The sequence below is a fragment of the Thalia democratica genome, chromosome 4, assembly GCF_965202585.1.
Source record: "Thalia democratica chromosome 4, ktThaDemo2.hap1.1, whole genome shotgun sequence".
Lineage (NCBI taxonomy): Eukaryota > Metazoa > Chordata > Thaliacea > Salpida > Salpidae > Thalia > Thalia democratica.
Window position 1 is genome coordinate 39,662,413 of NC_139168.1, and position 135,765 is coordinate 39,798,177.

At 26.1% G+C, this 135,765-nt stretch overlaps 4 protein-coding genes across 5 annotated transcripts; all 4 read left to right on the top strand.

Moving 5' to 3' along the window:
• Positions 1-8,756: 8,756 nt before the first annotated feature.
• On the top strand, positions 8,757-46,241 carry LOC145835271 (serine/threonine-protein phosphatase 2A regulatory subunit B'' subunit delta-like). 2 transcript variants are annotated; one of them, XM_082942844.1, is made up of 17 exons: positions 8,757-8,895; positions 11,759-11,860; positions 12,889-12,945; positions 14,924-14,983; positions 18,431-18,554; positions 30,474-30,576; positions 31,078-31,181; positions 32,145-32,251; positions 33,777-33,879; positions 36,680-36,754; positions 37,345-37,431; positions 38,508-38,664; positions 39,649-39,790; positions 40,201-40,345; positions 43,940-44,089; positions 44,944-45,047; positions 45,661-46,241. In XM_082942844.1, exons 1-17 carry the CDS (start codon positions 8,777-8,779, stop codon positions 45,764-45,766), a joined length of 1,845 nt encoding a protein of 614 aa, XP_082798970.1. In that variant the 5' UTR covers positions 8,757-8,776; the 3' UTR covers positions 45,767-46,241. The 2 variants fall into 2 exon arrangements, with proteins under 2 accessions (XP_082798970.1, XP_082798969.1); XM_082942843.1 differs by lacking the exons at positions 8,757-8,895; positions 11,759-11,860; positions 12,889-12,945; positions 14,924-14,983; positions 18,431-18,554 and adding an exon at positions 27,741-29,606.
• A 1,443-nt stretch (positions 46,242-47,684) lies between these two features.
• On the top strand, positions 47,685-96,596 carry LOC145833358 (sushi, von Willebrand factor type A, EGF and pentraxin domain-containing protein 1-like). The gene is made up of 36 exons (XM_082940538.1): positions 47,685-47,712; positions 53,342-53,530; positions 53,685-53,885; positions 54,604-54,801; positions 55,227-55,427; positions 55,540-55,731; positions 56,743-56,943; positions 58,669-58,860; positions 59,783-59,989; positions 60,694-60,894; positions 61,109-61,270; positions 61,484-61,681; positions 62,233-62,424; positions 63,021-63,203; positions 67,961-68,164; positions 68,226-68,420; positions 68,626-68,841; positions 68,929-69,120; positions 69,314-69,508; positions 72,871-73,068; positions 74,206-74,403; positions 77,497-77,682; positions 77,855-78,055; positions 84,198-84,380; positions 84,477-84,704; positions 85,447-85,638; positions 86,666-86,857; positions 87,709-87,930; positions 89,277-89,474; positions 91,132-91,295; positions 93,073-93,247; positions 93,505-93,630; positions 94,030-94,212; positions 94,386-94,589; positions 94,695-94,913; positions 96,400-96,596. The coding sequence occupies exons 1-36, from the start codon at positions 47,685-47,687 to the stop codon at positions 96,594-96,596; spliced, it is 6,813 nt and encodes a 2,270-aa protein (XP_082796664.1).
• A 20,348-nt stretch (positions 96,597-116,944) lies between these two features.
• On the top strand, positions 116,945-118,020 carry LOC145834142 (uncharacterized). The gene has a single exon (XM_082941500.1). It carries the CDS (start codon positions 116,955-116,957, stop codon positions 117,573-117,575), a length of 621 nt encoding a protein of 206 aa, XP_082797626.1. The 5' UTR covers positions 116,945-116,954; the 3' UTR covers positions 117,576-118,020.
• A 258-nt stretch (positions 118,021-118,278) lies between these two features.
• On the top strand, positions 118,279-120,414 carry LOC145834143 (uncharacterized). The gene is made up of 3 exons (XM_082941501.1): positions 118,279-118,891; positions 119,237-119,353; positions 120,036-120,414. Exons 1-3 carry the CDS (start codon positions 118,762-118,764, stop codon positions 120,188-120,190), a joined length of 402 nt encoding a protein of 133 aa, XP_082797627.1. The 5' UTR covers positions 118,279-118,761; the 3' UTR covers positions 120,191-120,414.
• The last annotated feature ends 15,351 nt before the right edge of the window (positions 120,415-135,765 follow it).

Genomic DNA, 135,765 nt, shown 5'->3' on the forward strand with positions numbered 1-135,765 from the left:
AGATTTATAAGATTAAAATTAACGTCTTTTATAAAAATAATTCAAGTTTATTTTGCTGAAACATGTTATCTTATCACGTTCTAATTCACGTTATTATCTTTAGGTTTAATTGTGTTTGTATTTATATACGTCCTCAATCGATTGTTATAATTACACACAACCGCTTTACTAGCATTGAGTTCTGTAGATGAAAAGAGAAAAAAACTTACTTTTAAATCTGAATACAAATTTTTGTTTTTTAACTAAACCACGTTAAAAATTCTTTACTGGCTGTAAAAACATATATTTAAAGTCGTGGTCTTAGCCAATTTTAAATCAAACAATAATGTTAAAGTATAATGAAAATGTAAATTTCATTATAAGCACAGAAAAAAGTTGTTTTTGATAAGCTCTTGCCGGTTAACAGTGTCTTGTTGATTAGGTTATAAGGTATGGATTGTAGTACACTGAAATTATTTGTTCTATGCATCATAATTAAATACTACCTTATCTAATTACTATCTTATAAATATAACCTAATTGAGACTACTTTATATGAATCAGACAATGCAGTTTGGGTGATGTATCTATTATATAAAAGAACCACGAAACAATATTTCAAAAACATAAGTTTAATAACTTTTATAAATCAATTGGCAAAATTGCAACTTAACATGTGTACATTATAACTAGTTTTATTGATTACTTAATGAAAATGAGACTAAAGTAATAGTTTTTACTCAGCACTTTTTTAATGTGAATGAGTTAGATTGGCTTTTTTATTACCAGTGTCCTTGAAAATCAGTCAAACAAAAATCTAATAGTTTGGTTTTCTTACTAAATATAAGTGAATATTAATTCCGTTTTTCACTTGTTAACTTTATTTTTTGATAAAAAAATTATTTTAGTACAAACAAAGGTTAAATTATTTCATTATTAAAAGACTACGTTTTTTTAAACGATTAAAAAATGCGTAGTAACTTAACGATTTAAAACTTAAAAAAAGGTATTGTAACGTTGACTAAGAAATGTTACAGAAAATGATTTATCATCGTTTAATGGTAATGCTGTTTTATTAATGTTAGTTTTTTAAGTTTTTATAGAAATCTACAGTTACCTACCGTGTAGTTTGTATTTAATTTACTTTGACTTCTTAAATTACTAAAAAAGTTTAAAATAATAGGTCGACCACAATTTTTTAACACTGAACTTACACCTTAAGTTAATAATACAGATAGATTATAAAAAAAAACATTTATGCATATATTAAGTTACAATTAGTTAATAAATTTTTAATAAAAGATATCAAAAATAAAGTTATGCTACAGTTCTAATAAAAATACTTTATATAAAAGTAACTTTTCTATACTACAATTTCCTACTGTGCACAATTTTTAAGATTTATGATTTTTTTTGATATACACATATCGTATTAAAACTTTTTACAATGTGATCACAATAACATTAAAATCATTGAAACTTCGAATAACTTAAATTTTATTGTTAACTAAATCAAATAGCTTTATTCTCTAAAACAACATGTTTATTGTTTATACAAATGCATGTAAATACTCACCCACAAAACTAAAACTTTAAAAACAGATCGTAAGTATAATTGGTAGCTGCTTTTTATTTATATAATTTGTTAAAAAAAAAACTGTTACAAATAAAGTTTGCAAAATCTGATTAGTTTTAGGTTTTAGTTGTATTTGCTGTAAAACATTGATGTCCTGAGAGTTGCCAGAACGCTTATGTTGATATGCCATGTTTGTTTTAACTCTTTAAATCTTGCAATTATATTCCAACGGTATACTTACATTTTCTCCCGCGATCACTTCCAACCCTAAAATTCAATTAGTTTATTATTTCTTTGTTTTTTATCTATTTCTTTTGTATCACTGTTATCCCTTACTCTTAGTCGGTAATCGGTTTTCGAATTATATTGGTTGGAATTGTGCACAGTTTGGAACTGAGCGGTTCCCGTTCCAACCATATAAAAAAAAAGCAAAATATATTAAAAAAGTAATAATTAATAAAAGTTAAGAGTATACATCTGAAATCTAACAAACTTTTATAATACTGTTTTGTTTATTGAACAACAAAAAATTTGCAATTTAAACATTTTATTTACAAATAGATTTCGGTAGCAAAAAAAAAGGCGACCTTTTTAAGTATACTAAAATAGTAAACTGCACATAGTAATGTTGCTTATCTATAATGCTATTTATTTAAGTTTATTAAACGAAAAAAAATGGACTCAAAATATTTAATTTTAGAAGCTAGTGCACCCAACGTTTGATGCGTCGCTTCACTGAATCAATTTTCCCCCCAGTTTTTTAAGAAATTGTAGACCTTTTATTTCCTGTTTAAGCGCTTCAATTTCGTTTTAACAGTCGTCGTTGAGCGATTGCAAAGTCTCGATTTATTTTAACACTAAAATGATGCTTGGTCTGAAAGTGCCCTGCTTTCCGCCATGCTGCATTTGTGAAACTACATTATCAATGTGCAGGTTATTCAGCCTCGTTTTTTCCGTGTTAGCCGTCAATTTTTCTTCATGCACTTTTCCAAGTCTCATAACGTTTTTTGTCGTATTACCGCAGAGTTATTAAAACTTTGTCCGTAATTTACCATATTTTCTTCAAGCGAAAAGTAAAATGTAAACATTTTATTTTGGAGTCTGTTCTCTCAGCGATTAAAGACTTTTTGCATTTTCTCTTCTAATTGCTTGTACTGGGTCTGTAATTTTGTTTTTTGACTCAAATTTAATACTTATTTTTATTTATCTTGTTTTGTTTATAACTTGATTTTTTAAATAACAATAGTTTTATTGTCAAAATTAATATGCTATATAACTTGTATATTGTTTGATATTAATAGCCTGATAAACGACGCGTGATGACACTGTAAGTTATACTCATAAAGTATTTTTGATATTTACAAATCACTCTTAAATTTACATAAAAAATTTACCTATTTACCTTTTTTGCAACTTTAAGAATACTATATTTATAAATAGGAACTTTTTTCAACATTCGAGGTATTTTATATTGCTCAGCTCGATGGCATCACGCGTTGCCCCTGGCTCCAAAATTGAGACTTGACTTAATTCTAGTTATCATAAAGAATTGTTATGATGGATTAAGGATTAAGTATGTTATAATTTTCTTATAAGTTTATAAAGTAAATATGATCAAAGAAAACATCGGCGAAAGTCTAAAGAATTGTCAATAGCTAGCATTTAGTTTACGAACAATTGTTACAGTTTTAAATATGGTTTCTGAAATAAATGGCTAATCTTTTACAGAGTAACTTAGTTATCAAAATTTCTGTATCAGTAATTGAAATTAAAATAATGTTCTTTTAAAACCTTCTTTTTGAAGAAAAAAATTTATAACGAAACTAAGTAGAAGGGCCTATCCATGTGTTTATATATTAATTCTATGAAAACTACTTTTATTTACATTATGGTTTTGGACTATATTAAATATTAATAGTCTTTTACTTCATTTTTAAAATTTATATGTAAAACTTATTAACAAAAAATTTCATTAATGAACGGAAATTAAATGTGTTACCCCAATTTAAATAGCCGAGACACGCCCCTGTTTAAACTTGAATAAAAACACAACTTAATATAACTTAATAAGATTAAAAGCAATTAGGCTAATTATTAGCAAAAGTAGACGTTTTAAAACAAAAAACATATAATAAAAATCTTAGAAAGATTAATTTAAAAATTCTAGAAATCATGATACAGTAGATTTCTTTTAAGTTCTAAAAAAAAAGTTACAATACTAAAACAAAACTCGTAGGAATTTTTGACATATTTAGTTTAAAACTTTGTTAAAGAACTTGATAAGGATATATTGAGTTTCTAAAACTAAAAAAAAAGTGTATCTATAAATGAAATTTTTTTATTGAAATAAAATACTTAAAAATAAAAAATAGTTAGAAACTATTTGATCTAATTTTAACTCCTTATTAGACTAATTCAAACTAAAAAGTAATAAATTTTAGAATAAAATACAAAATTTACTTGTGAACATTTATACTAAAAAATGTTTCTAATTAATTTATATACTTTAAAAAAATTAGCCTATATACTTTACTTATAAAAAACGATAGTATAATTCTTACTATAAAACAAATAAAGTTGTACACGATATTTCAATAACAAACTTGAACTGTTGATTTTCAAACTATACTTTATACTAAAAGCTAAAAAGTAAAGTAAAGCAAAAATTATTTTTAAAACTAAAATTAAAGAAAAAGTGGAAAATAAAGATACTAAGTTGTATTTAAACAGTTTTATTTAAATATACAAACTTAGATAAAATATTTGTATAATTTCTAAATTTTTTTTAAGTATAAAACTTTACAATTTACTAAAACCTTGTATCAAAAATTTAAAATTGAAAAACAATTAAAAATAATAAACTTAACTCAACATTTCGAAACTGCTTATCAAAAACTAACTATGGATTGAACACTGTTTAACACTTATAAGGTATTTTTCATTTTAAAGTCACTCCGTATGTCATGTTAATATATTTATTACAGCGGCAATAAGCTTTTAAAGATACTTTCATAAAGTTGTAAAACTTAAGCAGTACAAACAATCATAAACAAAGTGTTTTATGATTTCTGATATTAAAAACTAAAGTATGCAGAAACAAAAATAAAAAATAAAGTTGCTATTCAGAAATATTTTCAATTCAATGTGGAATATCTTTTTGTCATCTATTATTAATTGAATAAAAAAAAAAGCGCTCAAATATTTGGTCAAAGGACCTGGTGTACGAAAAAAGCTTTCGGTTACCGAGTCATACACGAGGATACAGTTTAAAGTTATGTCCAGGACAATTTAATTAGGTAAACACTTAGCTATAAGTTTTCAAATGAAATAAATCAAACAAAAATAAGTTTGTACGCTTAGTTAAACTTTTACAATTACTTTAAGTTTGTTTTTGCCAATATGACTGAGTTTATATTCAAGATAAAGTGCTGTTTTTTAGGTATTAGTTGATATGTTTAAGTTACTAAAATAATTTCTTTAGAAAAAAAAAAAAAATTTAGCGTGCGGTAGGAATTTTTAAGTACTGGGCTAGTTTTACTAAAAAAAGATATTGCTCGCGGGCAACAATTATTTTTAAAGTGCTTTAACTTGATTTTAAAATAAATGAAGTAATCAATATTAAACTCTTATTTTAAATAAAAAATTGCTAACATAAGCGCTAGTAATGTAACATGTAACTAACAAATTTAAAGCAAAATTGAATTTTTTTACTGAGAAAGCATTTTTTAGTATTAAAAAAAAGAACTAGCTAAAAATTACTTATTGATCCACGAAATTTGCTTCGAATGCCGGATTTAGCGAATGGATCAAAACTTGCTATTTTGTCAAACAGTAGTAATGTTATAATACCATACAATTAATGTATTCAAACTTTGCTAAACTTAATTATTTATAAGCTATTTTGATCAATTAAAACTCTAGAATTTACGGCTTTAAAAATGAGTTAAAGCTCACGTTATCCTGTCACGTCCGTTTGCTATGTTATTCAACATGCAAAATTATGCAGCAGGTTTAAAAAAAGACAATGACTACAATAGTAATAATAAATAAGTATTAGAAATATGAAACAGTGTTATTTTTTATGTTGTTTAAGTGTAGTATATTCTTTGAAAATTTTATAAAATATACTGACATAAAACTTTGACACTTGATTTGCAACCTAAATATTAGGAAGTTTCTTTTTTGTACACAAACTTTTCAATCTTAAATTTTATTCTTTTCTATAATTGTGCAAAAGCTATGCTTTTCAGATTATAAAATATGGTCTACATTTTTTCATAAAAAATTTAAAATTATGTGTAACAAACTTTTGCTTCACTAAAAACTTAATTTCAAAAAACTAAAAGGATTAACTTTATATGTGACTACAATATGGGCATTAACGTTTTCGAATTCAAAGTCTGTTTAAACTCTTTTGCTGCCCTGTAGTGTTTAATGCTATGCTGTAGCTATGTATTTATTGTAAAATAAACAAAACTTAAGCACAAATAAAACTACCCCTACTTTAATATAGTTTCAAGTAAAAAAACAAAAAAAAAATGATCACAATGGTGTTACTGAGCTTTATAGATGCATTAGTGAGATTATAGCTCTTTTTTTTCAAAATCAATATGGTTTACATATTTACTTATAAAGTTTTTTGATATCTTTTTTCAATTGAGTTTTAATTTTTTAATGAAGTGATAAAATTAAAAAAACTTGTCAATTGATTATTTTTTTGAAAAAGTACAGCTATATGGTTAAAAATTATGTTGATCCTTTTTTTACAATAAAAAAGTTATTATAACAAAAAAATATTTCACTATTTTATAAGGATGACTTATTATTAAATAGCAAAATGGATATTTATTATTGTTGTTATTTATCAAAGACTTATAGTAAAGTTAATCACTATTTATTTGAAAAACTAAAAGGTTATAGTATAAAATGATCAATGTCAATTTTTAGAAAAAGTTATTTAAAACATACTGCTAGTCTACTGTTATAAATAAAGTTGTTTTCTAATTATGAAATTTTGTATCTTGAAGTAAATCAGGGTTCCTGTTTGAGTCCATTGTTGTTTCTTGTAAATGAGATATTTTAAGCTACAAATATTAGATTTAGATTGTTTCGCAGATAATGCTTTGTTGGGATATTAAAAATGTTTTTCTGATTATGTAAATGATGTTATAAGTAGAAAGTTGATAAATAGTTGTTTAAAAACAAATTGATATTTATTTTGTTTAAAACAAAGTCTTACTGCTTAATAGAATTGTGAAAAAATTAAGTTCAGTATTTATGGTTAATGATTTTGTTATTTAGCATAAAAAGATATTGAAAAATAAAGTCATTGTCATACATGATAATCTGAATTGAAAGGTACATTTAAATTGCATTATATATAAGCTTTTTAGAAGTTGTTGTATCATGTCAAAATTGAGATTTTATTTTGATTCAAGTACTTTGAAAATGGTGTATTATAGTTTGTTTTATCAGTATATTCAGTATTATATATCTGCTTCCTAGTTGTCATTTGAAGCCAATTTTGTTAGTATGCTAAAAATCATTGTAGATATATTAGTTGCCTGCCTGCACTGACTCCAACTAATTCCTTGTTTGTGAAAAATAGTATCCTGAAAACTAATGTGGTTTTTAATTTTCATGTCTGTTAGTTGATGCTTATTTAGATTTCAAATGAATCAGAAACACTACCATAGTAGATGCTTGCCCTTGTGTTTGTGTGAAAACAACTTCACAATGATGAAGAGGTTTTGAGGAAACTCAGTCTTTAACAATGTATCAAACAGTCCTTCCCTACTTATAAAATAAAAAAATAGAATGTCAATGAAAGTGTGTTATCTTAATTGCATCTCTATTGTACTTTCAGTAGAAAAGGTTTAGACCTAAATCCAGGATACACTTTTTAGGCCAGTTTCTGAAGTTTAATAAAGACTACATGTTCAAAAGCTATACCTTGTCTTTATACAAGGTTGATATAATGAAATTGATTCTTGCAATTCATCTTCTTAAGAGTATACAGAATTATAATATTTTATTCAAACCAGTCTTTGTTTTTTGGTCTAAAAGATTCTAAAACGTTTGTATATATATATATTTTTGGATCCAAGATCAAGATTTAGCAAATATGTGACAGATTGCATCAGAGTTGAAAATGTCTAAATGCAATCCTTATCCTGCATTGCTTAAATATCTAATTGCAGTTTGCTTGAAAAAATTTAGAATTGTGTACAAATTTTTTTGAATTTTGCATACTACCAGCAGACAAATGTATAGTCGTTGTTACACTCTGCACTGTCATAATATAAAGTAAAAATAATTTATACAATGATGTCTTATAAGTATAACGAGTAGCTGGGCCAGTTTAAGGTCACTCAAAAACTCAGGATAATTCTTGACTTAAAGAATAGCGACCTTTATATTAATAGTACAAAAAATTTAATTCACTATTTCCAGTTTACTGCAATTTATGCATGCTGCGTTAAATTACCATAATATTAAAAAAAATGTTCTATTTATTTTTTCTGAAGGTAATAATATAACTGAAGAAAAAATCTAAAATAAGGTCTTAATTTTTGATATGTGCACAAATTTTTCAATTTTAATTTTTTTTTTATTCTTCAGCTTCATTTGGTTTTTATAAAGACTTAAAAAAAAGTTGGTACCAATATTAAACACAAAAAAAATGTAATTAAATTAAAAAAAGCTTAATAATAATGGTTTTGTCTCTAACAAGTTTTTTTACTTTTATTTTTAATTTATCTCAAGTATTATGCGTAATGTAAATTTCAGCAAAAGTACAGTTTGCACTTTTTAGTTGTTTGGTTCTCAAAAAATATTTGTACTTAAATCATTATTTAATGTATAAATATCTATGTTTATTTATGTATAAAATACTTATCAATAGAAGCTATGGGAGAGGTTGCTAACTTTGATAGCCTATATATTTTAATAAGATATTTTTAGGTATAAGTGATTACAACTTAAATTTGTAGTATTACTCTCTTTTTAGTTCTTGGTTAGATAAACTTATGTTTATTTTATTTGGCAATCAAACATGACAACATAAATTTAAATGAATTTTTTAAAGAACTTATAAAAAAATAATTGAAAACAAAGTTTTAAAGTTTGCTAAGAATTTAAACTTAGAGAGTAGCTTAAAACACAGTTTTTAAAATTGATCCAAAGTAATTATTTTACAGAAGCTAATTTAGTTTTTAAGCAATGTCATCTACTACAAAAAAAGGTTTTGTTTCAAAAGCAAGGGAAAATAGAAATAGAATTCGGAGTGAAAACAATCTCATCCCTGATATGAGCATAAAAGTTGATGAGCTTTTTGTAAGGTTTAAGGAGTTTTTTATTATTTAACATGATCCTGTTTGAGTAACATATAAGTTGTTTGTTCTTTTTATATATTTGAACTTATAGTTAATTTAATTACAAGCTTCAATGACTGGTATAGAAGTACAAAGAAAACAAAAAATTACTTGTTCTAGTTTTATAGCTACAACATTTGTTTTTAGATATATAAAACTGACTAAAAGACGTTTTTATTTTAGTTTAAATGTTAATAGGGGTATTTAAAACACTAGAAAAAATGCTTGAAATACTTTTTTAGTTTTAATAATTCTCTGTAAGTTTGATTCAATATATAAATGTGTTTTAAAGATGACCTCACATATATTTTTCATTTATAACCTGGTCTTATGTTGTTCATATTTTTATAAGTCATTAAACATAATATTTTGCTAACTTATTTTCTAAAAATTGCTTTAAAACTGTAAAAAAGTATCAGGGTTGCCACTTTACCTGGAATCCTGCAAAAACCTAGAATTTGATAATTTTGACAAAAAACCTGGAAAAACTTTGAATTTGGGAAATTTTTAAAAAAACCTGGAACAACCTGGAATTTTAACAATTTTCACATTTTTAGTAGTAAAATTTCGATTTTAGTCAAAAAATCTATCATATAAATATATAATTTTTGTCATTACCAATTTTTTTATTATTAAAAAACATATTTAAAGTAGCTTTTCAGTATATTTTCAATGGTTTTTTACTATATAACACAGTTTCTTACCTTTAAATCAACTTTAAACTAAAAATAGACCTAAAAATGTGTACCTTTTAAAACCTGGAAGAAATTTCCAAAACCTGGAAAAAAATTTGAAAAAATGAGTGGTAACCGTGAAATATATTAAACTGAGTACTCTAGTATTGTTGCCTTTTTTATTAGTTGCTTACAAAAGTGTCTACTTGGCATAATTTATACAGTTCTATTTTATACCTTAAAATAACTTATTTCACAAGTACTTATAAATGTAACCACTTATAAAATTTTACTTAATCAAATTAAGCTTTATGAATAACTTTATATGATCAGTATACTTTTAAATCTACAATTTAATCAACCTTAATACTTAAAATAAATTTAACGACGAACTTTAATTACTAAGATACTTTTTAATGTAACTACTTAATAACTTTACAAACATTATTTATTTATAAGTAACTATGAGAATGATTTAAATATAACTTAATAACTTAACTATTTAATTTGAGTCTTAATAACTAATTTACAAACACTATTTATTACTTTGTTATTATGAGATTGATTTAAATATAACCACTTAATATTTTTACTATTTAATTTAAATCTTATCAACAATTTTAAAAACAATATTTAATTTTTAGTTAATAGTTATGAGATTGCTTATTTGTTAAAAATATTCAATAACAACATTGAAAGAAAACATTCAACAATCAAACCAAATAGAAAGACTTACAAGTATTAACTTTCTAAGAGATGTCATCACCACGCACCTAAGCTAAAACTATGTCCTAATTTAAGTTTCAAAACTTTATAATTTTTTTTTAATTATGGCACAATTATTTAACTTTTAAAACTTTGAAAAAACGCAAATAAACTATATTGATCTTTAACGCTGATGGCCGTATAGATACAAAACTTTAAAAAAATAATTTGTTCTCAGTAACAGTTTAATATATTTCACGGTTGCCACTCATTTTTTCAAATTTTTTTCCAGGTTTTGGAAATTTCTTCCAGGTTTTAAAAGGTACACATTTTTAGGTCTATTTTTAGTTTAAAGTTGATTTAAAGGTAAGAAACTGTGTTATATAGTAAAAAACCATTGAAAATATACTGTAAAGCTACTTTAAATATGTTTTTTTAATAATAAAAATAAATTGATGCTGAGCGGACACTTTTATAAAAACCAACAAAAGTTTTTAATTCCAAAAGCCTTTCAGCGTAGTTTTCGTTAATTTTTATATTAGAAATTCAAGGCTTTTTTTGAAATTTAGTTTGTTATGTTTAATCAAGCCTTTATTTTCTGCTTAAATTAGTAGAATCAAAATAAATAAATAAAATTACTTAATGCACTGGATAACTCAGTATATTATGTTTTGAAATATAACATGTTTTGAAATTTTTGAAAATCTCAAGATAGCTCAGTGTATTATGATTTTTTATAAAACTAAGGCTTACTCAATGTATTTTTTTCTATAAAAACCTCAGAAAAATTATAAGATTTTTGAAAACCTAAGACTAGTTTTTTTCTACATTTTGATTGAGATTTAGTTAGTCTTGTTTCATTATTTTGTTATTTTATAACCAATATTGTTGAATAGCTTGATTTTTTTTTGATTTTGTTAAAGGATTTGAAAAAATTCCTGACATTTCAGGACAGTTTTTTGATTCAAAGAGTGGCAACTATGTTACTGTTTGAAATAGCTTATTAAGTTCCAGCAAAACTATTTAATATTCTTTTATTGTCAACAAGACAGCAAACTCATGCTGATGTATGCAAAGCATACAGCTTTAATTTTTATAAAATAAAGAGCTTGATAATACCCAAACCCTGAAACTCAACAGCTCTTTAATACCTAGTTTTTTGTTTTTTAATTTACAAGCATGTTTAAGTTTTAAATATATGTATAGAACTTAAGACAAATTATTTTGATTCAATCTTAAGGTCAAAGTAAAAACTTGTAAAAAAATCAGTTTTAATGATTCGGCATTTTTCTTTCTCTAAGTATTTGCATATTCTGTAAACATATCAAACATTATATTATGTTATGCTTAAGTTATTTTAAAAGCTAAGCTCCAAAAATTTCATGCATTTTTAATGAATTAGTTATGTTATGTTTTTTTTAACAATGTGAAAAAGCTTCCTTTTGTTTTAGATGGTTCAATTTAGCTGAAACCCAAAGCTCATTAAAAGAAATTAAAAGAGAGTTAAAGAGGAATGATAAGATGGACTTGAGAAATTTCAGCCAAAGAAACAAGTTTGTAACTTTAATAAATTGTTTAAGATTGTATTTAATTTTTAATAAATATATAAGTTATTTTTAACGTATGTTGAGAAAAAGTTACATAGTAGCAATAGTCATGTAAAAATCTTAGCATAAGTCTTTAATGAAGTTGCAAAGTGATATTAGTTTATATTTTTCTTTGTTTTTTCATCTATTCTTAGCTTCTTAAATCTATTTGTGAATATTAATAGAATATTTTATTTTTTATGTAAAAATAAATAAAAAAAAGAAAGATTTAATATTTTTCATATCTTCTTCTTAAACATCAGATTAAGTAAAATTTTTCAATATTTTTTCAAAGTTTTTTAAATTTAAATTTGTATAAAATAAATTTATATCACAAATAATTCAAAAGTGTAATTGAGTAACTAGTATGAACTTGTGTTTTTAATTAGTAAAATACATACTCAACTACTACTAAGCTAGAATGAGATTATATTTTTGGTTACATGACAAATCAAGTTCCGACAATTCAGTTTCTAAAAAATATTTAAAGGGCCACAACTTAAAAAGTATAATGTATTTGAAAAAATAAAAAATATATGTGTTGGTTTTATTAATGTCTGCAAGCCGTTTTTTTTTTGGAAAATATTAAATATCTTTAAGATATTTAAAAAATAAATATTCTTTAAAACTTATTTTAGCCATATCAAAAAAAAATATTTAATATTTTACCAATATAAAAAATGCCTTGTAGATATTAATAAGACCTACATACATATTTTTAATTATTTTCAAATATTTACTACTTTTTAAGTTGTGGCCCTTATAATTTATTTTTAGAATTTGAATTGTCGGAATTTGGATTGTCCAAATTTAAATTGTTGTGCACCCAATATTTCTACTTGAACATTTAAACAAAGTTTTAACTTATTGATTAATAGAAATACTAAAATTTAATTACTAAATTATCTTGGATACAGTTATAATTAATCACGAAGCCATAAGTTATAGAATTCTATTAAAACTTTATTTTATATAAAATGATTATACTTCAAAAGCACTGTCGAAAAAATGGATGTAGATGAACCTTGTTGTGTTTCAAGACAAAATTACAAGTAAGCTTAGTTATACTTATTTGTGCATGGATTACAACTAAGACTTATTTAAATACATTTTCACTATATGTTGTTAGTTTTAACTTTTATAGATTTACTAAAATTTAAATAATCAGCTATAAGTTAAGCTGTTAGAATAGGGGTGGGCAACGTACGGCCCGCGGACTACACACTAAAAACACACAGACTAAAAATGACTAAAACTTTTATACTTTAATGGAATCCGGCCCGCAAGCAAACTGACAGGCCCGCTAAGGGTCAATAATACAAAATAATTATAAAACTTGGTATCATATTTTTACAAAACAAACCTGTAAGAATTTGACTTTAAAACATGCTTAAAAACTTCTTTATAAATCAATGTGTACTTATAAATACACCATTTTGTCCTAAAATTTTGTGTTGTTGTAACTTAGTTGGAATATCTTTTTGTCAAGTTACCCTAAACAAAGTGCTTTTTTAAGTACGGTATTTTACATACGTACCTTTGTCAATTACAATGTTAATTCTATTTATAGACATTATTTAAACATTTGACATGTCTCAATCTACATCTTAAGTTGTTAGATATGAGAAAGTTTTGTGAATTTGAAGGGTTCAAAAAAGTGATTAACTGTATCCATAAAATTAGACTTTGGCCGGATGAAACTTTTATTTAAATTAGAATCCGACCAGATCCGGATCTCGACTTAAAATTAGCATCCAGTCGGATTTGGATCTAAAAAGTCATTATTTGGCTGGATCCAGCAAATCACTAATTGGTAACGCTCCGGCCCGCAAAAGACTAAATTTTCCAGATCCGGCCCGTTGATTTAAAAACGTTGCCCACTCCTATGTTAGAACAATCAATACTGCCTCTAAAACTTCAAATATAATTACTTAAAATTATTATCTTTTTTATTTTTAATTGCTCTAAATTACTAAATATGTATATTTTCTTCATAAAACTTCAGTATATAAAAAAAAGTTTTACTTCACAAAAATCAACAAAGGTTTTATTTTGTGCTTGTATTTTTGCTTGAAGAAACTTAAGGCCATAGGGGGAACACTTTTTTTACAAAAATTAACTTTGGCTTTTATATAAAAGCTTTAATTACAAACTATAAGCCAGTTTTTATAGAATTAAAAAATATCATTTGACTTATGAGATATTTTATTTTTTGTAAAAAGTTTCCAATACAAATGTATGGACCACAAATTTTTTCGGATCAGTTTTCTCGGAAAATTTAAAAATCACTAAAAATCTATCTCCTCCTTCATTTTTTAAGCATTTTTTTTCAAGTTTCCAAAAAATGTTTCTTACATTATAAGACAAACGTTACTTATGAATTTTGTTAAATTAAAAAAAGATTTATGACAAAAATAAAATAAAAAAGACTTTTTGTTTCAAAATAAATATATTTTTACTTGAAATTTTTTAAATTCACAAGTAATATTTTTTTGTTATTGTATAAAGATTAGACTGTGAAAGTTTGAAGAAGATTGCTTAAAAAATTTAGGAGGAGATAGATTTTATACAAAATAGTCTTTTTTTTCTGTTTTAGTTTCCCCTTCCCATAGGGAACCAATTATGCGGCCCAACTTTGACTGGTCATATCTCAAAAAATAATTTGAATTTGTTAAAACAATAAAAAGCATCTTGAAGCTTAGAAACAACTCTATAAAATAAGATCAACTTGTAAAAAACATGGCTTACTTCCTCTATGGCCTTAAATATTATAATTTTAATACCGTTCATAAAGCCAAGACATTAGTTATAATTTTTATTGTCAATTTTCTAAAAAAACTAGAATTATACATGTTTATATATTTTTATTAATAGTTATTTTTTAAGTTTTGGTCAATAGTGCTTGACAAGTTAAATTGGAGCTAATTATTTATTTAATAATATACGAAACAGCTGTATAAAACTGTATATAAATATAAGTATATACATATATATATATACATAAATAGTTTATACTTAATTAACTTTCAGAAATAACATAGAACAAATGGAAATAGGTGATATTAAACACTCTCTACCTGATGATAGCAGGTTATTTTTAGTTTTTAAAAACATACTAAGGCAATTTTTATTGTCAATTTTATTTAAAGTATCAACTACTGTTTGTTTCCTTGTAAATATTTCTTGTGTCTTTGTAGTTCTTTTCAATGTTTTTATTGCAAAACTATACTTTTTCTCAATAATTAAAAAACTGTGTTTTCAAATTTAGTCTAAATTAGAACTGTGGTTTATTTTTTTATGTACTATAAATTTCATATTTAGGGCATAGGGGGAAAAGGTTCAACATTTTTGTACAAAATTTAACATTGGCTATTATATGAAACCTTAAAGTATAAACTACAATTCAATTTTTATAGATTATAAAAATTCTAATCAATTTTTGAGATATAAGCGTTTTTGTAAAAAGTTTCAAATATAAACGTATAAACAGCAAATTTCACAGGGTCAATTTTTTTGGAAGTTTAAAAGTTCACTGAAAATCTACCTTCTCCTTCATTTTTTAAGCTAGAGACCTGAAATTTTCAGGAAACATTCCTTTTATAATTTGAAATACTTTTAATGTTGTGTTTTTAAATTTTAAAAAGTTATTTTTTTATTAAATGTATTTTAAAAATATTTAAAATAAAGTTTCAGATAAATGAAACAAAAACAAAATTGTTTTTTTTGATAAAATTTTTATTTTTCAAAATTAAAAAAAATCTTCGTTATATCAATTTAAATATTAGTAATTGACTTACTGTGAAAATTTAAAGAAATTTAGTTAAAAATGAAGGAGAAGATAGATTTTTAGTGAAATAGTCTTTTGCCGTGTTTTTAGTTTGCTCCTTCTATTAGGAATCTATTATGATCACCGAATTTGATTGCTTATATCTTGAAAAGTAGGTGTAAAATTTGCACAAGGGGACATTTTTGCACGAGCAGACAATTTTGCACAGAGAAACTTTTGCACGAAGGGTCATTTCTGCACAGGTTGAAATTTTTTGTATTCGTTTTTATATTTTATATTATTTATTAGTTTAAATTTTCTTTTTTTCTTTCACTGTTACCACTAACTCTTACCCTCGGTCGGTAACTTATTTATTATTATTTTTTTAGTTAAGTTATTTTTTTTATTTTTTATTAGTAATTTTTATTTTATTATCACTATCACTGTTACCCTTAACCTTACCCTCGGTTAATAATTTTTTTGTCCTTGTTTTTTTTTATTAGTTTATCTTTTAGGTTTCTTTCTGTATTTTTTTAATAATTTTATTTTACTTATGTGCAAAATTGACCCTTCGTGCAAGTTTGTCTTCGTGCAATTTAGTCTTTATGCAATTTTGATTCGTTCCCATCTTGAAAGTTATTTTTGGTTTTGTTAAGCGGTTAAAAACGTCTGATAGCTCAGATTAAACTCTACAAAATAAGATCAACTTGTTAAAATCAAGGTGGACCCCAATATGCCTTCAAATTACAACAAAAGATAAAGAGTTTAACAAATGTTTTAATTCTAAAAAAAACGATGTTTTAAGTTTAGTAGACAGGTTCTATCTCTCTTAGTTACTTGTACTATGTAAAGGAAGTAAAGCGCATAGTACAGGGGGTAAAACACTTTTTAGCCTTTTTTTTTTTACATAAGTAGCTACCATTTACTTTTTACCATCTGTTAAACTTCAAACTAAGTTTTGAGATATAAGCGACCAAAATTAGAGCATTTATTAAGTTATTTATGGAAGGCGCAAACTAATATGGTAAAATAGACTATTTAACTAAAAATATTTCTCCTTATACGTTTTTTGAGACAAGTATCTAAATTTTTGAGCAACTTTAACTAACAGTATATAAAAAATATCTCCTATGAAATTGAAAGAAATATTACAAATAGTTTTTTTAAACAAAAAAAAATCTGATTTCTTTTTGTTTTTTGGCAATTATTTTTTATGTTTTGAATTTTTTTAAAATTTGGTACTAAAGATTTGTCTAAATATTGCAAAGAACATTTCCTAGAAATTTGAGTTATTTATCTCAAGAAATGTAGGAGAATATAAGTTGTTCAGTTATTTTCATTTTTATCCTCCCATAAGAAATCTATTGTACTCTCTGAATTTAACTGGCTTAATCTTAAAAGTTAGTTTCAAAACTTATCGCTTAAATAATAATTAAGATAAAGTTGTAAAAGAAATGATTTACCCCTATGCCCAAAGACCATTTATTTAAAATTTTAAGTATATGTACATTTTTTTTGTTAAGTACGAACAAGAATTTTCTTTATTTTATTAACTTTAAAAGTAGTTATAAGTTTAAAGATTTAATGAAACTTTAGTAGAAGATTTAACTTACTAAAAAGTGCCATTTTTAGTTTGCAAACTAGCCAATTACAAAAATTTGAAAAATTATTATGAACTGATATAATTCAAAAATAATTTTAAACTTCAATAAAAAGTTGAATTTGAAAGCCTTTTATGTCTTTCAAAATGTTATTTTAAAATTAGTTAATTTTTGTGTCTTTAAAACATTTTATTAATCTCTTATGAGATATTTACTCCTGTTTTTACTCATTATTAGAAAACTGTGGATTAAAAGTAACCCTACAAGTATTACCTACAATTAAATAAGCTTAACTAAAAAAGTAATTGATTCTTTTGTTTTCTAGATTTATATATCAGTTTTCTTATTTAAGTGGTCTGTAAAATTTTATCTAAGTTAAAAAGGAAAATATGTTTATATTAAAGAATTGTTTTGGCAGAAATATTTTTTCAAAAAAAATATATTTATATATATATTTTTTTAAATTCCAAAGTAAAGTTTTTTGTTATTGTATAAAGATTAGACTGTGAAACTTTGAAGAAGATTGCTTGAAAAATTTAGGAGGAGATAGATTTTAAATGAAATAGTCTTTTTTCGCTGTTTTAGTTTCCCCTTCCCATAGGGAACCTATTATGCGGCACGACTTTGACTGGTCATATCTCAAAAAATAATTTGAATTTGTTAAAACAATAAAAAGCATCTTGAAGCTTAGAAACAACTCTATAAAATAAGATCAACTTGTAAAAAACATAGCTTACCTCCCCTATGGCCTTAACAAAGCTGTATAAAATAAAACTTTTAAACTAAAATTTAAATATATTTCATAGTTTCATTTGTATTGTAACATAACTTCACCTAAGAAAAGAGCATGCTGAGTTTTAAAGAACTGAGAAATTAATGTCTACAGTGTAAAATGTTAGATTTACTAGAGATCAAAAGTATGCTTGAAATGAGCTCCTTAATGTTGCAAGTACACTTAAGTCCTGCGAGTAATCCGTGTCATTTCTAAGATCAAATCTTGTAGACGTTTTTAGCAATTATGTTTATATAAATGAATCTGAAAACATTAAAGAAAAACTTAATTATGTTTATTTTTTATTCATTAGTAGGTGATAAAAGTTTAGTTTGTCTCACTCTGTAGATATTTAAATAAAAATATATTTATTCGATTTAACCTATCTTTATGGACAGCGACAAAGTGAAATTGTCTGAAGTTGATCAGAATAGATCAAATGATACATCATCATTCGTCATAGAGAAGCCTTTAGTTAGCCCAAGAAGAAGTTCCTATAGAAAAAGAAAGCCTTCACTTGAGGTTAGTAGTTTTTGCTTTTTTTGTTTGTAATTATAAAAAGTATAAATGTAGTTTGATTTAGTTTACAGTGTTGTTGTTCATGCTATTTATTAAATTAAGTTATTTCCTAGATTCTGCATTTTACAAATGCCTAACTGTATGTTTACAAATAAGTCTACGTATTAAATCACAAATACATAATAACACAAAAATATAAAACCACAAAACTATTTGAACTTTCTAAATCAGTAGCTATTTAAGTTTTAAGTATTGCAAATTGCTTTAAATATGAGTTGTGCTACCTGTATGAAAAAATTATTAAGTGTACACATTTTTGACAAAAGACAGATGTTTTCTTTTAACCTAGTTTTATTCTTCTAACCAAATTAATCTAATTCTGTTACATTTTTTAATAGATTATTTTCTTTAATTTTTATTTTATGCAAATTTTCTCTAATAAGGTGTAACAAAGTAGTATTAATTTTTATTCGTCTTGAGTTTCATACAATAACAATTATTTGTTTATTGTTTTTATTTTTTTCGTTAGTTATTTTTAATTGTAGTCCTTTATCTTTCATGTGAGAATTATTCTAACTGTTATATTTTATATAGATAGAATAAAATTGTAAACAAAGAACTTGAAGTTTAAAATAAAACTTTTTCAAAAATGACATTTTTAATGTTCTATCTGCGTAGAATGGTGGGTTATTTATTAAAGTACAGTGCTTACTGACTTATTTGTTCCTCGTTTATTCGGTTCCTCTCTAAACAGTCCGATTTTAGTCGAGAATTTAGCTAAAACAATGCTTTATTTCTAACAGGGTTGCCACTTTACTTGGAAACCTGGAAAAACCTGTAATTTGACAATTTAGACAAAAAAAAAACTGGAAAAACCTGGAATTTGTAAAAATTTCGAACAAACCTGGAATTTTAAACAATTTTTACATGTCAAGTAGAAAAATTTTAATTTGACATAAAAATTCTCACAAATAGACAATTTTTTTTTTCATTATCTAACATTTTTTTATTAAAAAACACTTTTAAAGTATCTTTACAGTATCTTTTCAATGTTTTTATACTATTTAACACAGTTTTTTTTTGATTTAACTTAAATATAAACTAAAAATGGACCCAAAACCAACTACTTAAAAAAACCTGGAAAAAAATTTTCAAAACCTGGAGAAATTTTGCCGAAAGTCAGTGGCAACCCTGTTCTAAATACGTGTCTAATTTGATTTTAATAATTAAGCAAGCTGTTTATAGTAATGTGATAATTTAAAAAAAAGATGTTATGAATCATATTTTTTGCGCTATACATTCATAAGAACATTAAACCGAGGGCTACTCAAAGCATCATTTTTTTAATTGCGATAAACCAGGTTATATTTAAGAATATCGCGAGGACATACCTTAGCATTAGTGCACTACAAATAACCAAAATAAATGGATAAACAAAAAACCTGAAACCACACCAGAAAGTGTTTCACAACTTATCCCATTCCGTAAGTTTTATACTAAGAAACAAGAAAGTTATGTCAAACAAACCTCCATTCTTTCTTTTTTTTTTCAAAAAGAGTTTCAAACTTTTAACTGTTTACGATGTAATTTGTTCTCGTTGAATTAATTTTAAACTTTACAAAGTTTTGTTTCATTTATTTCTTTCAATTTAATTCTTTGGTTGGTTAAAATAGTTTAAATTATCAGATAATTAAATCTATGTTTTATTATATGCATTGTATAATTATTATTAGATTAGAGGTAGATTATAAAAAAAAAACGATATTTTGTTTACTTATTGACAAAAAGGCTCGTCCAATTTGGCTAGATAAGCTAGGAAGCACTGTACACTATTTTCAATACAAAATTATTATGAAGTTTTATAATAATCTATTTAAGGGCTTTAAAAAAACGTTATTTTTAGATTAAAAGTTTTAGCACCACCTTGAGTATAAATATTCAATATATTAAACCGTATATTAAGAAAAAATAGCAAAAAAATTTTTATAATGATAATGTTTTTATCTTAAATATTACATAAACGTTAAAAATTTCAAGAAATTTCGTAGATTTTTTGTTTCAACTTGATTTGATTATATTACCATCGTGCGAAAAGACTGTAGTAAGTTAAAAAGCTATGTTTATGAAAATGCCTTAATGTCAATACAGTTTTCCTTTTGAAGATGCTGGAGTAATATTCTATTGTTCAAAAATGTTCTCTTAATTTAAAAGTACATCAGTATATCAACCTATGTGTAAATTTAAATCAGTGCAGATTTAGACTTATTTATAAACCTAATTTACTTTACATTTGTTTTTTTAGATATATTTCAGTTAAATTAAGAGTTAGCAAAAACAGCTGTAAACTTGATAGTAGAAAATATAACTTTTAAGCTATATTAATAAACCTAGTCGGTTATATTTTGTTGATCGTTATAACTATAAATAAATAATTTTTTTTTATTTATACGATTCTAAACAATTTAATTAGTTTTTACAGCCGTTTACGAGTTCTGACATTAATAATTAATAAAAGTATCAGGAACAAAAATTACAACAAACTTACTTAACTTTACTTAAGTAAACAAAGAACAAATTCTTCGCAAAAGATTAATTTAAATTTTAACAAGGGAAGCTTAAGACTAAGTTAGAAATGTTTCAAAAGGTGGTAGATAATTTTATAAAAATTGGAACAAGACATAAAATAACTTTAAAAAGTTCGTATATAATTTTTTTTATATACCTCCAAAATCTACATCCACGAACAATTAAACATGAATAACTACATGTTCTTAATCTAAACAACTTCAAACTAAACTAGCTTTTTATAAAAGTTTAAAATCATATTTCTCAATTCAACGCCGATCGCTTTGGCCATCGTAGGCTATATGGCGTTTCCGATCTGCGTGTAAACCTGACAGGCCGACCCCTTAATTTGATAATTGTCCGGGAATCCCTGGAGGGGGCGTACTCGCGACACGTGATCACCCTGGGCTGTTCTGGATGGAGGATCCTGCCGTCTTTCGGATGAGTTCTCGTGTGCAATGTCATCACGAACCCGTCGTAAATAATTCTAACATTCCTTAATAACAATAACATTCCTCGAAATGTTTGTCTTTGTTCCAGTCGTGTGCGAGGTTCAACGGTATTATCGTTTTGTTTTTACCCTGAGTTTCGTTGTTGTGAAGGTCGTTTTTTTTATTTCTTACTTTCAGGTCGTTTAGTTGGTTGTAACAATGACAAGATTACCCAGGATCTTAGGGTCATCGCACACGTATTCGTAGTACAAGTACTGGGAGTACAAACCGTCCAACAATTTATACACCTCGTTGGGCAGGTCCCTCCAATCTGTACCGGGTTCTGTAGGGACCAGCTCGCATCTTTTGATGTTAACTGGTTTAAGGTTCGAGTTGAAGTGCAGCGCCTTATTTTTTAAATCCTCTCCGCATCATTTTTTGACAGTTCGTCAACCCTTTGTATTTCAAGTTTTCCTTATTAATTTTGTTTATATTATTATGAATTGAACATATTATGGTTTACAACTGGTAAGTCTTCTATGGCGTCCCTGACCGTCGTGTATATGTAAGGGCCGCTGTGTTTGCTCTGGATGTTGGTTTCGTACTATTTACCATCAGTTTTAACTCGTAGCGCACCAAAAACCACATGGATGGACTCCGGTTACAAAGGCAAAGTCTTCTCAAGGTTGCAAGTCATTACAAAAAGGCGTTTTCGCGATTGAGGCACACCGTACCCACCCGCTTGGAGAAATCCGAACGCACACTGGTAGTGCATCGTCAACAGCGAGGGGATACCTTTCTTCAAATAAGCGCATTTGTTGCTGCTCGTCAAATTCGTCACGTTAAAATGTCGACAAAACTAAACAAAAAATTCCGACATGTTCCTTTTGTTTTTGGCGCTCCCTTCTGATTCATAAATAGCCCACTGAAACCCTGACACAAGAGTTCGACCTGACCAGTTTAAGGATAACGAGGGTTTAAATCTCTTTTACTTTCCATCATTCTTAAGAGCATGCTGTGAAACACTTTAGTGAGGGGATTGTTGGTTGCGTATGAGAAGCGAAATTGAGGTCTCTTTCAACTGCCCATTTGAGATCGGGAACACCGGGCTGAGCCAAGCCTTCGGAAAAACCACCGCAGCCAGCAAATATTTCCAGTGTATTTAGTTTTTTATTTGAAAGCCTTGGAATGTTTTTGTCTCTTTTGTCAAACAGTTTCTTGTTTTCTTTTTCGTTTTCAACTTGCTCCGCATTGAGTTGTTTAAATTTTCCAGTTTTTATATCAAAAAACCTATCGAAATAAAACGTGTGAAGTTTCCTCTGTTGCAAATCATCAAATTTATCAGCCTTTTCATATTTATCAGGATATTTTACCTGACACTTGTCTAAAACTTTTTTCGCTGCGATCCAACCTTTTTGTCCCGACAAGAACAGCTTGTGTATGTCTGAAACTTCATTTTTACTAACTTTTACGTTGGACGCGCGATAGAAAAGTTTAACATAAACTAAAATCAATTCATCCTCAAACTCTTTCATTTTCAAAATTCTGTTAACTTTGAAAGGTTTTTTGCAATCCAAAGGTTGATATGGAGAATAAATAGGCTGAGTTTTGTTCCCTTTAAATTTTCAGTAATACTTGTGATAAAGCATACCTCCTCCCTCGTTTTTATGCTTAGCTTTTTCTTCTTCGTACTTTATGCAGAACTTTTTTGGTTTTTGTTTCTTGTACTGAAACTCGAGACTTGAAGGTTCAATTAGACGGTGTCTCGTATTGCAAATATACAGTTATCTCTGTAAAAGCTCTTTATTCATTTGCTCCTTTTGTCGAACCGCTTTAATGTTTTTTTCTCACAAAACACGCAATGTAGCGGTTCGTGCATTTTAGGCTCATTTTCATACCTGCCTGTTGTGTGTGAGAATGTTTTTGATGCAAAAAATGTCGGCTTGTTCTGATTGTACTCTTTGTCGTGATTGACCTTTAATAATTTGCCCCTTTGCTCAGCTCCATATCGAAGAATTTTTATAGAAAAACAATTCTCTCGAATAACCATATTCTCTGATCATCGTGTTAAAAGATGAGTGCACCAATACAATGTGGGCATAGTGTTTTCTATATTGATGGCCTATATATTGTACACACCCGAAAGAATGCTTTGGGCTGCTAATAAATCCTAGCTATTCTGCATTTTCAGTTGACAAAACATCATTCTTTCTAAATACATTTCCGTTATATTCAAACTGAACTTATGCAAGTAAGTTGTTGTTTTCGTTACTTTGCAGCAGTTCAAGATAATTTTTTCATTCTGTTTTACAAAAAGTTATTAACTATGATTTTGAAGACATTAATTTCAGGACCTGAGTTAACATATTTTTCATAAAAAACAACTTTTCAAGTCGAAAAAAAAAAATTAAGTACAGTAAAAAATAGTTTCAAAACATTATTTTTAAGTAACTTGTTTTCTAATGAAATTTCCTCTGTTCTGAAAAAAAATTTAAACAATTTACTTTGTATTTTAGAAATTGAATTTTGTAAATAGTTTAGAATTATTATTATTGTTCAAGTTAAAGAATAGATAAGTGTTATGACTTATTTCATTTTAATTTTTTAAAAGCAAAAATATATTTTTAAATTGATTAAAATTGGCTAAAAAACTACAATACTCGAACAGCTATTCCAAATCTTTTAACTATTTGTACCAAACTTAGCTCTATTATCGTTAAAATTATTTAAAGGTACTTTAATATGTAAAAAATCATAAAATTGTTAATTATATGGTATGTGGAGCTGTAAACTATTTTTAAGTAGAATTATCTTAATAACAAGTTTGTTTTTTCAAATATTTTTCCAATCAGATCTGTGCGTGTAACTAACGGTTTGAAACCCAAGGAGCTGTACTGCTTGTAGGTACCTTGATCGTTTTTTAGAAAATATAAAAAAAAGAACAATTAAACCGTTAACAAGTATTGTTTTTGATTTTAATAGTTCAAATTTATATTTGTTCAAATGGTGTTTTTAAGAAATAAAGACATATAAGGTGTTACGCCTATGTTTTATGAAATTATATAATGGATGGTATATAGTCTTACATTTGTTGATACTTAATTTGAAAAAAAAAACAAGGTAAACTTATTTAATAAGTCAACCTTAATAAATTAATGTAATATTAATGAAATTGAATTATTTGCATATATACTTTTAATGAAACAAACAGCAGCAATACGATTTTTAATGACTAATGAACATTAATTGTTTTATTCTAATGATGTTTTATCGTACTACAATAGTATTTAGTTCCGTTAGTTGTCAGTACTGTGCTAGTTGAGTTAACGTGACATTGGGTAAACTTTATTAGTTGACTATTTTCTGTATCGAATTATAATTATTTAAATGATTGTTTAGAGATACTTTTTACAAAAAAATAAAAGCTATATTTTTCTGGTTTAAAAATTATAACTTAACTCATAATGTTGTAGAATTTTATTGTACTTAAGTTTGGTAACATTAAATTAAAGTATTAAAAGAATTATTAGGATGTTTGATTAGATAATACAATCTGTTTAACGAAAGAAAGGTTAAATTTGTGTATTTAAACTAAAAGTACTTAACAAAAATAAAAATAAACTTGTTTGGTACGATCTAAAAAAATTAATAGAGGCTATAAAGTTAACCATGACTTTTTAAATCTTTAAATGAAAACTTTTATTAAATGGCTTGTTGAGTATTGGTTTGAGAGCGTTTATTTTTATACGATATTTAAAAATTATACATGTAATCTTTTTTTTATTATTTGTAGTGAACTGTTTCAGAGATAATAAACATTTTGCAAAACAAAATTAACTATTTATTGTAATTTATCTAAAACTTAGTAATTATAGTAATGAAATGAAAAAAAAACTTTAATGTAACATTTCAAATAGTAATTTTAGTTTATAATAAAAGGGCGGGCATAAAGTTTTTTTAGTTAGTTTTTTTCAGGAATCAAAATAGTGTTATTATAATTAAAATAGATGAGAATCAGTTTAATAAATAATACTAGTTGAGAACTTAGTTATTTCCTAGTAAGAATGTTTTATTTAATCGAAAATTTTTCAAAAACTGAAAATAAAAGCATTAAAGTTTTTTAAATAAGAATAAGTAGTAAAATTACTAGCAAAATTAATTATTGAAGTTCAGTAAACCAAGATTAAATAATGTATTTTGTTTAGTATGACTTTAGAAGTATTTAATTTAGTTGTAAATATAAACTTTTATATTCGGAGTTCACTTGTTTTTTTTAGAGTTTATTGAAAATATCTTTTGATTAGAGTTTTAAGTTTATATGAATAAAATTTTAAAGTCAGTTTAGTATCATGCATACAAAAAACCACCACTGGCAATATACGAGAAAAGTTGTGTTTGGATTGAATAGTTGTTAAACAATGTAGTTTATTTTTATTTGATTTTAAAATTTAGTTTTGTTTTTATCAAAGTTAACATTTCAATACAAGGTCTGGTTAATGTTTAGTGAGATAACTTCACTTCAACACTTCTTACCACACATTTTTATATTTGCTATTAATAATTACTTTTCAGTACACAAGCAAGATAGATTTTTAATAGAATTTCTATGTTTTTGTTTGAATTTAAGCGTTTTTTTTTTGATTTCAATGATATTATAAGGGTTTGTTTAGATGATTTTCAATCATTTATGTCTTTGAGTTTTTGTTATACAAAGTTTATTTTACGATAATCATCTATCACAAAAACAATTTCTTTATTGTATCTTTTATATTTTAATTTGACGGTTTTTATATGTATAGGTTTATGATAGTTTTTCTTGTGTTATTGTCAGTGTTAGTATAAAAAAAACAATTTATAAAGCTGTTTTATGTATGTAATACTGTTGTCTGTGCACATTATAATGTCTGCAACACTTGCAAATAAACAAAAACAACTGAAGATGTTAGTCATCTCTAAAAAAAGCAAGGGTGTCTGCTTTCTTTGAAGTTGATATATTTCTTTTATTCACTTGTAAAATGTTTATTGTCTGTTAGGTGTTTTTTTTTTAATTCTTATTTTCGGTATTAGTTTGCAATTAAGATTGCAATTAAATAGAATAGTTTGTTTTCACTTGGTATAAGTTATTATTTTAATTCTACAGTTATGTTTTTTTCTATTAAATACATATGTGATATAAGTGTAATAAAGTTTAGATGATGTGTAATGAAAATAGTATTTTAGTTAAGTATTGTCTTGCTGTATAATGAAATTATTTATTAATGAGTGTTATCAATAATTTAGTGTTTAAAATTTATTACCTTGGTTTTTCGTATTAGTTTTCGTTTAAAAATAACTTTATTTCATTTGTTTTGCTTAAAGCTTTTATTAAAAACTAGTCTTGTATTCTAGATATTTGTTTAAAAAATATTTTGTATTTTAATTAATACAAAACTATTATGTATTAGTTGATTCTTAGTATTTTATGCATATACATTTTTGAATAATATTTACAAATTTACATAAAATGTTTTAATTAATCGTTGTTGATATTAGTACATTGAGCCATAGTTCAGATCGTATAGCTAATTACATAACGTAAAAACTGACGAAATACCATTGTTAATGGAAGTTCATTAAGATAAAAATAACCATAGTTCAGTTAATGTTGTTAAATTGATTTCTGTAAAAGTTAATCATGTTTTTTTTTTTAATTTGATGTAGTGATATATAATTTATATTTTTTATCGATTTACTTATTTAACTAATATAATTTTTCTTAAAAGATTTTTTGTAGTAAGTATAGTATAGTTTTCTCAACGTTTTAAAAAAAAATGTTGTGATGTTTGAAAAAAAATAAGTTTTTGAAACAAACAGGGTTCGTACGTATCAAGCTGAATCAGGTTAAATCTGGCCGTATATAAAAATAGTTTGAAGTTGAAAAACTAAACAATGCACTACAATTAATATGATACGCCGTTACAATTAATATTCTTAATTATTGTATAGTGATGAATTCCGTTTTAATATATATAATTGAGTCTATTTATAAATAGAAAATAGCTTATTATGGTCATAGACTAACTTTACAAACAGTTTTTAAAACCTACAAAAGATTTTCCCAAGCTTTAAACTTAAATTAAATATTTCATGACCTTAATGTAAAACAAACTTTTTTTTTTTGAGATAAATGCAAAATTTAATTCAATCAGATTTATTACAATCAACAATAAAGCAAACTATGAACAATAGGCAAGTTTTTCCGCCGAAACATAAGTTAAGATTGGGAGGAACAACTCAAATGAGAAACAACGAAGCTGTGAGAAGCAGGGGCGTGATTATGCGCGCGTTGGCCCGCAGAATGTTGATGGACGACGTGGTTCCTTGGAAACCCCTCCCAGATATTTTGCAGCAAGGCGGAAAATTGCTACAAGATGTCAAAAGCGATCTGGCCAATCACAACAACAAGATTAACAAAAAGCGGGAAGAAAAAAAATCAATTCAGATACCAGTCCAGCATCAAAAAAGCAAGATATCCAGCAAGAACTCAAGCTCACTAAAGATTGATGTAAATAGAGCTGTACCAATTGCAGTGCAACATTTGCCGTATAATAAAACAGTTAAAACGAATCAAAATGAAGTTACCAAAATGCTACCTCCTCAAGCTGAGCACCCTAAAGAAATTCTTGTTTCTCACCATTTTGTAAAAAAGCCTGCTAGAAGAAAATCTCAGATTTTAGAAGACTGTTTCATTCAAGGACCTAACAACTTTATTTTAAGTGGCGACAAAAGAAAGCAGGGAAATGTTAACATTGAAGACAGGAAACAAGCAAAGGAGGAAAGGAAAATGTTGGCCAGGCAGCTGATCAACCAGTTGTTGCCTCGGTTTCCAGTCAGTTCACTTCACAGACAAGTAGTGCAAATTCCGGTGAAAGTAAGAAATACAAGCAACGGGAGCAACAGCGGTAACAGTTCGCCTGTCATATCAAACGTACTCAAACCGTTTTATAACAGAGGCAAGAAATCTTCACCGTCTCCCCCGAAGACTGCTTCTCCGAGCGACAACAAGTTTTTTCCTGAAACGTCTAAAAGTTCTCCTCTTATTTTGTCGCCTCCTATTGAAAATACATTTTTCTTGCCAAAATCTAAAACCTCCCCGCCACAAATACCGCCTTCAAATAAAAACAAGTTTTTTTCAGAAGTATCCAGTTTTAAAACAACGACTCCGAAACCCTCAACAAGCACAATGCCTTCTTGTTCGCCCCCTTCGTCCGAAGACTACGTTTTGAAAACCAGCGAGAAAAAACCTAAAAATTTGAAGCTCAAAGTAAATATTTTGTCTAAAAATAACCACAAGTTGGAACCAAATAGTAATAAAAGTTGCGAAAACATTAAAGATTCTCAAAAACAAAATGCAAGTTCGATTTTCAAAACGCAGGTGAAAATAGTTGAAGTAAAAAAAGCTGAGCCTGTCATGATGAAAAGTCTGCAAAGCGAAATTGATTGCGACTTGTCTGAGCGTGACTGTGACGTCATAAAAACAACAGAAGACTTTGACGACGGAATTAGTTCGTCTAACTCAACTACTTCCGAGGAAGAACCTTCATCGAGCTTTGGAAAAAAAGCTGAACATATTTTCGTTGAAGTTGTTAAAAACGAGTTGAAAGAATGTGACAGCGGTCTTTCGCTTGACAAGGTAGGTGAGTTTGAGGATGATAATGTTACAAAAAGAAGCAATGTTGAAAAAGACAAAGTTTATGACTTAACAGACGTCAGTGCCAGTAAAGTACTTGAAAATAAATGTTCTTATAAAGTTGACAAACAACATGAGAACTGCTCTGATGATTTGAGCAATTCTGAGGATTTAGTCGAAGAAGATAGCGACGATGAGTTTGTTGCTTACGAGAAAGCCATAGAAGATGACACTGACAGCTTCGTTGAAAATGTACTGCTCAGTGAATGCAATTTAGTGAAAAATGCGTTTTTTCGTCAAGACAACTCAGCTTCTAAAAACAAAGATAATGAAACATTATTTAAGTCTAATGAATCGCACTTGGAAAAGAAAGAAATGCCTTCAACTCAGGTTTGCTAGTTTTCTTGAAGTCAGTTTTGTGAATTTCATGTTTTATTAATTAAGAATTTTAAACTGTTTATGATGCTATGTCTTGTCATTATAAAAAAGTTTTTTTGCTCTCTTGCTTTAGCTCAAAGTCCTATCTGAAGCTGTAAAATATGACCAATGCTTTAGGTTGTAAAAAAATTTTTGTTTGCTAGCTTCGTGTTTTAAATTGTTGTACTCAACTTAAGTGTTGTTCGTACAATCTGTAAACTTTATTCGAGTGTTGTAAAACAACAACATCATATTAACAACAACTTGCTAATTCACAATTGCTAACTTTGTTGTTATTGGATAATTGACTTTCGTTTGAATTTCTAGTTATTTTGTTTAATAATCACTTAAATTTTACATTTGTGTAAAAAAATATTTATTTTTACGAAGTAATTTAATTGCTAAAAGAGCTACAATGAGTGTACATTAATATATTCTTACGAAAAAATATAAAATATTGTATTAATGTTCTATACTACACAAGTTTATTACTATCATCAAAAATATAAGCTTTAGTAATGACGTCATTTAACGGAAACATTAAAGGGAATGTTTACAAACGTGCATGTCAGCGCAAATAATAAAGTTTACATATGCATACAAAATATCACTGTTCGTAAGATTTAATTATTTTTGTCCATTTTTTGACTTATGAATTGTTGTTTTTGCACAAAAATGTACATTTCTATATTTTGAAAACACCTTAAGAATTATTTTCGTAAAAATTTGATTTTGTAGGCTGCCTCTTTGTCTTACTGTCCATTTTTACTTGCAGTGAACACACATTTCAAAAAGCAAGTTTTGTAAATTAATTTAGTACTTTAATATGTTTCTTTCTAGGTTTCTTCTTCATCGGCTAGCAAATCATTGCAATTAAATGAAAAAGCTCAACAAGAATTGCCGAGATTTTATTTTCCTAAAGGTGAACCTCCGAAAAAAAAGGGTTATTTTTTTTCTTTTTGCCTTTAACCAGGTTTTCTATAGACATATATTTAATTGAAAGGTATGTAATTAAAATAATTTTCATACGTTTCTAAGTATGTGTAAATCCCTTTGTTTTGCAATAAAGAGGAGTATGTTGTTTATTTAAGACATAATAGCTGTGTTAACTATTTTTAGCCGCTTTGAAAACCTAATTATGCCATAATATTTACCTACTTTTTAGTTGATGTATTTTCTATTGTATAGTATAGGTAAACAATTTGACTAATTTTTAACTAAACTATTAAGTATGCTGTTGACTTTAAAAAAAGTTTACTTTGAGGTCTCAGGTAAAACTATAATATAATTTAGTTTATTATATGATTAGTATAAATCCTATAGTTATTAATTTGCTTTTATTTGATTTTTTTATCATAAACGTTCTGTAATGTTAATAAACTTTTATAATTTACTTCAAATACTTTTTTAGTTATATTAATTCTATATGTATCTACTAATACAGGATACGACGAGGAACTGAAGAAAGCAGTAAATAAAATAGATGAAATCTACAAAAGTGCTGGAAAAGACAGACTGACAGTTAGAGAAATGGAACCAGTAGCAATCGTTAGTATATTATCTTAAAGCCACTAGTTTTTTTTTCAGAAAAGTTTCTAATTTACGTCATTTTGCTAATTTGTATTTAAAGAAATTCTTAAAAAGTTAAATCTTTTTAATAAAAGTATACTCAATAGAATAAGTTATTCATGAAAAGCTTTTTAAACAATAGTAAATAAAAAAATTGAAGTTTGGATAAAGAATTAACTACACAAAAATTAAATATATTATTAAGTAAAGGAAAAGTTTTTTCATAACTGACATTAAATAGTTGTTATTTTTGAAAAACAAATTTAAATACTTAATTATTTAACAGCGTTTTTTTCAGTACAGCAGCATATGGTGCAACCTATAACAAATAAATAACTGTTAAATGACTTGATTTACAATAAAGAAATTTTAAGCACATACATTTTTGGGGCCGGTCTGAATTGCACGAGAGAACTAAATTGCACGAAAACAAAATTGCATGAAGATACTTTTGCACGAAGACAATTTTGCACCAAGGGTCAGTTTTGCACGAGTTACATTTTTGCACAAGATTAAAAATACAGAAAAAAACTAAAGGATAAATTGAAAAAAAAAAATACTGACCGAGGGTAAGGGTCAGGGGTAACAGTGATAGTAAAAATAAGAAATAACTAATAAAAACTGTTCGAAAAAAAAAACATAAACTATTTAATAAAAAAAGCTACCGACCGAGGGTTTGGGGTAACAGTGATAATATAAAATAAAAATTAACAAAAAAATGATTAAAAGAAAAAAAATGTTACCGCTGAGGGTAAGGGTTAGGAGTAATAGTGATAAAAAAAAAATTCAACCAATGCAAAAATGTCTCCGTGCAAAAGTGACCCTTCTTGCAAAAGTATCTTCGTGCAATTTTGACAGCTACCCACATTTTTGATGTGTTTAAAGTTTACATTGTGTTGCTAGTTATTTTTTTAAATAAGTTGTATTATATATTTTTTTCAGGCTTGTGGATTGACAAGTTATTGGAAATCTGCATTATTTAAAGCTGCTAGTCTTAATGAAGAAACTAGTACAGTTTCTAAAGATGAAGTGTGTAACATGTGGAAAATGTTCGTTTGATATTTACTTTATCTATTTAATAATTTAATAGAAATCTACTAACTTATAAATTGTTCTCTTATCAAAATTAATACCTTAAGTTTATATTAATAAATATAGTATACTTATGTATCAATAAAGTTTCCATACAAGTATTTTAGTTTGTTCGATCAATGAATCATTTTAAAACTGTCTAAACAATCTTTAAAAAAATTAAAAGATAAACTATTATTACAAAAGTTTTAAAATTGTATCAACAGAATAGTATTATTCTTTCAAAGAACAGTTGAGCATAAATATTTAAAATTTTAGTGCAGTATTCATGAGTTTTTTCGAACTTGTCTGCTAAGCTATATAGTTATGCATGTTAAATTAACTTTTGAAGTAGATGTTTTCTACTCTAATTAATTTTTTTGGAGTTTGTTTAATCTACTTTTAAAATATTTTTTGTGTTTATTTAAAATAAATTTTTTAAATGAAATATTGATATCGATATCTTACAAACTCTGGCTAACTTAGTTTATCACACTTTCTTTAAAAGTTATTTAGTTTTCCTTGTCATATTCTGCATGATTTGTAACATGATTAGAAGAAAAACAATTAAAAAATTATTGTTAATTTTAAAAGATTTTTTAGAGTTGCAACTGAATTTTACATTAAGCAAATGTTAATAAACTCTCTGTTTTAATAAAAAATGTACAAAAAAAAACAAATTTGTTAACAATTCACGTGTAAGAATTATTCTATTATTTTAACACGTTCGTAATAACGTCAATAAAGGTGTAATGTAAGAACTAGTATTTATTATTATTATTAACATTATTATTATTATATAATTTTAAACAATTAAGTTAAAAATACATAAGTATCATAACCGTTTAATGTATTAAATTTTTGTAAAATTGTGAATAAAGTTTAAAAGGTCTTTTTGTATCGTTTCTGCATAAATGTCGAATAGTCATATTTTTTAATCAATTTTCACTATATCTTTTACTTACCTAATGAAGTTTATTATTAAATAAGTAATACTTTAACAAAATGGACTGCAAGTGTTTAATTTAGGTCATGGTTTAATTTATTTTGTTTTCATTCAGTTTATAGGTTAAATCCAAATTAAGTTAAGCTAAGTGATAATTACTTTTTTTTTTTAGCTAATTAGGCGTTAGAAGAACTTTGTATGTGATTTTTCTTAAGACGAACCTTCAATTGTTACTACAGTTTTTACACCTTCTTGACAATTAAAAACCTTAAAGTATATCAAATTCCTAATGAAAGATTTTATTTTAGTTTGTAATGTGATATGTTTTAATTCTCTTTTTACATTACACATCTTACATTAGTTTCCCAAAATAGTTATGATTCATAACAGTTGTTTACACAAAGTTTTAACACTTGTTAAAAGTTTTACATAAAATGTAGTTTTTAGCTAAATTAAAAAAAAAAGTTGTCTGAAGTTTCAATTTGCTTTTAAATTATTTTGTTTTAAAACTTTTATTTAGAAATAAAATAATTCATTAAAGTTTTATAATTTTTCAGAGTCAGTCAATCAAATCACGACAAATGTTCTAAACTTGTAGCAATGCTTTCTAAAAAAGAAAACGACTTTCTTGAGTTCGACGATTTCTTATGTTTGCTATTGGTTAGTTTTTACCGATCACATGTATTAAGTGTTTAAATTATTTCAGATCTAAAAACAACAAAGTAATGTTATTAATGTAAAAAAAAAAATATTATAAAAGTCCTAAACACAAGGTAAAAACTACAAGTTTTCATTTTTAACAAAGTAATTTCTGTTTGTGTTGGTTACTGGTTAAAATGTTTATAATTAATTATATTCCAGCCTTTTTTGTTGTTTTTAGTTTCACTTGTGTTTTTATTCTAAGTTATACTATCTATAAAACCATTCAGTTGCACCGTAAGTATGGTTACTATAATTTTATATTAGATTTATGTTGTAATTTTCTAAATATAAGCAGTATCTGAAAACATTTAGTATCTCTTTTTTGAAATTAATTTTGTACTATGGTCGGTATATTTTTAAATGTTACACGTGATAGTCAATAGTTGAGTTTAGTTAAGTAGACATTTAGTTTAGTTTTTAAAACTTTTTGTTATGTAGTAAGTTTGCTTAAAGTTGATCACTTACAAGATAGTTTTGAGCAAACTATGTTCGTAAGCGTTATAAATATTAAGAAAGACTACTTATATAAAGGTAAAATTTTCCCACATAGTTTTAGATAAATAAATATTTCCAGTATATAAAAATCATAGTTTACGAATATTAAGTATACAATTTAAGTTGTTTTAGTGTTTATTTTTTACTAATTAAGATCAATTCTTGTGAAGCATTATGTCAGTTTTTTCATAAAATAAACTAACTTTTATTTATTTTTGAGATGTAAATACTTTGTAACAAGTTTCAGGTACAAACTTATGAACTACAAATTTTTCATCTTCAATATATCGAAAAGTTAAAAAAGTTAGTTTAAAAAAATCTATCTCCTTTTTTTGAGCTATATACCTCAAACTTTTAACAAACATTCCTTAAATAGTTCGGAATAATTCTAGTCATAATTTTTTGAATACTGAATAACAAACATTTTAGATAAAAAAAACAAACAGAAAAATTAAGAAGATAGATTTTAAGTGAAATTCTTTTATGCTTTTTATTTTGTAACTTCTATTGGGATCTTATAAATTCACCGACTTCGATCTCTTGTGCCTCAGAATTTACTTTGAATTTTGTTTATTAGTTAAAAGTGTCTAATAGCTTAGATAAGATAGGAAACTAAAAAATATGATTAGATTGTAAAAAACAAAGTTGACTCTTCTATGGCCCAAAATAGTCTTTTTGTCTATTCTACTTTCGACGGCCATATCATGTTACAAATTTTAATTTTATATTCTTTAAATTAAGAGATCATCTTTGAATATTTTAGCCATGAAAAGTATCTGGTAGCTTCTATAAAACAAAATTTACTTTTAACTGACTCAAAGCTTTTTGTTGCATGAGCTAAAATATATTTTGTTAAACAATTTATTTTTTAGATTTATTCTTTAACAACTGACTAAAATGTAAGATCATTGCTTATCTAAGATATTAAATGGATAGCTTTTGAAGATTTGTTACAATTAATTAAGTTTTAGTTGTGTTTAGAAAAGTTTTGTTCGATATAATAGTTTTAAAAAAATAGTAAAAGCATTAATCTAATTTAAAAAGTGTTTAAAACCTAAGCCAAGTTCTATTTAAGTGAAAGCTACCTTTTTGCATTAGTTTTGTTTACTACATTAGCCTTTAAAATTTCAATCAAACTCATTTTAACAGACAAAATGTTTAATACTAAAAATGTTGTTTTTATATTAAAGAAGGGTTGTAAAATATTAAGAAAATTAAATTTTATTCTGTTGAGTTTTTGTTCAAATAAAAACGATTAGATTAAAAAAGAAAAGATTAAGGTTGCGAGCTGTTTTTTGTGAAGAAGAGTTTTAGCAATTAGTATGCAAAATTATATTAATTAGTAGTGCAAAATGTAGAACTATAAGTATTGTTGCTTGATGTTTTATTTTATGCCAATTATCTTCTTTTTATATTGGATTTAGTTATTAAGAACAATAACCGCGTTTAAAGAATTAGTGCCAATTTTTTGTCTTATGACTATAGAAAACTAAAAGCTAGATTATTACATGCTTAGTTTTTATCTTCATTTATTGGAGCAAATTTTATAAATTAAAAGTTGATTATTTAGACATCTATATGTTTATTCTATAAGCTTAAATCGTATTAAATAAAATTGTTATCAGTACTAATTTTGTTTTTGTAACAAATATAAGATTTTATTTTATATTTTAACCACAAAGTTCTGTAATTTAAAAGTTTTACACCCGTACTTATTGGCATTGCACTAGCTATAAATGATTGTAAAAAAAATGTTATAATTTCAGAAGATAACTGTTTTCAATATTGTTGTAAGAAACACATTTTGTTAAGTTTTATGATGTTACTGTGAAGATAACTAAGTTTATTTTTAAAACAAACAGGATATCTGCAGTTAAGTTTTTTCAACTTAAAATAGCTGTTGATCTAAATTTGTACGCGATTAAATGAACAAACAGTGTAGTAGAATTAAAGTGAGATCAACATGAATTAAATATATTCGTAACTTATTCCGCTGTCTGATGTTTGAACTCGTATAGCTGTTTCTTATTTCATTGTCGTCAAGTATTATATAATTTTAATTTATTTTGCAATTGCCACACTTATGCTTTTGTGCAGGCTAAGTTTATCTTATTTTATTTTGTTAAATGTTTTTAAGTTTTAATATTTTGGACCGTTTGGAAAAGTAAGTATTAAGCAACACAAGTAAAGTTTTTTTTTTTACGTTCTCTTTCCCAAACTTTATTTAGTTTATCAGTCATTATTGACATGTTTTTCTTCACAGGATATAGTTGAGTGTCATCCAGGACTACTGTTTCTCCGTGATGCCCCAGAGTTTCATACCAGATATATTAATACTGTAAGTAAACAGTTGTTAATATCTATCAACATTTACCGCTTGTACATATATAAAAATATATTTAAATTCAAAATTATTATATCTTGTTTTTTCTAGTATTAAAGAAATATTTCGTAAATGTTTCTGACAAAAAATATTTAAGGCTATAAAGTTATAACAAGAATAATTATTTTTAAAGACCAAGTTGGCACAAAGTTGTTGAATCTTAAAGTATATTTTTATTAAGTTTTCAACCTTTATATTTTACCTTCTTGCTTTAAATTTTCTTTAGTTTGAAGTATTTAAATTGAAGCTATAAACTATACTTTTATCACTATACTTTTAAACTATTAAATAAAAAGTATTAAAAAAATGTAGAAGTCATGTATTTATTAGCATGCAAGTTTGATTGACATATAAAAACTACAGTAAAATTAATCTTACTAGTTAACACAGTTTAAATTTTATTATTTTAATTAGTTAATTTTACTTGAAAAGTTTCAAGCATTGAAAATGCAAGTACTGATTTGTATTGTTAAGCTGATTTTCAATCAATAATTTGTAAAACAATTTAAGTATAACTCATATTAAATTCAATTTGTAAATGATAGGTGGTTGCAAGAATATTCTATGTGGTAAATAGGTCATGGTCAGGACAAATTACAACATCAGAACTAAAAAGGAGCAATTTTATTCAAGTTTGTTGTCTATCTTAAGTTTTTTTTTCTTCCTGATAATTACTAATGTTTAAAAATACTGTAACATGAAGACCTAAAAATCAAACAGTTCAAATGCTTTTTGTATAAAAATTTATTCAAAGTCTAAAATATGTTATATGAGCTCTAAATTTAATACCAAAAGTATTTTTATTAAATTGTTCAAGTTATTGAAGTATGTGTTAAAGTTGAAATAATTTTTTTAAATGGTTTTTAAAAATTTTGAGTTACTCCTCTAAATATCAATATAACATTATTTAGTACATTTAAAACTCCTACTACATTTTAAGGTAGAGTTTATTACAAAACGTCGTTTTGTTCAAAAAGGACTCCTGAGATAAAAAAATAACTAGTTTTTATGTACTAATTTATTAAAGTTAATATAAATAATTTTTGATTGAAAAAATTCTATCTTTTAACAAACTTTAATGGTCACAAAACTTAACATATATTTGTTTTTGAAAATGCAACAAAATGTTTTTTAGCATATCATAAGGTGGCTATGATGAGTGATATAAAAATGTAATATTTGTTGGTGATTTCATAGTTTCATTTGATAAAAGTATTTATAGCACATTATAAGCCATATATTAGTGTTAGCTGCAAAAATAATAATTACTTTTCCCATAAAATATATTTTAGATTTGTAGTGATTTTTTTTAGTCATCTTAAATGTAATAACAAATAATGGTCACCTTTAACAAAAATGCTCAACTTCAAATATTTTTGTACAAGTTTTTTATGATTATTTATTTTTGTTCGATTGAAATTTTGTTACTCTATGTGTATAATTTTTATGTTGAATTAATTATTTTTAAAGAATGACATATGCCAAGTGTGTTTATTTTTATACCGAAAAAATTTGCAATACTTTTTCTGTTTTATAAAGATGGAGTATTTTTCCTCAGAAACTGCAATCACGCTATTAAAAGTATTCATTAAAATTGTCTTACATATTTGTAAACATTATAGCTTTTAGAGGTTGCCCATCAGAAAGTTTACTTCTAAATAAAAGCTTAGCAAATCACAAGCTCTGAAAAAACTACTTTCTCGCACAGGTGTTGGATTTGCTATCGGAAGAGCAGGACATCAATGCAGTGACGGATTACTTCTCATATGAGCATTTCTACGTCGTCTACTGTAAGTTCTGGGAGCTGGATACAGATCATGATCTAGTAATAGACAAGTTCGACCTCAGTAGACATGCTAACGGAGGTTTGTAGATAGTTTGGTTTTTATTGTTTAAACATATAAATACAAAAAATATTAATGTTTTTTCGTGTATTTTTTTTTTTCAAAATCAACATCATTATGTTTGATCGTTGTGTATCAGAGTTTTCCAAACTCATTTTCATAATCGCACACGTGGCACAAATTTACAAAATAATTGCTTTTCTCCTTTTATTAGAATTTCCCCTTTACTAGTTGTTTACCTATTTGCTTTTTGCCTTCTTACTAGTTGTGCGCGCTGATAGCCAAAATCTACTGGAAAACCCTTGTTGTATTTGAACGTAAAAATGTTAGGTTAAAAGAGATTTCAAATAAACTTTTATTTATGAAAAATTAAACTAATTTTTTTGAGATAAAAGAAAAAAAAATTAACTCAACGGCTTTAACTATTTATGTTAAAGTACACAAGAATCTACCCAAGGGGTGCACGACTATTCATGTTCTCACAATTCTGTATATAATAATTATGAGTTATTGTTACTTACCTATTTTAGTAAATAATAAAAACCTAAAATATTTTTACATCATAATCTTATATATTAGACTTACATGAGTATTTTTCTTTATTAAGAATTTAAATAGCATTTTGAGATATGGCTAAAATAAGTTTTATAATTTAGTAAATTATAGTAGTTTTTAGCTGTTACGGTTTTTCTTATTTTGTAATTCTTTTAAAGATTATTTCTCCATTATTATCTTAATATTAAGACCTACAAAAGTTTTTTTTTTTAAATATGTATAACTTTTTGAGATATGGCCCTTTAAACATTTTATATGAAATTGAATTGCCATGTAATAACCCAACACAAGTACTAGACTTTTAAAATGCAGCTTTTAAAACAAGATAAAAATAATTCGTGTATATTTTATTTCTAATTTCTTAGACTTTATGATTAATACAGTTTTCACTTACAATGTTTATCAACTTTAACTAAGTTTTAAATTAAAAATAAATTTCATTAATAACAGCACTGCCAATGCGATTGGTAGATAGACTGTTATGTGGTGCCGTAACTAGGTGGGATGCTTCAAATCACAAACTTTCTAGAATGTCATACGTAGATTTTGTGTGGTTCCTCATAAGTGAAGAGGATAAAACTACGTCAACCAGGTATTACACTTTTAAATCTTAATCCTGATGCTTCAATTTTTTTGCATAAAATGTTTCATTACATAATTATAATTTATAGCAAATAAAATCTTAATGTTAAAACTTATATTTTTGTAATGATGTTAATTCTTATAAAAAAGGTCATATTGTTTAATAGCATTATGTAAAATTGCCTGACAAAATACATTGGTCCTTTTAATAGTTTTATTTTATAATGAAGTGTTAACATAGGCTACAATAGAGCTTAATTAGGTAGTATGTTTTAATATTAGGTACAAAAATATGTATAGTTATGTTAAAGCTTAGCTTAGCATTTTGAAAACTAAATATAAATTGTTTTTATTTGTTTAACCTTCATCATCTACGTTTATTTTAAAGATTTGAACAATTTTTAAATAACTAATATCCAGTATTGAGTACTGGTTCCGGTGTATGGATCTTGACGGTGATGGGTATATCTCCATGTACGAAATGGAATATTTTTATGAAGAACAGGCAAATAAACTAGAACAACTCGAAATTGAACCATTACCTTTTACTGATTGCTTATGTCAGGTTAGCTTTAAAACAATTAGAGGTTTTAAAAAGTTAAATGTTATTATTTTAATATGTGTTATTGTTGGAATGTTTTTTGTCGTAAATAAATACCATTTGTACAAAATAGTTTTATTCATATTAATTCGAAGTTTTTCGTCTTACTTTCATAAAACTTTATCAAGAATAAAAGATGAGTTAATCAAATCTAATCAAGTCTAAAATATCTATCGTTTACGTCACAATATTACAAGTTATAAACTTATTGCGAAATTAATTACTAACTCATCTTTTATTCTTAATAAAGTTTATGGAAGTAAGACGAAAAGCTTCGAATTAATAATGAATAAAACTATTTTACTTTTTAGTTGCAAATGGTATTTAGTATATTAATAATACTTAAATTAATGTGTAATAGTGCGTTTTCTAACTTTCATAATGATTGTAATAAAAAATTAAACATACTTTTATTTATATTTGTAAAACTTTTTTGTAGCACTACTTACTATGAATTTTTGCTAACCAGGAAAAAAGTATACATCGATTCAATTTTTTTTAGCGAAGGTATAAAACTTGTTCACTCAAAAATTATTTTAAATTGTAAATACTAAGTAAATAAAACTACAGTATCAATAATTTTGTAAAACAGTCATATTTTTGATATTGAAACTAATATTATACAATATCTCAATTTTTTTTTATTGTGAGCCTCTGGCTTTAATAGATAAGTTGTGTAAGATTATCTATAAACTGATATCTTAAACACTTATCTATATAGTCGAGTTTTAATCTGTTAGCTTAGCTGTTTATATTTTAGCGATTTGGTTGTATATATACAGGGTTGCCAAAAAACCTGGAGTCTTTGAAAAACCTGGAGTTGGACAACTTGGGCTAAAAAAACTTGGAAAAGCCTGGTTTTTGAGAAATTAAAAAAAAACCTGGAATTTTACACAAATATATTTTAGAAAAACCTAAAACTTTAAACTACTTTTACATGTTAAAAAACGAAATTTCGATTAAATACAATAAATATCTCATAAAGATAAAATAATTGTTGTATTAATAATATTTTTTGTTTAAAATACATTTAAAGTATCTTTTCAATGTTGCTATACTATTTAAGGAAGTATTTTTAACTTAAGTTCAGTTTTATTCTTAAAATGGACCAAAAAACTAGTTTTTTGAAAACCTGGAAGAAATTTACAAAAAACCTTTAGCAACCCTGTATTTTAAGATTTTAAACTTTATCTGTCATTGACTTTTATTGTTGGCTCATTTGTTTTATAGTTTTTGGTTATTTAATTAATTAAAACGGATTCTCATAAATTAGCTTTATAGTAGTTTATAACTGCTAAGACAATACAACGTTTATGTCAATTAACAAGCTTATTAACTTCTTGGACAAAGACCATTGTGTTGCCAAATTAATTAGTATCTATATAGTTTTCTGCAATGCACTTCTTGCTAAAATACAACAAATAATCTTTTCAAGGTTTATTTTTGTGCAGTCTGTTTTAGTATATAAAGTGTTTAAAGGCTCGAAATAAAAAAATATTATTAAATGAAAGTTAAGACACTAACATATAAAATGTTGTTACTTATAAAAATAACTCTTTATATGCATCTAACTCCGGGTGGAAACTTGAAATGCTAAAGTTTGTATCAAAAAAAAGAGTAAATTAAAAATAAAATAAAAACAAATTAAAATAAAAACTATACTTTAAAAATTGATAACTTCTTAGCTTTTTATGAAGGTAGACATAGCAATAAATTAATAACAAAATATAGCATGTTATAAGGTACTTACTTTTCGAAAAAGTCAAGTTTTTGTAGTCTTTAAAACTTATAGTTTAGTTTTTCCTTTCATTACCTGTTAAATATGTACTTTTGTCACACTCAAATCGAAATTTCTTATCAAGTATTACCAAAGGTTTTTATAAGTCATAAACAAGTTAAAAAAGTAAAAGCTTATAAAATTGTTGAAAAATAACTTGTTTTTAGACTTAATAAAAAAAAAGATTTTTTGAACTATAAATCAAAACTAACGGAAAACTAAAGCTTTGTAATGCAGCTAAAACTTTAGAAACTAAAACTTTTGAAATGGTAGCTCTTTTCGCGAAATATCAGTGTAAAGGCTAATCTTTTACTCAGTAAGGTTGTTTAGAACAAAATTTATCTATTATCAACTAGTAAGTAAACAATACAAAATTTTTAAGAGTTTTTTAATCTTTACATGATTTAAATTAGTTCTTAAGATATTTTAATTTTAGTTTAACTATTTTAACTTTGTAAACATAATGAGAATAATGTTTATATAAAACTTTTTTATATTTTTTCATAGTATGTTGCTAACAAAAAAATGTTTTTTATTAGCATAATTAAGCCTTAATTTTCATGCTAAAAAAAAAACTTTTCATGTTAAACCTAAAGTATAAAAAACAAAAATTTAAAAATAGTTAATTATCAATAACATTTTTTAACAAAACTAACCACTTAAATCTTAACCGCATATATTTAGATATACACTATAGTATATTAAGAATTTCCAAATCTTTGTAATAGCTTGTTCAGAGTTTTATTATAATTTATTTGTCTTTAAAATGACAATATGCATTTCTCATATTTCTAGTATTATTTACTATTGTATAAAAACAATCAAGTCATAGTCCGTAAAATTTAATTATAAACCAGAACTGGTCCTCGGGTTAAAATAAGCCGACTTGAAAGTATTTAGTAGTAAAATATTTATTGTTAACTTAAAGTTTCTGACTAATAAGATAAATAACTATTTTTACTAAAAATTTTAAAGTTTTTTAAGTTGTTGTATTAGCTACTGTTTATAAAAGTTCTGTTAGCTTGTATTACTGTATTGGGGGGGAATTGTGGTCTGAACTTATTCTCTTGCTTAGGAGTGTCTTATATTATCAAATAAGAACCATTTTAAATGGTTTTGACATACAAGTTATTAATTAAAACTGATACAAATGCAAATTAAAAATAATTATTAAAGAAAGTACAAAAGCTGAATAAATTGGATTTTTCTGGTTTCGTATTTTTTACTTGTTTAAACTTTTGGGGTCTTTTTTTACTTTATAAAGTTAATAAACTTAAAATCAAACGTTTGCTTAATAAAAGTAATAATTAATGAATAAAAAACAAGTAACCGACCAAGGGTAAAGTTTAAGGGTAAAAGTTGAAGTAGAAAATTAATTAGTAAAAGTAAAATAAATTAGTTTTAATCCGTGCCAAAGTTACCCCTCGTGCATATTTTACAACTACTCTTCCCAAAGTGGACCATACGGGGTCAATATTTACTAAAATATATTTGGGTTCATTATTTTTACTTGTTCAAACTTCCGGAGTCTTTTTTTTTACTTGATCCAATAAATTTTATTTGCATGCAACATAATATAAGACAAAACAACATAACAAACGGTAATAGTTTTCAATCTCAGTAACCAAAATACATAGATAGTAACTCTTTTGATTTGATCTGTTTGAATAATCAAAATAAATATAATTAATTAAATAAAAGTGAACTTCTTTCAAATTGATTTCAAAATTATAAATAAAGCGGTACATTTAATTTCAATACTTCTTATCTCATTGCAACAGATGTTAGACATGGTAAAGCCCGCAAGCGGTGATAAAATATCTTTATCCGATCTTAAAAAGTGCAAGCAGGCAAAAATATTCTTTGATACTTTTTTCAATATTGAAAAATATCTTGAACATGAACAAAAAGATCCATTTGCACCTCAAAAAGTAAGTTAACAATTAATATGTATAGTAGTATATAGTTACTTTTCTGAAATTAAGTCTATTTATACTAAACATAATTACTATTGTATAAGTTTTAGCTATAATAGTTTTCTTGTAATTTTGTTTTATTTGTTTTAAACTGATTAACATTGTGTATTTTTGTTAAAAAAATAAATGTGCACACTTCTGCATAGAGTGTTTTGCTATACTAATTAGTAATATGTTTTTAATTTAGAATGGTATTTCACAAAAGATAAATATCATCTTATTTTTAATTGTTAAAGTAATTAGTTAGTAAATATCAGTAATTAGGTTAAACGATAATTAAAATTTTTTGAAGCTAAACAATTAAAGGTCTACCAAAAATAATGTAACAAACCTTAAACTTTTCAAAAGCTATCAGTAGTAAGCTGATTAAGAACTAATTTTAACATCACTAGATTAATTAGCTAAACATATTTTATAAATATAAATATTCTGTTATTGTTTAACATGTTTATACGCAAAATTATTAAGCTCTGTTAACTTCTTTTAAATATTTTTATATACTAAACTACTTTTGTCTCTTATTAATTTTCCACGCAAAGTTAAGATAATTTGTGTTTACTAATGCGAAGCTGTGCTTTTTTCGGAAACGCTAATCTAATGCACACATAATTTCTTTCGGTTTTTAAATGTTAACAGTTTTCAAAATATTTATGAACCACAGGGTTAAAGCGAACTTTAATTACAAACTGAATAAGAACAATTTTGTTAATGTTTCTTTTTATAAATGCTCTGTACAATATTTTGAATTAGAATTAACATTATTTCCACTTCTGTTGCGCCACCTATTTTTTTCTTGAAATATTAAACAGGATTGGAACGATTTGACGGAGCGAAGTGATTGGATTAAGTATGCGAATGAAGAGTATGAATTGTTGGTTTCCGAAGAAAATCAGCAGGAAAATTCAATTGATAAGTTTGTTTTTGTACTTTTTATAATCAAGACTTCATTTTACTAATTGTAACTTACATATAAAAAATGTGAATAGTTTGAAACATTCTATAATTTTTTTTTTAATTGTTTACCTTTTTATTGAAGTTATTAGTTGATATGTAGTTATCAATAACTGTTAAGATGATATTTTTGTAAAATTTTGTTATATAAGTCTTTTGTAAATTAAGGTAAACATTTATTTAAAATATCAAACATTTATTTCATAGTATTTTAATTTCCACCTAGTTTAAATATTGTTGTTTGATTAAACAATATAACAGTAAACAGTTTTTAACGTAAAAGGTTATTTAAAATCAAACGTTAACTTTGAAAAATAAGTAAAGTATTTTTTACTATGTTTTAGATATTTAAGTTTATGATTTTAAAAATCCTGGTCTTTATAAGAATTGTCATAACTAAACTTATTTCTTTGTTACAAAAATATCCCGAATTGTTTCTGTCAGTAAGTTGAAAATTGTAAAAAGTAATTTTGTTGGTGTGCAGAATTATTTTTTCGCAAAGTTTAAGTAGTTTTACGAGTGTTTTATTAATGGTAATTAGAATAACACATATATTTTATACTATTCGATTGTAGTTTTAATGATGACACTGAAGCAGTAATCAGAGAAGAATTTGCTAAATATGCTCTACAAGATGAAGATTTCAACAGAAATATTCAGCAAAACCAAATAGATTCTTGATGCTTTGAAAACCTGGTATAAAAATTACTTTCAAATTGTTTTAACAGATGTATTTTATTTTAACTTGATAAATAAATAATAAATAAAAACTTTTAAAATGAAAACAAAGTTATAGTTAATAGTTATAAAATATTTTTAACACTTTTTATAACATTACAAAGTAGTTACATTTAAAATGCTTAGAAATCTAGAGATATTTAGTGTTATTTTACTAGATTATTACACACATTTTTAAAGAAGTTAGAAAATTAAACAAAACTGAACCTTAGTGTTTGTACATACATAAAGAAAATACTTTTTACTATTGTAAAGTATTAAAACTTATAGTAAAAAAAAAGTTTTAAGTAAGTATTTTTACGTTTAAACAATTAAAAAATTAAGAAAACAAACAACAAATGTAAAAATACAATTTATGTTGTTTTTTTCAATATCTTAAAGAAATTCAAAATTTCAGTTCATATTATTTCGGTTTAAATTGTGGTCTTATTTATCACATAAGTTTAGCAGAATTTATAACACCAGTGTTTTGGTACTTTTTATTCATCTTTAAAGAAATACTGTTAGAGCATCGTTTTATGTATAAAATCAATTTAGCTACAAATTTGAAGAGAATTAAAAAATTGTTTGTATTGGTTCTAAACTTAAAATGATCTTTTTTAATTTTGTGATAGAATGCACTTGTTTCTAAATGCAAAGAATAATCTTGCAAATGAAAAGCTCAATATTTTCGCCACTTAGATATTTTATATAGTTTATTGAACAAACTACTTATAAACATCTTAAAATATGAAAGTGGCAAATTTCCAGATTGCTAGTATTTTTCGCAGATAAGTTCATAACGAAACGTAAAATTTACTGAGTTAATTTTAATTTGAGATAATTATTGTATTTTTTTAATTGTTTATTTTTCCCCAATCAAGTTTAAATTACGTCCTTTTTATTTTGGTTTTCAAAATTAGTAGCTTATCTATAAGTACATGCCTCATGTTTTGAAATTTTACTTAAGTTTAAAGTTTGGTTTACTTCGTACTTACTCTTGTTTACTAAAGTACTTTTGTTGCTTGAAAACTTGATAGTTACATAAATTATGTTTTTGTGTGTTTCATTAGTAGCACAAGCTCATCTATTTTTGCCTCAAATGTTTTAAGAATAAACGTAAACAACTAAAACTGTTTGTTGTTAATTAATAGTGACTAACTTTGATACTTCATTTAAGTTTTTTATTAAAATTAGTACGACTATTTATTTATTTTTACTATATAATAGAATTGTGTTAAATCTATTTTTAAATTTTACTTGAAACTAAATAGATGTCATATGTAAATATATAGGTAACTTACTAATTAGTATTTTTTACAGTAGATCGTCTATTTAATTGAGTTTATCAGATAGCTTACCTTTTTCGAAAAAAATAATTGACTGAATAAGTATTACTGGTAGTTATCAAATAGTAAGTATAAATGTCTCTGCATAAGCATTCCATCCATTAAGATTAAGCTTTATTTAGTTTTAGTTTGACTTTTTGCAGGGTTGCCACTCTTATAATCAAAGTAATTGTTCTTAATGACCAAAAACTATCCTGACTGAGTGCCCTTAAACTAGCCTGACTTACCTCTGGCGCAAATTTCTTCTAAAAAAAGGTAACCTGTACATATGCTTCCACATTTAAACTTTACTGAATTTATGATAAAATTGATTTAAAATATTCTTCCTTTGAAGTTTGAATCAATCAACCTACCAGCAACTTGCTTTCATTCAAGTCATCTTGTGTCACAAAATGACAGCGGGAAGCTGGATGTAATCCGTTTCATCACAAGCGTCTCTTCTGGCAGACGTGTGATCAAACAATGAATGGAGATTTTTTTTTAACTTTTTCTAATTTTCATGATTAAGCCTCGACCCCAGACTTAAATGCATCATGGATGATGTGCAAGCTGCAGGACTCGGTGTGATTACCTGCAGCCTCTCTCTCTGCTTCTTTTTTTTGCATCAGCCTAGTTTATATTCGATCCAACCGTTAAAATTCGACACCTACACCTGATATACCGGAGCCTGGAGTTTGTAAAAATTACACTAGATATTCTAAGGTTAGAAATGAAGAGTAAAAGGTCTTAAGTACAACTTATGGCTAATTTGAAATTTACACTAGATACTTCGGTTCTGTGAAGAGTAAAAACTACAACTGCTGCCCGCGAATATTTTTGTTTTCAATGTAGACTACTTTTACTAGATTTCTGTTGACCAAGAAATTTTTCTTAAAACTACTTAAAACATTCTATTCTTTAAGAACAGAGATTTACAAACATTACTTTTTGCAAATTAAAAATTCACTGTTATTATTTTAAAAGCTTTATGTTTATATTTTACTATTATCGTTTCTACTTGTTTAATAGCTTTAATAAAAAAAATCCTTTTCTACTCCTACCATTGGTTTAAATAAACATACATACCGGATTTTAAACTAAACGTTCAGTGCTCTCAAATTTACGACATGTTTTTAAAGTAAGTTTAAGAAAATACTGCGTTGTTTGGTAGTTGATATTTTAGAATGATTTGCGTAAAGGAAACATTATTCATCATCACAAAGATATTTAAACATGAAATTTTTTTTTAGATACTTTTGAGATTTTCATCTGTTTTTAAAAGTCACTTAAAATAAGGAAGTGTGTATTTTACTTTTATAGATATTTTAATTTTATTAAAGACACTGATAAATTAAAAGAAAATATTATTTAGAACTTAGTTTGTATGCATATTGATGTTACTTGGTTTGATGTCATCTGGTGAACCTATTCCGAAAATAAGTTAAATATTACTGTCTTCTTTAGAGCTTACGGTCCTATCAATAGGTCACAGTAAAAAGTGTTTTGCTAGCTAAAGTCTTAAAATTTTTCTTACAATGCGATTTTATTTTGATCCAAAGTTTAAAAATCTAATTAGATTTTTAAAGTTATTTAATTTTAAATACAAAATAACTAGATTCTTGTTATAACTTTAACAATGCTAAAAACTTTAACAAGTTATAAAGTTAAGTACAAGTTATTTAAAGCTCATCGTAAAACTAACCTAATACTTTTTAAAAGTTATAAGGCTTAAAACTAAATTGAAACCAGTTTAAAAATGTATAGTTAACTGATAACTAAATAATATCCGTAAAACGAGTGTAATAATTAAAACTTACATTGGTTTTGGTTGATGAAGTATATATACCTGGCAATTTTTTAATAATTATAAACCTAAATACAGTGTTTCCTAGCTAATCTGGCCATGTTAGGCAACTTTTTTATAATAGTGGCCGGATAGGAACAAAACATCGTTTTTCTTAAAAAAATACACCTTTTTTATAATACGCAATACATTTAAGAAAACAAACACTAATTTTTCTGTTAAGGTTATAAATTTTTGTTTTTTAACTAACCAAACAATTAAAACAGACAAAAAAATAAATAAAACGAAACTATTATAAAGTTTAAATAAATTTAATGTAAAAAAAAACACCCAGTAAATAATTTAATTTATATCGGTTTCCAGTTTTAAAGTGAAAACATTGACTTTTTCAACAATAATTTAGTTAACTTTTTGATTGAAACCGGCCGGATTATCAAGGAACCGGGTAAGCGAGGATGCACTATTAAGTGATTATAAGTTTGTTGAACACGATAAAAAAACCAATGCTCAAAAATATAATCGAAGAACCTGATATACTATACATAGAAATACCTTCCGGTCACCAACCTACACACTACTTTTTTAGTTCAAAATATTTTTTAGATACAAAAAAAAATAACTTTTATAACTTTACTTTTAGAACGAGAAGGAATAAAAAACATACATAAAGAACTACAAAACAGAACGTGAAAAAGAAACACTTTGATTAAACAAAAAAAAAATTTATCACGAAAATAGATAACATTTTACTGATAGAATATTTTTCACCTAGAATATTAAACTCAGATGTAATAACTAGTTAAAATCGTAACAGTAAAACTTATATGCGTCTATAAAATAAAATACTCTTTTTATTTACTTCAAAAAAATACTTTTATATATACCTTTAGGTTTAACTAAAACTAAATAAACTTAACTGTTTTTTGTATTAGTTTATTTATAAAAGAAAGTTAATGCAAAATTTAGCCAACACAATTTCAGTTTTATATTTTAACAGTAAGTTTTAGTTAATTATTTAGTAATTCAACTTTATTTAAACAAATATATTAAGAACTTAGTAAATGTACTCATGCAAAACAATGTAAAATTATTAGATAACTTTTATAATCATAGTCAAAATACAATAACAACATAATAGTAATTGCACAATCTAGACTGGATCAAAACCATTAGAACTTAATCAACAAACTTATTAAGGACTATCTTTAGATAAAAGGCATTATATCATTATATTTGTATAACAAATAAGAATATTATCCCTAACTCAAACTGTCTGAAATTTATTTATTCAATTGTTTTTTTAGCAAGAAGTCCCTCAGATCAACTTGGAACTTTCCAAGACCATGCCAATCTTTTAAGTAATTCAGTCGACATACTTCTAACCTTGTAAGATAGAGATTTGTGTCCACATATTTAAAGTTTTGGTGAGAAAAAGTTCTCTGAGAACATTTTGTTGATAAGTAAAGTAGTTTATCTAAAATTTTTAAATTATAATTGAAATTCACTGATTAGAATTCACATATAAGTTATTAAATGTATATAATTTGGAATAGTTTATTCTGTGTTTTGAAAAAGTTTGTATGTTTTAGTAATTTTTTAATTGATAAACAATTCAAACTATACAATTATATATGGTAAACTATTAAAAAAATATAAAAACAATAAACTTCGAAGAAATCTTGTAAACTAAGTTTTAAATAAAAAAATTTTTTTTGTACTCTTTAGTTTTATTTTGTTTTAAAATGAATAAGAAATGTTATCAATGAAAGACTTTATAAAACTAATGAATTACTCAAATATATAGTTTTACTGTTATACTTTAGTTACACAAACTTTAAATGTATCAATTAAATTTTTCAGTATTAGTAACTTATTAAACCACAAGATCGTAGTAGTTTTAAATTTTAAACATTTAAAAAATTAAAACGCTGTGTCAACTGAATCACTTATGCTATAGTTAGAATTAGACAGTTTTAAGCAGTAATGTCTTGGTTTAAAGATGGAGTCAACAATGAATTAGGAATAGAATTTTTTTTAATAACCGAGTAAAAAAAGAACTTAGAACTTATACTTTGATAGTGTTTGCATTTCAATAATTCAAAGTTTAGAAATTTACAAAATTTTATCTTTAAAAAATATGTTAAATTATCTGAGTATGGTTTCAACATATTGTTTATATCTACCATTTAATAAACTTGTTTTCAAATTAAATGCTTAACATTTTTTACTGAACTTATAAACTTGATTAAACATAGATCATATTGCTAGTTTTTAAAATTTGCTGCAAACAACGCAAAGTTGACTTTAAATAATGGTTAAAAAAAGTTCCGGTTAAAAAATGAAAAATTTCAGAATTATTTATAAATTTAGATGATCTTATAAAAAATTTAAAATAAATATTTCTTGTAATCGAAGTACTTTAAAACTTATTTTTTTTTTGTTTTAAAAAGTTAAACTCTATTCATTTTGGAGATAGATTTGAAGTAAGTTAACGTTTCTGTTTTTTTCGGTACTATTGGCGAGTTACAATTTAATATGTTTGACAATTAGATACAACGTTTAAGTAATTCACTTTTGCTGAAACTTAGTAAAGTTATTAAAAGTCATTTATCTATTTTGATATATTTCAAGCGGATAAATACTTCAAAAGTAAAACAGCATACAACCAAACTGAAGAAAATAAAGATGTTATTTTATTTTTAAAATTGTTAAATAGCAATTATTATATTGCACAATGAACTAGAATATGCTTCGAACTGGAAATTGATACAAAAGTTAGTTTTGTAATACTTTCTAAACTAAAATTTCTAATAGCCCTAGCTAGATTTAATCCGGACAATGATTTAAACTAATTTAATCTTTTAAGAAATAAAATCATCTGACTTTAAGTAGCACCAATTAAACTTGTTTTTGCTATAATAAGAGAAATAGCTATTTTTAGACATTATAACTTTTTGAATTTTAAAAACAAAGATTTAAGTTAAATTTAAAGTATTTTTGTACTTCGCCAACAAAAAAAACAAGGTGTAAATTTACAAAACTATAAAAGTGTGTGATTAGTTTGCGTCTTTATCAAGTTAAAGATAAACCTTTTTCATCATGGAAAAAATCACATATAAAAGTTACTTTAATTTAAGGAGTTTTTTAGTTTAGTTTAAAAAAAATCATTAGATCTAATTTTGGGCTAGATTTAAATAAAAAATAAAAAAAATTACAAACATAGATTATGTACAAAATTTTTAAGACTACATGACAAATTAGTTTTGAAAAGGTTGAAAAATAAAAAGTTTCTACTTTTCAGTTTCATGTATACTACAAGTAGTATGTACCTTTACTATTAAGTAAACAGGTTTCTTGAATATTACTGTGCTTAATTAGTTAGTTATATAAGTAAAACTGTTTTTTTTTAAATACTGAAAAGTTTATTAAAGTAAACTTCACTAACAACATTTTGAAGTTGTTTTATATTATTATATATATTGTTTGACTTTTTGAAGAATAAATCAATAATTTATATATAACTAGGGTTTTTTAATAGTGTTATTAAAGATAATTTATACTCTAACATTTTTATAACATTGCTTTATATTTAGTTTGTGTACGATTATTCAAATTAACGTATAGTAAGTTACAAGGTAAAATTTTGTATTATTTCGTCATAATTAATCTACGATAAACTTTTTAAATATTTTAAATAGTTAATCAGTTCAATATTAGTAATTGAGATTAGTGAAATACAGATGTGTACACCTTGCGATGTAATATCAATAGTTTGGCATACTTACATAGGTAAGCTTATTTAACTAGATCAAGCTATATGTTTAGTTTAAAAATGCGTAACTTTTTGATTAAGGTGAAAAAAAGTTAAGTGAATATAAATAAAACTATACTTTTCCTTAAGGTCTAAAAATTATAAGTATATGCTGACTAGATTTGAACTTTTTATATAACGAAACTATATTACAAAAAATCATATGTTGAAAAAAATACAAATTTTGATAAAGGTATACAGTTGCCATATATGATCTTTTGAAAAAAACAAGTAATTAAAAAAAATCCTGTTATAGGTAAATAAAAAGTAAACTAGATTTTAAAGTTTTAATCTATTTAAAAAAAGGTATGACCATAGCCAGTATCATGTATTTTGAATGATGGCCAGGTTTAGTTGAAAGATTTACTCACTTTTTAGTAGAATTTTTCAAACAAGTTCTTATTAAACCTTATTAAACAAAAGATTTAGATTTAAAAGATTTAAAAATGTCTACATACTTTGATCTAAATAAGAGATAAAAGTAGTAACTTATCGAGCTTAGACAATATTTTTTTAAGGTTCGTAAAGTTTTTACTGATTACAATTTAAGTATTATGATATAAATTGTACTAACAATTTTTATTATTATCATACAGTATGCAATTCACCGCCAGAGTTAACAAATGCAGTTTACACCGGACCAGAAATTCCAGAGATAGGTTCAATTTACGAATATAGCTGCAAGAATGGATACATTTCTCAAAAAGAGACATCCTACTTAGAGTGTTTATCAAATCAAAGTTACACTGGAATAGCCGATCAAGCATTTAATTGCACAAAGATGTGTAAGTTTTGAAAACAAAGTCAAACAAACTAATACTACCTACAAAGTTGTTTAGTTTAAGTATGGAACTATTCAATATTTCTTTAGAGTAGCTAAAGTTCTTACATTATATCACACATTAACTTTTTTTAAACTGTTCTAAAAATGTTCCACAGACTGCCCTAGGCTTCCTTATTTAAAGTATGGAGTTTACGATAAGCCTACATTAGACAATTCAATGGTTTACAAAGCGCATTTTACATGTATTTACGGAACAACTAATTACGTCATTAAAGGGTTGGTTGAGTGTAACAATTTGGAAGACACCAAAGGATTCACTAGTAAGCCAAGATGCCCAATTGCAGCTTTAGAAGGTCGTAAGTTGTATATTTTGCAGAAAGTTCTGTTTTTTAGATATTTTGCTTCTATTACTTTTATTCTAGTTTTGCATTTTCAAATTGTACAAGTGAAACCGTATAAAAAACTAAAATACAATTTCTATAAAAAGGTTAACTCTTGTGTTCCTGGACGATTAGAAATTATAATGTTCTTATTTTACTAAGCTATAACTTAAAGCAAACTTTTCCTCGTAAATAATACTAGATAAATAACTTATATAGAGTAAAGTTTATAAATAGTTTTAGAGCAAGTAATTAAACATAGACCTGATTTCGAAGCTTTTTTTATAAACTAATCATTAATTAAAAAAACATGATAAAATTTTATTTTTTTTGTTTATAGCTAGCAAATGTTTTAATGTCTATATCTTGAGTAAAAAATGAATTTAAAAGCTTACAAATTAAAATACGCTGAAATGGTATATTCAACACTATAACTAATTTAAATGATAGTAAATTAAATTTGTACTGTGACTCAAACAACATAACCAGTATATAACAGCAGTTTTTAAAATTGAAACTTATTGCGAATTGGTTGCGAATTGTGACTTATTCTACTTTTATCTTATTTAATCATGTAACGTAATATATCAAAAGAGTAAAAGTTTTGTTTAAATCCCTATTAACATATTTTGTTACTTCGGTGCAAAGTTTTACAAGTCAGATATAAACTAACCCGCTTCATAAAAACGAGCAGAATGTTCAGATCCACCCAGACCGTTCTATTCAGCTTGGAGCATATCCTTTTCTTTTTTAAAGAATCAGCTTTTTTCCGAAAGTGAAATAACTTACAAGTGTGATGAAGGCTTTTTGCCCATCTACACGGCTAGAACGGTACTGAGGTGTAAAGACAAAGTAACATGGATACCTAGATCTGCACCTACTTGTCTTCCAGGTTTGTCAAAAAAACATGCTATTTATTGCGCGCTATTATTCACCACATTTTAACAATATAACTTTTATAAAGTTACCTACTAGAAATGTTATACATTAGTTGAAAAACTAGATTTAAAATCTGCAAATTACTATCAAATATTTTTAGCTAGTTTTTGTTTAGTAATATATTGAGCACTAACTTATCCATAAGCTGAATCATTCAACCGTTTTATTATCAAACCTTTCTGTTTATCCTGTTAAACTTCGGAAGATGAGGTACATGTATAAGATAGTACATTTTATTTTTATTCTTAAGTAATTTAAAATATTTAATTTATTATGTATTACATTTTGTTATAGTGTGATCTTTAACTGTTTTTAGAATTTGCACTTTTTTCAAAATATTAAAACAGAAATTCCAAAAACTAAATCTTATTGTTTAAGCCTGCCAAGTACCTCCATTGGTAAGAAACGCTCGTTGGAAGGTTGTGAAAAGTCTGATGTCAATCAGCTTCGGTCTCACATACATGCAAGTAAGGTACAAGTGCGACCCCGGCTACGTGCTAGCTGATGGTACATCGGAACTGCTCGTATGTGTTTTTGATAACGGCTGGAGACCAAAACCTTACCCAGTTTGTTTGAAAGGTAAAGTTTATGAATTATATAGTTATTAGAAAGTCTTACTAACTTTTAGTGTTATTTTAAAAGATAGATACGAGAAAAATGAATTTAAAGTAAAGTACAACTTTCTTTTAAGTTTGTGAAGAAATTCCAGAAGGTGAAAACACCAAATACTACATGACTATTTTACCGGATTACACATCCGGAGACACTCTTGTGAATGGGACTCAGGTCAAGTACACATGTAAGAAAAATCACAGGGCAGCTGATACAACTTCAACTTGCGGAACAGACGGAAAATGGAGTCATAAAGTTGTGTGCTATAAAGGTTAAGTAGTTGAATACTTCTAATAAAATATTTGTCTTTTTTATAAGGTAGACTTTCTGAATTTTTCTTTACCATTTAGGGAGTAACACAAGTATCATTTCATTCAAAACTTTATGCTTCCTCAAAAACTTTATTCATTATGCTACCAATACTTTCGTACTTCTTTTTAACTTTTAAAGTATATAATAATTTTTTTCTTATTAGCTTTAGTAAAACTTTTTTTTAATCTGTACCAATTTTATTTTATCTAATATTTAAAAAATTACTTACAGGCACTTATTTTGATAATTTAAAACTTCAATAAAGTCAATTCGTTTTTCATTATTAAAACAGATTTTTAATAAGTAAGCATATAGCAAAAGTACTATTCAAAACTTTGTGAAGCTTTAAAATACTTAACCATTAGAAACAAACAACCTTCTTTGAATTATGAATGGCCAAAAAGTATTTAAACAATCTCTGATCTTTATCAAAAGTTAAAAATAATTTGCTTCGGAACTTTCTATTTAAAAAAAAAAATTATTTGCTTTCTACAAGTTGTTTGTAATATTTAATAGATCATTTCTTAAAAATTTATGTATTTATCTCAAAAAACGTACAAGAAGCCTATACCTCCCTAAAAAAACCTATTGAACGCTCTAACTTATATCGCTTATATCTCAAAAATTACTTCAAATTTTAACAAATGGTAAAAAGTAACTGGTAGCTTAGTTATACATACATAAATAAAATAAAAAACACTATAATAAATAAGTCTTTACCTCCCTCTATACCCTTAAAGACTAAAGTGACTGAACATTCACCATACACATATAATTAAAGTATATAATTATATTCAAAGTAAAGATACTTTAAACTATAAAAAAAATAAAATACACAAACAAAAAAAAAACAGTCTTAATTTTAACCATTCAAATATAACAGACTTAGCGTATATCTATTTCAATGGTGATGATACTTATAAAACTTATTACGTTATTTAACTACTTACAAAAGCTTCGTTGTTAACAGATTGTGGCAAACGAAACGCAATACCCAATAGTAACGAGGATATCCAGTCTGGTGTGCGTCTTGACAAGTATACTTATATAGCGAAAGTTGTCAAATACACATGCAAAAAAGGATATGAATTGTATCCTGATGATGCTGATACTACTTACGTTTGCGACGAAGGAGACTCCTGGAAACACCAAGACTTCAGTTGCATTAAAAGTTTTTTGATTACAGCTTGATATTTAAGTGATATTGTGACATGCATGCATTATTTTATAGTTTTTAAAGATAAATTATTTTAGAATTAAAACAGTTTTAAAAATTAACATTCTCTAAGCATTCGCAAAAAATGTTTCCTAATTCTCAAAACAACATTGTTTATTCGAAGGAGTTAATTTATTTCCGATATGTCGGTGTTTGTCTTTCAAATACGCGTTAGTTTTAAATTGTGCCGTGTGCCATTTTAAGTTACGATGAAGTTCGCATGATTAACGTATTTAAAGCTAAATTCAACATCTATTTAACAGCTACGAATCTAAGAACATCGAGCATCTAGTTTCGAGATCAAAAATATTAAATAGCGAACTTTTTTTTTTCTAAACTGTTAGTATTTATAAAACTTTACGATTGTTAATACTTATATAAGTTTTACTTGTGTTGTGATTTAAACAGTTTCTTTCAGACTTACTGTAAATATTGTATTAATAATTAAGTGCTGTTAATTAATTTAAAGTATGGTATAACTTATGAATTAGCAATAACTTACTTTAAATAAGTAACATTATCTGGAACTTTAGCATAGTAAGCTACTAGTAAGTAACACACGTAATTTAGCTTAAGTTCTTGGTACCACATTTGTAAGAATTTAAGTATACTTAACCCCATAAACATAACCAGTGTTTATAAAAACATTTTGGTGTTTATATTAGACACCACGTCGGGTTTAGTATACGTTATAATACCTATGAATGTATGTGTTACTAACTTACAGTTTTATTTTTCAAAATACGTTGAGCAGCTGAATGAATTAAAATGATTTTTTTTTTATTATGGAATCTGAACTTTAAAATATTACCATATTTTACTAAGTTGCGTTCATAATATCTTTGTATTTAACTTGAATATTTACAAAATTAAGGTAATAAAGAATAACATCGTTGTTTTACAAAAGTTAACATTGTCATTTATTTAAAATATTACAAAAGTATAAAATTTGAGCCAGTTTTTATAAAGTATATTTTTTTTATTAATTCTGTTATATAAACTTTTTTGTAAAATTTGACCTCAAATCTTCAGCAAGTTTTTTTTTGCGTTATATTTTTAAAAAATGTTCTGACGATCAAAAAATTGATACAAAACGAGCATTTTATGACCAAAAAAAAGTTTTTACTGGAAACTTAAGAATTCAAATCAATTAGATTGTATATTATTAACTCAAGACTAGAAAAAAAGTTTTAAGAATGTTTGCTTAAAAATTGTTGAATATGTATATTTTTAATTAAATTTTTTTTTTTGCTTTTTAAACTTTGCCTTGCCATAAAAAATCAATTTAATTTTCTGAGTTTTTACCCTTATATCTCAAAAACATTACAGTTTAAATTATAGAAATCGGTGAAAAGCAACATTTAGCTTTAATAAACATTTTTTGAAATAAAAGTTTCCTTACTCTCTATGTCCTTAATTTGCAAAATCGTTTTAAACCTTTAGTATTAATGATCTTTGATAAAGTCTTTCTTTTACTTTTTTTTTGAATTTGTCTTCTTAAGTTAACGTTTTATAAACTAGTTTTTCTATTAAATGTTTTAACTTATCCATCTTTATCGTTTTCTAGAAAAATTGAATATTTCAAAATGTTTTTATTTTTTTTAGTGAACTAAAAAGAAAAACAGTTTATTTAAGTGCATACAGTATATTTAATTATGACTTTATTTACAAAATGTTTAGGATGCCCTGAAATAAGTTCGACGTCAGTTGGAATAGAAGTATTAAAAGGCCTAATGACGGAGACTAATATTCCCGGCACAGTCTTGAAGCTTTCGTGTGATGACGGCTTTGTCACTGGACTTTCATCGAGCGTGGTTGTTGAATGTCAAGGAGACGGTAGTTGGAACTCTACCATTTACGACTGTGAAATTAGTTAGTAAACTTGTTAAAATGTTGCTTTTTAGATAAACTTTACAGCGACCCGCAATATTGATCATGTTTTATGACAATAGCATAGAAGTTTGTTTTGCTTATTTATATCATCGAAAAATTCGAAGTTATACTGAAGTTAAAGGACATAGTACAAATACTGATAAGTTATATAGAACAAAATATCATGTATTTTATTTAATAATATTCTTGCTTTAGTACAACTTTTCTAATTAAGATGGTATGTATTTATTTTTTGTTTAATAATAAAACTTATAAATTAAGTTAATTGCTATTAATTTTATTGTTTTGTTAGAACTGTTTCTAAAATATAGCGTTTTTTGAATGAAATGTGTTTTTTTTACATCCAAGCATTTAAAAACAAAAATATTTTAAATTCATTTAATTTTTTTCTCCTCATTTTATTTTTAAAAATATTTTTTTAAACCAAATAACTTTTCATAATCAAAAAAAGTCGAAGCTAACCAAACAGATTGTTTATATTAATAACTTTAAAGTTTTGCAAGTGTACAGAAAAGGTATAAAAAATGTTATTTTCATAAATATAGAATTTAATAAATAAATTAAATACTCTCACATTTTCAATGAATCAAAACCACAGTTTAATGAACTATCATTAACTGTTTAACTCATCAATAGTACTTTTATTGGATAAACACCCATAGTAAGTTAACTGCTTTTTTAACCTGATACAAAAAATACTTGTTTGCTAACTTTTCAAAAATCTGCTCAATTTAAAAAGATATTAGACTTTGACGATTTCAGCATGTAAGTCGTTAGGTAGAAGTTTGAGCTATTTGTATAGCTATTCGTATGCTCACGGATAAAAAGAAAATATATAGCTATACACCCTAACAGCAGTGCGATTTTAAACGCTAATTGACAAAGTTCTTTGTTTCTGTAGATTGTCCGTACCCTAAGAAAACCATTCTGGATGGAAAAATCCGAGTAGTGAATCAAAGTAGACCGGGAGTTTTACTACCAGGTGATATCATCAGATACACTTGTGATGTTGGGTTTAGCTTTGCTAGTGGAAGCTCAAAAGATTACATTTACAAGTGCTTTGAAAGTGGTAAATTGAACAGTACAAGAATTCCAACATGCGTAACTCGTAAGCAATTTTATTTTGTTTTACCTTGAATCCCTTAAATAAGTTTTGTTAGTTTTATTCGAACTTTGCGCAAAAAGTCTATAATTTCTAGTTTAAGTTGTTTAAATTAAATTGTTGTCTAAAAAATTGTTAATATAAAAACCTTAAGTTTACTTAATTTTTTTAACAAAACCAAATAAAATATAGTAAGCGTTACATTAACATAAAAGTTTTATAAGAAATTTTCAATTATTTTTTTTTCGATTTCAAAACTTAAACAAACGCTTAACACAAAAGACACCTTATTGAAAGTTAGTTATTTTTAGAACCTTTGATCAAGACTAGTCATTAAAAAAAGTTAGCGAGTTTACATGAAGCAAAAACATGTTACAAGTTAAACAGCTTTCTGATAAGTATATTTTAGTTTAGTTTCACTTTGCTTTTTTTTAAAACTAACAAGTCCCTAAGCGCCTACTGTTTTTCATATGCTTTGCACATGCAGTTTATTACGTATATGATAAAAACTGTTTTAAAAAGTTAAACGAGATTGACACGTTAAAAACATAATTAAGGAAATTATATTTTTTTAAAGTACAGCTTGTATTAAAGGTTAGTTTTTGAATAAAAATTTATTGCTTATACTACATTTAATTGAAAATAAATCAACTATTGTAATATTATGAAGTGACAAAGCACTACTCTAAACAATTTCAACCCCATTTCAGCGTGTCTGGATCCGCCCCAAGGAGACGAGTACGTAAAAATGACAGTGGAATACAATCCAATTAGCACTGGATTCTGGTCTGGTGCTAGAATCATCTATACTTGTTTGGAGGGAAGACGTTTTGTACATGGTACAAGTACAACACTGACGTGTGAAAGAAACAGATTATGGAGCCAAAAAACGGCTCCGAAATGTGTCCCATGTAATACTAGTCTTGAAGTTTCTTATGAATTGAACATTAACTTTTTTTTAAGATTGCTTATAGATAATAACATAGATTATTGTGCACTTTTTAGGTTTTCAATTTAGATCAACCTTATAAGCTTTAGAAAACTAAACAGTTATATAAATATATATGTGCCCCATGTATGCATGCCTAAAACTAGTTTTTTGTTTAAAAACTAAATTTTTTGTAGTTTGCGAGGCGCCTCCTTATGTTGAAAACTCATTTTTAAACTCATTGGAGGAATACGAGTTAGAAAATGGAACCGTTTCGTTTAATAGAGTAAAATATACTTGTGATTCTGGTTATTACTATTTCATTAACGAAACATCATTAGGTGATGTAAGTGATACAGGTGAATATACTTGTGAAAACTCATCTGTTTGGACGCCTACAACTTTACCATCTTGCTTAAAAGGTAAAACAAAAATAATTTAGAAAAACTTTGTCTTTTAATATTTTTTAGCGCTTTAGCTATTTTGATAACGTAGGCTAATAATTAATTTGCTATTTTATTTACGCCTGCTAGTTAATATATTAACCAACTAACTTGTAAATATTCAAACAGTCTGTGGCGAAGTGCCCACTATAGAAAATACAGACTATCCTGAAACTCAATTGTACAAAGGAGTAAAGGAAAATCCTAAAGTATTTTTAGATGGTACTGTACTTAAATATACATGCGCTAAAAACTTTACACAATTATCTTCAAATGCTGTTTGTAATAGTCAGGGTGAATGGATCCATGAAATTGTATGCTACCCAGGTATTTTAGTTTTATGAGTCATATTTTATGTTTTACCTGTAAATTAATATACAATAAAATGTTAGTTTCGCTGTGCAAAAGAACTTTTACTTGTTCATTTTAAAACATATAAACTTTTAATGAAGCAGAGCAGGTAGTGATTTAGGTTTTTTAGGTATCTTGTTAGATATGCATTATGTTAAAAATCATCAAATATAATAAAACTTATCGATACTATTTAATTGGCAATGTAGATTTCATGATCTTTCTATAAAAAGGTAAAAAAATATTGTGTTGTTATTTTTTATAACTTGTTAGTGTCTATTGCCAGTTATTTTTTTTAGTTTTCAGTATGCTTATTAAGTTCAAATGTCGATGTTGAACAAGCTTGTTCGCTGTAAATTGTATAAAAAAAGATTAAAACAGTTAAGTTATAAAATAACATTACTGTCTTGTAGTTGTTTACATTAAAAATTTTAAATAAATTTGAAATTTGAACAAAACAAGTTTGGTAATGCTTTTAACCAGGTGTGTATAAATATACTTAAAAAATATTATAGACTGTGGCACAGCTGATGAAATACCGAAAACAACAAAAGAGGAAACAACTTTTTCAAACTCTGATAAAACAGTAAGCGCAACAACTGAAGTAAGTTATGCGTGTGAAAATGGTTATTATCTCGTCCCATCAGATGCTAAAACAACTTACAAGTGCATTAACAATGGTGGCTCTTGGAACCTTGAACCGTTTAAGTGTCTGAAAGGTTATTTTTTATTGTGATAAAAACTAGTTTTTTGCAAATACATTTTAGTACTAAGTTTTTAATGTATATCAAATAAGTTAACAGCATTTTTCCCAAGCTAAAACGAGACAAGTTTGTTTAGTAAAAAACAACTTAATATAAATTTAATGAGCGCAAATAATAGTTCGATAACCCAATTAATTTTATCTTCAAACACTTTATAGTTTTGTTGATAAATTACTTTTGAAAATAAATCCTTATTTTAATGAAAATGCAATTATATTTTGTGCTATTTGTTTAATATTAGAATTAAAAACTGTAAATTCCCAGTCTAGTTTGTAAACTTATATAGTATTAACTTAAGCTTCTTTGTTATAAAAAAATCTTCGTTGTCTTAAAAGGTTCTATAAGCACTTAAAAAAATAAGCTGTTTTATAACTCTTACTATGTTTTTTAAAAGTACTTTTTAATTAAAACGGTGAGTTGCAATCAGTTATGCTTGACTTTCATTTTTTCTTTGTTACTATGCCTAACACTGAATTCCTTATATTTGGATACGTATTAAAGCTTATATGTTTGTAAGTAAATTGAGTTACTAACTTGTTACTCTTGATCAGCATGTCCTGAGATCCCTGAAGGTTTGATAGTAAGCCCAACCGTCTCTGAGTCTGGAGCGTATCATAGTGGAGTTGAAGTTGAATTCTCTTGTGAAAGCGGATATGAATTAAGCAATTCTAGTTGGAGTAGTAATGAGTGCGTGGATGGAGAATGGAACCATCAATTGCCAAAATGCGTCGGAAGTTAGTGAGCTCGAAATTTAGTGTGTTTTTATCAGTCGTAAACTTAATTTTTTTTTAAAGTAAAATGTGTATGTATAATAACTGACTTTAGTTTATATCAGCTATAATTAAAATTTTATAGTTGAAAAAAAAAATCTGTTAAGCTTTTTATCATTTAAGGTTTTGTTCTAGATTTATATTTTTTTGTTAAAATAAGCGCGTTTTAGCTTTCAGACAAATATTTTAGTAATTTTCATGATATAGTTTTAATTAAATTTGTTTTTTTAAGTATAACTACTCAAAATATAGGTTTAAGTGTTTGTTAACAAAAGATCCTAAAGAAATAAGTTCACTGGAATATTAAAAAAAAACAAGTTATACAATAATCTTCCTTTATTGTACCAACATATGTTTCTGTGTGTTAACAAATTAACACACTTCAACTGGGTTCTGTAAAAAAATAAATACTCTAATGAAAGAATAGAAGCCAAAGTAGGTGTATACATGTGTTCATTAAAATTAAAGTAAAATAATTTCTACAGATTTTTAGTGGTTAGTAGTTAATAATAAGGTGAGTTAATAATAATAAGTTAATAATAGTAAATAATAGTAAATAAATAGTTAATAATAATAAGGTGAGTTGTTAAAATGGTTTTCGTCATTCGATGATAAGAGCAATAAGCGTTTTGTCAGTTTTGATATAGTTCAATTCTATCCTTCTATCCCCAAAGAACACCTTTTTAATTTTTTAAGTTGTGCTTTTATGTATTCAAAATTCGCCGATTCCGATAAAGAAATTATTTTACATGCATGCGATTCCTTACTTTTTTCAGACAACAATGTTTGGAAAAAGAAAAATAACGACACTTTTTCCGATGTACCTATGGGAAGCTTCCATAGTGCAGAGATTTGTGACCTTGTCGGATTATGTATTCTCAGTAAACTAGGAAATGTTTTCAGTAACTGTAGTTCATATAAAGACGATGGGTTAGGTGTCATAGATCTAGCAAAACCTGTCGTATACGACAGAACAAATAAACAAGTGTTTAAGGTAATGTCAGATATAGGTTTCAAAATTACGTTAGATCTAGGTAATCAAGTTACTGATTTTTTAGATGTCTCCTTAAACCTCTCTGATGGTAATTTTTGCCCTTACCGAAAACCAAATTGTTTAATTAATTTTATCAATTCAAATTCCGACCACCCCCGACATATAAAAAAGCTATCCCAATAATGACCAAGAAACGCTTAAGCTCATTGTCATCGAGTGCAGAAATATTTAACGAAATAAAAGTTTCATATGAAAATTTATTTTAAAAAAGTTTTAAATGTAACTTAACATATGTGAAAATAAACAATAATATTAATAATAACAATAATAATGATATGTTTAATGGTAATAGCGATAATAAATACAGTAATGATAATAATAAAAGTAATAACAGCATTGTTAATAATAACAATAATAATAATTGTAACGATAATAATAATAGTTTTAAAAGTAATAGTAATAATGATAATAACATTAAAAATATTGTAAATAATAATAGTAACTATAACGATAATAACAATAATTGTAGTCGTAATAATAATAATGATATAAACAATTACAGTATCACTAGTAAAAATAATATTAAAACGCAGAAAAGTAATAAGTCTCGTAATAGCCGTGTGGTGTGGTATAACCCACCATACTGTTCTAGCATCAACATAAACTTGGGTAACGAATTTTTAAGATTAGTAGATAAATATTTCCCAGATAACCATTGTTACCGTAAAATATTTAACAGAAAACTTTTAAAAAAATTTTATAGTTGTATGAATAACGTCAAGTCAATAATACAATCACACATAATAATTTTGTTTTATCTAAATATAATGAGTTGATAGCCCAAATTAATAAAAACAATAATAAACAAACACTATTAGTAAGAATTATAATAACAACTATTCATGATAATACACATGTAATTAATATTAGTTTAGACAGAAACGATAATAATAATTGTAAAAACAACAAGCTTAATATAAACAATAATGATAACATTAATCTAATAATTAAAAACAATAATAATAGACCCATAGCTAGAAGTATCAGTAAAAACCTAACAAAAAATGTAGACTCAATTGTACCTAATGATTCATGTTCTAATAATAATAATAATAGTAATAACAATAATAGTGGTAATAATGGTAATAGTAGTAACCATATTGATAATAATGATGATAACAGTATTAATAACAACAGCATAACCAATAATAGTAACAATAATATTAATAATAAGGATAAATTGTATATTGGTTCGACAGGAGGTCATTATAAAGATAGGTACACTGGGCATAAGTATACTTTTAAGCATGTAAATAAAAAGAATAGCACAAGATTGTCAGATTTCGTTTGGCAGTATTTTGACAGGTATGGTACCAAACCAGAAATGGAATGGAGCATCCTTCACCACGCCAACAATAACATCAGTAGCGCGAGCAAGATCTGCAAATATACAACCTTGGACGAATGGCAATTTTAGCAGAAGATAGTAAACAATTACTAAATAAAAGACGTGATATTTCAAACAACTGTGTACACAACCGACGGTTCTTCTTTAAATAACACTTTAGCGCAATCTCACCTTCCATATTTTTCGTTCACCTTTTACATAAACATTCACTTAATATACTTTAATATAGTTATATATCCTTAGTAAAATATAGTTTTATTCATTTATTTTTTATATATTTATTTCACACATGTCACTTTCTATTCTCCGACATTTTATATATTCATTTTATCCTCCGACTATAATTCTTCACATATTTATGTGTTAAGTTCTAAGTTTAATTGGAAACCTGTATTCAAATCACAGATAAACCGTGCTTTTTTACCTACTACGCCCAATAGAGCTAGAGGTTTTTTACTGCAGGTTTATACTTAGCATATGACTACCTTGTTGTTTTATGTTTTACATTTTGACTTTCATATTAAACCTAACCCGTAATTTATAACACATTTTAATTATTAAATATTTAAAATATCTGTATGGGATCTTTAACTTAAACACCCGACTGCTCCTTTGTAAAACAACAATCAATTATTTTAATAATTACTATGTGCAACATATATGTGTTTTGAGTCGTTGTGATTTTATGTAAGTCGCCGTAACTTAATTATCGATCAGTGCTTTGTAAACTTAATAAAAATTTTTTTTTTTGCTTTGTTTTCTTAATTTTTTACATTTTTAGTTTTTTTACATTTAAACTAAATCTGCTTCTTAATTGTATCTAATTTTTATATTGTTACAATTTATATTTAACCATTACAAACATTTAATATATATAATATACGTTATATCAAGTTCCAGTGACTTATATTGTCTTTACCGTTGTTAAATTTAATTGATTCACAAATTTATGGTTGTTGTTTCACTTTTTATTCAAAATAGATTACATACTACTTTTCATATTAAAGCGCTTTACTGCTTTACCAAAAATAAAGACTAAATTAACTAACTTTACAATACAAATTAAATAGCTGTACTAATATCGTGACGTAGTTATTGAATATATTTTGTTCACACATTAGCAACGGTAAAATAATAATTTGAATTAGTTATTCTTTCCATTAAACTAAGTGGTTTGTTTATATTATGATTTGTTGTTTTCATGCGTATTTTAATTTACTTTACTTTATTTAGACTTAATAGTTACAAATATTATGTAGTTTTATAACAGTCGGATTTAACATTAAGTATTTTACCCTATTATTAACTATTAACCTCAAAAATCTGTAAAAATTATTATAATTTTAATGAACACATGTATACACCTACTTTAGCTTCTAATCTTTAATTACAGTATTTATTTTTTTACAGAACCTAGTTGAATTGTATTAATTCGTTAACACACAGAAACATATGTCGGTAAAATAAAGGAAGATTACTGTATAACTTTCTTTTTTTTAAGTATAATTTTTTGTTAAAAACTATTGTATTTAATTTTTAAAAGTATTATAAATAACTATTTAATTTTAGTACCATTAAAAAAAAATATTATTCTCGTTTTCCTAGTAGTTTTTATTCACTTGTGTATTCATCTTAATGCTAATTTGCTTGCCTCTAGTAAATTTTAAATAGATATTGGAACAACAACTTTTAAGTAACTACAATTCACGTGAGTTTTTGAACTTTTAATAAATTTGAATATACAGTGAAATCTTAAATTTGTTTATTGGAATTTTTTTGTTTATCAAAGTTGTTTTTGAAAATTTAAAACAAAGCGGTCATCAGTATGATTCTATGTAATTTTTTAAACTTATCAATTTATTTGAAATTTTAGTTTTATTTTCAATTTAGTGTTGTGTGTTATTTATTGTCCAACGTTGCAAAAAGGCATAAAAACCTAAACCACTTGATTACATTTAGGGAAGCCGTTTTATAAAAAGTATTTATTTATGACAAATAAAACATCAGCAATAGTAAATTGGTATAAAGTAAAATAATTTATAAATTTGGTATTTGTCGAATTTATTTACAATTATTTTATCTAAGTTAAATTATTTTAATAATCTATACAAAAAATAAAACTATTTTTTGTAGTTGTGTTTGTTAACTATACTAAGAACATGTATAAAAATTTTTTATAACATCGTTTAAATGTCTTTTGAGATTACAAAAACTGAGCTTTTGCTATACTTGTAAATTGAACACTTTAGCTATAAAGTTTTTTATTTAAAACAAAATAACAATTTTTTTCTTTCTAATTTTAATTTAAAAAATTTAAAGATTGTGGCTCACCAAAAAGTGTCGATAATGGAAACTACAAAGTTCTGATGACTGAAAGTGTAACAAAAAGTGATGAAGTTGTGAACTATGTCCAGAAATTAAATTATACTTGTCATGAGGGTTTTACTATTGCACCATGGTCTGAAAGAGTTCTGACGTGCGAAGGAAACGTTGACGACTTCACACCACCGGATTGCGTTAAATGTAAGTAAATTGTAACCGTTACAGAATACTTAAGTTCTTTCGAAACCACTTAAAAAAACAGATTGCAATGACCCTCCTGAGTATAACAACACTAGAAGAGAGCTGAGCAACACTTCGTACACATCAGTTTATCTTCCGGGAGCGATAATGACTTACACAGCGGAGTTCGGATGGCAGATTTTGCCATCGTCGAGTAATCAGCTACATTGCACAGAAAATGGCTCCTGGGCGGGCGTTATTGGAAAGCTTTACTCAGGTTAAGACTTAAAGCTTAAGTTAAGTAAACTTTAAAACAAAACTTGTTTTCTTTTTATTATAAATAAGTGTTTGTCTTAATTTAATATCAATTTTATATTTAGTTCTATAAACTAGGAGCATAAAATGGTTTGCTTTTACAAGTTTTAAGATTATCTTTTTTATGCTCTTACTGCGAATTTTATGCGTTTTAAACTTTAAAACAGATGTAATATGTCCTGATCCGCCTACAATCGCGGGAGCATACACCCAAGTATCGAATTGGATATATGAGGGAGTAAAACTTCCTGGCACAGAAGCAAAGTACAGTTGTGTACCAGGTCTTGAATTAGTTCCGAATACATTTACACACAGTTACTGCAAAGTTAAAGATGGCAATGCTCTCTGGATACCAGTTAACACCTTACCGAAATGTGTGAAAAGTCGGTTAAATGTTTTGTTTTGACTGTAAATACACTTTAAAATGCTTAATTAAGTTTTGAAATATTTACACATTTTTTTGAATTTAGACTGCGGTATATTTCCTGAAGTTTTAAGCGCAAACAAAACTGTCATTGCTTTCGAGTTTAAAAATGAAATGGATAAAGTTGAAACGCATGTGAGGTACGATTGCCATCCTGGTTTGGTATACACCTTAGACAGAACAGATATAAGGTGTACTGATGAAGGTTTTGACAATGAAGTTGGAAAGTGTGTTGAAGGTGCTTTAAAACATAGATGTTCTTTCACGTTTGTGAAAACTAAGTTTTAAATGCAAAAAAATAAATGGTTTTCAATTCAAAAAAATGTTTTTAATTTTTTTTTGAAACAGATAGTATTTTTGACAGCTGTGTACAATGTATAACGAGCTGATTTAAATTTTTTAACTAATAGTAACATACTGTTATTGTACAGAATGCCAAACTTTGCCGTCTATTCTGAGTAACGGAAACGTTAATATATCATCCCCAAAGTCAAGCAACAACGTTCTTGGAACTAATATTTCTTACTTATGTGAAGATCCTTATGCGCTCAATGTTGAAACTTCAAGTTTTTACTGCAGAGAAAATGGAACTTGGAACTATGCAGTCGATCCCGAGTGCATACTAAGTAATTATTATAACATATTTTTTTTTTATTAGCAATACATATTTTTGTTTATTTTTTTTTCTTTATACCATGGTTTCCCAAAGTGGGCGATATCGCCCCCCTGGGGGCGATAATTAGTAAGGGGGCGAAAAGGGGGCGATTTTAAAATGTTGGGCTGTCATAAAATTTTTATTTTTTATCTTGCTATTTTACTAATTTTAGCTTGCTAACAAATTTTTGACCCTGAGGTAAAACTTAAACGAAAAAAGTGTATTTTGTTTATGTAAAATATAGAGAAAAAAATCAAGTAATTATGACTTCTACTTTCAAGTAAATTACATATTTTCATTCATATATTTTCTTATTTATCAATTACTTACATCATAGACGATCGGAATCCCTCTCACCATTTTATAACCTGACATATATGTTATTTGGGATCATAAATGGTTTGTAAAAATCTATGTTATATGTTATCACCTCATGATATTTCTAATAGTTTTTTGAAAAGTCACTAAGTTATACTAAGAAATAAATCTATACAGAGTTGCCAATTTGTCTAGAAACCTGGAAAAATCTGGAGTTTGACAATTTAGGCAAAAAAAACCTAAAAAATCTGTAATTTTTAACAATTTCAACATATTAAGTAGTAAAATTTCGATTTGACACAAAAAAAGCTATCATATAGATAAAAATATGAATCCTTTCGAGGCAGATCTTTTTGAAGTAAACGACGTACAGGAAACCTTCTTAGACTTACAAATTGACCTTGAACTTAAATTAATTTTTCCAAAGAACGATATGAAAGTTTTTGGACTCAACAAAACCTAAGGCAAAAGTGTTCAATCATTTGAGAGGATTTTAGATTTTGTTCATAGTTTTTCCTTCTTGCTATGTTGTTGAGAAAACTTTCAGTTCAGTTATCAACATATTGAGCAAAAGATCTAATCTAGAAATTTGTGAAGGAGGCGTTATTTTCTGATTAAGAATCAGATTAGAAAAACTTGCAAGCAATAATGAACCTCATCCTTCACATTATATTAGACTTAAGTAGCAGACATTATTTTATGATTTTTTATTCTATTTGATATTTTAAAATACTTTTTTTTTAACCTGGTTTGTATTGTATTTAAGTAGTCTTTTTAAAATAAAAAAATATTAAGTTATTTATTCTACAACAGGTTTGCATTATGCCTAATAAACATTAATTACGGTAGACTTCCTCTTGAGTTCGCAATTTTTACCCAAAAAATAGTGCAAATTTATATTTTTTAAAATTTAATTTAAATAAAGTCTATTACTAACTAAGTATGAATAAAACAAAAAATACATAACATTTAATAGCTATATAGATCTATTTTGTTAATGAATGTTAGTTTTATGTTTTAGTTGACTTCATGTTTATTCCTAACGTTATTGCATATAACATATTTAAATTTATCATTTTGTAAAAAAATGGTAATAATTTTAGAGTTTGCATTTTTTGATTTTGTTCAAAGTGCGAACTTAAGCGGAAGTCTACTGTATTTATTAAATGGTTAATGTTTTAAATCTGTTAATAGTTTTATTTTGACCTGGTTAATTTTTTAGTTTATATTTGTTGTTTACATTACACTAAAAGTTTTTATAGCATAGTGATTAAAGTATTTGTTTAAACGAAATTTATTTCACATATTTTTGTTATTACTTCTTTAATCTGTATAAATAACAAAATCTTAATTACCATTAAAGTTTTTATTTCAAAAATTTTTATTTGGTTTTAAAAGAGTACAAATTTTAGGTCTCTATTTGAAATGACTTCAAATTTTTCATTTAAATGATTCTTAAACTCAATTTTATTTTTTAACTTGATACGTTATTGTTAAAAAGTCATATATTAAGGAATTTCAAACTATTAATAGAACTGTTTTTTTGTTTTATCTTAATTTTTAATATATTAGCAATTAGAATAGGTTATCTATTTTAATAGTTCAACTTTAGCTTTTAGTTTTTCACTATTTTCTTCTAGTAAATTATTGTAGGCTAAAAACTAAAGAAAAAATAAATTTAAATGTTATTAAATAAGCCATCAAAAAGACTGCTACAGTTACAAAACAAAATTTTAACTTAATTAAAAGAAATTTTCAATCCATTACTTTCTGTTCATAGAATTAACTGTAAAATTTTCGATTTTTTTTGAATTTTAATTAAGAAAAAAAATAGTGTTAAAATCAAGGTTTAGTTTCCTAAAGGCTATACCAATTCAAATATTATTTAATGGTATTCTACTACAAAACATATAGTTTAAAAAGTTTAAAATTAAGTTTTTAACTTTACAACTAACTTGCTTATAATATATCTTAGCATTGAAAATAATAATTTTACTGCATTAACTGAAGCTGTTGATGAAACCACTTTTTATGTGAGATAATCAACCAGTCGGTCAAACTTCCTTAAACTAGATCAGAAATTATGTTTTAATATTTATTTTATTATGTGTAAAATAAACTGTTCATTCTTTTATAGTTTTTTAATCTCTGGTATAGTAATTTTAGAATATGCCTATTTATAAAAATAATTCAAGTATTCTGTGCGGCTTAAATAAGTTATTTACTATAAAGTTTTAAATGTCCGAAAATCATTATATGAGAGATTATTTTAATGTCAGATTTCAGTTAAGATTTCTGATGGGTAACGTACGGTTAAGATTCAGTCAAACTTAGACCCGCTAAGTAACTTGAAAACTACTTATGCAAAATAAGTAAAATTTAGTTTTTTGATACTCAATATTTTGAAATACACTTTCAATATTGTTTTTAGTTCACAATAGTATTTCCTAAATCACAATAATACTAAATCATTTTATTACAATTTTGCTGGAGTTTTTTAATTTTCATATTTTTTAAATTATGCAGCCTGCAATTACATTTTTTAAGAGTTGAAACTAGAAAATATTTTTTAGTAAATATGAATTGCTGACTACAAAAGTTGTCCACCACTACCCTAAAAGTTTCATTAATTTCAAAACAATTCATATTTAAACAGGATTTATTACAGATTACAAAATACACTTTACTGGGCTTATAAGAAAACAAATGTAACTTATTTTATCAAGCCCTGTAAACTACTTTGGACACAGCCCAAAAGTGCGTGCATAAGAAGTACTAGACTAAATTACATTTCGAACACAACTTTTTCGGCTCAAAAGTTTGTACTCAAGTGAAAAACTACTTTGTAAAATCGTGGGGGGCGATTATTTTTTAAATTTCTGAAAAAGGGGCGATTTAGAAAATGAGTTTGGGAAACCCTGCTTTATACCAAAGAATAGATTGTAACTTATTCGTTTAGTTTAGCATACTTGCTTCTGTAAGTTTTTTTTAGCCTAAACAAGCTTTATTAAACAGAATGTCCACCCAGAGCAGCAGTTCTAAACAGTACTCTGGAAAATAAAAAAAGAACTCGAAACGATGTTTTCCTAGTCGGAGATATCATTAAATATGCTTGTCAAAACGATTTTACTGTATATCCGGGGGGTAACACAGTTTACAAGTGCATGGACAACGGAGAATGGGACAACAAAAATGCTATTTTATGCATATCTGGTGAGCTACTGATCATTGTATTCTGATGTTTTGTTTTCTCTTAATCTTTTTGTTGCTTACAAAAAACAAAACAATAACAAAGTTTTATAATTTAGTAAATCGTTTTAATAGTTTACAAAAAAGGTAATAAGTATGTTCAACTAATTTTATACTATTACTAAATGTAAAAAAAATCTTAAATATCCCTTTCAAATATTATACTATTTGTACCTTAAAAAAGGAAACTAAAAAAACTTACATCAAAAATATAAGTATGTGTAAATTTTGACTTTATTGTTTTGTTTTCTCCTAAAGCTTTTACAGTAATTCTACTTAGTAGTAACTTTAAAAAACTATACGAATCTATAAAGCTTAAACTCATCAACTTTTCTGAAATCTCGAGTTCATAAACTTTGTGCACGTAAACAAAATCTTTTTAAACTTATCTGTTTTAACTAGTTTTAAATATCTTAAAACTTTTCTTAAATTGAATAATACAATTATATAACATTTTAATGAGGTGTATTGCTGTAATTTTTTATACTCAATATAATTGTTTTCTAAAAAATCAACTGTGCTTATGAAAACTCATGAAAGCTTCAAATTAGTTAATAAAATACCTCTTATAACTTATTTCTTCAAGTTAAGCTTTTAATAAATTGTTGTTTAACTTTAAACTTCATATATGAATTAGTAAAATAATTAAAGCGAAATCATTGTTTCGAATTAAGGCTTTATTTTAATTTTTGATTTTTTTCTTACATATAAAACAATGTTTAAAGTTTTTTTTCAAAATGAGTAATCATAGTTTTCAAACTCTCGTCTGAAAATATTTTATTCCTTATTTTTCTCTATAATGTTTTAAGTTTAAGAAGTCTTAAAAATAAAAAATAAAAAAGCTAAAAACGTAATAAGGTGTAGTGTAAAAAGTAGTTAAACAAGGTGTAATAAGTCCCTGGAAAAATTCAAAAAAAAATTTGAGACATAATTTTTGTAAAATTGAATTTTTGATTTGTAAGCACTTGTTTTGTAAAACTTCAACTTTAATCTTGATATATAAGGCTTTTTATAGTAATACAATTGAAGTTTAAGAAACACTAAAAAAAATCATTCATAAAATAAAGTATTTCATATAAAACCATGCAACCGTGATAACAGAATGTCCTGATCCGCCCATGGGAGAATATGTTACTTATAGAATCAGCTCAAGCTACTACACAAATGAGTATTGGACTGATACAGAAGTGAAGTACGAGTGTAGTTCCTCTCATGCTCTTATACACGGCGAAGTAGATACCATTACTTGTGGAAGAAATCGAATGTGGGACCAAGCCGAAGCACCGGAGTGTGCTCCAAGTATGGCTTGTTTTGTTTCTCATTTACAACACTAACTTTTAACAAAATTTCTTACACTGTTTTTAAAGTTACTTACAGAGAGTTTCATTTTTGAAGCAGTCTTTATTTTTCATTAAAAATTAATAAATTCACTGTTGTAGTCTTTGGCTATTTACAGTAACCTGCCGTCTAGGTACGTACTACCGGTATGGTACACACTTTTTAGCCAAAAAATGCTGGGTTCAAAATGATGTTTTATAAAAAATAAAAACATACTCTAGAGAAAAGTTTCATACTTAAAAAATAATTTATACTGTATTAAATTGCAATAAATTAAAGCTATAAGGAACTAACAGTTTGCATACCCCATAATAAATGAACTTACAATTGTATATCGAATCCAGTATTTTAAACAAACGTGTTGCAGTTTATTTAATGAACTGCGCAATTTAATTGTGCGTACCCTATAGTTATACCATAGGAATAAAAAGCTGAGAAAGTCATATAAAATTTCGATAAAGGAAAAAATTAACAATACAACTAAGATCTACATACCCAATGATTGGAACATAAATGTAAAGTGTACAGAAAAATCTTAATCAAAGTTCAAATCAACAGTGGATATGACATTATCATACCCCATGATTGCAACATAAATGTAAAAAGCGTATAAAAAAGCAGTTTACACAAAATGAATAATGTTGCATTAATATTATTTAAAACAAGATGCTTTTGAAAACATGTCTGTTCGTGTACTTTGTCGTATAGGTTTAGCAGATATTTTTTGTTTTATAAGTTTTATAACCCTAAACTAGCTATTTTAAATAAACACAATTTAATAAAAGCATATATAGTACTTTCATAAATGTTTATTTATTAAAAATTAATAATTACATGGTTATATGTAGTACTTCAATTTTAAAGGTACAAGTAAGTACAACATAGATTTAAAAAAACTATAAATTATAAATTACTTATAAAAAATATTAGTAAATATAAATACTGAAGACATCTAATAAACATTTAACAAGTGTGTTTTTTTTTATGATGAAGATTTTATTTAAGGGGGTCATGCTTAAATTGTCATTTGTAATTTTATGTGGCTTTTAACCTGTTTGTACTAGGATTAATTTATATACAGTCACCTCTCGCGAATATACGCACACTGTTTCCACAGCAAAAGTGCGTAACTAAACGAAAGAACGTAACTAAACGAGAGATAACAAATATACCTACTATATTGGCTGTTTTCTTATGATTGATTTGATTAGATGCAGTTTTGGGACTCTCCAACATTTTTATTAACAAAAATAGCTTTCGATCAAGTTGTGCGTATATGTGAAAAAGTTTTTAATAAAAATTGTTTAAGTGTATATAATTTCATTACAACGGATGACATAACAACTGTTAAATATTCAGAAAGTAATTTAGAGGAAGTCGTAGTGGCCAACAATGATCTTAAACTCACAAACAAGCCTGAAGCTTTAAAGGTAAACATCAATCGATGAAGAAAATTTTGAATAGGGGGGATTAAAACCAAAGTTGATTAATTTAAATGCACAGTTGTGTTCTTCCAAAGCTGTAGCTGGTACAGAATAGCACTACAAAGCACTCAAAATACTGTTCTCGTTTTTTGAAAATTCTAAAATGCTTAACTAAACGAAAGTGCGTAATCATACGAGTGTTTAGATTCGCGAGAAATGACTGTAATTGATTTAGGTGACTGAGACAAAAATTTCCGAGATACGCACTGCTGGTTGGGTACGCTTTTTTGCGCTGTGTTCAAAGTGCGTACCTAGTTGGAAGTTGACTGTACTTCAGGGTTTCCCAAAGTGGGCCAAGTGGCCCCTTTGGGAGCAATTACAGAAATTTAGGGAGACATGACCAGTAAAGGGGCTACCGGGGACCATGAAGTCATAATTTGAAGTTTATACTAGATATTCTGGAGTTGATGATAAAGAGCAAAAAAAAAGTCATAGGCGTTTTTCATGGTAGTTTTCTGAGAAATCTTGTTGGAAGGGCCACAACTTTTTTTATTTTTTTAAAGGGGTCTTTTGAAAAAAAGTTTGAGAAACCCTGCTGTACTTGGTTGTTTTTCAAATATAGATTGACACACTTGTTGTAAGGTTTTTATGTGTTTTTTAAGATCAAACTACAATAAACTACTTTAGCATACAAAAAGATTAACTAGACTTTGATTTACTATTGTTTTGATAATTTTTAACTAAATAGTTATCATTCGACAGTTTGTCAAGTTCCTCCAAGACCAGACCACTCTAAAATAGAAGATATTAGAAGCGTTACATTGGATAATGGAACAGTCTTGCAAAATTTAATCAAGATTAAGTGTGACCAGGGAAGACTTTTAGATGACCCTTTAAACAGCGTATTTGAGTGCCAGTTAGGGGCCAAATGGAACTTAACTAGTCTTCCAAGCTGTTTAAAAAGTTTGTATTTTTGTTATAACAGTTATCATTGCACAGGGTTACTCTTTTAAAGCAAACTAAACTAACAAAATAAAATTCTGAAAGTTCATTAAATAATAAAAATTAGTTAAACTGTAAATATTCGTCGTATAAACTAATATTTAAAATATTACAAAAAAATTGTTATTACAAATTTAATTGGTTTGATTGGTTGGCTTATATAACAAAAAAAAAAGTTGAGTATCCTTTTTAAAACCTTTTTATTTTTTAATTTTGATATTTTTTCTTTTACAAAAGTTAATTACAGTATACAGAAAACTTTGTATTACACAAAAAATAAAAAACAGTTTATAGTCCCTTTTATCTACTTATCTTATAGTATAAATACACTTTTCACCGCTTTTTAATTTATTACAACATGCTAACTTTCTGCTTTTATTAAATGATACGTATTAAAGTTTACAACTAATTTAGATGTTTAATTGTAAAATATCTTAATAATTACCAGGGAGTATGAACCCTTTAAAGTATGCAAGTTTAACTAATGAAATAATATTTCTTCTTTATACTTAAAGTGTTTGGAGTTTATGTTTTGTCATTATTATAAGACAACTTCAAAACTTTTTCTATTCTTGTTTTAGCTGTATAAAACTAACTACTGAGTTTATTTAAAACTTCTCTCTAACAGTTTGTGAAGATATTTCGGGAATGGATACCATTGATTCTCACACATTTAGTTTTGAAAATAAGCGTGGTGATGTTTATTTAAATGGCAGCATAGTTGAGTACAGTTGCAAAGCAGGATACCTCAGTGAGACAAGCAAAGCAACATGCAATGAAGACGGAATTTGGACATCAATGCAGTGTATTCGCGGTATTTTTGTCTCTTTTTAGTGAACATTCAATTGAAATTTTCCAGTAACAAAAAAAAATTGTACATATTTTTAATCAATTGTGTCAGTTATTGTTAGATATCTTACTTTTTCTATAAAAAATTATAACATTAGCTGCTGGTAGATAAAAACTAGTTTTAATTATATTTTAAGCCTGCAATGAGCCGAAAGTTGATCCACCTTTGTCGTACACTCCTTCCTACGTAGAACTTGTTATTGATGGAACTAAAACTAGAGCTCTTCAGTATGCAGTTTTTGAATGTGGAACAGGCTACGGATTTCCTCCTGGTACAGAAACAAACTTAACTTGTGACAGCGATTCATTAGAATTCAAACTTCCTGATTGCATCAGTGGTCAGTAAGATTAAAGTTTTTATAGTAATTGAAAGCATTGTTTATCAACGTATTTTTCAAATCATAACCATTTCCTTTTTTCTTAACACCTCAAGTAAATTTTCCAATGTAATTTCTTATTCACTTATGTAAAGAAGTAAAGAAAGTCTTGTAAAAATAGTTTAAAATGCTAAATTAAAACACCTATATAACATTGTAAAACAATAACGTACATTCAAAAAAGCTTGCAAAACTAGTAGCTATAAGTTGGATACATTTGTTTGTATTAAGTATTTAAAAGATATCTTACTTAACATGTTGATTTGTACATACCTAAGTCATAATTAATTCTGCATGATTTTTTGAATGTACTTTTAACTAATTTCTTAGAATTATTCATAGTTTATATGCAGTAAAACGCCGTAAGTCAGTAAAGTATTTGAGTACAAAAACAGCTGTTTTGATTTTCCAATCGGCTCTACTTGTTTTGATCTCTGGTATTTAACGTCTTATAAAGTTATTAGTAATATTTTAACAAATGGGCTATATTTAATATTGTTTATTTTTTAACTACGTGGTCTCCAGTAACTTACTAACTGACAGCTTTAGTTACAAGTAGCTACAATTATCATTTACAAAATTATTTCCTAAGTTATGAATAAACACACTTTGAATAAATGAAATTTACTTTGTTTTCAATAATAATTTTGAGTTCTGAAGAAAGAAACTATTAAATCACGACACAAATAAAATCTATGAAAAGTATTAACAATCGTAAAGTTATATAAAATACTAACATCAACTCCGCGATGTAGACGCTTTCTTGATTCTCGAAACTTGTGAATAAAACGTTGAACTTAATCGTAACTTGATCGTAACGCGGAATAACTAAGCAACTAAATAAGCAACTAACGCGTATTTGAAAGACAAACGCAAATATATACGCATTGAAATAAATACTAACTCCTAAAAATAAAAAAACGTTTGTTTTTTATTAAAAAACTGTTTGTTTTTAAATACTGGAAGCACGTTATGAAAACAGTGAAAAACACTTTACAACCCGCTTTGAAATAAGAAAATGAAATGTAAATATCATTACATTATTTCTTTTTTAAATTTCAAGTTAGTGTTTAAAGCCTGGTTTTAAATAATTTAAATCCTTAAAATCCTACTTAACTTTAAACTTTTTTATAAGTGGTAAAAGGGCGGGTTAATAAAAAGTAAGAAAAAGAAACTGTATTACTTATTATCTCAAAAATTACATAATTTGCAAAAATTAAGATAAGACACAACATAAGGACAAAGTAAAAATGATAGTCATTTAGTTGTCTTTAAACATTCTCTCCGGTTTACTTGTCTTCCGGCTTCTTGTCATCGGGCTGCTTCTTTTACGGTGGTTTATTTAGCAGGAACGAATTGTTTTAATTCGCTTGTTCTTCTCTAAACTCCAAATTCAAAAATTCATCGAATTCACTTGTTGACATAGAAAATATTCATCTTTTCATTGCCCATTATTGTAGTGCTCATTTGAAAGAATTCATTGTACAAAAACACGCAGCTTAAAAAAAAGTTGAGATATTCTTTCAAGAAAGTTTAGTAAAAACTACTACGTTACTATGCCAAAAGACAATAACGAAACTGTCATTATTTACGTTTAAACCTATGTTTTATACAAAACATAAATATTCTAAACATTTAAAGGTGCATTAAAAGAAAATTACTAGTTAATAACACATAAAACATTTTAATTTTGTTTTTAATTAAAAAAACATATTTTCTTAATATCTAATTCGCAAACGTTAATAAAAATAAACAAAAAACATTTTCTTTAAAGTATTTTACAAAACACTAAGTAGTATTTTCATGCACAAGCTTTTATAAGATTCAAGTATAAAGTATTTCTTTTTAAAGCGACACAAAACTTATGCATTATAGAAATTTAAAAGAGAAAATTTGAGCGAGTGCTTTTTTTTCTATTGTTAACAGTCAAAACTAAATGGGAGTTGAAAGTACTTTTAAAGTCAAAACTTGTAGAAAAAATTTATCACAAATCGAATTTAAAAGCTTTAAACTTGAGCTTGATAATTTTACGAGCAAAAAAATCTGATAATCTAATTTTGTTTTCAAATTAGAGAAAAATTTTGTTACTAAAATTTTAATACAAAAAATAGACTTATTAAACTTTTTTATTGTATAATTGTTATATCGTAGCTTTTAATAAATAGTTCAATTACTAAACTGTAGTTTGAAATATAAAAAACTTTAAAAGACATCATTAAAAGTAAAAAAGCTATAGAATTTTACAATTCAGAAATTTTATCAAGAAAAGAATATAAAACAAGAACACTTAATAGTTTCTTTCAGTTTAACCTCTTAAAAAATTATCTGAGTTTAAAAAATATTAAATAGATTTTCATGTTAATAAAAAGTTACAATTTTTCACCATTATTAAAGTTTTTCGAAAATACCTATAATTTATTTTCAAAAGGGCTTTATAATAAATGTTAAAAGTTTTAGGCCTGATATTAGTAATTATGACTCTTTTCTATTCTGTTTTACAATTTATTTTTTATTAAAGGATTCAAATACTGCAAAATAGTTTTTCTCTTTAGCTAATATGTTGCTTGATACGCTAGTTTGTGATTTTATTTTTGAAGAATTGTAATAGCCTGAGTCTTGTTTATAACTTTAAACCTGCACTGTTGGCACCTGATATTTTGGCTCGCTATCAGACTTTTTACTGTAACTGATATTTTTCTGCTGTTGTTTCTGGTGTTTTTCTTTGCTAAGATTACCTTGTTTTGCTGTAAAAGCAAAAACTTGTTTATAAGCTCTATTAGCTTTTCTTTTCCGCTGTTGAAGGTCACTTGAATAATAGTTTCCGCTTAATTTTTTTTGTTGAAACTTTTGGTTGTAGTTTAAATTCTTATCTACAGCATATTTAGACCCTTGAACTGTTTTACCATTAGGACCTGTCACGTTTGCGGCTTCTGACATGTTGTTTTTACCTACAACAATATCAAACTGGACTTTTTCTCCTTGTGCAAGAGACCTTAAGAATTTGTTAGGGTTGTTTTTGACGATAGCTGTATAATGAACAAAAATATCGCTGTTACGATCATCCCGATGAATAAAACCGTAACCTTTGCGAACATTAAACCATACTACTTGACCAGTTACTCCAATTGCTTTAGTGTTTTTGGTTACCTGAGCTTTTTCTTTGGCTGTTTGAAACTCTTTGGTAGTATTAGATGTTTTTATGGGTAAGTGTTGCTGACATGACAAACACTGTGCTATGTTAACATTATTACTACTATTCCTATTGTATGAGTTTCTTGGTTTAAATTTATCTCTATCTTGATTATGTTGACGATAATTGTAAGTATGATTAATACCATTATCTCTTAAATAAAAATTTTGTTGATTATTAGGACGAACTCGCCTATGGTAATCTATTTTAGACTTATAATGATTTTGCTTATACTGATGTAGTCTATCGTATTTAATTTGCTTAGGTATTAATGCGTTTTCTTTATAAGCATTCCTTATGGCTTGTCCTTTGCTTTTAAAAACTTCTAAGCTTTTATCAAAATGTTCCCCTATCTTATCTTTGATCGAAAAGGGCATTAAGTATGCAAGAAAAAACTTAATTCTGTCCTGCTCAGGACATTTAGCCCAGCTTACGGCTGTAGCAAATATTTTAATAAAGTTTGTACACTCATTCCAAATTGGGATTTTATCTAAAATTTCAGCTAACTGATTGTCCCTACCAGGGGCGTCGCGTGGGGTGTTGCACTGCCGCAATTGCACCACCTTAAAATTTTGTAAGAAAAAATTAGGTATCTATAACGTATTCGTTATTTTTTAAAACAAAATCGCTTATAAAAATCCAATTTAGAAAACGACCATTTTGCTCACTTAACTGCCGCAAACTCTTAGCTGACTGCCGCAAATGAAATCAAAACAGCAATATTTCTTCAAGAATTACCGCAAAATCAATATCTTGCGGTAAGTAAGCAAAGTTGAAAGTTCCCTGTAACAGTAAAGGTTTAAGTATCATTTCGCAAGTTATTGTAAACAAAAAATGAAAACAAAGCTAAGCAGAGCACAGGCGATTCAAGCAGAGGCAACTCGAGCAAAAGCATTTCGAGCAGAAGCAACTCGAGAAGAAGCAACTTGAGAAGAAGCAACTCGAGAAGAAGCAACTCGCGAAGAAGCAACTCGAGAAGAAACAACTCGAGAATAGGCAACTAGTGAAAAAGCAACTCGAGAAGAAGTAACTCGAACAGAAGCAACTCGAGAAGAGGCAACTCGAGCAGAAGCAACTCGAGCAGAAGCACTCGAGCAGAGGCAACTCGAGAAGAAGCAACTCGAGCAGAGACAACTCGAGCAGAAGCAACTCTAGCAGAATCAATTCGAGCAGGGACAACTCACTCAAATAGGGGCAAATCGATCACCTTCAACTTGGATTTTTTCTTTCTGCACCACCTAAGAAAAATACCACGCGACGCCACTGGTCCCTACTAATAAAAAAAATTCTTAAAGAACTGTAATTTCTTTCACCTCGTTCTGTCATTTTATAATAATCTGACAACTCTTCTTTTGGCCAAAACCCTGTTAAAAACTTATACTTATTTGAATTACTAGAAATACCTTCATTTAATATTTCCTCCTCAAAATATCTTAAAATGTCACGAGGGTTTCCTACAAAGTCTAACCTTTTAAACTTTTTACTCAGTCTTTGCGCCTTTAATGTGTCGCTAAAGTTGTTTAAATTATTTTGATTACTATTTTCGTAATCATCGTAAAAAAGTTCGCGTTTTTCTAGCATCGCACGTTCGTAATTTGATGATCTAGACTGCCTTAACCTATTATTTAATTTTTTTATTTGTTTTTGCAAAAATCTTAACTCTACTTCATTTGTTAGCTGCTTAACTTCGCTTGATTTTCTAAATTGTTGATGAATGATGTTTGACGGGTAATATTCAGCATTATGTTTCATCATCTCTGCTTGATGAGAATTATTAAGATTGATATCGTCATTGTTGTTTTTGTGCATTTATTCTGTTGACTGCTTAAAGATTCCTAATCAGAAGATTCAAGGTTCTTAAAAGACACTGCGTGGTCTCCACTTTAACCAAATGGTTATTTTATATTGGTTTATGTTTTAACTACGTGGTCTCCAGTAACTTACTAACTGACAGCTTTAGTTACAAGTAGCTACAATTATCAGTTACAAAACTATTTCCTAAGTTATGAATAAACACACTTTGAATAAATGAAATTTACTTTATTTTCAATAATAATTTTGACTTCTGAAGAAAGAAACTATTAAATCACGACACAAATAAAATCTATGAAAAGTATTAACAATCGTAAAGTTATATAAAATACTAACATCAACTCCGCGATGTAGACGCTTTCTTGATTCTCGAAACTTGTGAATAAAACGTTGAACTTAATCGTAACTTGATCGTAACGCGGAATAACTAAGCAATTAAATAAGCAACTAACGCGTATTTAAAAGACAAACGCAAATATATACGCATTGAAATGAATATTAACTCCTAAAAATAAAAAAATGTTTGTTTTTAATAAAAAAACTGTTTGTTTTTTTAATACTAGAAGCACGTTATGAAAACAGTGAAAAACACTTTACAACCCGCTTTAAAATAAGAAAATGAAATGTAAATATCATTACAATATTACATTATACTAAAGTTGTTTTCTATGGCAAAAAATATCTTTTAGTTAATACTTTTAGTAATAGACACAAAAAATATGTAAAACTAGTTGAACTTTCAAAAGTATAAAAAGCTATGCCTACTTGATATAGTTAAAATACCTTGTTCTCTTAAATTATTAACATTTTGTTTTAAACCTCTAACCCTCTACAGCAGAAAAATGCTGACATCAATACTTTTTAATAAGTAATAGAATTTGACTATTTAATTTCAAAAGTTGTTTTGAAATCATTCATAAAATTGATATAACAGCATTAAGTTAAATAATTTTTTTTTACTATTTTTTCATCATAGTATCTACCGTTTTTAAAAAGTATTTCTTGTCAGTTGTAAATTAAATTTTTCTAAAAATAGAATCGTTTTCCATAAAATTATTCGAATATATATTAAAACAAAAAGCTAAAAACACTATTATGCAGAGTGCGAACCTTTTGATGACAAAGATTATGCCAACGTCTCTGTTTCAAGCGTTTACGATTTCGATAACAACAACCCAAGGTACTTTGAAGGTACCAATGTCAGTTACACCTGTCCTTCAGGACAAATACTTTTACCTGCGACTAGTTTCACTCGTTGCGGGAAGAACGGCGCTTGGGAAAGCAGTTTCAGTCGCTGTTATCGAGGTAGCTTTACGTTCAAGTCTCTTTTTTTTATCAATCATTGTTTTTTTGGTTTAACTTTTGTAAGTTTACCATCAGATGTACATTGCGAAAAACCTGTGACTCTAGACAATTCAGTTAGAGAGGTTGAGGGTCCGGATGGTCACTATGTTGCTGGCACAAAAATAAGGTACACATGCAAAGACGGGTATGCAATGAGCCCCGGAAACTTTATAGGTGAAGTATGTGGAGATGATGGAAATTTTACTATTTTAATTGATACTAGTATCATGAAGTATGAAAAAACAAGAGGTCAATGTATTGCAAGTGAGAATTTGAACAAACTTTATTTTCTAGCATTTGACTATAAAAAAAATTAAATATAAGTTCTGTTAATCTTATGTAACTTCTTCAGGTGTTTTTATTGCATATTGTAAGTCGTCATAAAAGTAACCTTTTTAAGCAAATGCTAAAAACTTTACACAGTTTCACTTCAGAAACTTATCATTTAAAGTTATTAATTTAAAGCCAGTTTCTTTTGTGTTCTCATTGTGCATATTTTTACTTACTTGAATTAAACTAGTTTTTATTCATTAAAACAAACATTATTAGCCCCTTTAGGTTCAAAACCTATTTAAATTTGTAAAATTCAAAATTTATTATTTCTAGTTCTTTTAAATTTAGTTCTATAAACGTAATAAACTTTTAACTTTAGTTGTTTGTAGAGACTTTAGTTACTTTTAGCAGTTAAGATGTACTTTCTGTAATAACTATATGCAATTATTTTTATAAGCTTGTTAAAGTAGGGCTTTATATATATTATCTTAAAGTTTTATTGCCATCATCAATTAACCATTGTAATGTATAAACCATTCGTAGGGTATCTTAGTTTAGTGATATGTATATACTTCAATTGATTTACATCGTTTTAGGTACTTTAAAACTTTCTATACTTTATAGTTTAATTTATATACTATTTCAACTTTTTGTTTTAAACTCAATGCTTTAAATTCAAAAATACTAAGTTATAATTTAACTTTATTTGTTAATGATATTTTTTACTTTAAAGTTTGTGACAACTGGCCAGAAATAGATCACGGTACGAAAGTAGTAAACAATATGGAGATGATTAATATTACATACAGTCTTACCACTGAATACAGGTATAGTTGTAAAATGGGGTTTACGTACTCAAAAAAGAACAATGTTCTAAAATGCACTAGTCCTAATACCCCAGGTGATCTTGGTAAATGTTTAAGAAGTTAGTAGTTTGTTGTTGCACTCATAAGTAGAATATTTTAACAAGTTCTAAATGAAGCTTATTTTAAAGTTTTTGAAAAAATAAAAGTTTAAAGTGTTGATAAGATAAGATTGTAATAAGATCATAATAAAATAGTATTTTTTTAGCATACTTTTTGAAGAGCTCAATAATTTAAAATCACTATGTTTATTTTTACTTTAAAGCTTTAACATCCAAAAATGTTAAAAGTTGTTCATAGTAAGTTTTACAAAATAAAGTCACGCTAGACTATTGAGTACACAATACATATTAATCTTTTTATAATGAAATAATAAAATTTTCTTCACAGTTAAATTTTGTGACAAATTTCAAAAGTTACCCAATAAAAGCTTTTAAAAATTTAATAATATATACTATTTACCTTAAAAAATATTTTCTACCCATAATTTTCTCCACAATAAAATTGTTTATGTTCACACTAATGTGTTTGTGCGCACACTTTGGCACCACAGCTTCAGTTTGATACTATTCTTTAGCATAAAGTTTTTATAAAAGTTACATACAAATTAAAAAACTCTTATATTAATGTTGATTAGCTATAGCACTTATTTATTAACTTACTCGCTTAAATTTTTTATATATTAAAGCTTTTTTTTAAATACATTTTTATAAAACTGTTTTCTTTGCAAAAGTTTTAGTTAGTTTTGTGGTTTCTAATACCTTTGTTTTCTTACATTTACCTTCATTTAAAAGTCGTCTTCTTATTATTGCATAGTTATATTTTTTTTTCAAGCTAAATCCAATATTTTTATTTTTATGTATAATTTTTTCTATATTTCATAACTAAAATACTTTAGGGGTTTTAAATTTAGTATTATCTTAAGCTTAGTTTTTTGTCAATAGTTCAACTTTTGTTTTATTTTTAATTTATGTATAAAAAAGAAATTTGTATCAAATCAAAACTAAGTTATTTAATTCGTTTTCTAAGCTACTTGTTTATACAAAAGTTTTGTGTCATCAATGATATTAAAAAGACTTGTTTTTTAAGATTGTGGGCCCTATAAGGGAGTTGAGAATGCAATACCGACAGTAAATAGCCCTTATGAATCTAATTTAGTTGAAGGGACTGTTGTAACATTTGTTTGCCGATCTGAATACAGAATGATACCTAAAGACAATAACACCATCGAATGCAATGAAAATGGTGAATGGACAAGTAACGTTGGAAACTGTTACTCAGGTAAGTATAAAAACTGTATAATTTAATAGATATACTTATAAACGAATAAAAAAGTATGTAAACTCTCAACTTATTATGTGTATTAAAAGAGTTTAAAAAGAACTTTTTATCTACTTATTTTTTAAATTAAAGTAGATTTTTACTAAAGAGAGGATAAGTATTTCATTATGAGATTCTTGTGTACAAATAATTAATAAATGTAAGATAAAGAGTACGATCCAAATGTATTAAATTATATATTTGAAGCTTCTCAATCACATGAAATATTGAAAACTAATTTTCTAGTACAGTTTTGTAAACCTTTCATAAATTGAAAGTTAAAAACAAGTACGATTAACTTTATTAATAAAAGTTTTCTGGGAAAATTTTATTACATAATTAGCTTTATACATTCTTGGACAAAACATCAAATTGTATCCGTGGAGAATGACTTAATGACCGAAAGGTTTTTTAGACCAAACTTTTTGAACGTTTTTTTTTTTCGTTTAATAAACATTTTAAACAATTGCTTTAATTCTAGTTTATTTAGTGTTCATCGTATTTTGAAACGTATCATATAAATGTTCAGTCTTATATTTGTTGAAGTTTTTGTACTTTTAGACTCAGACTCCCTGAATATTCTTTTATGTTACAAAGTTGAAAATATATAACTTACAGCAATACAAAAAGTGACAAAATAATAATTACTGTTATTGTGATGGAAATTTTTAAAGTATTTAGTCCCTTTGTAGTGTTATTTGTGTATACCTTTATAACATGGTAATAAATAAACTACTAAAACTTTTATGCGTTAAAAATAAAGTTGTCACAACTCAACAAAATAATTAAAACGTTAACTTTTACTTTAAAAGAAACTGAATGCAAGCAACCGCCAACATTGGATTACTCAGTGTCACAAGTGCAGTTCAATGGTCCAGATGGATTTTACTTACCATATACAAAAGTATTTCATACTTGCTTTGATGGATACATTATGGCTCCTCAATCTTACCAAGGTGTTATTTGCGGAGAGGACGGAAACTATTCTGCTTTTGGAACTGACCGACTTGTTACAACTGGCGAATGCGTACCCAGTAAGTATTAGGTGTTTTATCTTAATTTGTTCAAAACAGTTGAAAATATTGTATAGATTTAATCAAAACTGATCTAAACACTTTTGGTGATAAAGCTTTACAATAGTTTCATTTGTAATAATAACTTTTTTATCAAACTTAATGATACTTATACACTAATTAAAAGATAATAAATACATAATATAAGCAAATTTTATAAGTACAAATTAAGTTAAAGTTTAGGTTTTTAAAGCTTAAAATCATACATGATTTTATCAATAACTTAATATGTCACAGCTCTTTGAATTTTTTTTTTTGTTTACTTTTGTAGTAAATACTGATTTTTAACAATCTTTCAAGTGTTCTAACCATGTTTGAAAATCTAGTAAAGTAAAATGAATAATATATAAAACTAAATATAATTTAACGAATTTTATTAGTTTTTCTACAAACAATTTTTTTAACAAACAGTTAAATAAGCTTAACTTAATATTTATGGGTAAGATCAATTTATCATTATTTAGTTTTAACTGATAAAATTGTAAGACTGTGGAGACTGGCCAAATGTTGAAAATGGTGTGAGGGAAAGCTTAAACCCGAAGATAATCAATGGAACAACGGAATTGACTGTTAAGTCACAATATAATTGCAACTCAGGCTTTGAGTATACAGAAAAAAGTAACATTTTAGAATGCACAGACCCACGTTCTACTTTAGTTGCTGGTCGTTGTCTAAAAAGTCTGTATGTTTTTGTAATTTTTGTGTTGTTGCTTAGTTGTACAGCTAAACTAATACTTTGATAGATTGTTAATTGATTTATTTTTTTTTTAACTAGACCATGTTGACAAAATTATTTTTAAATAACTAATAATAAACATATTAAAACAATTATTTTAATGTAATATTACAACGCATATTTATATTTACTAGCCAACTTAGTACATAAATCAGAAACTTTTAAGTTTTTATATAAAATAACTTATCCACAACTCAATAAATAAATATTTACCAAATTTTATTAAGCCTGTATTTTGTTTGAAACAAAGTTATTTTGCATATACATTTTTTATTGAAGGTTACTAGCTCTTTTTAAATAAACAGAAAACATAATTGAAAAAGAATTTTTAAACAGTAAAATTACAAATATCTTTATCGCAAAAAATTAATTTATTCTGTTTAAAACTTTCGATGTTTATTAACTTACAGTTTTAAAATACAACAAAAAAAATTACTCACTGCTTATTTGCAACGCACGAATTGTCATCCTTAAAATTGTCAAATACAGGTAAAGAGGCATACCTGTAAAGTAATATTTTAGTAAATCTGCAGATAGCCCTTTAAGTTAGTTACTAAATTATTTAACCCAGCTTGTCCCACTCCGAAGGTGTCAGGGCTCGAAGATTTGGTTGTGGAATGGAAGTTACGAGAAGGAGCTTATTTTGCGGGAACAAGCGTCACCTACTTGTGTGATAAGTTGCACAAGCTCCCTACAGGAGATGACGGTGTGAGAACGTGTGGAGAGGGTGCTACGTGGGACCGGGATGACTTCCCTGTGTGTGAACCCAGTTAGTTTATTAGTGAAAGTTAGATTTTACGTAAAAATGCACAATTTAAAGATTTTTTTGTTATAGTAGTACTAGACTTTTCTAATGTTAACTATAGCAGTTGAATATATAAAAAAATAATGTGATACCTAGGCAATTGCATGGTGTTTTGTTTCTTAAACAGTTTTAGCTTATTACAGCATTAAAATTAAACAAAACACCGGCGAAAATCTGCACAGCCTAAGCCCGGACTTTCTTATGCCGTGAGACAAGCTCAGGATAACATAAGTTTTGATCATTACAAATCGATCATCAGACCACAAGTTTTCGGTAGACTGAGACCCGGGTTTCGTTTTTATTAAAACTTGTCAGTCAGTCATTAAAAAATTAGAAAAAAAAACTTAGATAAGCTATAAATACTAAAAAGAATTAAGACCACTATTTAAAAAGAAGTTTTCTGAATAAATTTAAATAATTAATAGTCTTAATAAGTCTTAGCAGTTGTTTTTTTTTTCTTATGCAATACATTTAAAAAAGAAGTGTCATCAATTGATATCATGCCAAAAGAGTTTTTTAATTGTAGTACTTCTTTGCTTTTCAGAAATACTTGAGTTTCTTAATTATAATTTTCTTTTGAGTTTGACAACTAAAGTTTTAAAAGTTTTAAAACTTTATGCTGTAGAATAAAAGTAACAAACAATAATTTTTGTTGAAGCTATAGTATGTATATAAGTACATTAGAATAATACTACCTTTTATAAAATGCGTTTTAATGTTACTTTTTTTTCTAAACTTCTGTCCCATTCTACATTTCTGAGAATTAGGACTTCAAACTTTCATATAGATTTCAATGTTTAAAATGACAAAAGGTAGAAACAAAAAATATTAAAAAAGAAAATGACCAAGTTGAAAAAATTAATAAGTTTGAATTCAATACATGTGAAAAATGTTACTGCATATAAATCATTTTAAAAAGACTTTACTAAATATATTTAATTAGTAGCAGTATTTCGGTTATCTTCAGCAAAGCTTGAGGTGTTTACACCTTCAATAAGCACTAGGCTGCACCGGACGACCATCAGCAGTAAGCAGTGCTTGTTGTATGATTTCAAAACAATTCAGCTTTGCTAAATGTAGCCTAAATATTGTTGTTTATAGTTAGCTTATCAAACGAGCGTAAACCGTGATCTCACGTTGTAACTGACGACGGTTTAAGTGTTGATTTGTGAACAGTTTTACTCGGATAATTTTTCGACTGTACCTAAAACGGATACTAACTGAAAAATGTTCAAACTATCGCTTTAAAACTGGTGAAAAAAGTATTATTACTGATATAACTTATTAAGAAACTTATTAGACTCTCGAGTTTTCACACTTTATAATTCTGCTGCAATTTTTTAAGTTGTAAAAAATGTGTTGTAGCATATAACAAAATCTACGGTATTAGATTAACTTCTTAAAACATATCTTTAACACCTCTCATTTGCTACAGTTGATAATTACAGACTTAAAATAGTTTTGCTAATTAGTTTCCTTTTAGTCTTAATAATATTTAATGTTTTACAGCGTTTCGTTTTAAAACTAAACTCAAACATGCATTTTTTTAAGTTTTAATCAATCCCAACAATTGTTTTAATACTTTCAAGATGTGCCTTCAAAAACACAATTATACTTTCAGCTAGCTTCAGTGTAACTGCCAAGTCTTCAGCAAGTGAATGTGAAATAAAATTTAGTGGCACTAAAAACTTTTGCAGAGATAAAAAAGGTCATAATGTATTAATTTTTGACCGTTTAAATGGAAAATTCGATTACAAGGCATTTGATACAACTTCTGAGGAAAACGTTAGTCATACAGTGTTTTAAATTAGAATGATTAAACTTTGAACAACTTGTGAACTTACATAAAAGTCTAATGCAAATTTTTAAATGAGTTTTCGATAATTCTTATGACATCATTTTGAACTAAGAGAATATAAGTGATAACTAAACTGCTACTTTCTTAAAGTTTTGTATAATTATATAAAAGTGTAAAATTTCTTTTGGTAGAACATTGATAACAATACAAAAAATAGTTGTTGTATTGACTTTTTTTGTATTAAACACTAAAGTAATCAAAGCGTTTTGTGCACATTTTGGTGCTGAAATAAAAATAAAATCAAGCTAGATAACTGTTTAAAAGCAAAACATAATATTTTAATTTATTTAATTTTTTAAGTAACTATTTAACAAACAAAGGCCACACAAATTCACTAAAAAGGATATATTTCACGCTGTTTTAATCGGTTGTATACTGAGCTTATTTAAGATAAAAGTTTATAAGTTATATATTATTAAATTATTTTATAGAATTTTAAAAAGGGATACAAATTAGAAGTAACCATGAATATTATTATATTGTTTATTGAGCAATGTTGGACTCAGGCATCAAAACCTGGGCCACTTAAACAGGATACACAAGAATAAAGTAAAATAATTTTATATTCAACAATTTAAGATAAAAAATAAACATAAACAAAAAGGTAAACAAAATCAGTTTTATAAAGAACTATTTGATAAGTTTAAACTTATTTGTAAAATATAACAGGTGATAAACTAGTACAAACAAAAAAAAATATTAAATGCACATTTATAAGATACTAAAACCAAATAGATAATTTTCCAGAAGCATTGTTTATAAAACATAACACATTTATACAAAATTAATATAAGTAAATTGATAGTCTGTTAAGAAGGAGGCGTAGGGAAATAAAAGTAATTAATATTAATACTAAAAATTGAAAGAATCAGTAGCTAGTTTAGATGAGATGAATATTGTTAATTTTTTTTAAACGGAAAATTATTGAATTTCACTGATATTTATAGTACTCAAATTAAATATTTTTAGTTTTTAACGAAAATTTATCACCCTCTCACACGATACCACATCCTGTGGTAAATTGTTCCACATTGTTTTTGCTTTGTGATAATATAAACTTTGTCATTGACTGTTGTTAAAATTTTACTTACATTTAAGTTTTCTTTTATTCCCTTCTAATTGATATTTATTATAAGATAAACTGAAAAATTCACTAAAACAAGCATTATATTTGCCACTAATAGTTTTATAAAAAGTAAATAAATCAAACTCCCATCTTCTAAATTCTTGAGATTTTAATTCAAGTTTAATTTATCTACCATTACACGATTTATTGCATATGTTACAACGATTACATATAAAACGGGTAAAATTTCTCTGCACAGACTCAATTTTATTTATTTATTTTTTAAATATAAATAAGTTTTGGTATCGTATTCAAGCTTAGGACGAACGTATATTTTAAATAGTTTTGTCAGAATAATAGCTAAATTAGCTTTTTTTTAATAGTTAACAAGAAGAAATTGTACAACTTTATATAAATAAATTATAAATTAATAAAAACTAATTAAATTTTACTTACAGTTAGTTAACCTATAATTAAAAACATAAGTGTTTTTTTGATGGTCAATGGCGTGAAATTTATTAAATAATTCGAATATAATAGTTAGATATTACTTTTATTAAATCCCATATTTAATTGCAAAGTTTAACAATGCTGTGTTGAATACAAAGAAAAATCAAAGAAATTTTACCAATAAACAGTTAAACAACATGGTCAATTTTGTTACTGATAATGCTGAATATGGGAACTTGATTGTGATCACTATCAATGGAAGAGATGGTTATAGTACAGAGTTTCCAAGAAACAACATGAAAGTTATACAGTTATACAAACGACTAGGTGTTGATCGAATTAAAAATTGTCCTATTGAAATTGGTAATTAAATCAATTTTTAATTAAGTAAACGCTTTTTTCCGTTGTGTTTTTTCAACCAGATTTTGTAGTGGGAATTTTTTTATTTTCCTTATTTAAATTTAGTTAATAATTTAAAACTTATCATAAAAGGTTTGTTTCAAAGTTATTCTAGATAGACAATTTGGAAATTATTGTAAACCATACTTTTTTTTCTTTAGTAAAAGCATTAAAAAATAACTCACGTTTTTTTGCTATAATGTTCTAATAATTAAATCCAGGAAAAGGTGATACATGGGCACTTTTAACTGGTTGGTTTCCTAAACGATCTTCAGTGCCAAAATGGGCTGAATGCAGACACTCAATAGACAGTTCTGTCGAAATTGACACCACATTTACATTTGATGGTTTCTTTACATTTGAATTGCAATTTTTACTATTTTAAGCTATTTTTAAACTAGCAGTATAAAGAAAAACAGTTTCAGTATATTTAAGATACTTTTTTAACATTGTATTTTAATTTGTAAAAAAATATATATAAATCATTTTATATAAAGCAACATTTTTAATAGCTAAATATGTTTATAATTATAATTATCTCAAGTCATTAAACTTTATAAACCTTATGACATACTGCATTACTTAAGCTTAAAGTTTAGACTTAAAGGTCTGTTTAAACTCTTTCTCATACAACAACATAAAAAAAATAATAATTTTTGTGTTGTTTATATTTTTGAAATCAAAATAATTACCTTAAAATATTATTGTTTTTAAGCAATTTTTCTATCTAACTGAAAAATATAAAGAATGTGAAAAGCCTACATTGGACCTACCAAACGGTAATTACATTGATCTTGACGAAAACGAAAGGTACACAAGTGGGGAAACAGTGAAGTTCAAATGTGATGAGGAAACAAAAATTTACCCGCAAAATGGTCAAATAGAATGCTCAACGGTTGGATGGTTGCAAAAAGCAACGTGCGCCAAAGGTTAATGTTGCATTGCATCTTTAATGATTGCTTACGTCTGTTAGAAGTGTTTTAGTGCAATTTGGTGCGTTTTTTAAAAAAAGTATAGTGTATAAACTTAAGTAAAAACTTCAGAAAGTAACAGATATAATACTACAGTGAACTGCCAATAAAACTTCAATTAATTTTTAAAGACTGCGGTAAAGAGAATGAAGTTGCAAACCTAGAATCAGAAGTAACCGACTCATTGTTTACTAAAGAAGATAGGTACACAGGAACAGAAGTAACTTACAGTTGTGTCGGTAATTATTTAGAAGTACCAGGCAAAAACTATGTTTTAACTTGTGATGAAAATGGGGACTGGGACTCTGACGAATTTTACGGAAAATGTGTCCTAGGTTTAACACATGAATAGTTTTTTTTTTCTTTTAAGCGTAGTTACACATAAATATCTGCAATTAAAAAGTTTTAGGCGTGAAATATTTTGTCTTGTTTTTAAACAGAGTGTCCAAACCTGTTACTTACAATGTGCTTGGAAATTGACCGTAACAATAATGAAATTGTTGAGAACAAACTTGTGACTACACAAACTCTTCAATACACTTGCGACAGTGATTATTGTCATGAATCAGTATCAGGAGAAACAACGTGCGAGGCATCTATGTCAAAATCTGCGTGGAACATTGATGTTAAATGTAACGTAGCTATTGTAAAAGATAAAAGTTAGTAGAAGTCGTAATTATTTATTTAGTTCTTTTGAATTAAAAGTTGTAATATTTGTTATTAAGTTATATTAATCGATTTTTTTCGAATAAAATTTTTTTATAATTCATTTTGCAAACATATCTGATAAAAAATTAAAAATCTTGAATTAGAAATCTATCATAGTCATAATTATATCATAATTACTACAAACTTTTTGGCCTTTTATCTATCTTAAAAACTAATTTTTATGCAACATATAATTTTTTTTTTGTTTTATGTTAACCGCAATTGTAAATATAAAACTATTTCTAGATTTAACGTTGATATTAGAAAAGACATTTTTATTAAACTTGATTAAAAACTAGCATAAAACTTTCTATAACTACATGTATGCTTTGCAAGCTGCTTTTTGAAGAAATTATAGGAACAGTAAAAATTTAATTTTTACAAGTTAAATCAAAATGTTCAATCGGAATATGGAATAGGGAGCTTATTTCTGATGACAGATTAACTTCTTCGAGCAATCATATAGGCAACTTTGCATTCCATGCAAGAACTTTAACTGCAAGTGTTTGGGCTCCTTCCGCTGAAGAAAGTTCGAATTCTTTTATTTTTATAGAGCTAAAAACTAATTTACAAACAATTGTGTTTGTGCAAAGCTTTTTAATCAAAAGCAGTATTAAAAAATTACATACAACAACTGTAAAAAAACTATTAGTAGAAATATAGATTTTATATAATTTACTATATCGAATTTTATATGTTTTACAACTAGAACAAATTCTCCAGAAGATTTTTTTTTTCACTTTACTTGTACACAGTTGTTTTTTCGTGCATTGGTATCTTTATCTTTAAATAAGTCAACTACGCTTAAAAAAAGAACAGTTTTCTGATGAAAGGTAATCGATAAAACTTTGTTTCACCATCTATTACACTTAACTTTTAATAAAAAATAGAATTTAAATTTGCAAATATTTTTTACTCCAGTAGTTTTTGTTAGATCTACATTGTTACATAAGTTTAACACTTTAGTAAACTTTTAAATTCTAGTTTAGTTATCTCTCTATCCTTAAAAGTGCTATTTTTTTTTTTTTGCTAACTAATTTTGTTACCAAAATTTTTATTACACCATTATAACCACATCAATAAGTTTTTTGTGTTAAATGTATAACGTAGGTTTTTTATAATTTTTCAATTGAATATGTGTTTTTTAATAGTTTTAAATAATGTTTATTTATTTACAAGCTATACAATTCCTTCGATGTTATGTATTAAATGAACAATTTTCACTAGACCAACATAAAAAGCAAACTGTTTACAATAAGTTATATTTCAAACGAGAATAAGGAATATTTATAAGTTATAAATTTACATTATGGATAGAATATTTATATAAAAACTGTTAGATTGTTTAACTTGTTGTCAAGCTGTTCTTTGCTATATTTAAACTTTGGTAATGCAAAACTATCTACACATTTTTTTAACCGAAAGCATTAAATACAGATGAAGAACAATGGATTGAAGTGGACCTTTTAAGTGATACTGAAATTAGTCATGTAGCAACACAAGGGGAAAATAGTGATTCCTTTGTAAGCTCTTATTCAATTAGTTACGCTACAGAAGGCTCTGATGAATACTCTTATGTTGTTGACACGCATAATAACATTGTCGTAAGTGAAAACACCACTACAAGAATTTAATTAATATAATTCAAAACTAATTATCATCGTTATTAAATAATGAATTTATAACAGATTTTCCTAGGAAATGCAAAAAGTGCACCTAAGAATATTCACATTAACAAGTTTCCTTCGCCAGTAACAGCTACAAAATTTCGTTTGATTATTTTGAACTCTGTAGGAAAATCAGGAATGAGTTTTGAACTATTTACGTGCCTTGAATCTTAATCATACTTTTTATGATTGTTATAAGTTCTTTAATTTTTTAATCTTTTAATGATTAGTCATTTTTATTTAATATTTCATTATAAACTACATACCTTACATCCAGACAAAGATATTTTTTTAAAGTAAATATTTAAAAAATTTGAATAACATATATTTTGTTTATAAATATAAGTACATGTATTCGCTATATACTAAAAAATACAGTTAAATACTAAATTTAGAAGAAAATAATTAAAACACCTGATTAAAAAAATCAAAGTTGTTTTTAAAATAACTGCTTTGACTTTCATAATAAAACTTCTCTTTTTTTTGTGAAATATTTTGGAGTAAAACTTTTTAATATTTCAAACAGTTATTTTACGTTTCTTCAAATTATTATCTGCTTTTCTTTTCTTTTTTGTTGAAAGAATTAAATAAGATGTATTAACTATTTTACTTAGTAATACTTTCAGTTCACTTAGATATCAATAAAGTCTTCATAGATTATAAGCTGATTACAATAAATATTTTTAGATAAACCTTTTAAAATTTATTTTAATTCACAAAAAATAATCATGGGGATTTTTAACTTTTTGTTAAAGAAGTAAAAAGTCTTAATTATAATTAAATAGTAACTGTTTTTAAATAACAAAAGTAATATATTAATCTTAACGTTTTTTTACCTCTTTTTGATTGTATTTTGTTGGGTTAAAGTAAGTTACATAAAAAAAACTATGGTAGTTGTTTCTAAACATGTAAAAAATTACAGAAATGTGACTTCTTAAGCTACGTTTTTAACTTTAAGAAAACATTGATACCTGATATTATTTAAAAACATTAAACCTCACCCTTGTTTGATATAACTCAATAGCATGTATAGCCTGCACAGCAAAAAGTAATATTAACTTTAGAGTGCAGGACCAAAAAAACATTTTCTATAACAAATATTTTGAAAAGTGTTCTTAATTTTGTTTTCAGTTCAGAGTAGTGATTATTAAATGAATAAATCGTTACAATTCTACGTTTAAAGAGTTTTTATTTAATTTTTACACTACGATTTTTCAAAATTATGCGGCTTGCTAAGACACTACTTTAACAACCCCAGCCCGCGAAGACTATTTATGGTAATCCAAGCCTGCTGAGCAAAAAAAATCCCACCCCTATTGTATACCCTCAACATAAATATTTTTATCTCTCAAATCTTAATACTTATAATAAGCGGTTTATTAAAAGTATAAAACCACTTTTCGAAGCTGTAAAAAAATCTAATTGGTTCGTCATTTGTTAAATTAGGTAACTATTTTAGATAGCTTAAGGCTTTCATGCTTAAAGAACTTAACTTACTACTAAAAAGTATATTGAAAAACTTTATATGATAGGTTTTTTAGCAGTTTTTCATTATAGAAATATAAATTAGTATAACTTGTTAGTTTACATTAATATCTAAGCGTAATAAAAGTTAACAGTCAATTTTTTTGTAACTACTAACACAGGTTTAATAAGTTCTTGTGGAATAAGATTTATTAAAGAACCAAATTCCAGCTTCTATTCACTAAAAATATAAAAAAGTGCTTGTTTTTGACTTAAATTAAAACTACTTAAAAGTTGTTAATGACAGTTATTTAAGTTTTTATTAAAACATTATAAGATTGCATAAGAAAACACGTGATGACGACAACTTCTAAAAAAAACTATAAGTAAAATAAATTTTAAAGCTCTAATTTTCTTTTTGTTATTTATCTTTCATATAAAACTAGATCTTTGTAAAACCTATTTTTGATATCAGAGTTTGTTTTTCCAATTTATTCAACTTTTTTATGATTTTTTCAACTTTCTTCCCTTTGTTTGAAAAAGAAGAGGTACATTTATTTTAATATTTTTAATAGTTGTGATTCGACTTAAAATAAAAAGCTTTAGTAACTATTAGTAAAAATCGTAACAAATCTAAACCTAATGCTTTAACGCTTTTTGAAAATCATCCCTGTTTCAGTTTATATAGATATAAGTATGTTTTTGGAATTTACTTTATTAAAAACTAAAAAAGACGTTTTTATAAACTAATTTTTTTTTCTTAATCTTTTTCAAGTCGTCATCGCTTGCTTTTTTTTTTGTAGAGATAAGGATTTAGAATTAATGTACTAAGAAGTTACAAAGTTAGATGGTTATAAAAATCAGTTTTATGAACGACAATCATTCTAAAACAGGGGTCGGCAGGCTATTGGTGCTCGCGGGCCAAATTTCAAGTTTTCAAAATCTTCGTGAGCCGCAGTTTTAGTTTCAGTGACCTTCAAATAATCATTTAGTTTTATTCAAACTTAAGAAAGTTTTACTTTTATTTAGTTTTTATTTTAAGTGACTTTTAGTTACACATAAAACGCTTATTTAAATTATACATATTTATCGAAATAAAATAGACATTGACTAATATACTTAAGTCTTAAGAAACTACGTACTGTCTTAAAGACTAAAACTAGTTTAACTCGAAATTTTTTATTATTTTACTTACAACCTAGTTCTCTATGAATACTGAGCTTGAAAAACATTTTTAGGCGGCACTTTTATGCATTTTTTATATAATGAACAGCTTTTTCTAATTTAGAAAGACATTAGATTTTGAAAAAAATATTGCGTTTTAAATAGTTTTCACTCTTTAAAAAATCAGTAATTAGTTAACTAAAAAAAAATTATACCTATTTGTATGGTAAAAACACTTAAAAAAAATTACTATAATTAATACTCAAATACTTTTATAAAATAACTTCGTAATAATAAATTAGTCTTTTACATGGTCGCCACTTAAAAAGCAAACATGACTGAATAAATAAATAACTAATAATTAATAAATAAGATATCAAACCAGTCTAAGTTTATTAAAAGTTGAAAAAGCTAAAACGTTGCTGTTAATCAAACTTAAATATCATCATTAAAAAAATTACTTAGTATTAAGTAGGCTAGAAAAAATTATAATAAACTACACTACAGTTATAAAAACTGTTATGAGAATTCGAAGATTTATTCAAATATAAAAGTTTTACACACACCCCAGTTTTTAAAAATGTCTTAAACATGTTTAACTTAGTCTGAGTTTTTAAAGTTTTTAAACTAGCCTGTTTATTTGGCAGCCCTGTTTAGAATAAAGTTCATAAAATAAAAAGATAAAAAAGTTTATCAACTATTAATCAAATATATTTAAAAACGTGTATTATAAACCAGCTTGAATAAACAATTAACTTTCTTAAATATTTTTAACTGAAGGATAAAATTCATTAAGCCATTAATGAAGTAAAAAAAAATATTTTTTTATTTTGCATTATAGCAATTCTTTATCTGCAACAAAGTATTGCGTTTAAAAAGAGTAAATGTAAAATATAAAACGAGCAATAAGAATTAAAAAACGTTAGTTAGGAGTTATTGCAAGGAACGAAATAAAAAAACAAACTACCTAAGTCAGTTTCAACAAAGCACATGATTATCTTCTTGTAATTACAGAACGATCAGAAAAAAATTGTTAAGGCAAGTTATAAAGTAGGAAAAGTAAAATATAAAAAAATACCGTTAAGAATTGAAAACATTTTTAAAGTAAAATGTTTTGGCTGTTGTAAAAATTGTTTTTTTATTTGTTCAATAACAACAGGAATTCGTGTTTAGAAGATGTCTGAAGATTATAAAGCTATAAAAATAAAATTAGGAATTTAATCAATCTGTTAAGATGAGAGCACTGATACAACAGATACTGCTCATCTGAGAATTTTTTAAAAAGTGTTTTTACTAACTTTGAAATTTTAGAAGAATTTCTAGGCTTAATTTCAATGCAAAGTACAACAATAGATAAAGACATTTTAATAGCTAAGGTGCAATGCACTAGTATAATGGGTGTTGATTTTAATATTTCGTAAACAATGTTGCTACTGCAATTATTGCTAGATACATGATGGTAATATGATTTGTTTAAAACCAGATCTTGGACTTATGTTGTTTATCAATTAACTTCATTTAGTAATTAACCAGGAAGCATTATGAGCGAAAACAACAAGCTTAAAAATTTATGAAATTAACAATTTAAGTAGTGAACACAACTTTGTCAAACAAACTTTACCACCGACAGTTTCAAAAAATAAAAGAAAAACGAAAAGTCAATACGTTGACCTAGTTTACTTTTGGCTTGTTCTTTGGTGAAGTTTTTGTTTGATGTTATAACGAGTCTATGAGTTAAGGAGTGAAATTGTATCTTTTCTTAAAAGTATAAATATAAATAAAACTGCTTATAAAGATAAAAACTTGATATTATTTTTAACATTTCTGGTATTTCTTACATCACAAATTAAAAACCTAACTTGGTTTTAGAAGATAAAAAAATAAATTTATATGAGATATAGTACAGTATTATTACTTTTAAAACAACGTTAAGACTAAAGGGGTTTCAGATAAAAGAAAAAAAAACTATACAAAGCTACACAACCTTTGAAAACATCAAACTAACAACAGATTTTGACAAGGTTTATGCAATTGAAAACTTATCGGACGAATTTTCCACACGACTTTCTGACCTTCAATTATTAGAAAAAAAATTCAGATCCTACAAAACATCGACAAAAAAGTATTTTGTTAAAGTGTAGCGCATATTTACAACCAAAGTTTAATACATGCAATAGCTTGATTGAAGTTTTTATTTTGTAAAATATGGAGTACTATAATTCATTAATAAACGCGAAAAAATGGCAAAAGAAACAAAAGTTTGCCAAAAAATATTGTTGGACAACTGAAAATATATACCTAACAAAAACTATTTTAGTTTATGTCACATATATCTCTTTAAATGTGTCTGTACACACTTAGATATTACTTATAGAAATATTAATAACAATACATTGTTTTTAAATTTAACTTAATCTAACTAAGTATTAAATAAAAAAGTGGTTAAAAAAATGAGCATCTGAGGACATTTGGGTGCATAGGAATTAATTTTAAATGCACAGAAATCTTCTAAAAAATCAAAATGTGTCTAAACCAAATAATAATGGTCCTAAGTTTTTATTATTATGTAACTTTTAAAGTGTTTGTGTACACTTAAGTATAACATATAGTTATAAAACATCTATAAGAGAAACATAGGTATAAATTACATGTTAAACTAAACACTTAATTTGTAAAGAAATGACATTTTAGTTAATTACTGTGCATTACTCTTGTACATAATAAAAAACATTTGCATTTAGTTTATTTATTATATAAGTATTATATATATAACTTACTAAACCCAAGCACTCTTTACACTCTGTTTCAGATAATAACTTTCTGATTTAAGAAGAAAGTTATTATGAAACTGTGAAAAAAATACTAGTCGAATGCTAAACTGTCTTTTTCACATTTTTGAGCCAAAACAGTAAAGTTTTTTACTTTTATTTAATGTTGTACATGGACTTGAAAACAAATTCATCAAATTAAATAAAACTACCGAAAAATTTTGACTAAATACATATTTTTGCTCAGCGGGCCACATTTACATGCTCGCGGGCCACACAATTGTCTTTCGCGGGCCGCATTCAATTCAAAAAACAAACGCGCTCGCGGGCCGCAGACACCTGTTCTAAAATAAGGGTAATTTTTAGTTGTTTTCTTGAAAATTTTAAAACACAACAATTTCTTTGTTCTTAATAGTGATGTACCGGACTCACTATCCGGGTCCGGGTCCGGCCGGATATTGCCATTTTTGTCTGATATCCGGATCCGGCCGGATTCTAATTTGAAAAAAAAGTCCGGATCCGGTTCCGGCCGGATTCTGATTTGAAAAAAAAGTCCGGGTCCGGTTCCGGCCGGATTCTAATTTGAAAAAAAAGTCCGGACCCGGATCTAGTTAGTAAAAAAGAGCATACTGAAAAGTATTTTTTCAAAAACAGACCCTGAGTAAATTAATAAGAGTCATTTTTGTCAGTTTAAATTAAACACCTACCGTGATTGGCTCATTTTGTACACGTGACTAATTTACATTTGTTTACATTTAAACTATGAAATAAACATTTAATGAAATGAAACTCTTTACATATGTTGTAAAATTAAAAACTTTGGAATGAATACTTGCATTATTTATTGCTTAAAGTTGAGCACAGAGAATATTTAGAGTAAAAATGGTTGAATGTACGAGCCAATAAGAATCATATGACGAAATGTTACAAACTAAATACTGATGCAACAAAACATCAGAACATGATAGGTAGTTTATATGTAAGCAGTTAGTTAGTTTAGTGTGCAGCTTGAAGCAACAAAATATCTTGAACTTTTTTTTGAATGCTTATTGTAAGTAGTGTTTTGTTTTAAAAGTGAATATTTCAACTGGTGTTTAATTGTTTAAATATTTAAGCCAGGTTTATAGTTTAATAGTTTATTAAAAATTTTACAGTTTTTTGTTTACTAAAAGTTTTATTTAATTTTTAGTCTTTTGTTTTAAGTCTTTTGATATAGATTTAAATAGCTTCCAGTTTTTAAAGTGTTACCAAAGTAATTGATAATATTGTATATGCTAGTATTTCTTGTTGTGTTTTATATAAAAGATTCATCACTCAAAACTGTCGTGTCTGATTATAGAAAGTAGTCTTAGTTAGAATTTAGTGTTTGTTAGATATTAATTAAATAAGGTGGGATTTAATTATGATGGGTAGTACTAATAAGTTAAGTTTACCACAATCAGTCCACGACTTTACTACCAAATTGTAAACCTCTGCTAGCTGTTCTTCTGATTATTAGATTAAAGTATTTTTTTCAGTTTTTAAAAACCTCATTCTGACTCAGGCTTGTTTATACTCACTCTAGCTAGTTTTATTGACTTAAACAGTGGAAACCATGCTAGTTTGAAAATTTTGGGAATTTTAGAAAATCTCTGACTGCCTCAGGCTAGTTTAGTTTTATATAAAAACTCAGGCTAGTTTTCTTTTAGATTTTGAATGAGTTTGAACTGATCCAGTTTTCAATATTTTGTAATACTCTAGTGTATTTTGTTCGGGAACTTGATTTCAGATTTTTAATTGTAAATAACACCTAAATTTGTAAATCTTATGGCTAGCTGTTCTACTTATTATTAGATTAAAGTTCTTTTTTTTTTCAGTTTTTAAAAACCTCATTCTGACTCAGGCTAGTTTATACTAATGATGTACCGGACTCACTATCCGGGTCCGGCCGGTTATTGCCATTTTTGTCTGATATCCGGATCCGGCCGGATTCTAATTTGAAAAAAAAGTCCGGATCCGGTTCCGGCCGGACTCTAATTTAAAAAAAAAGTCCGGATCCGGTTCCGGCCGGATTCTAATTTGAAAAAAAAGTCCGGATCAGGTTCCGGCCGGATTCTAATTTGAAAAAAAAGTCCGGATCCGGGTCCGGCCGGACCCAAAATTGTGGGTCCGGTACATCACTAGTTCTTAAGGATTATTTTTGACAGAACTTAATAACTAATTAATAAGGCTATAATAAGTTATGTTTTTTTTTTAGTTTGGGTTTATTGAGTCGGTGCTAGAGCCCATAGAACTAGTAAGACATTTTGGCTTTTTCTTTAGTATTAGAAGCATATCTCGAAAAAAATATTTAATATTTTACTCTTATTCAATATTCCTTAGTGAAGTTACTTTACTAGACACTGTCTTTGTTTTTTAAATAAAATTAATAGTTTTTGAAATATAGGTCATTTTAAGTTTTTTCTGTCTTGATCTTTAATTAGGGCTTTTTTGCTTAGTAGAAAAATTAAGAAAACCTAAATTCACTCGGTAATAAAGAAAAGTTTATGGACGCTTTTTTTGTTTCTTAAATCTCGCACCATATTTAAAAAAAAAAAAAGATCAAAACAAGCACATTTTTATGTTTTAAAATGTTTGACAGAAATATCTTTATTACAGAGTGAATTTAGAGTTTTTTTTAAAAATCCTTTAACTAAGCAAGAAGACCCTAATTAAAGACGAAAATCAAAGAAATAAAAATGCATCACAAAATATTAAGTTTACATATTAATCAAAGATACTGTCTAGTAAAGTTAATTTACTAAAGCTAATTAAAAAAAAGTAGTAAATTTTTTTTTTTTGAGATATACTACTAGGACTAAAAAAAAGCTAAAATGTCCCACTTTTACTGTGGGCTCTAACACTGATCCAATAATCCCAAACTCATATAAAGAAATATTTTAGCCTTATTTTTTAGCGGTTAAGTTCTGTAAAAAATAGTTTATAAGAACAAAGAATTTGTTTTATTTTGAATTTTTTAAGCTAAGAAGAATAAATAAAATTTCTTATTCTTTAAGAATGATTGTCGTGTAAAATTAGTTTAATTGCATTTCAAGTAAAACAAGTTTGAAGGTTTTCATATAAACGTTTTGATTTTTTGTAAGTTATGCTCTGAAAATTAATTTGATGAATAATATTTATAAATATGTAATAATAAATAGCATATTTAAGTATAGTTTTCTACTACCTTTGTTGTATCTAGTGATGTACCGGACCCACAATTTTGGGTCCGGCCGGACCCGGATCCGGACTTTTTTTTTAAATTAGGATCCGGCCAGACCCGGATTCGAACTTTTTTTTCAAATTAGGATCCGGCTGGAATCTGATCCGGACTTTTTTTTCATATCAAGATCCGGCCGGATCCGAATATCAGACAAAAATGGCAATATCCGGCTGGATCCGGACCCGGATAGTGAGTCTGGTACATCACTAGTTCTCACATAAAAAGTAGAGCTTACATTTGTAGTTTCAAAATTTCATTTAAAAAAAAAGCTTTTGTGATAAGAAAAAACTATGAATAACTTTAAATTTAGTATTAGGAAAATTGATAGAAAGATAAAGTACATCACAGAAACAATATCTGGTAGCTAAGGTTAAGGTCTATTAAATAAAATCAACTTGTAAAATTCAAGGAGGACCCCCCTATAGCCTTACCAATCTAAATTCAATTAAAATCAAGTTCTTGAACAAAATTTACTAGAAAATCACAAAATATTGAAAACTGGATCAGCTTAAACTCATTCAAAATCTATAAGAAAACTAGCCTGAGTTTTTCTTTTTCAAAGTCTTAAAACTAGCTTAACAATTTAGTAGTAAAGTTTTTAATTTTACAATATAGGTAAAGAGTTGCATTTCTGAAATGTTTATTTCATAGTTTAAATGTAAACAAATGTAAATTAGTCACGTGTTCAAAATGAGCCAATCACGGTAGGTGTTTAATTTTAACTGACGAAAATGACTCTTTTTGATTTACAAAGGATTTGTTTTTGAAAAAATACTTTTCTGTATGCTCTTTTTTACTAACTAGATCCGAATTGGCCGGATCTCTTTTAGGATCCGGCCGGACCCGGATCCGGACTTTTTTTCAAATTAGGATCCGGCCAGACCCGGATTCGGACTTTTTTTTTCAAATTAGAATCTGGCTGGAACCGGATCCGAATTTTTTTTTCATATCAAGACCCGGCCGGATCCGGATATCAGACAAAAATGGCAATATCCGGCCGGATCCGGACCCGGATAGTGAGTCCGGTACATCACTAGTTGTATCATGGAACTGAGATTAATATTTTAATCTGAAAGTAATTTAATTTTGGACGTGTAGTGCTATTTTGTTTGTAAAACAAAGATATTTGGATTTAAACAACTTTTATCATGTAATAAAGTAGTTGTTTTATTTTATGTAAACTGCAAACATTAAAAAAATAAATTGTATCTCGCATCTTAAGTTTTTTTTTTAGCCTTAGAAAACATTTATACACGAAACTATTAAAAAATAAATAAATTTTGTCTTTGTTTGTTTTAACTAAATAGCATGAATAAATACTAGGTTAAGGCAGTAAAACAAAACAATTTTTTCAACTTTAAACTAACTTGTGAAAGACAAATAAAACTGAACCTTTTTATAACAAGTGTTTGAAATGTGCTCTTAAATTAACTTCGGTACAAAGTAGTGACTATTAAATGATAGTTCTATATTAATTCTCCTTTTAAAAAGTTACTTTTGTTACTTATAATACAACTTTACACAATGGTGTGGTTTACAAAGACATTTTTAAGAAGACCATTCACTAAAGACGTTTTCTAGTAAATCTGCTCTAAAAACAAAATAAAAATATGGCCTACCTAATGTATACGTTCAACATAAAGTTTTCATCACTCAAATTGTGACACTTGTAATATGCGATAAAAAAAACAGCCAATTTTCAAAGCTTTAAGTAAAGTCTTATTGGTTTGTCAATTGTTAATTAGGTCAGCAGTTTAGATAGATTAAGGCCTTTACGTTGAAAAAATCTAGCTTAAAATTAAAAATGTATTGAAAGTTTAATATGATAAGTTTTTTTTAGCAATGTTAGTATTTTTTAGTTAAGTGACATTAATTTAAGTGGATTAGTTTTGTTTAAGTACAGCAGCCAAGCGCAAAAAAAGTTAAAAGATCCAATTTAAAGTAGTGATGTACCGGACTCACTATCCGGGTCCGGATCCGACCGGATATTGCCATTTTTGTCTGATATCCGGATCCGGCCGGATCTTGATATGAAAAAAAATCCGGATCCGGTTCCGGCCGGATCCTAATTTGAAAAAAAAATGTCCGGATCTGGGTCCCGCCGGATCCTAATTTGAAATAAAAGTCCGGATCTGGGTCCGGCGGGATCCTAATAGAGATCCAGCCGATTCGGATCTAGTTAGTAAAAAAGAGCACACAAAAAAGTATTTTTTCAAAAACAAACTCTGTGTAGATTAAAAAGAGTCATTTTCGTCAGAAAATACGTTCGAAAATTAAACACCTACCGTGATTGGCTCATTTAGTACACGTGACTAATTTACGTTTGTTTACATTTAAACTAGTGATGTACCGGACTCACTATCCGGGTCCGGGTCCGGCCGGATATTGCCATTTTTGACTGATATTCGGATCCGGCCGGATTCTAATTTGAAAAAAAAGTCCGGATCCGGTTCCAACCAGATTCTATTTTGAAAAAAAAAAGTCCGGATCCGGTTACGGCCGGATTCTAGTTTGAATAAAAAGTCCGGGTCCGGTACATCACTAATTTAAACTATGAAACAAACTTTTCAGAAATGCAACTCTTTACCTATGTTGTAAAATTAAAAGCTTTACTACCAAATTGTCAACCTTATGGCTAGCTGTTCTACTGATTATTAGATTAAAGTAATTTTAGACTCAGGCTAGTTTATACTCACTCTAGCTAGTTTTTTTTTTGACTTAAACAGTGGCAACCCTGCTAGTTTGAAAATTTTTGGGAATTTTTGAAAATTTAAGGCTGCCTCAGGCTAGTTTAGTTTTTTATAGAAACTCAGGCTAGTTTTCTTTTAGATTTTGAATGAGTTTGAGATGATCCAGTTTTCAATATTTTGTGATTTTCTAGTTAGTTTTGTTCAAAACTTAATTTTAATTGATTTTAGTTTGGTAAGGCTATAGGGGGGTCACCTTGATTTTTACAAGTTGATCTTATTTGATAGATTTTAATCTTAGCTACCAGATACTTTTTACAGCTTAACAAAATTCAAAGTAGTTTTCCAGACACAAGGGGTCTAAGCCGGCCAGCTCAATAGCTTCCTTATAGAAGGTGAAAATTAAAAAGGCGAAAAAAAAACATTTTATCAAAATCTATCTCCTCCTACAGTTATTAAGCAATCTTATTCAAATTTTCACAGTTTACTCTTTACTAATTTTTAGATCATTTAAGTTCAGAAAACTTTTTCTTTTGAGAAAAAGTCCCCTTTTTTCAAAAAAAAAAGGTGTTTTTTTTTGAATTTTAGACCTTAAACTTGTAAATTTCAATTATTTGAAACTCCAACACTCAAAAGCTTTTAAACTGTGTAAGGAATATTTTTTTGAAAATTTGAGGTACCTAGCTTAAAAAAACCTAGGAGGAAATAAATTTTTAGTGAAAAAGATATTTCCACGTTTTTAGCTTGCGCCTTCCATTAGGTCCTTATGGAACTCTCCGGCTTTGACCGCTTATATCTCAAAAACTACTTTGAATTTTGTAAAGCTATAAAAAGCATCTGGTAGCTAAGATAGTATTCTTTTGAATAAGAACAACTTGTAAAAAAAGTGTTTACCCCCCTATAGATTCAACTGTAAACATTACTTAAACTGTTCAACTTTGTGGCTAGCTGTTCTACTGATTATTAGCTTAAAGTAATTATTTTTTTGGTTTTCCAAAGTCTCATTCTGACTCAGGAAAGTTTATAAACACTCAGGTTAGTTTTTTTGAATCAAAGAGTGGCAACCCTGATATTAGCTAAAATTAGGTGATATTCTGATTGCCAAAAATCATGGAAAGTTTATAAGTTTAGCAAAAAAGATACTTTAGTGTTTTTTATTGTTCTTTCAATTTGAAGTTTTTTTTACTGTTCTTTCAATTTCAAGTTTTTCTTTTGTTCTTTCAATTTTAATAAAATTTAAATGTAAATATTGTTTAAAAATTTAGCAAACATACCAGCTACTATTTTAAACTGTTAATCTTAACTAGACCTCAATAACATATCATAAACTTTCTTATTATTTAATTATTTTAGCAGCACATTAATAATTTTAGTCTTTTTTTTTTTTTAAACTATAATTTTTCAAAATTCAACAGTATATAGTTAGATATAACACATAAAAGATAAACTTCACACAATTATACTTAGTTAGTAGTTATAACTTTTTAGTACTACATATCTTGTACAGAAATCTAAGACAAAATTCATTCAAAAACATCTTTATTAAAGCAACAAACAAGTAAAATCGATTTCGGCTAACGCTTTTCAACTACCTTTGTTAGCAACTAATTTTAAAATTAAATTTTGAGTATATAAATAGTTAGAGGTTACATCAGAAAAATCAGAAAAATCAATTAACACTAATTAGCATAATTGAGTGTTAATTTGACTCAATTATGCTAATTAGTGTTAATTGATTTTTCTGATTTTATTAACAAAAAGTATATTTGAAGGTCAGTCTGATTTGCATACTTTCTAAGTCAAAAGAAAAAAAATTTTTATGTATACTGTTATCCCTAACCCACCCTACCCAAACATGTTAAAATTAATCAAAAGATTAAGTTTTGATTATTTCTATAAAGTCACATTAAAAAAAGCTTCTTTTTTTGCTGACTTATCAAATATTCTTATTGGTTGTTTAAAGGGCAAGGTTCTTTGCGGCAATTGCAAAGTTTATCTTTTGTGTTCTTTTATCGTTTATTTTGTTTTTGTTTAATATTTTATTGTTGTGTGCTAGTTTCAAACATAATATATAAAGCAAGAATAACATCCAACAAAACAACCAAAACAGTACTAAGGATCTACAGGAAATACTTTCAAACAAAGATATAGGAATCACAAATCTTCATACAACAACGTTAAGAAAAGGCATACAACAGAACTGGCAAACTAAATTTGGAATTTAAAAGATAAGAATACAGACTACAAAACTAAAAAGGAAATACTAAACAGGACAAAACCAAAATTCAATAATAAATTTTGCTGCAAGCTTTGCAATTTAGAAAAAATAGGAATTAATAAATTAGACAAGAACATGATACTAAACAAGAAAAGCAAAAGGAAAAATATATGCATTCATTACCAAAAATACTTTGTTAGCAAAAAAAAAACTAACTAAATATTAAATCCAAGTAAAATTAAGCCGCGAACACGAGTAGTTTAAAATATTTTTCAAACACAACCTTTCCAAACTTTTTAAAATGCACATATTCTTAAACTTACAAGACCAGCGTATTTTTCTAAAATCAACTTCCTGTACAAAAACCTTCATAACTATTACGTCATAATAGTTATAAAATTTTTAAATTCTAAATTTCTGTTAAACATTGTTAATAAACTTTAGCTGTACTGATGAGTATATGAGGTAATATATCTTACAAATAGAGTGCTATAGTTTATTTTGTTTAACAACAGCTGTTTCGAAAGACAGATAGTCAATCTCTTCAGGCTTCAACAAAATAAGAATAAGCACGTTTTAGGCAACTATTAATAAATACAAAATAACTATTCATGCGTAAAAAGAAAGTAAATGAAAGTAAAAAGAGAGAGAAAAAGAGAGAGAAAGTAGAAATGCTTTTTGTTGATTATTTTGATTAGATTAAGTTAGCAATTAGAAAAATATATTGTATTGTAATTATAATAATAATAATAATATCAGAATGTTTGATTATAGTTAAAGGTTTTGGCAAAAGGATTGGCTTTAATTCTTAATATACTTCGAAATAAAACAAAACATTAAAAAGCAACATATTAACTAGTAATGGTTAAACACAATGCATGAATTTAAGTTGAAACGGAATATTTAACATTTAACAAAATAATAAAAAACAACAAATAAAACTCAAAATTCAAAACCCTAATTTGAACATTTGTTATACTAGCTAATTGCTTGCTTCCAATTCATCAACAGAAATTTGTTCCTATGTCTGCAACTGCCCATAAGTCGGATTTTTTGTTGATACAGTTGTTACTTGCTTGTAATATCTTGAGGGCTTCTTTCAAGCAAAGCTTGCATGTTGTTTTTCCTGGTTGGCGTTTGTTTACTCTTTCTAGGATCTTCCAATTTAATTTGTAATCCTCTCCTTCGTTTTTTAATTTGTGAATTAGTTTTGATAGTTCTGTTGAATTAACGTATTTATTGTAGTTATAGTAATATATCTTATATACGAAACGGTCGTATAAACCTATTGTTTTTTATATAATCAAATAAATATTTAGCTCCAATTCAATTTGTCGATGAGCACTATCGACCAAAACTTTAAAAGACTATTAATATATATATATATATATATATATATATATTTATATATATATATATATATACATGTTATAAAGCAGAGTTTGGCGAACTACTTCCCGCAGACCAAACTTGGTCCGCCAATTAAATCTTTAGCCTGCAAATTACAGTACTTTTCAGCTTGAAACAAGATATGAAAACAATTGTACATAAGTCATTTTTTATATAAGGTATAATTAGAACTAAACAAGTATAAGATGACTGCAACAGTTCAAAAACTTTAAATGTCTAAAATATCCCCTAGCTTGAAACTTTTATCTGAGGACTATTTTTTAGGCAATAGAATTAGTGTAGCCTTTTAATACACATTTAAAAGCCTATTAGCTTTTGTCAGTTTTTTGGTAATTAAATCTAGTTTGTAAACTTAAGCTAAGTCTTAATGTCTCCATAAGTGTTGACTATGATTTCCACGTTTGTATTATAAATAAGGATCTCTTTAATATTTTTATAAATTGAGAAAAACATTATTTTATAAAAACCCATAACTTAATAAATTTGTATTACAGTTACATTTAGTCATTTACAAATATATTTCTTAATGAGAAAGAAGAAGCTACTATACAACTTTAAAACACCATCCTAAAGTTTTAAATTCAGTTTTATTTAACTCATGGAAGTTGGTAGTAAATAAAAGGTGTCTCAAAGTATTGGGAAATTTTTTAGGACTGCTACATATGCAGCTTTTTAAGTTTTTACACTTAGTGAGTTTATAAGTTTAGTACTTACTCTTGAATATTGTTAATATTTTAGTTTTATTTCACCTAATTTTTTAGGGTAGCTTGGAAAACCTTGAAATCATTTGCATACTTCAGGGTTGCCACACACTCAGGGAATTCAGAGAATTTTCAAGTGAAAGAAAATCTCAGGGAAACTCAGGGAATTTTGATTCTTTTATTTCAACTCAAGGAAACTCAGGGCAGTTTTGGTTTTTTCTAAAAACTTTTACAAAATTTTAAGATTATTTTTTTAATCTCAGGGAAATTATTTTCTAGATCTAGAATAAAATTTAGTTAATCTAGTTTCAATATTTTGTTCAAAAAATTTTAATTTTATTAATTTTAAGTGCTTATTTAATGAAATTTAAGCCTTGCGGCTAGTTCTTTAATATTTTTAGAATTAACATTGTAATTTTTTATTAAATAATAAAATTTTTAACGATTTAAAAAAACTCAAGGAAAATCAGGGAAGTTTAAGGTTACTCAGGGAAGTTTTAGGACTGTTCAGGATGTGTATCATTGTAGCACGTAACAAAAAGGAAAATAGACCAACTTTAACTACCCTTTTCTCTACTTATACTTCAATATTTTTTTATTACTTTTTTTTTTTATAATGATCTACAAACATTAGAGATTAGAAAAAAAACCTGGTTTAATCATCGGAATTGTTTTAATTTTTTTAGGGAATCAAATTAACAACTCAACTGAAAGGGAATATTTTTTGACTCTTGTTCAACCCTGATACTTGCTGAGTCAGCAAATTTATTATTGTTGTTTTTTTTTAATTTGTGCCCTTATCCCTTACCCAAACATATAAAAAATAAAATTTTAATAATTTAAATTATAATCAAAATATTTTTTTTTGCTGACTCAGCATGTATGCAAATGATTTTCACATTAATGCAAACTATTAGCAGTTTGTTCAAGTAACCCATCTTTTAACCCTTATCCATAGCTTAACCCAGGGGTTTGCAAACTAATAGCTTGCCTAAAAGCCAAGTTCTGTGTACCTCGAAGTACTTTATAGTATAAAATATAACTTTAAAAACAGTAAATAGAAATTGTTGTAGTAATTACTTACAATTAAGATCTTAATTTAATAACTAATCAATACTAATGCTCCACTCTTGCTTATTTTATTACATATTTGCTGCAAAACAGTATTTTTAAGTTGATTACTATAAATATTTTGGAATAACCTGGCAGCAAGAATTATTCAGCAGCAAGCTTTTCTACAAATGTTTTTTGTGAAAGGCTGCTGACATTAGTCTAACTCTAATAGACTTACCAAAAATACTCAAATGTCAGGTAAAAAGCTGCATCTATATTTAGCAGTCCTACAAATTTGTCTAACACTTTGAAGCTGCTTAGATTTTGGTTGCCAAAATTTTTAATTTAAGTGTTGTCAAACACTCAGGCTATCTCACTCATGCTAGAATGAAACTTATTTCAAAAACTAATGCTTGTTTGTAGTTTTTTTCAAAAATCAAACTATTTTGTTTTTTTCCAGAAATTTTTGATTCAATATTATGAAAATGAGTTTTTGTCTAAATTAATATAACTTGTTTTTTATTACTATTTTAACTTTAAGTATCAAGCTTACTTAACAGTAATTTATTCAATTTTAGCCTCTTAATACTGTTTTAAATAATTCATAAACTCAGAAAGTTTGATGAAACTCATTTGGTCATTCAGTCTTCAAAAGTTTGCTTCAAAGACTAGCAACCCTGTTTTTTCAATTCATGGAAATGTAGAGATTAAACATAAATTGATTAATAAAATTAAATAAAAAAAACTTATATTAGAAAAATAATAAAATAATAATAAAAACTACTTCCAAAGTAGTTACCATTTAAAAATACACTTGATGACATGAAAAATTGTTTACCTAATGAAATAAAGTTATTTTAAATAAAAAGTTGTTAAGGCCATAGTGGGAAGAAATTAAGTGTATTTTTTTACAGTTTTATGTAATGATAGAATTATTTAGGTAGCTGAAAATTACTTTTAAACCTGTTTTTAGATTCCAAATTGTTTTAGAGATATAAGTGTACAAATTTTGTGATCTAAATAGTTTTTTGATGTAAGAACCAAAATTTAAAGGTATAATATAATAAAACTGTTTCACTAAAAACCAATCTGCTACATATTTTAAGCAGTCACTAACAAACTATCTCAATCTAATATTAACTTGATAATAAGTCTATATTCCATGTTATTTTACAATTTTTAAAATTCTCTGAAAACATCTAAAAAATATAATAATGTCTATTTGTTTTACTTATAGTTATGTTATACTTTTTTGTGTTTACTACCAGGGTGGCCATAAAACCTAGAATTTGACAGTTTGGGGAATAAAAACCTTGAATTTGGGAAATGTTGAAAAAAAGCTCGTAAAACCTTAATTTTTTTTTAATATTAGTTTTTTAACAATTTTGATATAATAAAATTTTCTCATTTCTAGACCTTAAAATAAGTGTATACAAGTTTTCAACTAGTAAAGTTGATTGTCCTGGACAAGACGTTTAAAAATAAGGTATCCATGGTATGCAACTTAATAACCGAAAGTTCTTTGTGCACCAGGTCCTAGAACCAAACATTTTAAGCGTCTTTTTTTGTTGTTCAATGGATAAATTATTATTACTTATATAATTATTCATTTAATTAAACTATTTGTATTTCAGTTTTTGCTGCCATGTAAAGTCAGTCAACAAGAACCTGTTTTTATTTTATTAAGGCTGATTAAACTTAATAGAGTTAAATAGAGATTAATTTAAAAGAGTCTTAATAGAGATTAAGAGAAAACTAAGAGCAAGATAAAACTATGAGCAAGACTTAAATATTTAAATTTTTTATGATTAATTTGATTAGTTTTATATTGATTGCTTCTTTAGTTTACTCGTATTGTGTTTGATTAATTAGTTTTTGTGAGTATTTATTTTGTTTTGACAAGGAAATTAGTTAAATTTTGAAAGCATTGCTCAATAAACCGTTTAAATGAAAAAAGTTTTGTTATTAGCAATTAATTGGTACATGAAATAGATCAGAGCCAAAAAAAATTCTGATGCAACGTTTTACACACAATGTATTTTTAGCAGCTATAATAAATCTCAACTTCATAGCTTTAGTTATAAGTCATTAGTTGTGTCTAGCTTATTTAAAGAAGCTATAATAAGTATTATTTAGTAAGGTTTAATATTTTTTTATATTTATGGTTAGCAGTTTGGATTTAGACTATAATAAAACCATACAAGTATTTTTAAATTGAGTAATCTAATATCTCTGTATTTTTATAATACTTTTTGATTATCCCATACATTTGTATCACAGGGTTGCCACTTACCTAGGCTAGTTTGATCTTTTTTGAAAAAATCATTTTTTCAAGACTTATGTTAGTTTGGATATTTACTTAAATTTCTGGCTTTTATTTATTAAGCTTTTGTTTTTATTAAGCACAACAATAGTTTTATTTTTTGGTTATAATATATTTTTGGAATTTTTCACAACTCTTGCTAGCTTGATGCAAGTCCTTGTAGTTTTTGATCACTCAGTCTGGCTTTTGTCAAAAAAAGTAGCAACTATTTACTATAATATCCCTTGATTTTTTAAATATCCAAAAATTCTTGCAAGTCCCTCTGTTTTACTATTTATTGCCAATGCTTAAATTTGTTATTAGGTATCAGATTTTTTCTGATCCGTTTAATAAGTTTTTCTGTATAATAAATTATTTTTATGTTTTAGAGTTTAACACTAAAACAAACAAAATAAAATACACAGTATTTTATTTGGATTTTTGTTAGTTTTTTATATGAAATAAAGAATAAGCTGTAAAGGAATAAATATTTAAAAATTGGTATTTTTTTACTCAATAAATGGTTCCTTTGATTAGTTTGGAATATGGCAAAGTATTGTTTTTGTTTAAAGATAAAAGAATACTCTAAAGTTAGTTTTTACTTCATTTAATTTTAATTGGTGTAAAATTAAAAAGTAACTTAAATATTTCTATTTTATCCACTATTAGACAATAAAAGTCTCAAACTAAACAAAAAATTTTAGTGCTCAAACAGGAAGCAGCAATTGTTGTAATTGCCTAATATAATTGAAATTTGTCCTAATACTAAAAATCCTTAATATTATTTTTTGTTGCTAACTACTACTAATTATAAATCTGACTATATATAGAAAGTAAAATTTATAAAAAAAATAAACAAAAAAAACAGTTTTTTTTATTTTTTGTTATAAAATTTTTGTTTTTTAATTTTTTAAAATTCTGTTCAGACAGAATTTTCTAAATATATCAAGGAACATTTCCTGAAAATTTGAGGTAGTTATCTAAAAAAACGTAGGAGGAGATAGATTTTTAGTGATTTCTAGTTATTTGCTGTTTTAGTTTGCGCCTCCCATAAGGATCCTATTGTTGCCTCCGACTTTGACCAGCTATATCTCAAAAGTTATTTTGAATATTTAAAATCTGTAAAAAGCATCTTGTTGCTTAGTAAAAGTTTTATAAAATAAGATCCGAAACCAAAAAAGGGTGTTTACCCCCCCTATGCCCTTAATTTCCATCTGTTTGAGTTTCAAGTGTTTTTTTTTAAATGTCATTAATAAAAATGTTGTTATGAAAAACTTAAACTATAATTTTCTACTATTTCTAGCTTAAACAAACAAAATGGCATCATACTGGAAATCTAACCCACGCAGAATGTGTGACATCTGTAAATGCTGGATTGCAGACAACAAGGCATCCATTGAATTTCATGAGCGTGGTAAGTCCCACCAGGAAAAAAAGAAAAGATATTTGAATGACATAAGAAAGAGGAGCGCAGCAAAGGCTAAGGAAGAAAGCAAACTAAATGACTACTTGAAACAAATGGAGGCTGCTGCACTTAAGCAGTACTCAAAAGACATAGGAAGGAAGCCTGTTGCCTTATCACATGAAGTAAGAACTAACTTTGCAAGCTTAGCTCCGCCACCAATAAAGAAACAAAAAATTAAACTTCAAGTCAAAAAACAAGAATACAAACCGCCAAGTGAAAAAATAGCCAAAGAAGAGTTTGCAACTTCTTCTGCACCTTCTTATGGCCAATGGGTTGCTGTGGAGTCTCCTAAAGCAGTGGCCCAAGTGAAGAAAGAAAAAGAAGAGTTTGATGACTTTGAGTTCAATGAGAAAAAGGTAATTGTAAAAAAGCCCATTGTAAAAGTTGAGCCTGGAGTTGAACAAAAACCTGCAGTTTTTTTCAAAAAGAAGAAAAAAGCTAATAGAATTGTTAGACCAAGAGCTGAGGAATAACTGAAAACTTTAAATGCAAACTGATTGCATAACAATTTTAATAGCTTTTTTAATGGTGATCTTTACAAATAAACAAAAAACAAATATAACACAGTATAGTTTAAGCTTACAACTTATTATGTAAGAATGTAAAATAGTTGAAGCCTCTTGTTTTAGAGCTAAACTCAATTAGAAAAATATGTTTTTATGTTTTGTTAAATTCGAAAATACTTACTTTTAAAAGTTTTTATCAAAATATTAATCTCAAGTAATTTTAAAAGAATTTTTAAATATACATTATAGGAGATAAACTTGCATTTTATTTTTTTAAATGTATAGATAAACTAATTTTTGAATATTTTTAAGCTTTTTTCTTTAAGAAAAACATACTATTTTATTTGACAAATCTATTCAAAACCAGTATACCATAATAAGTATTAGTATTAACTCTTAAACACTTCCACAGAAATATGTCAGAAGTAAGTACAGATAGCGGAAAACCTCCACAGTGGATCATTGATTTGGTAAAGTATGCTGGAGAGTCCCCATGGGAGTTCATTACAACACTTTTGTTAATTTTGTCCCCTCTGTTTATCATATCATCCCTGCTTGCTTGGAAATTGTCCACTTTGATTGAAAAAAAGGAGAAAAAAGAAAAGAAAATGAACAAAAAAATTGCTAACAAGCTCAAAAAAAGAAAAGCTGATTAGAAATTTTTCAATATCATAAACTAAACTGTATAATTATTATTAATACATCTCCAAATACTTAATTGTTTCGTTTTAAACTATCTTTCTTAAGTTAGTCTTTAAATTAGCCTCAGTATTAATTTCAAGAATATCTAGAAATTAAATTTAGAAATTACTTATTTAAAGTATGTTTTATTCATAGAACATTACCAGTTTTTTCAATACTTGTCTATTCAATTTTAAAAGGTAAAACTTTAACGATTTTTATAGTTGAAACAAATGAACTTTTAAATTAGTAAAGAACTTTTTTATAATTGAATCATGTAATTATAAATTCAACAGAGAAAAATAGAAATATCTTGATTCTTTTTTTTTTAATTGTATAGTATTTAATCGACCTAGTTTTTACTACTAAAAGTTAGTAAATTTAAATTATTTTTTCGATATGTGATGTTTTAAATTAGTTTTAATTTCTTTATTAAAGTTGTTTAGACTTTTATATTCAGGTAAAATTTAAAATGTCTTCGCCTTGGGGAGCTTTAAAAGAAAAAGAAGAAAACTGTTGTGGTTTTGACGACAGTTTTGTTGAAACTAAAATAAAAAGCAGTCCAAATATGATGGATGGAAGTAAATACTTGAACTCCCTAGGTAACTTTTAAATGTAAAATAAACATGTAGTTTTATATTTAAAAAAACTTTCTTTTCTTAATGTTAAACTACTAATATAAATTTTTCTTTAAATTAGTTATTACTAAGGATTCTTGTATGACATAAAATCGTAAGTTATCACTACTATGTTAAACAATAAATATAAAAAATTCCTAGTCTTTAGTTAACTGTTAACATTTACGTCAATATAATATTTGTAAAATAAACTATAAATGATAACAAATAGACACTTTATAACTTATTCAGTATTTTTATATATTAAAATGTTATTTTTTATAGATTTCTTAATTGAATCTTTTTTAAACATTATTATTTTTTTATCAGAATCAAAACTTGAACGAATTAAACACAAACAGAAAAACTTAAAAGCTTCAAATATGATTTTGCAGCTACAAGATAGAAAAAACATACATTTTGACCTAAATACTAACGTTTCTTCTGGTATGCATATTTTCTTTGATTTATTTAATTTCAGAATTTGTTTTTTTTAAATTGATATACTTATAAACGCATTTTTATCATAAATTCTGAAATAGTTAAATGTTCATTTTTGAGTTATTTAAACTTTCTATATATTAGTTATCATTTAAATAAGTTATCTCTTTTGAATAGTGTTGTTTTTATTACTTAGAAACCAATATCAAATAAATGTAAATGATTTTTACCATATATAAAATTTTAGTTTTTAACTAAATGTGTAGTTTTCTAGTTTTAGCTTAAGATTTAAAAGCGTTAGTTTTTTTTCTTCATATTTTGTGCGATCCAACCAAATTCTCAAGTTTCAATATTTTAAATGGGAAAAGTAAATTTAATTTTCTCATTTTACTTAAATCACTAAATGTTGTCAAAATGATTACTGAAACCAATAGAAACTACGTAATTTTTAAAATTAATGAACTTAATAATTTTAAACCATGCTTCGTTGTTGTTATTTAAATATAATATAATTTTGAACTCTGTTAAAAATGCGTACTAAACAGGATGGTTTTCGTATTGTATATGTGTTTACTATCTTCAATTAAACTGATTTATTTTATGTATTATCGTACAATAAATTTTAATATATAGTAACCACCACAAAAAAAAATTAATTAATTTTGTAAAACATTTAATAATATTTCAGATGTTTATGAAGAATCTACAATAGAACAAAATAAAGTAAACCATTTGCTAAGAAAAATAAATCCACAGCAACCAATAACAAAACAAGAATTGAAACCAATACACAAACATGATCAGCTAGATCAGCAGCGAGTGTTATCTAAAGATGAACCATAAGTTTGTGAAAACGTTATCAAACTTGCCACTAGATAGTTGTTGTTATTTTACCTGTTTTGTTTATCGTTTTTTAATTTTTATATTAAGACATTTTTTTACAAATAATGTTTTAAAAACTCTAGCGATAAAAATTTAGTTTGTTAGCTGAAATAGTTGATATACTACTACATACTAGCATTGTTTCTAAAATTTTTATATATGATATTAGATTTTTATTTTAAAAATATATTATCTTCTTTTGTTAATTTTGTGCAATAAAGTCAGTTACAAAAAAATTATGAAACCTAGTTTTTTAAGCTAGTACTAGCAAGCTGATATAAATTGTAACAGAAAATTAAAACAAATTTATAAAAAATGATTTAGTTTGTTATTTTTTGGTTTTCGAAAATATAATTTGGCCAAAAATAATTTTAGACGAATTGTTATTGCAGTACTTTAATACGATTTCAACTATTTAGTATTTATTTATTTATTTTAATAAAACTCATTTGGATTAGTGAATTTGTTTCCAATAATATTTTCAAACATGTCGGAGCAGTTTTACAAAAAAAAAATTAACCACACTATGTGCAAGATTTTAACTTGAACATTAAAATGAATTATGAAAAAAAATAGTATTAAAAGAATTGTTCAAAGCATTTTACTGATAATTTTTTTAAGGGATAAAATTTTGTAATAAGCGATACTTCTTTATATAATGTTTTAACTTTATTGAAAATTGATTTTAAGTTTTTTGTGTATTTTAATTTCCAGTACACAATTAAAATAAATAGCTATATAGGTATCAGAAATGCATTTAAAATGTGTACTGCGAAAAATTACTTAGTTTGTAATAAGGGATTACTTGGATAATCTAGTTTAGGATAAACGTGCGGACTAGATTCAAATGAATTTATTGATTTAATTTGTGCAAAAATGAATAGTGTTGACTTTTTTATTCAAACTATTTAGAAATTAGATTTTCAGTATGCATTAATAATTTTCATTTCATACTGTTTTTATGAAGCTTTTTCAACTTTAATTTACAATTTTTTTAACGCAGCTGAAATTTTTTTTAACAATGCTGGCACTCAAAAGGCTTATTTTAAGAAATCTGGCTAACTGACTCACTTAGTTGTATTTTTTAGATGTACTATCATTTACAACTTTTATGTTTTCAAAATTTTACACTGCTAACTTGTTTGCTTACGTTTCTAATATTTTCACAAATATTTAAACTGAAATGTTTTTTTTTTCTTTTTAAATGATTTGTCTACTGCATAAACTGAATGAAAGTAAAAATAATTTTTGCTTGAACAAAATAATCCAGTTATAAATTAAACTAAGACTAGTACACAAAAAAATGTTTTTTACTTCTTAGAGAAGTTTCTAACGAAGTTAGTTAGAAAGAAAGTCTATGAGTTGAAGACGAATTGCAAATAAAAAAAAACGAATTCATGGCTTCAATTTTTGTATGATTATTTAATTGAAAAATATTTCAACAATGAACTTTAATTTTTGTTTGAATTAAATATCGTAAAATGGATGTGTTTTTCAAAAACTTTGCAGTCATACTTTATTAAGAAGGTTTAGTTGCAGACAGCTACCTATCAACAGAACCAAATACTTTCAGAAATATAGTTGTAAGCTAAGTTTTTGTTTTCTTAGCTCGGAAAAGATTTTAGATAATAATATTTTGATAAACAAAAAGTTGTGATAGCTAGGGTTGTCAACACACTTAGAATTTGAAAGTATAGGCAAATAATCTTGATTTTGAAGATAAAATAACAGGATTTTTGAATAAAGATCACTAAGAATCCGATAAGAAAGCTCTTCTCGCAAGGATCATTTCCTAAACAGAACATTTTTTTAAACTTTGCTGTTTTTCTTAAACAAGAATTCTGGTAAACAGTAAAAAATATACTGGTTGCAGAGAAGGTGGGTGTCACTACTCCATCGGGATAGTTTGTTAAGGGTTGTTTAAACCTATTAGATAAAGCTTTTAACGTTTGACCTTATCTTTATTTATCATTCATAAATATAAAGTTTATAAAGAATAACTTTTTTTCTTATCTTCAAATTCAAGTTTATAGTACTTTTACCAACTTTAGGTTTTTCGTCAAAAATATAAGAGTATAAGTATATAGATCGTAACTTTTTTTATGATGAGTACAGTAGGCTTAATCACTTTTTTATAACTAATAAGAAACTATAAATATAACTTTTTTTAATTAACAGCCTTTGAATGTTGACACTCTAGCACGGTTGCCACAAAATTAGGAAAAATCACAAAAGGCAGGAAAAATTGGCGTTTTTGAAAAAAACATCAGAAAATTTGATTTAAACATGCTTTTAACAAAAAAGTTTACCATCACGATAAATTGCACTTTGCTAATGTTTTTTTCAAAAAAAATTGCTGTAATTTTATTTTTTCAGGGTCTAATTGAATTTTTGGAATCAATTAAATTCTTCTATGATCTCATCTATGTATTTAATATGTAGTAGAGGGGAAAGGATCAGAATTGCACGAAGGAACAAAAATAACGGGTAAGGGTTAGGGGTAATAGTGATAGTAAAAAATATGTATATAAAATGATAGAAAGTTACCGACCGAGAATAAGGATTAAGGATAAAAGTGGCAGTAAAAAAAAAACTCGTGCAAAAATGTCTCCCTGAAAACTTTCTGCTAGTGCAATTTTGTGCACTCGTGCAATTTTGTACGCTCTTGCAAACTTGACAGCTACTCGTGGTAGAGATACAAGTATTTTGCTTATAGAGCTGTTTTTTGCATCATTCATACACATCGATCATACACAGATGGTGCAATGGAAATAATATGATTTTATTAAGCTAAAGAACTGTTGTTTTAACCTGTGTAAAATTAAAATTTTTACATAATATCAAGTCTTTTTTATGTATTTTTGAATCGGTTTTAACTAGAATTTGATCAAAAAGTCAAGAAAAAAAATCTGAAAATTTTTTAAAGCTCGATATGTGGCAACCCTGCTCTAGACTTATTCTGTTAAAACGTGTGCAAGAACTACCATGTGTGAAAAATTTACTCTATGACTTTAAAAATATATACTTTGTTCTGCAGATAAGCTAGACCAAAATCAAGAAAACATCAGTAAAATAAAAGAGTCTGTCAAAAACCTCTAACATATTGTGCATATTCTTAAATAATAAGCTTTTTATGTCGATCTTAGTTATTAATTTTACTAATTGTATGGTAGAAATATTAAGTGCAGTTTAATAAGTTTTTATACTGTTTATTGAACGAAAAAATAAAAAGCGTTAAAATGTTTAGTCCAAGTACCTGAAGCACGAAAAAACCTTCACGTTATCGGCTCGCACACCACGAAGACATTTTACCTTTTTGTCCAGGACGCACTATAGGCGGTAGTATATTACTGTACCAAAAAAACTAAAATAGTTTTTATGTAAACAAAACTTTAGTATTTCATAGATATTTTAAAGCATAATTAAAAAAGTTACAGAATAAAACCGTTTCTAACAAAAATCACAAAAATTTGTATTCAAATATCTTAATTAAAGATTACTATACAAAAACCATGTTATTTTAAATTAAGGAGAGTATAGAAAATTCCTTATCATTCGACACTTTTACAAAACTTAAAATAACAATTATTCTTTTTAAATGCATAAATTCTTTCGTAGATCTAAAATAAAAATCTAAGTTGTTTGAAATATTGTATTAACTCTACATAGTGTATGTTTTGAAACAAAGTTGTCAACTACATTTTAAGTCTCATCAGTAATAAACTTAAAATATTTTTATCATTGGCAACATACAAATTAAAAAAAAAGAGTCTTGATACAACATTTTTGCAAACTGGAGTTAGCAGTACTACTATAACTAAATTACTTAGTTGCATTCGATAATAAAAAATATGATTTGGAACCAAAAATAAACAACTTTATTGAAGCTATGTTGTTACTTTTTTACTAAATTATTATTTTATGAAGGTATTTAGATTTACAAGCTAGTTAAAATATAAAAAGTCTTTTTTAAGTAATCAAGAATTTCTTGAAGTTATTTTTAAAATACTTCTAAGAAACTAGTGTGCATCATGTAATCTGAATTTTTATAAAAGCATTTTAAATAAACATGTGCAAATTAAATATTTTATTCACAACCGGGTTTCGGTGACAAAAAATTGTGACCTCTTTAAGTTAAATAAAATACTAAACTGAGATATTTAACTTAAAGAGGTCGCACTTTTTTGTCATCGAAAACTGGTTGGATAAAATATTTAATTTGCACATATTTATTTAAATAAGCTCTTTACATTTTATTAAATTGAGCAATCTTTTTTAGTTAAGACAAATAACTATGTAAAAGTATTTTATAAAATTTGTTAAATGAAAAAAAAAACCTTTTAATATATGTTGTAGTTATAATTAGAACATTTATGTGAAGTTCATTTATTATAATTTTTCTTTAAAACTTATATAAATATATATAAGTCAAGTAAACGTTTTTAGTGTATACTTTATAATCATTGTTCACAAAAAAGTTTTAAAAGTGCAGAAACGTTAAATAAATAATTTATTTTTCTTTTATTTTACTGAAACTGTGTAAAAAACAAAGAACCCACTCTGTTTTCAAAAATAGAAGTTTTAAAATTTTATATTGCTTAAAATAATACAAGCAGATAGTTAAATATTTACAAAGTAAACAACTACAAAGTTATGTTACAAACAAATCAACAATATTAGTGTTTATATTTTTAAGAATGAAGCTAGTAGTATTTATAGTATTACTTGTATATGGAAATGGTAAGAAAACTATTTTAGTTATTAACATATATTTGCTAGATTTGGGCCTTTTTTTTATTTAGACTTGTTTAAACAATTTTTAAGTAGCGAAAGACATTTATTTGTTGAATACAAAGTTATAACTTTAATACTTTTTTAAACAATACGTAAACAGCAACACTTTGAAAAGTTATTTTATGATAAAATTTTAATATTAAAGATAAATATAAACGAAATCAGAGATTACAAAAGTTTGCTATAAACAATTTATCTAAATTAAATTTGCTGACATATAAAAGTGGAGCTTAGTTGTATTTATTTTTAAAATAAACAAACTTTCAGTTGCTTTATGTCAAAATGAAAGTACAAAAGAAGATCAAAACAGCATAGTAATCGAGGTAAAACAAATCATTTTAAACTTAAAAATATTTCTAAAATTCTTAACTTTCTAGGTAGTTATGTTTTTTTTTTTTTTGCATATCTAACTAGTTTTATATAAAATCTGTTTATAGCTGCATAGCTAAAAATATTATATTAGTAGAACTTAACAATTTACAATTTTATTCAATATTGTTACGTGAAATAATAAGCTCTTACTAATTGTTTTTAAATAACTTTATATAAAACTTAAGTTTTATTTATTTTCTAACTATACAAAACAATTTTATTAGAATCAGACACCTCAATATATTAATTTTTTTTATAATAGTTTACTAATAAAAAATTTTAATGTAGAATGAAAAGCTTACGTATTTTATCAGTTTTTTTAATTTTTTTATTAGTACGTTCTGTTTTTTTTGTAACATAAATTTAAATTTAGAAAAAACCCAAACATGCACCATGGTACGCAATTGCAATTCCTATTTTTCTAATAGTACCAATTTCGTTTTTCATTTGGAAGCACTGGAAACTGGTTTGTTTTTAAGTCGTTTTATATTTGTTAAGTTTTTAAGTGTAAAAAATTCGTAGCAATATTTTTATTTCAGTATTTATACTTTTTAGTAATGTTTTATACTTTTATTTAATGTTTTTTAACTATGCTTAAGATGCTTAAGATGATAACTTAACTTTAAAAATAAATATTTGAAATTTTTATTCTATGTATTTCAAATTTAATCTAAAATATAACTATATAACTATATAAAAAAAAAGAAAAATATCAAAAGGCGTAGAAAATAAAGTACTTCTGTAATTAAGTTATTCAAAAGCAATTATTTGAAATAAAAAACAGTAATGAAGGAACAAAAACAAATCATCATACTTTTATTAAATTAGATATATATTATTGTCCTGGACATGACATTAAACTGTTCTGGTGTACAACTCAATAACTAAAAGATTTTTCATACACCAGGTCGTTTGACAAACTTTTTAAGTATATTTTTTCATTCAATTAACAATATTGATATAAAATAAAGAAAATTTTGACATTCTAAAAGCAAAATATTTGTTAGTTAGTTTCGAAAAAAAGGCTCAAAAAGTTTAGTCCACAGATCTGGTGCACGAAAAACCTTTCAGTTATCGAGTCATACACCAAAACAGTTTAACGTCATGTCCAGGACATAAATCAAAGACAACTGATCTAAGCAACTTTTAGCAAAACTTTATGTTTTGGTTTTCTTATTAATTATAAATATATACAAAAAAAACAACTTTTTTTTAAACAACTTACATTAAGTTGTAGAATTGTTTATTTTAGTTTAATTAAAATAATAGTTAACTAAGAAATAAAAGATACAACAATTATAGTTTTATACAATTGATTATTTTTTAGGTCTTCGTTTATTGTGGTAACTACTACGGAATTACAATGAATCAAAACTTACGTTATCAAAAAAGTAATTCAATTAATTTATCAGACAGTGAAAAACTCTTATTGTAGCGTAAGCTGTAGTCACAACCTTTTTTCAACTTTTTGTAACAATTTTAAAGTTTACACTTAATAACTAACTCTGTTTTTATTTTTGTGCTTATAAATATGAAACTTTTGTTTTTATTTTTAATTTATAGAAAACTTTCTTTTACAACTAAGATAACAGAAAAAAAAGTAATCTTATCCATAATAAACAATAATAATCTCACGGCATACGAAAGTCCAGGCTTCTGCTCTGCTGACTTTCGCCGGTGTTTTTGGTTGATTGTACTAAATACTAGCGTACCAGTTGTCTTGCCTAGTGGACAATGTATTGAACGTTGCACGGCAATAGATAATGCTGAAGTCAATGATCGATCCCAGCAAATAGTTGTTGCTTTATGCTTCCATAAATAATCCAAGTTTAGATTGAAGACTGCAAGATTATCGTATGTGACTAACTAATAAGTTCTAATCAGGGCGAAACCGGTCTCAGTCTACCGAAAACTTTGGTCTGAAGATCGAATTGATATGATCAACCCCTTTTTTTTTATTAAGCTATAACAGTTTGCTAGTTCGTTTGTTAGAAAAATTTTGTTCACTAAAAAAGGAAGGCTATAAAAAACAAATTTTTGCCCTTTTTTCGACTTATTCTAGAATATAAAAAGTTATAATGTTTTTTGTTAAACAATCATCTTTTTTGCATTTTTTAATAGCTCATTTTAAATTTTAAAAAAATTCAATTGAGTTTTTAAAAGAAAATAGTGTAAAAATAAAGAATTTGCCAATTTAAAGTGTAGAAAAAAAATGTTTTACAAAACTAATAGATGTTTTATTGTCCATACATTTGTAGAAAATTGTAATAACTTTTAAGTTGAATTATAATTAATAAAAATAAAATAAAACTATATAAAAGTACTAATTTTATTAAAAAAGTAAAAAATCAAAGATAGGTATCATTTTATAGAAAATATATGTATATATATATACTAAAAAAATAAAGTGAAAATTCAAAGAAAAAGTTCATCTTAATGATGAATTAATAATGAAGAAAAATCATCTTAAATAAGTTAAAGTTTGTACTGTTCACAAAAGAACTATGAAACTTCATTAGGTTTGAAAGAACTTTATTTTGTTTTATCTACTTTACTAATAGTATTCTGAGTCTGACTCATTACTAATCAGAATATTCTAATATCAACACATTGTGCTCATTAGTATATTATTAACACTTCTTACCTTAATAGATCAGTCAAGCTCCTTTGAAACCTCTTAAATATAGAGACAACTCAAGTTTCGCTAATCAATATTTTAAAATTGGTCAACAGTTAATCAATTTTTTTTTGTTTATATTAACCTTATAAAAATCAATTTTAAATGAAATGTCAAAAAATATACATGAAAGTATTGTTTTAATATTATTTAACTTTTTTATGAATTTTTTCCGATTACTGTTAGTAATAAATGTTTTCAAATTAATTACTTTAAATTAAAAAACTGTAGCTGAGTATATATGAGAAAAACTATTTTAAGTAAAATTATTCAATAAACACAAATAAACGAAACTTGCTTTTAAAACAATTAAAAGTTGTTTTATTTAACTTTGAAAGTTTTTCCAAAGTATTTTTTTTCTTTTTGCTAAAGAAAATAGTATACACATGGTAAACTGTTAAAAGATTTTTTTGCAAAATCAAATTTAAATTAAAATACATACTGGAAATTCTACATCTATAACCTTGAAAAGTATGAAAAGAAAACAATATTAAAAGACTTCTTAGCCACAGTATATTATCTAAGCTGGCGAATAAAGAAATGTTTTTAAATAGTTATGGTAAAAGATATAACTTACTTATTTTCATGTCAATTATTTTAGTTGTAAGTTTTTAAAAAAAAAATAACTTTTTGTGAATTTAAACTTATGTTTTACAAAATAACAGTACTACATAAAAGTTTCTTAGATTGTATTGATGATTGAATTGGCATGATAGAATCTTTATGTTTACTTGAGCTTATCTCACGACTCACGTAAGTCAAGGCTTTAACTCTTATAGACTTTTGCCAATTATTTCTTTGATTAGGTTGTTTCTTAAGATAACAAGGTTTAAAGATACAATGAATTTGTATTTCTAAATTCAATTAATAATAATCTGACCAATTATTCAAAAGTTTCCAACTATTGTTTACACTCATTTAGAGAAATGGTACTATTAAAAAAAATTATACATTATAAAACCCAAAATAAACTAATTATACCGTTTATTTTAACTTACTATGACAGTACAAAGTAATTTAAATTTAAAGTAATCTTTCATGTAATTTAAAATCTAAATGTGTTAAGTTTTATTTCAAACAAAGTCAAGTTAATTAAGTATATAAGTTTCTTTTTTTGCTGTGTATAATTGTTATAAGCTGCCTTAAGTAAATATTTTAAAATATCATATTCTTAAAGTTTAGTTAGACATAATTTAAAAAAGTTTTTTATTAATATATAAGAGTATTTCAAAATTAATCAAAATTTTATAACAATACTTTTCACGAAATGAATTATTAAGTTAAAGTTTTAACGGTTTTATTTTACGCATTATGTAAAGATGATATAAGCGATGGGGCATAGTTGCCATTTGTGCTTGGTTGTGTTTTAAAATTATTTAGAAAGATCTAGGCCATTATTGAGTTAGTTATAGTTTTTATCAAGCTGTTATATTATTTAAAAAAGTTTTTAAAGTAAATTATTTACAATCCAAAAAATTGTAAAAAACAAACTGGTTTTAACCGCTGCAGTAATATAAGTTTTAATTTATGGTAACTTTGCAGTCAAGTAGCTGCTGTTTTGACGATGATACTGACTAAAATTTTATTTTTTATCAGTAATAGCTTTTTTTTTGACGAATTAAGCTATGCTTAAAAAACAGTAGATGAATTTTTTTTTTAAATGTTATACAGCTTATATTATAATGTTAATTAATAATTTATTGACGAAATTGCAACCTTACTAACCCGGTTTCATCTAAAAAAGGATCTTCAGAGTCTAGGTAGCAATAAAAATGAAGCACACTGATATATATAGAAAAAAATAATCAAATTAATTGGCACTAATTAGACTAATCAGTACTAATTAGACATAATTTAGTAATTAAGTAATTTATAGATATTTTTAAGTGAAATTAATTAATAACTTTATAAAAACTTATTACGTTTAATTAGTAAAAATTATCATAAAATTTATAAAAGTCTAAAAAAAATTAAAGATTAAGTTTAACATATAAGATGGTAAAAATAGTAAAAATAAGACACAACAAGCAAACAATAAATCAAAAATAACAAGACTTATAATGGGGACACATAGCGGTTAATTCTTTTCTGATATTTAATGATTTGATTCTATCTGCTTCGGCTATAGCCATTCTCTCCAGATTGCAGATTGAACAGTTGTCAGCTTTCTTCGGGACTGAGCAATTAACTTTGTATAGCACTTGCCATTTGATTTCGGCAAAATTGATATTGTTTGAAATGGCAAATTTGGATAAAGTAGTTGTTTGGGATTTCTTGAGTTCGCTGTATTTGTGCTGTTGCCATCTTTTTTTGAAAGATACCCCTGTTGATCCTATGTATTCCTTATTCCTGATAGAAGCCTTATAGATATCTTTAGTAAGCATTCTCCTTTAAAAGGGCAGTTGGTTTTGTCCCAACAAAACTGTTAAACTGTTATAATAATTTTATACTGTTTAACATATTATACTGTTATAGTAATTTTGTTAACCACTAAGCTCATTGCACTTATTTTCTAAAAACTTATTATGTTTTTATTTATTTCAGAAATTTAAATCTTCTCAACATCTTAAAAAAATATAATTTAGTTTCCTTTAACTGGCAAAAACCTTTTTTTGTTTGTTTGAAAACGTTTTATTCTAATTTACTGCCATTTCTTACCATGGTTAACTCTTATTTAAATACTTTTAGTACAAGTTTTTTTTACAATCAAAATACTTTTCTATTTCATTAATTTTCCTCCATTATTTTCTGCTAATAATTCAATTTTCGATCATATTTTTAAAATAAATTCTAAATATTAAACACTTTTTACTAACTTGTTTAAAACCTTAATTAAGTATATTTAGCTTTTACTAGTCTAACTAAAAAATATATTTATAGAATAAGGTTTATTTTTTACAAATCATATAGTTTAAATTAATTATAAAAACTTAAGTTATTTAGTTTAGTTAAAAACCGTAGGTATAATGTTCTTATGCAATCATTTATACTAAAATCAAAACAACATTTACAAAAGTAAATGTAATAAAAAATGTCACAGTCATAAAGAAAATTAACCTAAACAATGTAAAATATATTTATACAATTTTTTTTAATTCATTTTGAAAGAATAATTTCAATTTTTTTTTTATATTGAAAGATAAACTATAAAATTAAGAAGTTGGTAAATTATATTAGAAATTTATTTTTACAGTATTATAACATAAGCTATTAGAAAAGCTTGTTTAAAAAAATTAATGCTGCCGCGATGCAAGCTGTTAAGCTTTATCAGTAGAGTTAAAATTTAAACATATCAACTGAATTATAGTATTAAAAAAGCTCAAAAGACACCCTGAATATGCAAATCTAACTATATCATAAGAATTAATTTGATAATGTCCTATTTTAATTAAAAATTAATATTTAACAAAAGTTAAAAAAGAAAATTTTATTTTTTTTGTTTTATTTTTTAAACAACTGCCTTAAGTTTTGTACTTATAAATATTAAAATGTAATACCTAGAAAAAAAAAAGTGCTTTTTTAATTTTGTTTTAAATTTTATTATTAAACACAGCAGAAGGATTTCATAAACATACATTGTAAGTAAATTTTACTCAATAAGTAGGGTTTAAAAGACACTACTAGTGATATAGAATATGGATTAGTTAAAAATGCTGTATTTTGAAAAAAATCACTGGCTAAATCAAGTTAAGTTTTTCTTAGTCAGAAATAAATTATTGAATTCATGTCGAGTAAGTAAAATATAGAAAAAAGAAATGATTAGTATTAAAATTAGTTTATCAAATTAAACGTTTTAATGAAAGAAAGTCGTAATTTAAATTTTTATACTAGGTTTGAGGTTTGTGTAAAGTTAAAACAAGTTAACAATATTTGTAAAAGTTTTCATCATGATTCGTTCAAATTTTGAGGTGTTTATTTACTTTTAATTTGCTTCAATTTTATAATCTTAAAATTGATTTAAAAATAGTAGTTATCTTAATTTAAGTATTAAACAAGTTTTTTTTTGCTATACTTTACACAAAAACTGTTTATTTTTTCTATTACCTTTCTTGGCTCTATTTTTCACTTTAATTCTACTTATATCAGTATTATATATAAATTAACTATTTTCAAGCCAGCTGAGCTTTTTTTATTTTCTGGGTAGCATTTTCAGTTTAAATATGCATGCATAATCAAACCGAGTACAAGATTTAAGCATTATTAAAGTATATAACAGATCTAATAAGCTAGATGAATGTCTTACGTTACATTTAAACATTAGTTTGTTTTGAATAACAATTATTGTAGTATAAAAGACACTTGAATAAATAAAACTTTTTTTTTATTGAGATCTCAAAAGTTAAACTGTAATTGTCTTAATAAATATGCTTATATATAAACTAATTATTTATAGTTCATTAAAATTACTTCAGAAGGTATTTTCGACTATATTTTAGGATTTCTTTTTCTCAAACTAACAGTAACAAAATTAATCCTGAATTCTGACTTAAAAACCATTAGAATTAAGTACGTTATTACTAATGCAGTTGTTTGTCAGCTCCAATTTATAAGAAAAAGAGGTACATAATTTCCTTTTTATATTTAAAAAGTAAAATCTTTAAATGATTTTAGATTTAAAAAACCGACTTTATAATAATACTTAGAATAAATATTTATTTGTCGAAAATTGTTCTGATAAAAATTAAACAAAAAAAGTTTTTTTTAGGAATGTATAGTAAATCACGGCCATTAAACTTTAAGGTCAGTCATGACCATAATAGTCACTTATATTTCATAAGTCAGCAAAAACAAAATCTTTTTTGGTTGTTATTTTCAACTTGAACTAATAAAACTTTATTTTTTGCTTAATTTTTAATATGTTTGAGAAAGGTGGATTAGGAATAAGGGTATAAATTAAAAAAATTAACAAAAGCTGTTAAAAAATTTGTTGACACAGCAAATATGCAAATCAAAATAACCTTTAGGTTTATTTTCCGTAAATCACTATTGAAAAAATTTAAAACAGACAGTTTTATATACAAAACAAGAAGTTTTATATAATATAGAAAGAACTATTTTTACGCAAGACAGTTATTCCTGTTAGCTGCAAAACTAAGGCGCTTCTGCTTGGCTAATTTGTATAATAATAGGTATATATTAAAAACTTGTATTTCAGTTTTAGTCAACAACTTTTTTTTTTGATTTATATTTTATATATTTAAGTTATATGGGCTAGGGATAAGAGTATGAAATTAAAATAATATAGGTAAAATTGGTTTGGGGTAGGGACTAGGGGTTAAGTTGTTATATTTAATATATACTACTGTATCATTACTCTACCTTATTTAAACTATAGTTTATTTAATGATAAAAAAACGTTCAAAATATTTAGTCTTAGAACCTGGTGCACGAAGAACCTTTCGGTTATCAAGTCCGTACACCACGAATACCTTTTAATGTCTTTTCCAGGACATTTTAATGTTCTTGTCAGAACAATGCTTTAAATGCAGTAATTTCCAAACCCTTACAACTTTAGCCGACCCCAGTAATGCCCTAAGAGAAGTTTTGTCCCGGACAAGACGTTAAATAGTATCTAAGTGGTGTGCGGCTCGATAACAGAAATGTTTTTTTTACATCAGGTCCTAGGGCCAAAAATTTTGAGCTCTTTTGTTTTTGTCGTTCAATTAACAATTATAATTACATATACAAGAATTAACACAATAAAAATAAATAAAAAACGCTAACTAAGAATAAATTCAAAACAAAAAGTTCGATAAAAAAAAATCAATCGTAATTTAAGATTTAAATACATATATTTTCTACCTTATGTTTCATATGTATCATATGTTTTGTTTGCTCTGATAAAAAAAAACTTTGTTTTTTGAATGTTGGACATCATAGTTAGTGAGATTACAAATTTAAAATTATAAATAGTTCCACAACTCAGTGAAATCAGTAGTCGTTTTTAATATTATAATTTACATAAAAAATTTTTAATGCTGGAAGTAGCTTAATTGTAACATTGTTTTATACAAGATCTACAATATTCTTAGAAAATGCGTTTATTTTTTTTTGGTTTTTTACTTTACACAAAAGTTTATCTAATATAACATTTGTAAAGTCAACATTCTTATTTTAATACATACTAAAAAAATAGAAAAACTTTTCTTTTAAACTAAGATACTAGTGTATTGTGATAAATTTTTAAAGAACTTTTAAAAATCTTGAATGTTTTTTTCACTAGCCCCAATCAACTTATCAGCAGTTTTATACACAGTCAGCTTCTTATAATTGAACTGAATTTAACTACATGATATGTTGCACAAGAAGCATTTATCATTGCAAATGGTACTATTTTTTGTTTATTAAGCAACAAAAAAGCACTCAAAACATTTAGCTCTGTGACCTCGAGTACAAATAAGCTTTTGGTTATCAAGATGCACACCTTTTACTGTCTATAACCTTTTAATGTCTTGTCTAGGACAGATCAGAGTTTAATTAAAGTTTTTTTTACAAGTTAACAAAAAAAAAAAAGAACTTAATTGCCTATTACAGGGTTGCTCCACACTCAGGATAATCAGCTTAGTTTGAAATTTTTGAAAAAATAAGGCTAACTATCGCTTATCTTATTTTATTTTGTATTACTCAAACTAGTTTAGATGTTTTCCTAAATATCATGTTAGTTTTTTGACCTAATTTTTGTAAATAAAAGTTTTTTCTTTATCAAGTCACTTTCATGCTACTTAAGATTTAATAGATATTAAGCTTAAAATTTTATTTTCTAGGTTTTCAACTTTTTTCAAATTTAATAGTTAACACAGACTGCCATTTTTGCCTCAGAAAGTGGCAACCATGTATCTTACAATTGACATTATTCAAGTTGGCTGGTCATATTACTTGGAACACATTTAAACTAAGTTTACTGTATCTTTTGAATGTTGTTATTCTAGTTAAGATATTTTTTACCTTAAATTTATTGTTATACTAAAAATGGATCAAAATCTTGTTCTTTAAAAAACCTGTACAAAATTGAGAAAACTTTGAAAAAATCTCAAAAAACCTTTAGCAATCCATCTAATTTATTTTTGACCTGCCTCTTTAAAAATGATAAAAGTTAAACATTCATTTAATGCTTTATTCATAACTTTATTGAAAAAATTATATAACAAGTAGAGTTTTTAAGTTTTTGTGCAGAACGTTACTCAAGTTATACTTACATTTGAAAATACTAACGTCTAAATTAAGGAGATGTTCTAAATTGTATATACCAAATATTAAAAGGATATTCAAAGAGTAATGGAGGGGAATGGAGGGGTTTTTCCGATAGTTTGGTGTTTTTTGATGAGTATTTGGTTTATACAGTCAATTATGGCGTCAATAACCGCCATTTTTCTCAATATTATACTTATGTCAAGAGGAGATGTTCTAAATTGTATATACAAAATAATAAAAGGATATTCAAAGAGTAATAGAGGGGTAATGGAGGGGAAGACAAATATAGAACTTGTATTCGAATGTGTGTCTAACTTGAGTAACGTTTGTGCAGACACTTGTGTATTGTATTTGTTACTGGTGTTTCTTTGTTTAAAGTATATGTTAAGTTAAAAATTAAGTAGTAATATTTAAATTTAATATAAATCTTAAAAAATGATTTTAAGTTTAAAAAGTTTAAAAGCTTTGAGTAAAAGCTTTTTAGTAAAACATAATAATTAAT

What these genes read in the sequence shown, in the direction of transcription:
- LOC145833358 (XM_082940538.1), top strand. Translation starts at nt 47,685, where the DNA reads ATGGATGATGTGCAAGCTGCAGGACTCG. An exon ending in TGCTATTTTATGCATATCTG is followed by an intron (nt 73,069 to 74,205) that starts GTGAGCTACTGA and finishes CCGTGATAACAG; the next exon opens with AATGTCCTGATCCGCCCATG. An exon ending in AAATTGTCCTATTGAAATTG is followed by an intron (nt 93,248 to 93,504) that starts GTAATTAAATCA and finishes AATTAAATCCAG; the next exon opens with GAAAAGGTGATACATGGGCA.
- LOC145835271 (XM_082942843.1), top strand. Translation starts at nt 27,765, where the DNA reads ATGAACAATAGGCAAGTTTTTCCGCCGAAACATAAGTTAAGATTGGGA. An exon ending in TGAACCTCCGAAAAAAAAGG is followed by an intron (nt 30,577 to 31,077) that starts GTTATTTTTTTT and finishes CTACTAATACAG; the next exon opens with GATACGACGAGGAACTGAAG. An exon ending in AAAGGAGCAATTTTATTCAA is followed by an intron (nt 37,432 to 38,507) that starts GTTTGTTGTCTA and finishes TTTCTCGCACAG; the next exon opens with GTGTTGGATTTGCTATCGGA.
- LOC145834142 (XM_082941500.1), top strand. Translation starts at nt 116,955, where the DNA reads ATGGCATCATACTGGAAATCTAACCCACGCAGAATGTGTGACATCTGT.
- LOC145834143 (XM_082941501.1), top strand. Translation starts at nt 118,762, where the DNA reads ATGTCTTCGCCTTGGGGAGCTTTAAAAGAAAAAGAAGAAAACTGTTGT. An exon ending in TAAATACTTGAACTCCCTAG is followed by an intron (nt 118,892 to 119,236) that starts GTAACTTTTAAA and finishes TTTTTTTATCAG; the next exon opens with AATCAAAACTTGAACGAATT. An exon ending in AAATACTAACGTTTCTTCTG is followed by an intron (nt 119,354 to 120,035) that starts GTATGCATATTT and finishes ATAATATTTCAG; the next exon opens with ATGTTTATGAAGAATCTACA.